General features: G+C 42.4%; 3 protein-coding genes across 8 annotated transcripts in view; 2 read left to right on the top strand and 1 right to left on the bottom strand.

Annotated features, from left to right (window-relative positions):
• The window catches only part of Galt (Galactose-1-phosphate uridylyltransferase), a 103,942-nt gene extending 78,807 nt beyond the window's left edge, over window positions 1–25,135 (top strand). For all 5 annotated transcript variants that reach the window (XM_071662203.1, XM_071662200.1, XM_071662199.1 and 2 more), the window contains 5 exons: window positions 693–898; window positions 1,720–1,825; window positions 2,079–2,201; window positions 14,106–14,322; window positions 24,764–25,135. In XM_071662203.1, coding sequence (XP_071518304.1) covers window positions 693–898; window positions 1,720–1,825; window positions 2,079–2,201; window positions 14,106–14,322; window positions 24,764–24,978 — 867 coding nt within the window. In that variant the 3' untranslated portion in view covers window positions 24,979–25,135. The remainder of the gene's footprint in view (window positions 1–692; window positions 899–1,719; window positions 1,826–2,078; window positions 2,202–14,105; window positions 14,323–24,763) is intronic.
• A 17,149-nt stretch (window positions 25,136–42,284) lies between these two features.
• LOC139748767 (uncharacterized) lies at window positions 42,285–75,940 on the top strand. 2 transcript variants are annotated; one of them, XM_071662196.1, is made up of 3 exons: window positions 42,285–42,399; window positions 54,375–54,452; window positions 74,544–75,940. In XM_071662196.1, exon 3 carries the CDS (start codon window positions 74,592–74,594, stop codon window positions 75,819–75,821), a length of 1,230 nt encoding a protein of 409 aa, XP_071518297.1. In that variant the 5' UTR covers window positions 42,285–42,399; window positions 54,375–54,452; window positions 74,544–74,591; the 3' UTR covers window positions 75,822–75,940. The 2 variants fall into 2 exon arrangements, with proteins under 2 accessions (XP_071518297.1, XP_071518298.1); XM_071662197.1 differs by lacking the exon at window positions 54,375–54,452 and having other exon boundaries at window positions 42,340–42,399.
• Window positions 75,941–111,307: 35,367 nt separating this feature from the next.
• LOC139748766 (uncharacterized) lies at window positions 111,308–123,095 on the bottom strand. Its single transcript, XM_071662195.1, has 2 exons — window positions 122,735–123,095; window positions 111,308–113,240 (listed from the first exon to the last, which is right to left on the bottom strand). The coding sequence occupies exon 2, from the start codon at window positions 112,812–112,814 to the stop codon at window positions 112,038–112,040; it is 777 nt and encodes a 258-aa protein (XP_071518296.1). The 5' UTR covers window positions 112,815–113,240; window positions 122,735–123,095; the 3' UTR covers window positions 111,308–112,037.
• Window positions 123,096–144,179: the final 21,084 nt, after the last annotated feature.

Here is a 144,179-nt window from a genome sequence, read left to right as displayed (position 1 = left end):
ACCATTTCCATTCACAACTGAATATCCCATGTACACCAGTAATACACTCAACTGCCACATTACTCACCTTCGCATCACTTCTATGTCCCTCCCACCAGCTTCCTCCATGATCAGTCCAGATTGTGTTACATCCCTGGAATTCATCCCTTTCGCTTCATCCATGATCACCTCAGATGGCATTACCTCCCAGGAATATATCTCCTACGATCACCCCAGTGTGTCCCTTCCCTGGAATATGTCTCCATATGTTCCTCCATGATTACCCCAGATTGTGTCACCTCCCTGGAATATATCCCTGATAGCTTCCTCCATGATCGATCTAGATTGTGTCACTTCAATGGAATATATCCCCAAAGCTTCCTTCATGATCATCCCAGATTGCATTGCCTCCCTGGAATACATAGCTTCCTCCATGATCACCCCTGATTGTGTCACTTCAATGGAATATATCCTCATAGCTCCCTCAATGATCATCCCAGATTGTGTTAGCGCCTTGGAATATATCCCCAAAGTCTCCTCCATGATCACTTCTGATTGTGTTACTCCCTGGAATATGTTTCCCTTTTACTGTGTACATAAACATTTGCCTCACACAGCCTTTTCTTGAGATGCTTATCCTATACAAAGTGAGATAAGGGTGTATGAGATATAGACTCTTGTTTTGTATATTTACATTGAAACTGTCTCATCAGGTCAACCCAGATTATGAGGCAACATTTGTCTTCACCAACGACTTTCCAGCATTGTTGAAAGATGTGCCTTCTCCACCAGAGACTGATGACCCACTTTTCCGTGCAGGCCAAGCTCTGGGAACATGTCGAGTTATGTGTTTCCATCCTCATGCAAACATAACTCTGCCGCTAATGTCTAAGGAACAGATCAAAGCTGTGATAGATCGGTAGGTTTCAGTACTTTAGTGGATAGCTTTCTCCTGTTGTTATTTAAGTTTTTGTTGACCCAGTTGACCACATTTTTTCATTACATAGTTGATGAACTGACACAATCTTACTTAATGCAGAATATGGCTAGGCTTTAAGATTTTGATAACACTGTATCAATGATACTTCATAAGTGACGAAATGCACCCATAGACAAAGTTCCACAGAACTAGTCTTTTCATTTTGATTTAGTACTTTTGTCAAATCTTAATGCTTGTGATTTTTAAGGCTATAATTCACATAAAGTCAAAGTGTAGGGAACAAAATCTTTAATACTAAAATTTGTTTATTGGAAATAGGCAGATTTTCAGTTTTATAACATAAAGAAACCAACCATGGAACTATACTATGGAGTTTAAGTTTTAGCTGTCTGTTAACCTTTAGTTGTCCTGTTGGTGAATTTGGGTTTAAGGGTTTTCCCTCGGGACAGTTTTTCTAATGTAAAATTTACAGTTTTAGCCATATTCAAGTCAAAATCCACATATTACTGTGTCCCAGGTTCTTTAACTCTGCACAGTTTAATCAGTTACTACTATATGATACTTTGAAATACAGTGTTCTCAGTGGGTTGTAATAGATAACCAAATGTAGTGGAATGTAACATTAAGCTTTTCCCTTGAATTGTAGTTGTTTTTGATATTTTGCAGGCCAGTTATGAATGAAACTGAAATGTTTATAGTGTCTATATGTTTCTGTATGGTTCAGGAATACATGCATATTGACTGATATACAATAACAATATTGATTTAGCTTCACTGGAAGTGAATTGGATTTACTGCAGATGGATAATGGAGTTGGATGATCTGGGCAAGAAATATGTGTGGGTGCAGATCTTTGAAAATAAAGGAGCCATAATGGGTTGCTCAAATCCTCATCCTCATTGCCAGGTAATGCACTACTGCAGTCTGTGGGAGCTCCACAATTTTTCAAGAAGAAAGAATGAATTGATATTAGATTAATTCAAAACACACAAAGGGAAATGTTAGCCGAGCTTTGTGCTGACTAAAAAGTCCATTTTGTCATTTGGTAGATGATGAAATATCCTTATGAATCTAACCATTGTTTATTTCATTTGATATGTTTGTATTATACATTTCTAAAATCTTTATATTAGATTGATTATTGTAATTTCACCTATAGATTTGGGCATCTTCCTTCATGCCTAATGAGCCACAACTAAAGGATGCAAATCAAAAAAAGTACTTCTTGGAACATGGAACACCCATGCTGATGGACTATGTTGTCAGGGAGCTGGAGAAAAAGGTAGAATTCTGTCGTTGAATTTTTTTCATTGAAAGATTGATAGTGGACTTTGTTGATTAGCTGAATCTGTCTCAACCAATTTTCCAATAAGATAAGTATCATATTAAGGGAAAATTCATGATTTTAGTGTATATCAAGTTTCAGAATTAGGTACATCTGATGAGAGTAAGTCCAATGAATTGCACATTTTCTCAAAAGTCAAAGTTTTATTTTCATGCAGTTTCAAAGCTCATATAGGTTTTTGGGAGGACAAAGTTATTAGGCTGCATGGCACTATGAAAGGAGAGCCAAGAATGTGACACAAAAATTCAGAATACAAAAATTTTTTTTCATAAGAATGGATTTATCTCTTGTGTCAGTGCTGAAAGTGTTTTACGCTGTTTGAGTGGCAACACCAGATTTACCAATATCTAACTTTTTGTCAGAAATTTAAAGGTATTTATTTATTTATTCCAATTCACTCTATTCCTTGCCCACCTTTCACCCTCCTGCATGTTCAGGTCCCGATCACTCAAAATCTTTTTCACTCCATTCTTTCCACCTCCAGTTTGGTCTCCCACTTCTCCTCGTTCCCTCCACCTCTGACACATATATCCTCTTTGTCAATCTTTTCTCACTCATTCTCTCGATGTGACCAAACCATTTCAAAACACCCTCTTCTGCTCTCTCAACCGCACTCTTTTAATTACCACACATCTCTCTTACCCTATGTTTACTTACTCGATCAAACCACCTGACACCACATATTGTCCTCAAGCATCTCATTTCCAGCACATCCACCGTCCTCCGCACAACTCTATCCATAGCCCACGCCTTGCAACCATATAACATTGTTGGAACCACTGTTCCTTCAGACATACCCATTTTTGCTTTCCGAGATAATGCTTTCGACTTCCACACATTCTTCAATGCTCCCAGAATTTTTGCCCCCCTCCTCCACCCTATGATTCACTTCCGCTTCCATGGTTCCATCTGCTGCCAAATCCACTCCCAGATATCTAAAACACTTCACTTCCTCCAGTTTTTCTCCATTCAAACTTACCTCCCAATTGACTTGACCCTCAACCCTACTGTACCTAATAACCTTGCTCTTATTCACATTTACTCTCAACTTTCTTCTTTCACAAACTTTACCAAACTCAGTCACCAGCTTCTGCAGTTTGTCACATGAATCAGCCACAAGGGCTGTATCATCAGCGAACAACAACTGACTCACTTCCCAAGCTCTCTCATCCACAACAGACTGCATACTTGCCCCTCTTTCCAAAACTCTTGCATTCACCTCCCTAACAACCCCATCCATAAACAAATTAGATAAGCATGGAGACATCACACACCCCTTCCGCAAACCTACATTTACTGAGAACCAATCAATTTCCTCTCTTCCTACATGTACACATGCCTTACATCCTTGATAAAAACTTTTCACTGCTTCTAACAACTTGCCTCCCACACCATATATTCTTAATACCTTCCACAGAGCATCTCTATCAACTCTATCATATACCTTCTCCAGATCCATAAATGCTACATACAAATCCATTTGCTTTTCTAAGTATTTCTCACATACATTCTTCAAAGCAAACACCTGATCCACATATCCTCTACCACCTCTGAAACCACACTGCTCTTCCCCAATCTGATGCTCTGTACATGCTTTCACCCTCTCAATCAATACCCTCCCATATAATTTACCAGGAATACTCAACAAACTTATACCTCTGTAATTTGAGCACTCACCTTTGTCCCCTTTGCCTTTGTACAGTGGCACTATGCAAGCATTCCGCCAATCCTCAGGCACCTCACCATGAATCATACATACATTGAATAACCTTACCAACCAGTCAACAATACAGTCACCCTCTTTTTTAATAAATCCCACTGCAATACCATCCAAAGCCGCTACCTTGGTGGCTTTCATCTTCCGCAAAGCTTTTACTGCCTCTTCTCTGTTTACCAAATCATTTTACCTAACCCTCTCACTTTGCACACCACCTCGACCAAAACACCCAATATCTAACACTCTATCATCAAACACATTCAACAAACCTTCAAAATACTCATCTCCTTCTCACATTACCACTACTTGTTATCACCTCCCCATTAGCCCCCTTCACTGAAGTTCCCATTTGTTCCCTTGTCTTATGCACTTTATTTACCTCCTTCCAAAACATCTTTTTATTCTCCCTAAGATTTAATGATACTCTCTCACCCCAACTCTCATTTGCCCTCTTTTTCACCTCTTGCACCTTTCTCTTGACCTCCTCTCTCTTTCTTTTATACATCTCCCACTCGTTTGCATTATTTCCCTGCAAAAATCGTTCAAATGCCTCTCTCTTCTCTTTCACTAATAATCTTACTTCTTTATCCCACCACTCACTACCCTTTCTAATCTGCCCACCTACCACGCTTTTCATGCCACCAGCATCTTTTGCGCCAGCCATCACTGATTCCCTAAATACATCCCATTTCTCCCCCACTCCCCTTACCTCCTTTGTTCTCACCTTTTTCCATTCTGTACTCAGTCTCTCCTGGTACTTCCTCATACAAGTCTCCTTCCCAAGCTCACTTACTCTCACCACTCTCTTCACCCCAACATTCTCTCTTCTTTTCTGAAAACCTCTACAAATCTTCACCTTTGCCTCCACAAGATAATGATCAGACATCCCTCCAGTTGCACCTCTCAGCACATTAACATCCAAAAGTCTCTCTCGCGCGCCTATCAATTAACACGGTATCCAATAACGCTCTCTGGCCATCTCTCCTACTTACATACGTATATTTATGTATATCTCTCTTTTTAAACCAGGTATTCCCAATCACCAGTCCTTTTTCAGCACATAAATCTACAAGCTCTTCACCATTTCCATTTACAACATTGAACACCCCATGTATACCAGTTGTTCCCTCAACTGCCATATTACTCAACTTTGCATTCAAATCACCCATCACTATAACCCGGTCTTGTGCATCAAAACTACTAACACACTCATTCAGCTGCTCCCAAAACACTTGCCTCTCATGATCTTTCTTCTCATGCCCAGGTGCATATGCACCAATAATCACCCATCTCTCTCCATCAACTTTCAATTTTACCCATATTAATCGAGAATTTACTTTCTTACACTCTATCACATACTCCCACCACTCCTGTTTCAGGAGTAGCGCTACTCCTTCCCTTGCTCTTGTCCTCTCACTAACCCCTGACTTCACTTCCAAGACATTCCCAAACCACTCTTCCCCTTTATCCTTGAGGTTCGTTTCACTCAGAGCCAAAACATTCAGGTTCCTTTCCTCAAACATACAACCTAGCTCTTCTTTTTTCTCATCTTGGTTACATCCACACACATTTAGACACCCCAATCTGAGCCTTCGAGGAGGATGAGCACTCCCTGCATGACTCCTTCTTCTGTTTCCCCTTTTAGAAAGTTAAAATACAAGGAGGGGATGGTTTCCAGGACCCTGCTCTTGTCCCCTTTAGTCGCCTTCTACGACACGTGAGGAATGCGTGGGAAGTATTCTTTCTCTCCTATCCCCCGGGATATCCAGGAAAACATCTTAAAAGTATTTATGGTATGTTTTGTCTACTTCAGTGAGTCTGATAGCTTTACCCTGTATTCTGATTCTCTCCTAAGTTTCTCAGGGTGCGAGAGAGTGCTGCTAGGGAGGGCTGAGGCCTGGACTTTATGGATTTTATTCTTGCTAATGCCAGATGATTTTATTCAACTTTATACTTTGTTCCCTTTTCAATAAACTTTTCATTGACCTATGATGGATCTAAATATAGAGCTTGGGGATATAAAGACAATGCTAAGCATTGAGAGTGAGGATTTATGTGTGCAAATGAAGCTTGGTAAAGATGATTAAGATTATGACAATAATGGCATTGCTGTATATGCCAAATTGAAGGTGGTGGCTGTTGTTATTGTTATTGACCAATAAAACCTTAGCCATCCAAAAGTCCTGACACAGAATAAAAGGAAAGCAATATGAGATAAGAAATGAGAGTTCACAAGCTCATCCACTGATGGCTGTAGAAGCCATGAAATCAAATACGTAGTGGATAAAGAGAATTATGTCAAGAGAGATGTAATGCTTTATGTTAGAATGGGTTTGATGGCAGGTCAACTTAAGCATACTGTCACACTGCCTAGCCATGTTTCAAGATCTTTCACATCCAACAACAGTTCTGGATAACATTTTCATCAGTAATTATGATATGCAGCAGAAGAGTTTGTGTACCTGTACAGGGGTGGTGTGATTGGAAATGTTTGTCTTACTCAATAATTTCCATAGCATGCAGAGTAAAAAACGAAAAGCACTTTTGTAAGTACAAAGTACGTTTCACTTTTACATATTATGTTTGAGTTGAAAATAATTATGAGTGATCCAAAGTGCTGTTTGTACAGTAACTAGAAAACAATCTGTGCATACTTTGTGGGAACAAAATGAGATCATGGCTGATTTATTTTGGTATATGAGGGCTGTTTAGGCCAAAGGTTGTTAGCCTTGTAGTAATGTGGATGCCAAATGTTGATTCATTGTGATGTTATCTGTTGTATGTTTTCATTAACCATGTTTGTAATATTTTGAATAGTCTTATGATATATATTTAACTTCACTACTAAATAACGAAAAATATGTAAGTTTACTACTTTACAGAATCTGTGAAAGCTTGACCTTCCATTTTGGTAGTGGCCTGTATTTTCCAACAAGAAGTTACCTTCCCCTTTAAATGGTATTGTTCTGTAACTGTATTTTATCTCTTCTCAAACTGATGAGCATATGATATTGCATCAGAAGTATGTGCTACTATTGTGTTGTTTTGCGTAAATACCCAAATATGAACACATGAATTGGTTATCTTTTTTATGTGGTTAGTATTTTGTGTAAGGACCTCCTGCTGCTATGATGGCATTAAACCTGCAAGGCATGGATGCCAACGGCATGATGTTAGATTGCATTCCTGACTGCTTCTTATATGCTCCCATGCCTGTAATGTCGTACTGACAGCAGCGTCATGGATCAGGTGATGTCCCATATCTGGCTTTTGTTGCATCATAGCTGCCCATACATTCATGATGAGGTTGAGATCTGGGGATCTGGTTGTTTGTGGATGGGGCTGTTATCCTGCATGAAACAGAAAGGTATTTCTGCAGGAAAAAGCACTGTCTCAACAGATGGTAGAAGAACCTCCTTTGATATGTCAGTACACTTCTGGCTAGTGAACCTATCCTTGCCAACATCAGCCAGTTGACCCACGCCTTCTGTGTTCATCCATCCAAAAAACAGCACTGGCCCTTCCACCAAATGCCTTACCTCATATCTGATAGCATTTTAGAAGTATGATATTTCATAAAATGATATTATGATATATTAGAATATACCAATAGTATCCCCAGGGAGAGGGGAGAAAGAATACTTCCCATATATTACCGCATATGATAGAGTTAATAGATATTCTATGTGGAAGGTATTAAGAATATATGGTGTGGGAGGCAAGTTGCTAGAAGCAGTGAAAAGTTTTTATCGAGGATGTAAGGCATGTGTACGAGTAGGAAGAGAGGAAAGTGATTGGTTCTCAGTGAATGTCGGTTTGTGGCAGGGTTGTGTGATGTCTCCATGGTTGTATAATTTGTTTATGGATGGGATTGTTAGGGAGGTGAATGCAAGAGTTTTGGAGAGATGGGCAAGTATGCAGTCTGTTGTGGATGAGAGGGCTGATGATACAGCACTGGCGGCTGATTCATGCGAGAAACTGCAGAAGCTGGTGACTAAGTTTGCTAAAATGTGTGAAAGAAGAAAGCTAAGAGTAAATGTGAATAAGAGCAAGGTTATTAGGTGCAGTAGGGTTGAGGGACAAGTCAATTGGGAGGTAAGTTTGAATGGAGAAAAACTGGAAGAAGTGAAGTATTTTAGATATCTGGGAGTGGATTTGGCAGAGGATGGAACCATGGAAGCAGAAGGGAGTCACAGGGTGGGGGAGGGGTGAAAGTTCTGGGAGCATTGAAAAATGTGTGGAAGGCAAGAACATTATCTCGGAAAGCAAAAATGGGTATGTTTGAAGGAATAGTGGTTCCAACAATGTTATATGGTTGCGAGGCATGGGCTATTGATAGGGTTGTTCAGAGGAGGGTGTATTTGTTAGAAATGAGATGTTTAAGGACAATATGTGGTGTGAGGTGGTTTGATCGAGTAAGTAATGAAAGGGTAAGAGAGATGTGTGGTAATAAAAAGAGTGTGGTTGAGAGAGCAGAAAATGGTGTTTTGAAATGGTTTGGTCACATGGGAAGAATGAGTGAGGAAAGATTGTCAAAGAGGATATATGTGTCAGAGGTGGAGGGAACAAAGAGAAGTGGGAGACCAAATTGGAGGTGGAAAGATGGAGTGAAAATGATTTTGAGTGATCGGGGTCTGAACATGCATGAGGGTGAAAGACGTGCAAGGAATAGAGTGAATTGGAACGATGTGGTATACTGGGGTCGACGTGCTGTCATTGGATTTTACCAGGGCATGTGAAGCATCTAGGGTAAACCATGGAAAGTGGGGCCTGGATGTGGAAAGGGAGCTGTGATTTCAGTGCATTATACATGACAGCTAGAGACTGTGAACGAATGTGGCCTTTTTTGCCTTTCATAGCGCGTGCATGTGGGGGAGGTGGTTGTCATTTCATGTGTGACGAGGTGGCAATGGGAATGAATAAAGGCAGCAAGTATGAATTATGTACATGTGTACATATGTATGTGTCTGTGTATGTACATATATGTATATGTTCAAATGTATGGTATGTATATGTGCGTGTGTGGACGTGTATGTATATACGTATGTATGTGGGTGGGTTTGGCCATTCTTTCGTTTGTTTCCATGCGCTACCTCACTAATGCAGGAGACAGCGACAGAGTATAATGAAAACATAAAAAAATATTCCCACATGTCGTAGAAGGCAACTAAAGGGGGCAGGAGTTGGGGGCTGGTAACCCTCCCCTCCTTATATTTCAATTTCTTAAAAGGGAACCAGAAGTAGGAGTCAAGTGGGGAGTGCTCATCCTCCTCGAAGGTTCAGACTGGGGTGACTGAATGTGTGTGGATATAACCAAGATGAGAAGAAAGGAGAGGTTGGTAGTATGTTTGAGGGAAGAAGCCTGGATTTTCTGGCTCTGAGTGAAACAAAGCTCAAGGGTAAAGAGGAAGAATGGTATGGAAAAGTCTTGGGAGTAAAGTCAGGTGTTGGTGAGAGGACAAGAGTTAAAGGAGTAGCACTACTCCTGAAGCAGGAGTTGTTGGAGTGTGTGATGGAGTGTAAGAAAGTAAATTCTAGATTGATGTGGATGAAACTGAAAGTGGATGGAGAGAAATGTTTGATTATTGGTATTTATGCACCTGGTCATGAGAAGAAAGATCAGGAGAGGCATGTGTTTTGGGAGCAACTGAGTGAGTGAGTCACGAGCATTGTTATACGAGACCGGGTATTAGTGATGGGTGATTTAAATGCGAAGGTGAGTAATGTGGCAGTTGAGGGTGTAATTGGTGTATGTGGGGTATTCAGTGTTGTGAATGGAAATGGTGAAGAGCATGTGGATTTGTGTGCTGAAAAAAGACTTATGATTGGGAATACCTGGTTTAAAATGAGAGATATGCATAACTATACGTATATGAGTAGGAGAGATGGTCAGAGGGCATTATTGCATAATGTGTTAATTGATAGGTGTGTAAAAGAGAGACTTGGATTTTAATGTGCTGAGAGGGGCAGCTGGAGGGATGTCTGATCACTATCTTGTGGAGGCAAAGGTGAAGATTTGTAGAGATTTTTACAAAAGAAGAGAGAATGTTTAGAAGAGAGTGGTGAGAGTAAGTGAGCTTGGAAAGGAGACTTGTGTGAGGATTTACTAGGAGAGATTGAGTGTACAATGGCAAAAGGTGAGAGCAAGTGACATGAGAGGAGTCGGTGAGGAATGGGAAGCAGTGATGGCATGTGCAAAAGATGCATGTGGCATGAAAAAGGTGGGAGGTAGGCAGATTAGAAAGGGTAGTGAGTGGTGGGATAAAGAAATAAAGTTGTTAGTGAAAGAGAAAAGAGAAGTATTTGGATGATGCTTACATGGAAGGAGTGCAAATGTATGGGAGATGTATAAAGAAAGTGGGAGGAGGTCAAGAGGAAGGTGCAAGGGTTGAAAAAGTGGGCAAATGTGAGTTGGGGTGAGAGAGTATCATTAAACTTTAAGGAGAATAAAAAGATGTTTTAGAATGAAGTAAATTACCTGCATAAGACAAGAGAACAAATGGGAACATTGGTGAAGGGGCAAGAGGGAAGTAATAACAGGTAGTGATGAAGTGAGGAGGAGATGGAGTGAGTATTTTGAAGGTTTGTTGAATGTTTGATGATAGATTGGCAGATGTATGGTGTTTCGGTTAGGGTAGTATGCGAAGGGAGAGGGTCAGGAAAAATGGTTTGGTTAAGAGAAAAGAGGTAGTGAAAGCTTTGCAGAAGATGAAATCCAGTAAGGCAGCAGGTTTGGATGGTATTGCAGTACAATTTATTAAGAAAGGGGGTGACTGTGTTGTTGATTGTTTGGTAAGAGTATGCAATGTGTGTATGGAACATAGCGAAGTGTCTGAGGATTGGTTTGATGTTCAAACTATTGAGGCATAAGTTTGTTGAGTATTCCTGGGAAATTATATGGGAGGGTATTGATTGAGAGGGTGAAGGCATGTACTGAGCATCAGATTGGGGAAGAGCAGTGTGGTTTCAGAAGTGGTAGAGGATGTGTTGATCAGGTGTTTGCCTTGAAGAATGTGTGTGAGAAATACTAAGAAAAAGAGATGGATTTGTATGTAGCATTTATGGATCTGGAGGTAAATTGCTAGAAGCAGTGGAAAGTTTTTGCTAAGGATGTAAGGCATGTGTATGAGTAGGAAGAGAGGAAAGTGATTGGTTCACAATAAATGTTGGTCTGTGGCAGGGATGTGTGATGTCCTTATGGTTGTTTAATTTGTTTATGGATGGGGTGGTTAGGGAGGTAAATGCAAGAGTTTTGGAGAGAGGGGCAAGTATGCAGTCTGTTGGGGATGAGAGGGCTTGGGAAGTGAGTCAGTTGTTGTTCTCCAATGATGCAGTTCTAGTGGCTGATCTGAGTGAGAAACTGCAGAAGTTGGTGACTGGGTTTTGAAAAGTGTGTGAAAGGAGAAAGTTGATAGTAAATGTGAATAAGAGCATGGTTATCAGGTTCATTAGGGTGGAGGGACAAATTAATTGGAATGTAAGTTTGAATGGAGAAAAATTGGAGGAAATGAAGTGTTTTAGATATGTGGGAGTGGATTTAGCAGCAGATGGAACCATGGAAGCAGAAGTGAGTCACAGGATGGGGGAGGGAGCCAAGGTTCTGGGAGCGATGAAGAATATGTGGAAGGAGAGAATGTTATCTTGGAGAGCAAAAATGGGTATGTTGGAAGGAATAGTAGTTCTAAGTGTTGTATGACTGTGAGGCATGGACTGTAGATAGGGTTGTATGGAGGAGGATGGATGTGTTGGAAATGAAATGTTTAAGGACAATATGTGGCATGAGGTGGTTTAATCAAGTAAGTAATGAAAGGGTAAGAGAGATATGTGGAAATAAAAAGAGTGTGGTTGAGAGAGCATTAGAGGATGTGTTGAAATGGTTTGGACATATGGAGGAAAGATTGACAAAGAGGATATATGTGTCAGAGCTAGAGGGAACAAGAAGTGGAAGACCAAATTGGAGTGGACAGATGGAGTGAAAAAGATTTTGAATGATCAGGGTCTGAACGCACAGGAGTGTGAGAGGTGTGCAAGGAAAAGAGTGAACTGGAATGTTGTGGCATACCATGGTCGACGTGCTGTCAATGAACTGAACCAGGTAATGTGAAGTGTCTGGGTAAACCATGGAAAGAACTGTGAGGCCTGGATGTGGAGAGGGAGTTGTGGTTTTGGTGCATTACACATGACAGCTAGAGAGTTTCCCCCTATATTCCTTCCTTGTGATCCAGCTTCTTAATCAGCTTCCTTTACAATAAAGTGTTACATGTCTTCTGGCAGTCAAGATACAAACAGTGCTCCCACCCTTTCCTTTTGCCTAAGACAGAGCTCCTTTTCTTACAAAAATTTGAGAGGTTCCCTAAAACTGTTGCCTTTCACTCAGGTAATTCCTTTTCTGTAGAAAGTCATCCATGTGCTCTCTTATTAGTATTTCAGCACCTTATTGAACACACTTATCAGGGAGCCTGGTGTGTAGCTCAGCACCTCTTCCCAGCCTCTTTTCGTATAGATATGTATGATGTCTGCCTGTTTGCCACTCCTTTGGCACTTTTTCTTTCTCTGGCAACATCTTTACCTGTATTTCAGGACATTTGTTTAGTTCATCTGCACACATCCTCATCATATATGGTGATATTTCTTGATGACTATGAGCTTTGTATGGGTCAAGCCCTCTAGCATTCTGGTATTTATCATCATCAAAGATACTCTGCAGAATCCTAATGTACCTGGCATTGATATGAAAAGGCTCAAAAAAGCTTATTAAATGTTTCAGAAAAAATACTGTAGTTTCATATTGTATCATACTGTGCTTTATCTGGATAAAAAGATTACAACATGATTTCAAAATGTACTTAAATCAGAAAATTTCCATAGTGTGCTGTAAGTTTTGATAGTATCGTATGGAACTGCTAGCCTGGCCTTTGAGGGAGAGAATCACTCTTGTGTGACAGGATTACCTTTAAAATAACTGTTCTTGCCATGCTGTTCTCTTGGTTAATATTATTTTTAAACTTCCTCCTCCATGTTGATGTGCTTTCAAAACTTGGAAGACAAGCTAACCCTGGAGAGAAAGTTGTTTTGAAAAATAGAAAAATGCATTTTTTTAAGGAATTGTTTTGTGAGCACTTTTCTAAGTTGCTCCTGCCCAACATTTCCCTTAACTGTCAAGAATAACTAATAGGGTGACGTCTGTTTTCCAAGAAATATGTGGCTGTCAGTGTGAGTGGTATGTTAGACAGTGGGATGATGACTTGATTGCTGAATGAAAATTACTCATTCGCAGTATGATGAAACAAGATCAAGCTGTAGGTTGTAAATTGTTAATAGCTAAATAGCTAGGGATGAGAGACAATAACCTCATCAGAAGATGGAAGGGTTTAGAGGATTCTAACTCCCAGAGATCTTAAAGATTCACTAAAAGTTCCTGGAATGTCACTTGGGAGAGAAACAGGTTTTCATTCTTCAGAACTCCCCCATTTATTGCAAGGAATAGAGTGAATTGGAATGATGTGGTATACTGGGGTCGACATGCTGTTAGTGGATTGAACCAGGTCATGTGAAGCGTCGGGTTAAACCAAGGAAAGTTTTGTGGGGCCTGGATGTGGAATGGGAGCTGTGGTTTCGATGCATTACACATGACAGCTAGAGACTGAGTGTGAACGAATGTGGCCTTTGTGGTCTTTTCCTGGCGCTACCTAGTGTAGGGGGGTTCATGTGTGGAGTGGTGGCAACGGGAATGGGTGGGGCATCAAGTATGAGTGTGTACATGTGTATATATGTATATGTCTGTGTATGTATATGTATGTATATGTTGAAATGTATTGGTATGTATACGTGCATGTGTGGGCATTTATGTATATACATGTGTATGTGGGTGGGTTGGGCCATTCTTTCGTCTGTTTCTTTGCGCTGCCTTGCAAACACGGGAGCCACTGAATAATTATGATAGAAATAGAAGTTTGGAAATAGGTTTTTTATATTTTTTATATTAAAAGAAACTGAGAGTTAATCTTTACTTAGGGAGCTCGCATAGAAAAGAGGTTAAAGAGTGAACTCTTCAGTAATTCAACTTAGTGTGAAACATAAAAGAGTAGGTGGCTAGTAAGAAAATAGTTTTCTCCACTTTACAGGAGCGATTGGTTCTACTGAATGATCATTGGGTTGTAGTTGTTCCCTACTGGGCAGTCTGGCCTTATGAAACCATGGTACTTCCCCGCCGTCATGTGACTCGCATGACAGAGCTGTCCAGTACTGAGAAAGATTCACTAGCAGACATCATCAAGAGGCTAACAACAATTTATGATAATCTCTTCAATTGCTCCTTCCCATACTCTATGGGATGGCATGGTAAGTATGAGAGAGGATTGTTCACCACATGTATGTAATGTAGTTATGATGAAATGATTTGAAAGGGAACATTATGACATGAAATTATAATCACTTTGAATCGTGATTATTTCAGATAGACTCAAGAATAGTTAGATAGATTTACACTAGGATTAGTCAAGTTACATTTTAGTACATTTACAGGGTATCAAGTTTACTCCAGGGATTTGGAGATTTGGGCATCCCTACTTTTAACCAGTCTGAAGGTTTAGGGACACCACTTTTAAAAAATTATATTCCTGCTCAGGATGTTATGTACTTGTTCCTTCCTAATGATATGAGAACAGAGTTTAGGATGGCAGAAAGATTGGTAGTTATTTTGATTGGATGATAGAAAGATAAATAGTTATTTTGATTGCATGATACAAAGAGTTATTTTGATTGGAAACTATTATACAGCAAATGTTAGTAGAGAATAGAATGCATTCTTCAAATCATCATTTTCCACATAATGGTATGATCTATTGCATATCTCATGACAGTCATTGATATTCCATTGGTCTTCCTCGTATAACACTCATAAATGTGAGTGTCTCAGTATGTAAACAAATCTCTGAAAATTCATGAAAAATCCATAAATGGGTCTCTAGGTGCACTTCGTAATTTGAAAGTATACACCTACCTTTTGCAGAGATTGGATTGTTAAAACTGTAGGTAAAAAGAGATGCTGTTAATAGTTTGAGAAAAACAAGGGAATGAATGAGCACATCAGTGAAGGGGCCATTAGGGAAGTGTTAACAGGCAGAGATGAAATGGAGATGAAACAAGCACTTTGAAGGATTGTTTAATGTGTCTGGTGATAAGGTTATAGATGTAGGGTGTTTGGATCAGGGAGGAATATGAAGTGAAAGAGTCATGGAAAGTACTTTGGTGAAGAGAGAATTAGTGAAAGACTTGCCAAAGATGAAATATGGCAAGGTGGCTAGAGTGGATGGTATTGCAGATGAAACACTGAAGAAAGGGTGCGACTATGTTGTTGATGGGTTAGATAATATATTAAATATATGTTTAGATCATGGAGAGGTGTGTGAGGATTGGCTGAATGTTTGCATAGTGCCATTGTAAAAGTGCAAGGGAGACAGAGGTGAGTGTTGGAATTACAGAGATATAAGTTTTGGAGTGAATTTGTTAAGTTGTATGGGAGAGTAGTGATTGAGAGGTTGGTTGTATGAACAGATCATCAAATTAGGGAAGAACAATATGGTTTTAGTAGTGTAATAGGATGTGTGGATCAGGTGCCTATTTTGAAGAATATGTAAGACATATTTAGAAAAACAGAGAGGGAGACTGAATTGTAAATGGAAGGATGGAGTGAATAAGATCTGGAGTGCTTGGGGCCTGAACAAAGGAGGGTGAAAGGCCTTTGTGGGATAGATTGAGTTGTAGTGATGTATTATACAGGGGGCAATGTGCTGTCATATGAAGAACCAGGGAAAAATCACAGAAATGTTTGTTGGGTCTGATTGTGGATAGCAAGCTGTAGTTTTGGTGAATTACACATGGCAAATGAGGCCTTTTCTTCATTTTTTCCTGGTGCTACCCTGCTAATGTGGAAAACAGCAAGCAAATATAAAAGAAACATACATGGATCTGGAGAAAGCATATGATAGTATTGATAGAAATGTTCTGTTAAAGGTGTTATGAGTATATGGTGTGGAAGGAAAGCTATTAGAATCAGTGAGTTGTTTTTATCAAAAGAGTAAAGCATGTGTGTAAGTTGGTGTAGAGGAGAATGAGTGGTTCCAGTTGAAATTGGGTCTGTAGCAGTGGTGTTTGATGTTACTATGGCTGTCTTGTTTATTTATGAATGGTTTGGTGAGGGAAGTGGATGCAAGGGTTTTGGAGAAATGAGCAGGTATGCAGGTTGTGTTTGACACAGAACTGCTTACAGATTCAAGTGAGAAACTGCAGATGTGTCTGAGGCTGGGAGAGTATGTGAAAGGAGGAAGTTGAGAGTAAATGTGAATAAAAGTAAGGTTACTTGGTTTATCAGTGAAGAGAGACAGATTAATTGGAATGTGTTTAAATGGCAAGACTTGAAGGAAGTTGATAGTTATAGATACCTGGGAGTGGAAGTGGCAGCAAATGGAACCATAGAAACTGAAATGGGGCGTAGGGTGAGTAAGGGGACAAAGGCCTAGGGTGCATTAAGGAATGTGTGAAAAGAAAGGTCACTCTCTATAAGGGCAAAAATAGGTATGTTTGATGGTATAGTAGTCCCACTGATGGTGTACGGACACAAAGGGTAGGCCTCAGATAAAAATGTAAAAAAGATAGGATATGTGTTTTGGAGATGAAAATTTTGAGGATGGTATTTGGTGTAAGGAATAAGAAATGACAAGGTAAGAGAGAGGTGTGGTGGTAGAAGTATATATGAGAGAGCTGAAGAGGGTGTGGTGAAATGGTTTGGACATATAGAGAGAATGACTGATGTAGAATATACATTTTTGCCCTGTGTCACACACTTCCACAACTCCTGCTTCAGTAATATTGCTACTCCTTCCTCAGCTCTTGTCATGTCACCAACCCGTGACTTTTCTCTCAAGACATTTCCAAACTGGCCTTCCCTTTTACCCTTAAGTTTCGTTTCATTCAGAGCCAGAACATTCATTTTTCTTTCCTTGAACATATCACCTGTTTCTTCTCTCTTCTCATCTTGACATCCACACTCATTTATGCCGCCCAAGTCAGAGCCTTTGAGGAGGATGAGTACACCCTGCTTGACTATTTCTTCTGTTCCATCTTTTAGAATTTGAAATACACCTGATCCCCTACTTACAAAATGTGACCTATGTGACTATGACCATCCGTACATACGATCAGAAAAAACATAAATTAAGAAATGAAAATGATGAAATATGAACTTAATTAAAGGTAAAAAGAAACTACAGAACCATATGATAAAGCTGGTTAATAAAAAACGAAGTAAACATGATAGAAATTGAGTAGGATAAAAGAATGCTTTATGCGTCTGACTTGTCCATTTCGAAATCTGACCGGTCAGCCAGAATGGAACTCAGATGTATGTCAGGGAAGGGGTGCACTCGAAGGGGAGGGTTTCCACCCTTCCCTGCTCCCACCATTTTTATTCACCTACAACATGCAGGGAATGTGGAGATAGAATTCTTTCTCTCGTATTATTGTTCACCGTATTCCTCATTGCTCCTTTTCTGTTTGGTGAGTCATATCTCTTATCCGTAATTTAACAAACTGTACCGTTCTTCCCTTGTGTTTTTCATTTGTGATGTTCCCTGCATCCAATCTGGCTTTCCATTGCTGTCTTGCATATTGCATTAGTTAACTCTCCATCATTCATCACTATTTTTCTTAGACTATTTATTTCCACATTTCTATTGTTCTTTCTCAGCTCTGTATCCCAGATGAATGCGAGAACCAGCATTCATTACCATGTGTACCATTTCTGAATGCAGCCTGAGCCTTAGGGAAGGATGAACACTCCCTACTGGGCTCCTTTTTCTGTTCCATCTTTCAGAAATTGAAATACAAGAAGAGGAGTTCTTCCAGCCCTCTGCTTCCACCTCCTTTAGTTGCATTCTTCAAAACACGAAATATGGAGGTAAAATTCTTTCTCCCCTACCCCATTATTGTTCACCATTTTTCTCATTGATCTTTCTCTTTTCGTCAAGTCATCTCTTTTATTCTCTGTTCCCTTGTTCACATTCCTCCTTAATTTAACAAACTGTATTGTCTTCCCTTGTATCTTTCCTTTGTGCCATTCCCTACTTCCAATCTGGTTTTCTGTAGCTCTTGTTCGTATTTGTATTTGTTAACCTCCATGATTTGTCACTATATATCTGTGACTATTCATATCCACATTTTTATAGCTCTTTCCCAGCTCTTTTACCCCAAGCGAATGGAAGAAATGGCATTCATTGCCTCATTTACCTCTGCTAAATGCATTGAAATACCTGCATACATTGGGATCCAGGAATCCACAGTCATTTATCTTACACCCTTTTCACTGGAGCCTTCATATTCCTGTATTCCTTTACACAGTTTTGGATGCATTCCTTCACCTATTATCAAATTTGCTCTCTCCTCACAGGTAACACTTGCATATGGTATTTAACTCTTCATTAATTATATCCATCACTTCTGTGACCTGGCCTTTCCTTTTTCCTTTTCCTTGACCTATTGCCTCAGTTTAACCATATTTTCTGTTGATACTGTCACTTTATTAGAGGTACTAGGTTGACATTCTGATAATGTATGTCTTGAATTTTACTTTCATTATTAGTATGTCTAATGTTTTTTCCTGTTTCTCCTCCTCTATCTCATTTATGGTTTTTTTTTTTTATCTCCTCTGTAAGTTATTTTCCATGACATAAAAAATCTAGGACTGACCTAACATCATATCTGGTGACTTTCAGGATGGAATAAAAGATGCTTTGAGTGCTTGGGGCCTGAACATAAAAGAGAGTATGAGATGTGCAAGGGATGAGTTGATTGGAGTAATGTGGGATATAGGGGCTATGTGTTGTCAGTAGGCTGAATTAGGGCACATGAAGCGTTTAGAGAAGTTATGAAAAGGTCTGTTGGGCCTGGTTGTTGGAATGAGATTTTGTTTCATTAGATTAGAAATGACAGTTAGACAGTGGATGTGAGTGAGTGAGACCATTTCTTCATTTGTTCGTGTTGCTACCTTGCTAATTTGAGAATTGACAGTTATAAAGGCAAAATATTTTTTCATTCATTCATGTAAATAAAGCGCTGGTGGCTGATTCATGTGAGAAACTGCAGAAGCTGGTGACTGAGTTTGGTAAAGTGTGTGGAAGAAGAAAGTTAAGAGTAAATGTGAATAAGAGCAAGGTTATTAGGTACAGTAGGGTTGAGGGTCAAGTCAATTGGGAGGTGAGTTTGAATGGAGAAAAACTGGAGGAAGTGAAGTGTTTTAGATATCTGGGAGTGGATCTGGCAGCGGATGGAACCATGGAAGCGGAAGTGGATCATAGGGTGGGGGAGGGGGCGAAAATTCTGGGGGCCTTGAAGAGTGTGTGGAAGTCGAGAACATTATCTCGGAAAGCAAAAATGGGTATGTTTGAAGGAATAGTGGTTCCAACAATGTTGTATGGTTGCGAGGCGTGGGCTATGGATAGAGTTGTGCGCAGGAGGATGGATGTGCTGGAAATGAGATGTTTGAGGACAATGTGTGGTGTGAGGTGGTTTGATCGAGTGAGTAACGTAAGGGTAAGAGAGATGTGTGGAAATAAAAAGAGCGTGGTTGAGAGAGCAGAAGAGGGTGTTTTGAAGTGGTTTGGGCACATGGAGAGAATGAGTGAGGAAAGATTGACCAAGAGGATATATGTGTCGGAGGTGGAGGGAACGAGGAGAAGAGGGAGACCAAATTGGAGGTGGAAAGATGGAGTGAAAAAGATTTTGTGTGATCGGGGCCTGAACATGCAGGAGGGTGAAAGGAGGGCAAGGAATAGAGTGAATTGGAGCGATGTGGTATACCGGGGTTGACGTGCTGTCAGTGGATTGAATCAAGGCATGTGAAGCGTCTGGGGTAAACCATGGAAAGCTGTGTAGGTATGTATATTTGCGTGTGTGGACGTATGTATATACATGTGTATGGGGGGGGGGTTGGGCCATTTCTTTCGTCTGTTTCCTTGCGCTACCTCGCAAACGCGGGAGACGGCGACAAAGTATATAAAAAAAAAAAAAAAAAAAAAAAAAAAAAAAAAAAAAAAATAAAGTTCTGCTGGTGTAAATGATATATAAACACATGAATGACACTATGATATATGCAAAGTAAGTATAATGTTTAAAAAGAATAATTAAATGATACATATGGGCAATGTGAAATCACACCAGGAAAACCTATAATGTATGTAATGTAATTAGGTATATGGAGAATGAAGTTAACTCCACATTCCACACAGCACCCTTCCATGCCAACACAGGAGAATATACTAATATTTTGGGTATTTTCATCGGTAACATTTTATTTATTATTTTACTTTGTCGCTGTCTCCCGCGTTAGCGAGTTAGAGCAAGGAAACAGACGAAAGAATGGCCCAACCCACCCACATACACATGTATAGACATACATGTCCACACACGCAAATATACATACCTATACATTTCAGTGTATACATATATATACACACAGACATATACATATATACACATGTACATAAATCATACTCTCTGCCTTTATTCATTCCCATCGCCACCCCGCCACACATGAAATAACAACCCCTTCCCCCCACATGTGTGCAAGGTAATGCTAGGAAATGACAACAAATGCCACATTCGTTCACACTCAATCTCTAGCTGCCATGTATAATGCACCGAAACCACAGCTCCCTTGCCACATCCAGGCCCCACAGAACTTTCCATGGTTTACCCCAGACGCTTCACATGCCCTGGTTCAATCCATTGACAGCACGTCGACCCCGGTATACCACATTGTTCCAGTTCACTCTATTCCTTGCATGCCTTTCACCCTCCTGCATGTTTCCGCTTCCGTGGTTCCATCCGCTGCCAAATCCACTCCCAGATATCTAAAACATTTCACTTCCTCCAGTTTTTCTCCATTCAAACTTACCTCCCAATTGACTTGTCCCTCAACCCTACTGTGCCTAATACCTTGCTCTTATTCACATTTACTCTCAGCTTTCTGCTTTCACACACTTTACCAAACTCAGTCACCAGCTTCTGCAGTTTCTCACACGAATCAGCCACCAGCGCTGCATCATCAGCGAACAACAACTGACTCACTTCCCAAGCTCTCTCATCCACAACAGACTGCATACTTGCCCCTCTTTCCAAAACTTTTGTATTCACCTCCCTAACAACCCCATCCATAAACAAAGTAAATGACCATGGAGACATCACACACCCCTGCCGCAAACCAATGTTCACTTAGAACCAATCACTTTCCTCTCTTCCTACATGTACACGTGCCTTACATCCTCGATAAAAACTTTTCATTGCTTCTAACAACTTGCCTCCCACACCATATATTCTTAATACCTTCCACAGAGCATCTCTATCAACTCTATCATATGCCTTCTCCAGATCCATAAATGCTACATACAAATCCATTTGCTTTTCTAAGTATTTCTCACATACATTCTTCAAAGCAAACACCTGATCTGCACATCCTCTACCACTTCTGAAACCACACTGCTCTTCCCCAATCTGATGCTCTTGATGCTCTATACATGCCTTCACCCTCTCAATCAATACCCTCCCATATAATTTCCCAGGAATACTCAGCAAACTTATACCTCTGTAATTTGAGCATTCACTTTTATCCCCTTTACCTTTGTATAATGGCACTATGCAAGCATTCCGCCAGTCCTCGGCACCTCACTATGAGTCATACATACATTAAATAACCTCACCAACCAGTCAACAATACATTCACCCCTTTTTTTAATAAATTCCACTGCAATACCATCCAAACCCGCTGCCTTGCCGGCTTTCATCTTCTGCAAAGCTTTTACTACCTCTTCTCTGTTTACCAAATCATTTTCCCTAACCCTCTCACTTTGCACACCACCTCGACCAAAACACCCTATATCTGCCACTTTATCATCAAACACATTCAACAAACCTTCAAAATACTCACTCCATCTCCTTCTCACATCACCACTTGTTATCACCTCCTCATTAGCACCCTTCACTGAAGTTCCCATTTGTTCCCTTGTCTTACACACTTTATTTACCTCCTTCCAAAACATCTTTTTATTCTCCCTAAAATTTAATGATACTCTCTCACCCCAACTCTTATTTGCCCTCTTTTTCACCTCTTGCACCTTTCTCTTGACCTCTGCCTCTTTCTTTTATACATCTCCCAGTCATTTGCATTATTTCCCTGCCAAAATCAGTAACATATAGACAGGTTAAGTAAGGAAAAAACAGTGCACATGTTTCTGTTTTTATTACATTGGAAAGGTAATTTCTGAGGAATTGAATAGCCTGAGAGTTAAAGACATCTTTAGGAGCCTTACCCCCAAGTACTTCTTTTTCTCTTAGTCTGGTGGACAGATATAAGAAATACCCATTGGTCTTAGACAGCTTATCTTCTCATTTATTCTGGAAAGATGTCTAGTCATAGATGAGAATTCCATTCCTGAGAGGTCACATAAGTGGGGTTTTGGAACATGGAGGAAAAGTCCATGCATATCACCAAGAAAGAGCTCCTAGTTACATTGTTCTTCATCTGATCTGCCAAAGTACATGAGTCCAGGATGTGGAATAATGTTTCTGGTGAACTTTAATGGAGCCCTGGGTATTGCGAGCAAATCCTTATATAAACCACTTTCCTTTTTAGCGATAATTATCTCCTAAACAAGTGTAGGAAGGCCTGTTTCTCCAGGCCTGATATCTTAGAGGAGTTTGGAAGGAGTTTGGAATGTATGAACAGACACCCTATTGAGTGTGATATCAGTGACAAAAGAATGGTCCATAGGAAAAGCTGTACATTCAATGGATCTTTTCATCAGGGTAGTACCATAGATGGTTCTCTTTGACGGCAAAGTAAATGCCTGTATTGTTGACCAATGTATTTCCAGTGTACGAGATGGGGTACTAGGAAAAGATCATGGATGGTAATTATCAGAACCAAATTTATCTTTTTCCCTGGTAAACCTCTTGGGGAAAGCTCTTCCCAAACTATTTTTTTTTCTTTTTTTTTTATCTATTGACATGTAGACTAAAGTTTTAGTGATAACCTCGGAGACAGACTCTCCTTAAGTTATGCTGTTCTTATATGATACCTCATGTTTTCTACACCACCTCAATCTTGGTTTAGGAGCCCAGTGTTCAAGTCCTGGGTTTTAGAATTTACATTTATGCTTTTTCTCAAACACAATTAAAATCCAGGATATGGAAACAGTTTAACAAGTGGTCCCTTTCATATTATATGTCTCTGTCAACAAGGTAACAACAGTTAATCTGGCAACACTTCCAGGTTTGCCTCAGTGATTCAGATTCTTTACAGGTTTTGGAAGCTCTTTGTTTAGAGTTCTTCTTGTGCCTTTTGCTTGATAGGGCAAGGCTAGTAATTCTACTGTCTCTCACAAGAGTGCTTTGCTTGTGATGAGCTTGTATAATCTTTCTTTGTGGAGAGGACTGGTTGCCTCTCTGCTGCATTTTATGGAAGAGTTGTTAAAAGTCCTGTCTCTGTTACTTCATAGGTGTTTTCAAATACTTTAAATCCTAAGCGTCTCATAAAAACTCATGCCTTGATACCTATGGTGTAAGGGAAGAGTTAGTCGACACTTGCAATGCCCATATCTAAACCAATGCATATTTGATGACCGCTTACTTTTTGGTAAAGAGAAGGAAGTTTACAATACCCTTGTAGTGATTCACTTGTAGAAAACTACAGCTAAAAAGCATCATTCCTCATGCCCACTTAAATTTTTATTAAAGTATTTGTGAAGATCACCAAACCCTATTGAATGGAAAGTCTATTGGTTTATTCAGGATCTTAATACCCCCCTCAACAAGAAACATCTTTTCCAGGATCAAGAAACTTTTCTCAGTCCAAAATGCTGTATGTGTTACAGTCACATTGTCAGAAAGGTAGCTTCCATCTTGGCCCTCTTTAGAAGCCTTTCCTTGGAGTAGATCTATAATGAGATGTTTTGTTTTCCATGAACACTTACTTTAGACAACACATTAGTCTATATGCAGAGCATTTACCTTCTGTTGCAGTGGCAATGCATTCTTTGGGGCTGATGGGCCCTAATTTGCCACATTTCTCTTATGTAGCTGTTTTTTGCATAACTCGATATTCTTTTTGAGAAATTTTTCTCCTTGTTGGTATGTTCTCAGAGGTTCATGGGTTGATGTAACCCTGGAGAGAAACATAAATATGACCTTTGCCATTCCCTTCTTTTGAAAAATCTCATATCCACTGATGGCCATCACTGGGATGACTAATTTTTTTTCAAGAAATATAAGGTGATGGGTTGTTATAAATCTTTCTTCCTGTTGGATGATGATGACACTGTTGAGTTGACTAGCACCATTGGGTTGCTAGTGTCAAATACTATAGGTGATTAGCAAGGGATGAGAGGCTTTTACCTCTGCAGAAGATGGGGTTAGAAGTTTCTAACCTTGATGTCATGAGAGAGAAACTGTTTTTCATTTATCAAAAATTATGTGAGTTGTAGTGGAACAACAAGTGCATAAGCTCCCTCCACACAAATCTAAAGATAAACTCATGAAAATTGGCATTTTGATAACATGAACAACAATGCAGCTCAATGGGCAGTTGGTTTCATTCTTGACATAATTTTGCTGAAAGTGTATTGAGTTGCTCAAGAATCAGTTTTCAAGTGTTGGAAGCAGCTTCCAGCAGGGCTCAGTGTAAAAAATTTTGACAGAGTAGGAAAAACGTATAATTTTTTCTTTGTGTCAGGAGCTCCAACTGGACCCCGCTTAGAAAGTGATGAGAGGCACTGGGTGTTTCATGGGTGTTACTACCCACCTTTACTACGCTCAGCTACTGTTAAGAAGTTTATGGTGGGCTACGAGATGCTGGCTCAGGCCCAGCGTGACTTGACTGCGGAACAAGCTGCACAGAGGCTCAAAAGCCTGCCAGAAGTTCACTATAAGCTTACAGGTAGTAAATAGACACATTGGATCTACAGGAATGTAAGGGTAAAATATTAAAAATCTAAACTCCCAAAATCTGTGGTCCAGTGGATTCAAGATTACTGCCACCATCTTAGAGTTTGAGTTTTCCATTAATAGTTCTTGTAAATGCTTATTAAATGTTTTACGTCCTGTATGTTTAGATTTATTACAAACATAACATTCCGAATGGTTTGCAGAATACACTGTTAAGATTACAGTATGTTCCAACCGCAGACTATGTACCATACAGTACCTTTAGTTCTATGATTTGAAATAATTTTAGATATTTTAGATATTCTCTTTTTTTATTTTATTACACTTAATTGCCGTCTCTTGCATTAGCGAGGTAGCGCAAGGAAACAGACAAGGAATGGCCCAACTCACCCTCATACACATGTATATACATAAACGCCCACACACGCACATATACATACGTATACATTTCTACTTAAACATACATACACATACACAGACATATACATATATACACATGTACATATCCATTCTTGCTGCCTTCATCCATTCCTGTTGCCACCCCGCCACACACGAAATATACATACATATACATTTCAACATATACATACATATACATACACAGACATATAACATATATACACATGTGCATATCCATACTTGCTGCCTTCATCCATTCCCGTCGCCACCCTGCCACACAGCGCCAGAAACAGACAAAATAGGTCACATTCATTCACACTCAGGCTCTAGCTGTCATGCGTAATGCACCAAAACCACAGCTCCCTTTCCACATCCAGGCTTCACAGACCTTTCTATGGTTTATCCCAGACGCTTCACATGCCCTAGTTCAATCCATTGACAGCACGTCAACCCCGGTATTCCATATCGTTCCAATTCACTCTGTTCCTTGCATGCCTCTCATCCTCCTGTATGTTCAGGCCCCGATCGCTCAAAATCTTTTTCACTCCATCCTTCCACCTCCAATTTAGTTTCCTCCTTCTCCTTCTTCCCTCCACATGTGACACAAATCGACATTCACTGGGAACCAATCACTTTCCTCTCGTATTCATACACATGCCTTACATCCTCGGTAAAAACTTTTCACTGCTTCTAGCAACTTACCTCCCACACCATATACTCTTAAAACCTTCCACAAAGCATCTCTATCCACCCTATCATATACCTTCACCAGATCCGTAAATGCTACATACAAAGCCATCTCTTTTTCTATGTATTTTTCACATACATTCTTCAAAGCAAACACCTGATCCACACATCCTCTACCACTTCTGAAACCACACTGCTCCTCCCCAGTCTCTTGCTCTGTACATGCCTTTATCCTCTCATTCGATACCCTCCTATACAATATACAATTTCCCAGGGATACTCAAGGAAACAGACGAAAGAATGGCCCAACCCACCCACATACACATGTAAATACATACACGTCCACATGCACATATACATACCTATACATTTCAATGTATACATATATATACATACACAGACATTATACTTATATACGCATGCACATAATTCATACTTGCTGCCTTTATTCATTCACGTTGCCACCCTGTAACACATGAAATGACAACCCCCTCCCCCCGCATGTGCGTGAGGTAGCGCTAGGAAAAGACAACAAAGGCTTCAGCTGTCATGTATAATGCACTGAAACCACAGCTCCCTTTCCACATCCAGGCCCCACAAAACTTTCCATGGTTTACCTTAGATGCTTCACATTTCCTGGTTCAATCCATTGACAGCATGTTGACCCTTGTATACCACATCGTTCTAATTCACTCTGTTCCTTGCACGCCTTTCACCCTCCTGCATGTTCAGGCCAAGATTGCTCAAAATCTTTTCACTCCATCTTTCCACCTCCAGTTTGGTTTCCAACTTCTCCTTGCTCCCTCCACCTCTAACACATTTATCCTCTTTGTCAATCTTTCCTCACTCATTCTCTCCATGTGACTAAACCATTTCAACACACCCTCTTCTGCTCTCTCAACCAGAGTCTTTTTATTACCACACATCCCTCTTACCCTCTCATTACTTACTCGATCAAACCACCTCACATCTCATTTCCAACACATCCACTCTCCTCCACACAACTCTATCTATAGCCCACAGCCTTGCAACCATATAACATTGTTGGAACCACTATTCCTTTAAACATACCCATTTTTGCTTTCCGAGATAATGTTCTCGACTTCCACACATTTTTAAATGCTCCCAGAACTTTCGCCCCCTCCCCCACCTTGTGACTCACTTCTGCTTCCATGGTTATATCCACTGTAAAATCCACTCCAAGATATCTAAAACACTTCACTTCCTCCAGTTTTTCTCCATTCATACTTACCTCCCAATTGACTTGTCCCTCAACCCTACTGTACCTAATAACCTTGCTCTTATTCACATTTACTCTCAGCTATCTTCTTCACACACTTTCCCAAACTCAGTCACCAGCTTTTGCAGTTTCTCTCCCGAATCAGAAACCAGCGCCATATCATCAGCAAACAACAACTGACTCACTTCCCAAGCTCTCTCATCCGCAACAGAATGCATACTTGCCCCTCTTTCCAAAACTCTTGCCTTTCATTTCCCTAACAACCCCATCCATAAACAAATTAAACAACCATGGAGACATCACTCACCCCTGCCGCAAACCGACATTCACTGAGAATTAATCACTTTCCTACACGTACACATGCCTTACATCCTCGATAAAAACTTTTCACTGCTTCTAACAACTTGCCTCCCACACCATATATTCTTAATACCTTCCGCAGACATCTCTATCAACTCTATCATATGCCTTCTCCAGATCCATGAATGCTACATACAAATCCATTTGCTTTTCTAAGTATTTTTCACATACATTCTTCAAAGCAAACACCTGATCCACACATCCTCTACCACTTCTGAAACCGCACTGCTCTTCCCCAATCTGATGCTCTGTACATGCCTTCACCCTCTCAGTCAATACCCTACCATATAATTTCCCAGATATACTCAACAGACATATACCTCTGTAATTTGGGCACTCACTTTTATCCCCTTTGCCTTTGTACAGTGGTACTATGCAAGCATTCCGCCAATCCTCAGGCACCTTACCATGAGTCATACATACATTAAATGTCCTTACCAACCAGTCAAAAACTCAGTCACCCCCTTTTTTAATAGATTCCATTGCAATACCATCCAAACCCGCTGCCTTGCCAGCTTTCATCTTCTGCAAAGCTTTTACTACCTCTTCTCTGTTTATCAAATAATTTTCCCTAACCCTCTCACTTCGCACACCACCTCGTCCAAAACACCCTATATCTGATACTCTATCACCAAACACTTTTAACAAACCTTCAAAATACTCACTCCATCTCCTCACATAACCACTGCTTGTTATCACCTTCCCATTAGCCCCCTTCACCGATGTTCCCATTTGTTTCCTTGTCTTACGCACTTTATTTACCTCCTTCCAAAACATCTCTCCCTAAAAGTTAATGACACTCTCTCACTCCAACTCTTATTTGCCCTCTTTTTCACCTCTTGCACCTTTCTCTTGACCTCCTGCCTCTTTCTTTTATATATCTCCCAGTCATTTGCATTTTTTCCTGGCAAAAATCATCCAAATGCCTCTGTCTTCTCTTTCACTAATACTCTTACTTCTTCATCCTACCACTCACTACCCTTTTTAATCTGCCAACCTCACACGCTTCTCTTGCCGCAAGCATCTTTTGCGCAAGCCATCATTGTTTCCCTAAACACATCCCATTCTTCACCCATTCCCCATACAACTTTTGCTCTCACCTTTTTCCATTCTGCACTCAGTCTCTCCTGGTACTTCCTCACACAAGTCTCCTTCCCAAGCTCACCTACTCTCACCACTCTCTTCACCCCACATTCTCTCTTCTTTTCTGAAAACCTCTACAAATATTCACCTTCGCCTCCACAAGATAATGATCAAACATCCTTCCAGTTGCACCTCTCATCACATTGACATCCAAAAGTCTCTCTCGCATCCCTGTCAATTAACACGTAATCCAATAATGCTCTTTGGCCATCTCTCCTACTTACATACGTATACTTATGTATATCTCTCTTTTTAAACCAGGTATTCCTATTCACCAGTCCTTTTTCAGCACACAAATGTACAAGCTCTTCACTATTTCCATTTACAACACTGAACACCACATGTACACCAATTATTCCCTCAACTGCCACATTACTCACCTTTGCATTCAAATCACCCATCACTATAACCTGGTCTCGTGCATCAAACTTACTAACACACTCACTCAGCTGCTCCCAAAACACTTGCCTCTCATGTTTCTTTCTTCTCATGCCCAGGTGCATATGCACCAATAATCACCCATCTCTCTCCATCCACTTTCAGTTTTTCCCATATCAATCTAGAGTTTACTTTTTTACACTCTATCACATACTCCCACCGCTCCTGTTTCAGGAGTAGTGCTACTCCTCCCTTGCTCTTGTCCTCTCACCAACCCCTGACTTTACTCCCAGAACATTCCCAAACCACTCCTCCCCTTTCGTCTCACTCAGACATATGTATACTTATTTATATCTCTTTTTAAACCAGGTCTTCCCTATCACCAGTCTTTTTTCAGCACACAAATCCACAAGCTCTTCACCATTTCCATTTACAACACTGAACACCCCATATACACCAATTATACCCTCAACTGCCACATTACTCATCTTTGCATTCAAATCACCCATCACTATAACGCAATCTGATGCATCAGAGCTGCTAACTCATTCACTCAGCCGATTCCAAAACACTTTCCTCTCACAGTCTTTTTTCTCGTGACCAGGTGCATAGGCACCAATAATCACCCATCTCTCGCCATCCACTTTCAGTTTTACCCTTATCAATCTAGAATTTACTTTCTTACACTATATCACATTATCACATACTTTTACAACTCCTGTTTCAGGAGTAGTGCTACTCCTTCCTTTGCTCTTGTTCTCTCCAACTCCTGACTTTACTTCCAAGACATTCCCAAACCACTCTTCCCCTTTACCCTTGAGCTTCGTTTCACTCAGAGCCAAAACATCCAGGTTCCTTTCCTCAAACATACTACCAATCTCTTCTTTCCTGTCATCATGGTTACATCCACACAAATTCAGACACCCCAATCTGAGCCTTCAAGGAGGATGAGCACTCTCTGCTTGACTCCTTCTTCTGTTTCCCCTTTTAGAAATTTGATACAAAAAAAAAAAGGGGGGGGGGTCCAGCCACCTGCTCCCACCCCCTTTAGTTGCCACCTTCGACCTGCGGGAAAACATGGAAAGTATTCTTTCTCCCCATCCCCAGGAATAATATTTTTTTCTATATTCAGTATTTCCCATGTTAGCAAGATAGCATCAAGAACAGATGACTGAACCTTAGAAAAAAAATCTTTTGGTCCCACCTCTTTTAGTCGCTTTCTATGGCACATAGAGAACATGTGTGCTGTATTCTTTCTTCCCTATCATCAGGGAAAATATTTGTATACATACATACAGCGCTGGTGGCTGATTCATGTGAGAAACTGCAGAAGCTGGTGACTGAGTTTGGTAAAGTGTGTGAAAGAAGAAAGTTAAGAGTAAATGTGAATAAGAGCTAGGTTATTAGGTACAGTAGGGTTGAGGGTCAAGTCAATTGGGAGGTAAGTTTGAATGGAGAAAAACTGGAGGAAATAAAGTGTTTTAGATATCTGGGAGTGGATCTGGCAGCGGATGGAACTATGGAAGTGGAAGTGGATCATAGGGTGGGGGAGGGGGCGAAAATCCTGGGAGCCTTGAAGAATGTGTGGAAGTCTAGAACATTATCTCGGAAAGCAAAAATGGGTATGTTTGAAGGAATAGTGGTTCCAACAATTTTGTATGGTTGCGAGGCGTGGGCTATGGATAGACTTGTGCGCAGGAGGGTGGATGTGCTGGAAATGAGATGTTTGAGGACAATGTGTGGTGTCAGGTGGTTTGATCGAGTAAGTAATGTAAGGGTAAGAGAGATGTGTGGAAATAAAAAGAGCGTGGTTGAGAGAGCAGAAGAGGGTGTTTTGAAATGGTTTGGGCACATGGAGAGAATGAGTGAGGAAAGATTGACCAAGAGGATATATGTGTCGGAGGTGGAGGGAACGAGAAGTGGGAGACCAAATTGGAGGTGGAAAGATGGAGTGAAAAAGATTTTGTGTGATCGGGGCCTGAACATGCAGGAGGGTGAAAGGAGGGCAAGGAATAGAGTGAATTGGATCGATGTGGTATACCGGGGTTGATGTGCTGTCAGTGGATTGAATCAGGGCATGTGAAGCGTCTGGGGTAAACCATGGAAAGCTGTGTAGGTATGTATATTTGCGTGTGTGGACGTGTATGTATATACATGTGCATGGGGGTGGGTTGGGCCATTTCTTTCGTCTGTTTCCTTGCGCTACCTCGCAAACGCGGGAGACAGCAACAAAGCAAAAAAAAAAAAGAAAAAAAAATACATATTGCAAGAGGTCACAGTAGTGAGCATGATCTGGTATTTGCTGATAATGACGAGAAAAATGAAACACAATGAGTTCCCAAGTGCACTTTTTTATGTAATGATCTTATTGTCAAGGGAGATACAAGAATGATATAGATGTAGAACTGATATATAAGGAAAGGGAACTTTTTACAAATTTTGCCTGTGACGAAGCTATCCAGTTTATATAGACCTTCACAAATATTAATGTTACAATTCTTTGTGTATTTAATAATAGAAGATTCAGTTACATTTCTCGTGGTACAAGAGTGAGTTAAAAAATGAGATGTCATTTCTCCAGTCAATACAGTGATCAGAATTTTCAACATGATCAAACAAAGCATTTGATTCTCGTCCTATTCTTATACTGTAAAACATATTACAGCTTCTACATGGCTACATTTACATTAAAAGATTTAAGTAACCTGGGCAACAATGTGAAATTATCACGAAAAGGGAGAACAAAAAGATTATTGGTATCAGGGGGGGAGTTGGATTTAACTATAAAATTATTTCTCAGCCAGTTTGGATCCAATAAGATATATCTTCTCAAACTCATCATCAATAGATTCCGGACTGAATGTATGTAATGTCCTGAGGAACATCAACTGGAATGATGAGTAATAATAGGTATAAGTACAGACATGATGGATTTTCTGTACATGCTAAACTTAAACATGTTTCCATCCCAATGGATCACGCAATCTAAAAATGATAACATACATTTATTTTCCACTTCCACAGTAAATTTGATAGAAAATACTAAATTGTTAAGTAAAGGGAGAAATGTTTGTAAATTTTTGTTTTTTGGCCAAACACAAAGAACATCATCTATGTACATAACCCAAATTGCCTTAGAGGGTAAGATATCCTTTAGTTATTTTGTTTCAAAGAATTGCATGTAAAGATTACTTAGTAATGGTGAAAAAGAATTTGATTGGATTATAAGATTTAGGCTTATAAACCAAGTACTGGAGCATCTAAGGCTATTTAGTGCTCTTAATTCAGTTTCTATCTTAGAAATTCATTTTAACCCAAACAAATGACCAATTCCAGTTTTGATAGACCAAGAAGGGAAAAACGAAATGTATTGGAGAGAAAATAGCCTACATGTGTTCGTGTGAGAGCTCAATCTTGACCTTTGCAGCATGGTTGAACCTACATGCCAGTGAAAGGAGAATCCCCGCTGCCATAGCTCAAGCCATCACTGCTTCACGCAAATCCCACCACTGTATTAAGGTCCATGTAGATCAGGACATGTGGAAGGACTATGCTGTACTTTCTCAGTTGGACGAGCATGAAAAGGTGGTACAGGTAGCTTTGTTTAAGCATGTATTGACTGATGATGCTCTTACAATAATTTTGCGCTTACAACTGAGGAATTTGAGAGTACAGCCAAGGAGATTATAGAAAAAATTGAGGAGCATGTCCTAGGAAAATTGAATGTGACATTTCAAGGGCTTGTTTTTGACAGTAGGAATCAGGATCGAGGTGAAATTTTTTAGCAGTACTACTCTAATCTTAGATCTCTTGTAAAAACATGTGCTTACTGATAACTTCTTGCCATCACTAGTAAGAGATTGTATTATCTTGGGTGTTAGAGACTCAAGTTTGCAAACAGAGTTGCTCAAAGTGAGGGACCTCATAGTGGAGAACTGTAGTGACATTAGCAAAGCTGCTGAGAATGCAGCAGCTCAGAACAGAGTGGTGAGATCAGACACAGTGAATAAGGTAACACAAGAAAACAGAGGTTATAAGGAGAACTACAGAGTGAAGGCAAAGTGCAAAAATCCTTAGAAAGACTGTATTGGTATTGCAGTGGAATTTATTAAAAAAGGGGGTGACTGTATTGTTGACTGGTTGGTAAGGTTATTTAATGTATGTATGACTCATGGTGAGGTGCCTGAGGATTGGCGGAATGCGTGCATAGTGCCATTGTACAAAGGCAAAGGGGATAAGAGTGAGTGCTCAAATTACAGAGGTATAAGTTTGTTGAGTATTCCTGGTAAATTATATGGGAGGGTATTGATTGAGAGGGTGAAGGCATGTACAGAGCATCAGATTGGGGAAGAGCAGTGTGGTTTCAGAAGTGGTAGAGGATGTGGGGATCAGGTGTTTGCTTTGAAGAATGTATGTGAGAAATACTTAGAAAAGCAAATGGATTTGTATGTAGCATTTATGGATCTGGAGAAGGCATATGATAGAGTTGATAGAGATGCTCTGTGGAAGGTATTAAGAATATATGGTGTGGGAGGCAAGTTGTTAGAAGCAGTGAAAAGTTTTTATCGAGGATGTAAGGCATGTGTACGTGTAGGAAGAGAGGAAAGTGATTGGTTCTCAGTGAATGTAGGTTTGCGGCAGGGGTGTGTGATGTCTCCATGGTTGTTTAATTTGTTTATGGATGGGGTTGTTAGGGAGGTGAATGCAAGAGTTTTGGAAAGAGGGGCAAGTATGAAGTCTGTTGGAGATGAGAGAGCTTGGGAAGTGAGTCAGTTGTTGTTCGCTGATGATACAGCGCTGGTGGCTGATTCATGTGAGAAACTGCAGAAGCTGGTGACTGAGTTTGGTAAAGTGTGTGAAAGAAGAAAGTTAAGAGTAAATGTGAATAAGAGCAAGGTTATTAGGTACAGTAGGGTTGAGGGTCAAGTCAATTGGGAGGTGAGTTTGAATGGAGAAAAACTGGAGGAAGTGAAGTGTTTTAGATATCTGGGAGTGGATCTGGCAGCGGATGGAACCATGGAAGCGGAAGTGGATCATAGGGTGGGGGAGGGGGTGAAAATTCTGGGAGCCTTCAAGAATGTGTGGAAGTCGAGAACATTATCTCGGAAAGCAAAAATGGGTATGTTTGAAGGAATAGTGGTTCCAACAATGTTGTATGGTTGCGAGGCGTGGGCTATGGATAGAGTGGTGCGCAGGAGGATGGATGTGCTGGAAATGAGATGTTTGAGGACAATGTGTGGTGTGAGGTGGTTTGATCGAGTAAGTAACGTAAGGGTAAGAGAGATGTATGGAAATAAAAAGAGCGTGGTTGAGAGAGCAGAAGAGGGTGTTTTGAAATGGTTTGGGCACATGGAGAGAATGAGTGAAGAAAGATTGACCAAGAGGATATATGTGTCGGAGGTGGAGGGAACGAGGAGAAGAGGGAGACCAAATTGGAGGTGGAAAGATGGAGTGAAGAAGATTTTGTGTGATCGGGGCCTGAACATGTAGGAGGGTGAAAGGAGGGCAAGGAATAGAGCGAATTGGAGCGATGTGGTATACCGGGGTTGATGTGCTGTCAGTGGATTGAATCAGGGCATGTGAAGCGTCTGGGGTAAACCATGGAAAGCTGTGTAGGTATGTATATTTGCGTGTGTGGACGTATGTATATACATGTGTATGGGGGTGGGTTGGGCCATTTCTTTCGTCTGTTTCCTTGCGCTACCTCGCAAACGCGGGAGACAGCGACAAAGCAAAAAAAAAAAAAAAAAAAAGTATGTTCTTGATAGAGAGAAATGTCCTGCTTATGGCAAAAAATGTGTATCATGCAGCCTTTGTAATAATTTTGCCAGTATGTGCAAATCACAAAAAAATCAGAGACCATAAGATACATAATGTGTGTGAAACATACTGTGACACTTCTAAGTCTGAATCTTCTTAACAAAGGCAGATGCTGATTTTATTTGTTCAGTGTCTTCAAGACCTGCGTTATGTGACAACAATCATAAGGAAGCAAAGTATTCCACTGTCAATACTCTACCCATCCATTTTGTTAAACATATCAAACCTAGAAATAGAATCCCTCAGACTTGGAACCAAAGCAGTCAGGTTCCAGTTGGTATGTACACTAGAAATTTGTATAACCCTGCAACCAGTCAGAAATTACCTTTTGATTTCATTGGTTTGGAGGGAATCTTCTCTTTTTAGAATACATGCTAGTCAACAGATGGGGCTAGTGGAAGTGAAGGAAGGCAACTTTGAGTGAGTGAACAAGGTCAAGCTAGAGGATGAGTATTTGGATGTGATGAAAGGATCAGTAGGAACCTATCTTGGTGTACAGTCTCTCAAAGTTGACCCTAATGCTAAACCTGTAATCATGCCAGACAGGCACATTCCAATATCCATGAAGCCTAAGCTAAGAATTAAAGAGACTGTCCAGTTTGGGTGTAATTGAACCTGTTGATGAGCCAACCCCTTGGGTGAGTCAAGTTGTGAGTCCTAAAGAGGATGGAAAAGTGAGGATTTGTATTGACCCAGGAGAGCTGAATAAGGTTCTTCAGAGAGAGTTCTACTTAGTTCCCATTTTTGAAGACTCCTTTCATGAATTGGGCCAGTCTGGGGTATTTTCAAAAGTTGGCTTGACATCTGGCAGTTGGCATGAGACTTGATACTCCTAGGTTTCTAACCACATTCCAAATGTGTCAAGGCAGATTTAGACGGCTGAGTTTACCTTTTGGGCTGAGTGTCTCCAGAGAAATATTTCAAAAGTGATTGCTTGAAACTCTAGCAGGTTTGAAAGTTGTCTACATTACTAGTGACATCATAATACATGGAGCTAACATATTTGATCATGATGCAAACCTAGAAAGATTTCTTAAATGATGTAGACGGAATGATATTCAGCTCAACAGGGAAAAGATGGATTTACGGTGTGACACCTTAACATTCATGAGGCATAAGATAACCAAGGAGGGCCTTCAACCTTCATGCAATTAAGAACTTTCAGACCCCAGAGTCCAAAACTAGCCTCAGATCATTTCTAAGTATGGTCAATGACGTGTCCAGATTCCTTCCTAATGATTATGATGTCTTGCACCCACTCCATGATCTTTTAAAAAAAAAAATGATGTTCCCTGGAGCTTGTCTGCAGCACAAGAGCAGTCTTTCTAGAAAGTAGAAGACTTGATAGCTGGAGAATGATGCTCAGTTCTTCTAGAAGAAGGAAAACCTGTAGCTTTTGCTAGTAGATCCTTGAGTGAGACAAACTATGCTTGAATAGAAAAAGAAATGTTGGTTATTGTTTTGAGAAATTTCATCACTACACATATGGTCATTTTATTAATATTATTAGGAATCACAAACTCCTGATAAACATCAGAAACAAGCCTCTGTCCTGTGCTCCCAAACAGTTACAAGCAATGCTAATGAAAACTCAAGAGCACCACTATAAACGGAGCCATAAATGGCAAAGACATTCCTGTGGCTGATGCTTTATATGTAGCCCCTGTAGATGAGCTCCAGGAAATCATGTTACCAGTTCATAATTTAACTGACACTCCTTTCAGACCTGGCAGCCTGTGTGAAGTTAGAGAGGCAATGAGAAGGATGAAATACTAAGCCAGCTGAAGGTAGTTGTTTTGAAGGGTTGGCCAATTGACAAAAGTGAAGTTCCTGTGAGTGTGTTGTCCTATATCAGCTACAGAGATGAGATTACTCTTCAAGATGGAGTGTTGTTATGGGTGGGAGAGGGTTATAATTCCTAGCACACTGAGAGGTAAAGTAAAGCTCAAACTACATGCAGGCCATTTAGGAATAAACTCCTGTTTAATGCGTACTAGGGAATTGATTTTCTGGCACCGGCATCTCCTCTAAGATTAGGCAGTGCATAGAATTATGTGATGTTTGTGCATCTTCAGCCAGCAGACAGGCCGAGAACCACTGTACAGGCATGATGTCCCTGACAGTCCATGCATGAAGGTAGGGACAGACATTTTCACAATGAAACATCGAGACTTCCCAGTTACTGTAGACTATTTTAGTAATTTCACTGAGGTAGACTACTTACCTATGTCTGACTCTGAAACTGTTTTTCTTAAAAGTAATTTTGCATGCCATGGTATACCTGAAATCCTGATAAGTGATAACGGACCACAGTTCACATCTGGACAATTTCAGTATTTCACCCAAGCTTGGAACATCGAGCCTGAGCAACAGCAAGGCTAATGGAGGTGCTTGAAGCAGCAGTGAAGACTGTGAAAGGAATGGTGACATGTATCTGGGACTCCTGAACATGTGAAACACTCCACAAGAAGGACTAAATACCAGTCCTGCACAACAACTAATGGGAAGAAGAATGAAGACGGTGGTGCTCACAAGTAACGCCTCATTGAAGTCCAGTGTTCTTTGGAGGAAGAGAGATGGCTAATGCAGAACAAGATGAATGCTGTGGCAGAGATACACCAGCTGGACTGACAACAAGACGTAGGAATGGAAGAAGGCAACAGTCAACAAGAAGCTCAAGAGCAGAACCTACAAAATCAAGACAGAAGGAGGAAAAAAGTACAGATGGAATTGGCAGTTTATACGACCTACAAAAGCCAAAAGAGAAGTGGCAATGAATCTTGAAGTCTGGAACCTAAAGCCCATGAAGACTTGGAGAGGAAGCCAAACAGGTCTGAACAAAGTGCAACTTCCAAAGTAGAACACTTTCCAGCAGCAGTAGAACACACAAATGAATCCGGAAGTGTGGTGACTGACCTGAGGAGACTAGATTTGTAGCCTGACTGTATCAGTTCATAGTAACTCTGGGGTCTGATCTAAAAGCTCTAACCATGTAAGTTCTGTAAACTATGTACTCCAGAGTCCTGTATTATTTGTTTTCCCTTTTTGGAAAATAGATACATAAGTTAAAAAAATTTTTTTTGTTAAGACATCAGTTATTGCTGATGTAATCAAGTGTAGAACACAGTTTTCTCATTATTGTACTGCAGTTTCTTTTTTTAGTGTCCTTTATTTTGAAGGAAATGATGTTATGTGATTCGTTTAAACAAAGGAGCACTGCACATCCAAGTGTTCATTTGTTTGTAAGTTGGAGTGATGTGGTGGCACAATTAACAACGTCTCTTCTCTCCATGTATCTTTATCACCGAATTATTCCCACTGCCTGATATGCTTGGCACAAAACACAATGTAATAAAACATCATCTGCATAAATTATAACGTGTACCAAGCAGAAATCTATGTCTGCCCATCCGAACCACCAAAGCATTGAAAAAGCATGGGACTCGAAACTACCCCATGTTGAGTACCCAGCTCAAGACTCCTAAGTCAAAACCCTGAAACCAAACTTTTACTCTTGTATTAAATAGTCACCAATCCATTCAGTAAATGCCCTTCAACTTCTTTATTTACCAGTTCTTCAAGTATTACATCTTTCTTTGCTTTACCAAAAGCACCTTTTAAGTCAACAAATACTCTAAAATTAATGTTAGCATTACTCAAACACTTTATAACACAATCAATTGTACTTTTGCCTTTGATAAACCCAAATAAATTATCAGCTGTGAGGTTACCTAATTTGTAAATGAACATTTACAATATAATTCCATTATTTAACATAAACAGGTTGTTAATGTTATGGGCCAGCAATCTTCAACTTTAGAAACTGGTTGAATAGGGACGCTCTTCTACCGAGTGGGTAATTTTACCTTTGCAAAAGACATGTTAAAAAGATCTAATATAGGACTTTTCTCCATCACAACTTGATTTAATATATTATAGGTCAGCCTGGGGCTGTTGACTTTGCCATTATGATTTTTTTTTTTTTTTTTTTTTTGCTTTGTCAGTCTCCCGCGTTTGCGAGGTAGCGCAAGGAAACAGACGAAAGAAATAGCCCAACCCACCCCCATACACATGTATATACATACGTCCACACACGCAAATATACATACCTACACAGCTTTCCCTGGTTTACCCCAGACGCTTCAGATGCCTTGATTCAATCCACTGACAGCACGTCAACCCCGGTATACCACATCGCTCCAATTCACTCTATTCCTTGCCCTCCTTTCATCCTCCTGCATGTTCAGGCCCCGATCACACAAAATCTTTTTCACTCCATCTTTCCACCTCCAATTTGGTCTCCCTCTTCTCCTCGTTCCCTCCACCTCCGACACATATATCCTCTTGGTCAGTCTTTCCTCACTCATTCTCTCCATGTGACCAAACCATTTCAAAACACCCTCTTCTGCTCTCTCAACCACGCTCTTTTTATTTCCACACATCTCTCTTACCCTTACGTTACTTACTCGATCAAACCACCTCACACCACACATTGTCCTCAAACATCTCATTTCCAGCACATCCATCCTCCTGCGCACAACTCTATCCATAGCCCACGCCTCGCAACCATACAACATTGTTGGAACCACTATTCCTTCAAACATACCCATTTTTGCTTTCCGAGATAATGTCCTCGACTTCCACACATTCTTCAAGGCTCCCAGAATTTTCGCCCCCTCCCCCACCCTATGATCCACTTCCGCTTCCATGTTTCCATCCGCTGCCAGATCCACTCCCAGATATCTAAAACACTTCACTTCCTCCAGTTTTTCTCCATTCAAACTCACCTCCCAATTGACTTGACCCTCAACCCTACTGTACCTAATAACCTTGCTCTTATTCACATTTACTCTTAACTTTCTTCTTTCACACACTTTACCAAACTCAGTCACCAGCTTCTGCAGTTTCTCACATGAATCAGCCACCAGCGCTGTATCATCAGCGAACAACAACTGACTCACTTCCCAAGCTCTCTCATCCCCAACAGACTTCATACTTGCCCCTCTTTCCAAAACTCTTGCATTCACCTCCCTAACAACCCCATCCATAAACAAATTAAACAACCATGGAGACATCACACACCCCTGCCGCAAACCTACATTCACTGAGAACCAATCACTTTCCTCTCTTCCTACACGTACACATGCCTTACATCCTCGATAAAAACTTTTCACTGCTTCTAACAACTTTCCTCCCACACCATATATTCTTAATACCTTCCACAGAGCATCTCTATCAACTCTATCATATGCCTTCTCCAGATCCATAAATGCTACATACAAATCCATTTGCTTTTCTAAGTATTTCTCACATACATTCTTCAAAGCAAACACCTGATCCACACATCCTCTACCACTTCTGAAACCACACTGCTCTTCCCCAATCTGATGCTCTGTACATGCCTTCACCCTCTCAATCAATACCCTCCCATATAATTTGCCAGGAATACTCAACAAACTTATACCTCTGTAATTTGAGCACTCACTCTTATCCCCTTTGCCTTTGTACAATGGCACTATGCACGCATTCCGCCAATCCTCAGGCACCTCACCATGAGTCATACATACATTAAATAACCTTACCAACCAGTCAACAATACAGTCACCCCCTTTTTTAATAAATTCCACTGCAATACCATCCAAACCTGCTGCCTTGCCGGCTTTCATCTTCCGCAAAGCTTTTACTACCTCTTCTCTGTTTACCAAATCATTTTCCCTAACCCTCGCACTTTGCACACCACCTCGACCAAAACACCCTATATCTGCCACTCTATCATCAAACACATTCAACAAACCTTCACAATACTCACTCCATCTTCTCACATCACCATGATAGCATTCAATAATTCATCTCTAGTAAATGGTACACATGTATCATTAAGATTTTTTTCTGCATCAAACAACTGCTTTCTTTTAGAGTGGCATTTTCTCAGATAATCGGGCATATCACATAGTAATTTCTCAAAGCTGTTAGCATAAGCTCATCATTTAGAATTTCATCAATTTGTGTGCTGCCAGATGTATTCCTTGGATGTTTGTATGCTGCCAGATGGATGCGCTGGATATGTTTGTGTGCTGCCAGATGGATGCGCTGGATATGTTTATGTGCTGCCAGATAAATGCGCTGGATATGTTTGTGTGCTGCCAGATGGATGCGCTGAAATGTTTATGTGCTGCCTACTGGATGCACTGAATGTGTACTGGATATGTTTCTCTGCTTGTTACTGGATGTGCTGGATATGACTGCTTGCGTTCTGCTGCCTGAGTTGCTTATGTTACTGTGCTGGTTACTAGATATATTTGTGTGTGGGCTACTATATATGTTACCATTTGGATGTACTAGACATGATTATGTGCTGCCTACTGGATCAGATGAATATGTTTGAGGGGTGCACACCAAGTGCGCGGGATACGTTTGTGTGCTTCCTGCTGAATGAATTAGATTTTTTTTTTTTGTGCTGGATACAGTGAATATGTTTGTGTGTAGGCTACTGGATGCACTGAATGTTTGTGTGCTGATTACTAGATGCGCTGGGTATGTCTGCTGAATGCACTTGGTATGTTCATGATGTCTGTTGCATGCGCGAGGTATTTTTGTGTACTGCCTGCATAGAATATGTTTATATGCTGGTAAATGAATAAGTTGAATATATTTGTGTGCTACCTGCTGAGTATGTTTGTATGGTGAATAATTGATGCCCTGAATATATTTGCTTGCTGGCTACTAGTTGCACTAGATATGTTTGTGTGCTGACTGCGCTAGTAATGTGTGTTTACTGCCTGTTGGCTGTGTGGGTGTTTCTTGCTGGATGCTTTGGAAATGTTTGTGTACTGCCTGCTGAATGCGCTGGCTATGTTTGTATACTGCCTGCTTAATGCGCTGGCTATGTTTATACTCCCTGCTGAATGCGCTGGCTACGTTTGTATACTGCCTGCTGGGTGCGCTGGCTATGTTTGTATACTGCCTGCTGGGTACGCTGGCTATGTTTGTATACTGCTTGCTGAATGCGCTGGCTGTTTGTTTACTGCTTGTGGGTGCGCTGGCTATGTTTGTATACTGCTTGGTGAATGCGCTGGCTATGTTTGTATACTGCCTGCTGAGTGCGCTGATTTTGTTTGTATACTGCTTGCTGAATGTGCTGGCTATGTTTGTATACTGCCTGCTGGATGCGCTGGCTATGTTTGTATACTGCTTGCTGAATGCGCTGGCTATGTTTGTATACTGCTTGCTGGGTGCGCTGGCTATGTTTGTGTGTTGCCTGCTGGCTATGTTACTCTGCTGGATGCGCTGAAAATGTTTGTTCGCTGCTGTACTTTCACGCTGGCTTGACAGTAACCTATTGAGTTTGTTGTGGTTCTGTTGATGTTTACCCGTTTGTTGCATCACACCCAAGCCAGGTATTATGTCCAGTCCTTATAATAAATTCCTGGAAAGATATATTTACTGAACAGTAACACAAAACCGAAGAGTCACTTATGAGCAGAATTAGCGGTAACAGGATACGAAATATGTGTCCAGCAACAGCGACCCTGTAGCACCCTAGAGGGCAGTTTCCCCCATTGGACGGGTGTCAAGAAAACAGTCCAGTTCGTCACCTAACCATTCTACCAGTCAATGTTTAATCAATTATCTGCTAAGATCCTCATCTAGACTAGCTTTGGAAAATGGCTATTTAATTGCTGCATATTCTTCCATCAGCTTAAAGATATGCATTGGGAACATGGTTTACAGCATTGAATGTTATTGAATGATAAAGCAATAGTAGTATATTAGTAAATATATGGGGGTTGATACAAGTACAAAGAAAGATAATAGCTTTGTTTTAGAAAATCATCATAACCTATGAAAATAAAAACTATCCAATGCAAATTTACCTTAATTTTCAATAATCTAGTGAAAACCTACTTGTCATCCTCTTGATGATGCATCACTAATGTGTTGCCTAATTTAAACAAAGAGACAATACGGCACCATCCACAGCAGATGATTATTATACTGGTATTTGTCAGTCTACATCTCTGATGCCTGTTTCCTCCAGAAACTCCCATCAAGGGTTGCCCATGACTAAAGAGTCTCTACTTATCCGTGTGCTTACGTGCTTCCATCCCATGCACCATTCCACACGTTCTTCCTCGGTTTCTTTCCCTCTAGTATTCCTCCACCCTATTTGCCCATGTTACAGGCAGTTGTCCCCTCACATTGACCCCCATTGTACCACCACAATTCATTCCCTTTGCATTCCTTGCCATATCACACCTCTCATACACCTTTTCATTTCTTTCTTCATTCCATCCAGTCATGCCACATGCTCTTCTCAAATAGCTTGTTTCCACAGCCTGGATTCTTAACTTCTGTACCTCATTCCACATCCATGTTTTGGCTGTATAGGTCAGGATAGGAGGACTATGCTGTCCCTTAATCCTTTCCATTTTCATACTTACACCTCTACCCTTCATTTTTCTATTAAGGGACTCAATAACTCTTCTACCCTGTACTGCTCTCTCCCTTATCTCTCCTTCCATATTACCACACTTACCCAAGAAAGCCCCCAGGTATTTAAAATTCCCACACTTCCAGTCTTTTTCCCCCTCATATCCACTACACAATTTAATACAATTTCTTCTTTCACTCTATATGGTTTTGCAAAATCTTTACTTTCACTCTGTTTCCTTACTTTTATTTGCATTGACCTTCAGTCTCTTCTGCCTACATCATGAAGTACGCTTACAACCTTCTGCAACTCCTCTTCACTCTCCGCAAACAACCCAGTAGTATCTACGAACAGGCTTGCCACTAGCCACCATTTCTCTCCCACACTCCATCTCTGCACCCATTCTCCCTAGTTTTGCTTTCATCTTTCTTATCACTCTATCCGTATAGTATATATTAAAAAGCCACGGTGACATGACACAGCCTTGCCTCAAAGCCACATGTATCCCAAAACTTTTGTTCAGCTGTCCATCCACTTTTACACGTGCATTTACTCTATAGAAGGCTTTTACATCATCCAATATTTTTCCCCCTATACCATATATACTTGAACATCACACAAATCATTCCACTCAACTCTGTCATAAGCTTTCTCCAGATCCATAGAAGCTGCATAAAACTTCTTACCTTTCACAAAATACTTTTCCACTGTCCTCTTTACCACAAAAATCTGATCTACACATCCCCTACCTTTCCTAAAACCTCCTTGTTCTTCTTTTATTCTGCATTCTCTCTGTTTCATTGCTGTCAGTTAATATTCTTGCATACTCTTTTCCTGGTATACTTAACAGAATTATTCCCCAATAATTGCTATGTACATGCTTCTCTCATTTTCGTTTGAATAAAGGAACAATAATAGCATTCACTCAATCCTTAGGCACAACCTTCTGTTTCCATGCTAAATTACATATAAGATGCATCCACTTTCTCCTCCATACTTCAGAATTTCAGCAATCTCATCCACTCCAGGTGCCTTTCGTACCTTCAGCCTCCAAAAATCTTTTATTTGCCTCCCTAGGCACCCCATCCATAAACATATTGAACAACCATGGGGACATCTCACAATCCTGCCACAAACCAATATTCACTGGGAATCAGTCACCCTCCTCTCTTCCTACTTGTACACATGCTTTACATCCTTGGTAAAAACTTTTCACTGCTTTTAGCAACTTACCTCCCACACCATACTCTTAAGACCTTCCACAAAGCAGCTCTATCAACCCTATCATATGCCTTTTCCAGATCCATAATGCGACCTACAAATCCATCTACTTTTCTAAGTATTTCTCACATATGTTCTTCAAAGCAAACACCTGATCCCCACATCTTCTACCACTTCTGAAACTACACTGCTCCTCCCCAGTCTGTTGCTTTGTACATGCCTTCACCCTCTCAATCAATACCCTCCCATATAATTTCCCAGGAATAGCCAACAAACTCATGCCTTTGTAGTTTGAACACACCTTTATCTCCTTTTTCTTTGTACAATGGCACTATACATGGATTCTGCCAATCTTCAGGCACTTCATTATGATTCATACATACATTGAATATCCTTACCAACCAATCAACAACACGGTCATCCCCTTTTTTAATCAGTTCGACTGCAATACCATTCAAACCTGCCACCTTGCCAGGTTTGATCTGCAAAGATTTCACTGCCTCTTCTCTATTTACCAAACCATTCTCCCTGATCTTCTCACTTTGCATACCACCCCGACCAAAACACCCTATATCTGCCACTCTATTATCAAATATATTCAACAATCCTTCAGAATACTCATTGCATCTCCTTACTGCATCACTACTTGTTATTACCTCCCCACTTGCCCCCTTCGCCACGGTCCCATTTGTTCTCTTGTCTTAAGCACATTATTTACCTCTCTCCAAAACATAGGGGAGAAAGAATACTTTCCATGTATTCCCTGTGCGTTGTAGAAAGCAGCTAAAAGGGGAGGGAGCAGGAGGTTGGAAATCCTCCCCTCCTGCTTTTACTTTTCCAAAAGAGGGAAGAGAGAACGGAGCCAAGTGAGAATTTTCTCTCTAAGACTCAGTCCTCTGTTCTTAAAGCTACCTCACTAACATGGGAAATGGCGAATACGTAGGAAAAAAAGATACATGTGTCTATTATTATATTATTATACTTAATCACTGTTTCCTGCATCAGTGAGGTAGTGCTAGGAAACATACAAAGAATGGCCCATCCACTCATATACACATATTTGCACATAATGCCCACTTACGCACATATACATATACATATTAGCATATACATACACATATGCAGACGTACATACACATGTACATATTCATACTTGCGTGCCTTTGTCCATTCCTGTTGCTACACCACCCCACAGAAAAACAGCATTGCTATCCACTACTTCAACAAGGTAGCGCCAGGAATACAGACAAAAAAGGCCACATTCGTTCACACTCATTCTGTAGCTGTCATGTGTAATGCACCAAAACCACAGCTCCCTAACCACATCCAGGCCCCACAGACCTTTCCATGGTTTACCCCAGGTGCTTCACATGCCTTGGTTCAGCCCATTGACAGCACATCGACTGTGGTATACCACATCATTCCAGTTCACACTATTCCTTGTACGCCTCTCACTCTCCTCTATGTTCAGGCCCCGATCACTCAAAATCTTTTTCACTCCATCTTTCCACCTCCAGTTTTGTTTCCTGCTTCTCCTTGTTCTCTCCTCCTCTGACACATATATCATCTTTGTCAATCTTTCTTCACTCATTTAGCTAGGGAGGTGGAGATAGTATCAGTCATGGATTTGAAGCAAAATATTTATATTAAACATATCTATGGCACTACTTTCAACCACTCTGATTATTAGATCATTCCATATGTTAACAGTCCTATTGAAAAAGAGTATTTCACCTCGTTTGAGGTAAAACATTTGCCGGCGAGTTTGAAACCATTACTACAAGTGAAATCAGATAAATCTATCGCTATGTAAGTAATTAGATTGAGATTTTTGAAGCCTTTGATAATTTTGAATGCCTGTATCAGATCACCCCTTAACCTCTCTTTTCTAAACTAGATAGATTTAAGTAGTTTAGTTGGCTTTCATAAGATTTGTCTCTTAGTCCAGCAATCATCTTGAGAGCTCATCTCTGTACTTTCTCCATTCTATGTCTCTCTTCAATTAGGATGACCAGAACTTAACACAATATTCAGGATGGGGATGCACGAGTGACTTATAATGAATAAGGATAATTTCACTGAACTTAAATTTGATAGCCCTATGAATCCCTATGAATCCAGGAATTTTGCTCACATTTTAGAATGCTCCTCTGCACTGTTTACTTGGCTTTAGATCACCAGAGATTGTTACACCCAAGGCCTCTCCCTCATTTATTTTTGCAGTTCAACTGAATGCATACTGTAGTCTGACTTTTTGTCTACAACAGACATGTAAAATTGTGCACTTATTTTTTATTTATTTTATTTTGCTTTGTCGCTGTCTCCCGCGTTTGCGAGGTAGCGCAAGGAAACAGACAAGAAATGGCCCAACCCACCCCCATACACATGTATATACATACACGTCCACACACGCAAATATACATACCTATACATCTCAATGCACACGTATATATACACACACAGACACATACATATATACCCATGCACACAATTCACACTGTCTGCCTTTATTCATTCCCATCGCCACCTCGCCACACATGGAATACCATCCCCCTCCCCCCTCATGTGTGCAAGGTAGCACTAGGAAAAGACAACAAAGGCCCCATTCGTTCACACTCAGTCTCTAGCTGTCATACAATAATGCCCGAAACCACAGCTCCCTTTCCACATCCAGGCCCCACAGAACTTTCCATGGTTTACCCCCGACGCTTCACATGCCCTGATTCAATCCACTGACTGCACGTCAACCCTGGTATACCACATCGATCCAATTCACTCTATTCCTTGCCCGCCTTTCACCAGCCTGCATGTTCAGGCCCCGATCACTCAAAATCTTTTTCACTCCATCTTTCCACCTCCAATTTGGTCTCCCACTTCTCCTTGTTCCCTCCACCTCCGACACATATATCCTCTTGGTCAGTCTTTCCTCACTCATTCTCTCCATGTGCCCAAACCATTTCAAAACACCCTCTTCTGCTCTCTCAACCACGCTCTTTTTATTTCCACACATCTCTCTTACCCTTACATTACTTACTCGATCAAACCACCTCACACCACACATTGTCCTCAAACATCTCATTTCCAGCACATCCACCCTCCTCCGCACAACTCTATCCATAGCCCACGCCTCGCAACCATACAACATTGTTGGAACCACTATTCCTTCAAACATACCCATTTTTGCTTTCCGAGATAATGTTCTTGACTTCCACACATTCTTCAAGGCTCCCAGGATTTTCGCCCCCTCCCCCACCCTATGATTCACTTCCGCTTCCATGGTTCCATCCGCTGCCAGATTCACTCCCAGATATCTAAAACACTTTACTTCCTCCAGTTCTCCATTCAAACTTACCTCCCAATTGACTTGACCCTCAACCCTACTGTACCTAATAACCTTGCTCTTATTCACATTTACTCTCAACTTTCTTCTTTCACACACTTTACCAAACTCAGTCACCAGCTTCTGCAGTTTCTCACATGAATCAGCCACCAGCGCTGTATCATCAGCGAACAACAACTGACTCACTTCCCAAGCTCTCTCATTCACAACAGACTTCATACTTGCCCCTCTTTCCAAAACTCTTGCATTCACCTCCCTAGCAACCCCATCCATAAACAAATTAAACAACCATGGAGACATCACACACCCCTGCCGCAAACCTACATTCACTGAGAACCAATCACTTTCCTCTCTTCCTACACGTACACATGCCTTACATCCTCGATAAAAACTTTTCACTGCTTCTAACAACTTGCCTCCCACTCCATATATTCTTAATACCTTCCACAGAGCATCTCTATCAAGTCTATCATATGCCTTCTCCAGATCCATAAATGCTACATACAAATCCATTTGCTTTTCTAAGTATTTCTCACATACATTCTTCAAAGCAAACACCTGATCCACACATCCTCTACCACTTCTGAAACCACACTGCTCTTCCCCAATCTGATGCTCTGTACATGCCTTCACCCTCTCAATCAATACCCTCCCATATAATTTACCAGGAATACTCAACAAACTTATACCTCTGTAATTTGAGCACTCACTCTTATCCCCTTTGCCTTTGTACAATGGCACTATGCAAGCATTCTGCCAATCCTCAGGCACCTCACCATGAGTCATACATACATTAAATAACCTTACCAACCAGTCAACAATTCAGTCACCCCCTTTTTTAATAAATTCTACTACCATCCAAACCTGCTTTCATCTTCCGCAAAGCTTTTACTACCTCTTCTCTGTTTACCAAATCATTTTCCCTAACCCTCTCACTTTGCACACCACCTCAACCAAAACACCCTATATCTGCCACTCTATCATCAAACACATTCTACAAACCTTCAAAATACTCACTCCATCTCCTTCTCACATCAACACTACTTGTTATCACCTCCCCATTAGCGCCCTTCACTGAAGTTCCCATTTGCTCCCTTGTCTTACGCACTTTATTTACCTCCTTCCAGAACATCTTTTTATTCTCCCTAAAATTTAATGATACTCTCTCACCGCAACTCTCATTTGCCCTCTTTTTCACCTCTTGCACCTTTCTCTTGACCTCCTGTCTCTTTCTTTTATACATCTCCCACTCAATTTCATTTTTTTCCCTGCAAAAATCGTCCAAATGCATCTCTCTTCTCTTTCACTAATAATCTTACTTCTTCATCCCACCACTCACTATCCATTCTAATCAACCCACCTCCCATGCTTCTCATGCCACAAGCATCTTTTGCGCAATCCATCACTGATTCCCTAAATACATCCCATTCCTCCCCCACTCCCCTTCCATTGTTCTCACCTTTATATACATTTATATACATATATATGCACTTATATACATTAAAATTCATTTGCCTACTATGTACATATCCTAGTCCAGAATTTCTGTCTGTTTGAAGCTGCAAATGGTCAATTTCTGTTGTAGATTTATATCCCAACTAAGTATCATCTGTGAATTTTGATATCTTACAATAAAGCCCTTTATCAATATCATCAATGTATAGTAGAGAGAGAACTTGTCACAAGACTGATTCTCATGGTTCACCAAGTGTTACATTTAATCAATCACAACCAATTTCCTAACCACCAAAGTGCAGCCCCATTTATACCAAGTGACAACTTTAGTTAGTAACCTATGATGGGTAAGTTTATCGAATGTTTTTTGAAGATCTAGATAGATGACATCATCTGCTTTACTTTCATCATATATGTTGATTACATCATTAAAAAATCAAGCAGATTTGCTAGACACAAATGATATAGTCAAAAACTGTGCTGAGAGTCATTTATCAAATGATGATCCTCTAAATGGTTTAATCTTATCCCAAATAATGTTTACCAACTACAGCCATTCATTTGATTGGACAATTTGTGGGTAGTGATTTATTACCTATTCTGAAAGTAGGTGCTACATTAGCAAGCTTCCATTTCTTTGGTACTTTCCCTATAGCAAGTTATTTCCTGGGGAGAGTAGCCAAGGATTTAACTATCTCATTTTTCACTTCTCTCATCATCCTCAGATAAATCTTATCTGGGCATGCTGTTTTATTTATTTTGATTTTATTTTGTGTTGGTACTAAAACTTTAATATCTGTCGCAAGATGTTTTCCTCTCTTAGCATTGGACCTGGATTTGGAACATAAGCTGTATCTTCAATAGCAAATACAGATGTGAAAAGATCATTTGAAATCTTTGCCAAGTCTTTGTTTTCATGAACAAAAAAAATTTTTCCAGCTATTAATGGACCAAGTGAGTGGGTAGTGACACTCTTACTTCTAACATACCCATAGTACTCTTTTGAATTTTTTTTGCTATTTTTAGCAATAGTTGCTTCATGCTAATGTTTACTTTGATGTATGAGTCTTAAAGTTTCTGTATACAGACTTACAAAATTTGCTTTTGATGTATAAGTCTCTAAGTTTCTGTATGAGGACTTACAAAATTTGCTTTATTGAGCTGGTTATTGGTATTCCTGAGCTTATGTGCTGCTTTCTTAGACAACAGACATGTCAAATCATTGTTCCGCCATTTTGCCTTCATATTTAAGAAAGACTGTCTATTATGCATTGGCACAAATTTTCCCTCAATTGCTTTGAACATTTTACTGAAGCCCTCCCAAACTAATTCCATATCGCGTTCATTTATAATATCATCCCAAGTTTGCCCATTTAGTGCAGCGCAAAGATCTTTAGACTTTGCAAGTCTAAAATTTGATATTTTTGTGACTCATACTGAGCAGCATTACTGGCAATGTTGAAAGTTAACAAAAGAATTGCTTGTGATCACTTGTAGCATACTTTTTTAAGACTTCACCGTTGTTAACAAGATCCTCATTTGTAGTTACAACGAAATCTGATATATTCCTGTCAAATAGTTATATAAAGGCACTTTGAAGCAGATTTACATAAAGCCTACACTCCAAACTACTAGAAAGGGATTCTTCCTACTTTGATGATTTGTTAGAATCTCTTATTATGATCAGATTGCTTTCGTTGCTAATTTCTGCTATTTGATCATATAGTCTTTTGTTTACCTCTGGTGTCTGAGCTGGAGGGCCTATAGATTAATCCTGCTGTTATTTTTTTTAACTTTGATTTCTACAAAAATTAAGTCAATTTTATCAGCAGGAACATTTTTCAGCACAGAATTTGGATAAGCTTTAACAAAGACCAAGACACTATATAGTGTCCCCAGAAATGACATAACTGGTGAGGAAATCTATTTCAAATATTTAGCCGATTCCAAAATATTTATTTATATATTTATATTTATTTTGCTTTGTCGCTGTCTCCCGCGTTAGCGCAAGGAAACAGACGAAAGAATGGCCCAACCCGCCCACATACACACGCAAATATATATACCTATACATCTCAATGTACACATATATATACACACAAAGACATATATACACATGTACGTAATTCATACTGTCTGCCTTTATTTGTTCCCATCGCCTCCTCGCCACACATGGAATAACAACCCCCTCCCCCCTCATGTGTGCGAGGTAGCGCTAGGAAAGACACCAAAGGCCCCATTCGTTCACACTCAGTCTCTAGCTGTCATGTAATAATGCACCGAAACCACAGCTCCCTTTCCACATACAGGCCCCACACAACTTTCCATGGTTTACCCCAGACACTTCACATGCCCTGGTTCAATCCATTGACAGCACGTCAACCCCGGTATACCACATCGTTCCAATTCACTCTATTCCTTGCACGCCTTTCACCCTCCTGCATGTTCAGGCCCTGATCACTCAAAATCTTTTTCACTCCATCTTTCCACCTTCAATGTGGTCTCCCACTTCTCCTCGTTCCCTCCACCTCTGACACATATATCCTCTTGGTCAATCTTTCCCCACTCATTCTCTCCATGTGACCAAACCATTTCAAAACACCCTCTTCTGCTCTCTCAACCACACTCTTTTTATTTCCACACATCTCTCTCACCCTTACATTACTTACTTGATCAAACCACCTCACACCACACATTGTCCTCAAACATCTCATTTCCAGCACATCCACCCTCCTGCGCACAACTCTATCCATAGCCCATGCCTCGCAACCATACAACATTGTTGGAACCACTATTCCTTCAAACATAGCCATTTTTGCTTTCCGAGATAATGTTCTCGACTTCCAAACATTCTTCAAGGCTCCCAGAATTTTCGCCCCCTCCCCCACCCTATGATTCACTTCCGCTTCCATGGTTCCATCCGCTGCCAGATCCACTCCCAGATATGTAAAACACTATACTTCCTCCAGATTCCAAAATATCAATTATATAATTTTCTTCCAGTACATTTGTCTCTAACTCCGAAAATTTGTTATGTTTACTCCATGTGTTAACAGCATATTCTAATAAATGTTTGAGACCTTTTGTTGTTGCTATGTTTGTGTGCAGCTATGGTAGTGGGGAATTTGCCTTCATGAAAAAAGTTTATAACCTCAACTTGAACTGTCCCATCATGTTTGCTACTTCCCTGCTTCCACCAGCTGTATTCTATCTTTTCCCCGATGTTCCTTATTCCTAAATTGTGGTGCCAGCTTACACATCCTGTCATGTAACTCCACTAGCCCGTTCCCTACAGCTGCCTTTGAAATTACCTCTACTTCCTGAGAATTGACTGATAGGTCTTTTAATCTGGTGTTTCCTACCTTCCATATTCATATCCTGCACCTGACGTCTAGGTTACCTGTCCTGCCATGTTTCCTAATATCCTGAATCCCTTTTGTTTTTCCATGTTCTGAATACCTAACTAGTTTGTCTATTGAAAGAAACAAGCCTAATATTCTCCTCAAACAATGCCAAGATGGGCTTTCCCTATTCCATTCAAGTGGAGTCCATCCTTAGCAAAGAGGGTTCTATTTCATTTAAAATGATCTCATGAATTTATAAAAAAGACATTTTCCTCTTCCTACAGAGAGCCTTAATTCTACTGTTTACCCCAGCATTCTACTGGACAGTAATTCCAATATAACCAACTTCCTGTGGCTCTCTTTGAGCTTTTACATGAGATACCTGTACTTTGCTAATATTTCCTCTGGCTTCCTGTTGACTATATTGTTTGTCCTGAGCTGAACAACAAATGTGCTAAAATTTCTTTTGGCTTCTTATTGATTATATTGTTTGTCCTGAGCTGAACAACAGATGTCAAATCCTTGGGAGTGTTTGAGAAAATATCAAATTTCCCCCTAATATCTTTCAATTCTGCACAAGGAAAGCACAAATTTCTTATCCTGTTCCCGTCAACACAGAACTCCTGTCCTGATCCCTAATTAAGGAATCTTCAACCTGAATGATGCTTTGATCATCCTGTACTTCATCTTCCAGCAAACTAAACCTACTCTGAGTTGGAATTTCCCTTTCCTAAAATTCTGCTGGTTGACTAGTCTTCCTAGCAGTCTAGAAGGTATATCTAACATCCAACTTTGCCTCCACAACTACCAACGTACTTTCTATGTTCTCTCCCTTATTTGCCACCAGTGATTTATGCTCCTGTACAATGAGTATTTTTGCTGTAATATGGTCTGCATCACTTACCCACTGTTTTTTCTAATGCCTCACTATTCTTCCAAATATCTACATGCAATTTTTCTAACACAGTGCAGAACAAACAAGAAATAAACTTACCTTCTTCCTTAATGAACAAGTCCTGATTGAATTCCTTTGTACATCTAGGACAGTTAGATTGTTAAGTGCCCTTCCTTGAATTACAGTGGTGAACTAAGAGGTCAGGAGAAGCATGGCCACTCATGACAAAGGTCGGGGAGGGGGAGGAAATTGAATGGTGGAACTTAAAAAGTATTTATATGATATGTTTTACAGATTAATAAGCAAGCTGTATTGTGAATCTGACTGAAGAAATCAATGTGAAAAAAGACTACAACAAGGACTTATGTAAATTTAGAGATGAAATATTGGTAATAGTGAGGCAATCATTATGATTCATTAGCTAATAATGTATAAGGTAAGAGTACTCTGTAGGGCTACTCTAGTACGGGGAAATGCTTTACACTGTTAGATCATGAGACATGCAATCCAGTGGACTGCCAATGTTTTAATGTTCACTCAGGCATACATAAATTGGAGATAGTCTGAAAAATGTTTTGCATTTAACCATAGTCATTATGAAGATTAGTTTATTAGTTTTTAGCCTTGATTTAGTATCATCTAATCATGATAGTACTTTTTGAGATAAGGAATTGTGTCTTTTTCAGACACCGAGTGGTGTTACGTCTCAGGTGGCAGCCTCTACTTTCACATCCTAGGAAATACCTGTACTAGCTTGTGAACAGGTAAAGTTGATATGGTATATATCATGATGGTAGGTGTATTGGGCTGAAAACTTTTTCAAGAAGGTAACCCATCACACATGATTGGTATGATCCTACTGTAATTAGGAAACAGCAGGAGAATGTTTGCAATGCTGTAATATATACAAAGATGAATATTTTCTTTTCGCAGGAGTTCCTTTAAGGATGAAATTGTGTTGTTTTACACAGTGATTAACATCTTGTTTCAATATTAGTGGCATATCCAGGAAAGGGATAGGGGTCATGGTCCTGTCGCAGTGCTATGTTTAAAAAATTGTTGAGAAGAGTTGCAAAGTGGAAATTATGTATATGGATTGTTAAATATATCCTTGGTAAATATATAAGTTTCTTACTTTTTTAAACCATATGCCTCCCTCCCCCCCAAAAAAAGTGCCCAAGATCAACTAGTACACTAACAAAAATTCCAGAGTGACTGATGGAGAGATTAGATTCACAGAAGAAATGTTAGAAAATATTTTCATAAGAAATAGTCTTTGGAGACAACAGCAGACATTAAGGTAAAATGACCATTTTTGACATCCACCTATTTCCGATAGAAATGAAGGATAGAATTATTCAAACATCAAAAACTCCTGAAACAGGAATGGTGGGAGTATGTGATAGTGTGTAAGAAAGTAAACTCTAGATTGATATGGGTAAAACTGAAAGTGGATGGAGAGAGATGGGTGATTATTGGTGCCTGTGCACCTGGGCATGAGAAGAAAGATCATGAGAGGCAAGTGTTTTGGGAGCAGATGAGTGAGTGTGTTAGTAGTTTTGATGCACGAGACCGTGTTATAGTAATGGGTGATTTGAATGCAAAGGTGAGTAATGTGGCAGTTGAGGGAATAATTGGTATACATGGGGTGTTCAGTGTTGTAAATGGAAATGGTGAAGAGCTTGTAGATTTATGTGGTGAAAAAGGACTGGTGATTGGGAATACCTGGTTTAAAAAGCGAGATATACATAAGTATACGTATGTAAGTAGGAGAGATGGCCAGAGAGCATTATTGGATTACGTGTTAATTGATAGGCATGTGAAAGAGACTTTTAGATGTTAATGTGCTGGGAGGTGCAACTGGAGGGATGTCTGATCATTATCTTGTGGAGGCGAAGGTGAAGATTTGTTGAGGTTTTTAGAAAAGAAGAGAGAATGTTGGGGTGAAGAGAGTGGTGAGAGTAAGTGAGCTTGGGAAGGAGACTTGTGTGAGGAAGTATCAGGAGAGACTGAGTACAGAATGGAAAAAGGTGAGAACAAAGGGGGTAAGGGGAGTGGGGGAGGAATGGGATGTATTTAGGGAAGAAGTGATGGCTTGTGCAAAAGATGCTTGTGGCATGAGAAGTATGGGAGGTGGGCAGATTAGAAAGGGTAGTGAGTGGTGGGATGAAGAAGTAAGATTATTAGTGAAAGAGAAGAGAGAGGCATTTGCATGATTTTTGCAGGGAAATAATGCAAATGAGTGGGATATGTATAAAAGAAAGAGGCAGGAGGTCAAGAGAAAGATGCAAGAGGTGAAAAAGAAGGCAAATGAGAGTTGGGGTGAGAGAATATCATCAAATTTTAGGGAGAATAAAAAAGATGTTTTGGAAGGAGGTAGATAAAGGAACTTCAGTGAAGGGGGCTATTGAGGTGATAACAAGTAGTGGTGATATGAGTAGATGGAGTGAGTATTTTGAAGGTTTGTTGAATGTGTTTGATGACAGAGTGGCAGATATAGGGTGTTTTGGTCGAGGTGGTGTGCAAAGTGAGAGGGTTAGGGAGAATGATTTGGTAAACAAAGAAGAGGTAGTAAGAGCTCTGCGGAAGATGAAAGCCGGCAAGACGGTGGGTTTGGATGGTATTGCAGTGGAATTTATTAAAAAAGGGGGTGACTGTATTGTTGACTGGTTGGTAAGGTTATTTAATGTATGTATAACTCGTGATGAGGTGCCTGAGGATTGGCGGAATGCTTGCATAGTGCCATTGTACAAAGGCAAAGTGGATAAAAGTGAGTGCTCAAATTACAGAGGTATAAGTTTGTTGTGTATTCCTGGAAAATTATAAGGGAGGGTATTGATTGAGAGGGTGAAGGCATGTACAGAGCATCAGATTGGGGAAGAGCAGAGTGGCTTCAGAAGTGGTAGAGGATGTGTGGATCAGGTGTTTGCTTTGAAGAATGTATGTGAGAAATACTTAGAAAAGCAAATGGATTTGTATGTAGCATTTATGGATCTGGAGAAGGCATATGATAGAGTTGATAGAGATGCTCTGTGGAAGGTATTAAGAATATATGGTGTGGGAGGCAAGTTGTAAGAAGCAGTGAAAAGTTTTTATTGAGGATGTAAGGCATGTGTACGTGTAGGAAGAGAGGAAAGTGATTGGTTCTCAGTGAATGTAGGTTTGCGGCAGGGGTGTGTGATGTCTCCATGGTTGTTTAATTTGTTTATGGATGGGGTTGTTAGGGAGGTGAATGCAAGAGTTTTGGAAAGAGGGGCAAGTATGCAGTCAGTTGTGTATGAGAGAGCTTGGGAAGTGAGTCAGTTGTTGTTCGCTGATGATACAGCACTGGTGGCTGATTTGTGTGAGAAACCGCAGAAGCTGGTGACTGAGTTTGGTAAAGTGTGTGAAAGAAGAAAGGTTAGAGTAAATGTGAATAAAAGCAAGGTTATTAGGTACAGTAGGGTTGAGGGACAAGTCAACTGGGAGAAAAACTGGAGGAAGTAAAGTGTTTTAGATATCTGGGAGTGGATCTGACAGTGGATGGAACCATGGAAGCGGAAGTGAATCATAGGGTGGGGGAGGGGGCGAAAGTTCTGAGAGCGTTGAAGAATGTGTGGAAGTTGAGAACATTATCTTGGAAAGCAAAAATGGGTATGTTTGAAGGAATAGTGGCTCCAACAATGTTGTATGGTTGCGAGGCGTGGGCTATAGATAGAGTTGTGCAGAGGAGGATGGATGTGCTAGAAATGAGATGTTTGAGGACAATATGTGGTGTGAGGTGGTTTGATCGAGTAAGTAATGTAAGGGTAAGAGAGATGTGTGGAAATAAAAAGAGTGTGGTTGAGAGAACAGAAGAGGGTGTTTTGAAATGGTTTGGTCACATGGAGAGAATGAATGAGGAAAGATTGTCCAAGAGGATATATGTGTCAGAGGTGGAGGGAACAAGGAGAATTGGGAGACCAAATTGGAGGTGGAAAGATGGAGTGAAAAAGATTTTGTGTAATCGGGGCCTGAACATGCAGGAGGGTGAAAGGCGTGCAAGGAATAGAGTGAATTGGAACGATGTGGTATACTGGGGTCGACGTGCTGTCAATGGATTGAACCAGGGCATGTGAAGCGTCGGGGGTAAACCATGGAAAGTTGTGTGGGGCCTGGATGTGGAAAGGGAGCTGTGGTTTTGGTGCATTATTACATGACAGCTAGAGACTGAGTGTGAACGAGTGTAGCTTTTGCTGACTTTTCCTAGCACTACCTCGCACACATGAAGGGGGAGGGGGTTGTTATTTCATGGGTGTCGGGGTGGCGATGGGAATGAATTAAGGCAGACAGTATGAATTATGTATATGTGTATATATATATATATATATATATATATATATATATATATATATATATATATATATATATATATATATATATATATATCCCTGGGGATAGGGGAGAAAGAATACTTCTCACGTATTCCCTGCGTGTCGTAGAAGGTGACTAAAAGGGAAGGGAGCGGGGGGCTGGAAATCCTCCCCTCTCATTTTTAATTTTCCAAAAGAAGGAACAGAGAAGGGGGCTAAGTGAGGATATTCCCTCAAAGGCTCAGTCCTCTGTTCTTAACGCTACCTCGCTAACGCGGGAAATGGCGAATCGTGTGAAAAAAAAAAAAAAAAATATATATATATATATATATATATATATATATGTATACGTTGAGATGTATAGGTATGTATATTTGCGTGTGTGGACATGTATGTATATACATGTGTATGTGGGTGGGTTGGGCCATTCTTTTGTCTGTTTCCATGCGTTACCTCACTAACACTGGAGACAGCGACAAAGCAAAATAAAAAGACTCAAAAAAGATTTCGTCCAAAGCAAATCTAACCTAACCAGACAAAATTCGTGGTATAAAGCAGTAATGATAGCATCGATACTGTTTTGAACATCCATCTCTTTGAAATGAAAATGTTCAGATTTGTTCAAAAGTTTGATTGAATACCATCTTGAAAAAATCTGTGTACCAGAATAAATGTATAATGATTATTATAATGTCATAATCACTGTGGTAGAAGAGGCATACCCTCTTTCCTGTGTGGCAGGGTGGCAACGGGAATGGATGGGGGCAAGTATGAATGTTTATATATGTATATGTCAGTGTATGTATATGTGTGTATGTATGTATATGTATGTATGTATATGTATGTACATATATGAACCATACATACATTGAATATCCTCACCAACCAATCAACAACACAGTCACCCCCCTTTTTAATGAATTCCACTGCAATACCATCCAAACCTGCCGCCTTGCCGGCTTTCATCTTCCGCAAAACTTTCACTACCTCTTCTCTGTTTACCAAACCATTCTCCCTGACCCTCTCTCCTTGCAAACCACCTCAACCAAAACACCCTATATCTACCACTCTATCATCAAACACATTCAACAAACCAAAATACTTACTCCATCTCTTTCTCACTTCACCAGTGCTTGTTATTACCTCCCCATTAGCCCCCTTAATCGATGTTCCTATTTGTTCACTTGTCTTATGCACTTTATTTACTTCCTTCCAAAATATCATTTTATACTCCCTAAAATTTAACGATGCTCTCTCACCCCAACTCTCATTTGCCCTCTTTTTCAGCTCTTGCACCTTTCTCTGGCCTCCTGTCTCTATCTTTTATACATCTCCCAATCATTTGCACTATTTCCCAGCAAAAAAATCATCCAAAAGCCTTTTTCTTCTCTTTCACTAATAATCTTACTTCTTCATCCCATCACTCACTGCCCTTTCCATTTTTCCCACCTCCCACGCTTCTCATGCCACAAGCATCTTTTGCACAAGCCATCACTGCTTCCCTAAATACATCCCACTTCTCCCCCACTCCCCTTACATCATTTACTCTCACCTTTTTCCATTTTGCACTCAGCCTCTCCTGGTACGTCCTCACACAAGTTTCCTTTGAAAGTAGGTAAATAAAGTGCGTAAGACTAGAACAAATGGGAGCATCGGTGAAGGGGGCTAATGGGGAGGTAATAACAAGTAGTGGTGAAGTGAGAAGAGATGGAGTGGGTATTTTGAAGGTTTGATGATAGAATGGCAGATGTAGGGTGTTTTGGTCGAGGTGGTGTGCAAAGTGAGAGGGTCAGGGAGAATTTTTTGGTAAACATAGAAGAGATAGTGAAAGCTTTGCAGAAGATGAAAGCTGGCAAAGCGGCAGGTTTGGATGTTATTGCTATGGAATTTATTGAAAAAGGGGGTGACTGTGTTGTTGACTGGTTGGTGAAGATATTCAATGTATGTATGGTTCATGGTGAAGTGCCTGAGCATTGGCAGAATACATGCATAGTGCCATTGCACAAAGGCAAAGGGGATAAAAGTGAATGTTCATATTGCTGAGGTATAAGTTTATTGAGTATTCCTGGGAAATCATATGGAAGGGTATTGATTGAGAGGGTAAAGGCACGTACAGAGCATGAGATTTGGGAAGAGCAGTGTGTTCAGAAGTGGTACAGGATGCGTGGATCAGGTGTTTGCTTTGAAGCATGTATGTGAGACATACATAGAAGATCTGGATTTGTATGTAGCATTTATGGATCTAGAGAAGGCATGTGATAGAGTTGATAGAAATGCTTTGCAGAAGGTATTAAGAGTACATTTTGTGGGAGGTAAGTTGCTAGAAGCACTGAAAAGTTTTTATCAAGGATGTAAGGCATGTGTATGAGTAGGAAGAGAGGAAAGTGATTAGTTCCCATTGAATGTAGGTTTGTGGCAGGGGTGCATGATGTCTCCATGGATGTTTAATTTGTTTATGGATGGGGCTGTTAGGGAGGTGAATGCAGTCTGTTGTGGATGAGAGGGCTTGGGAAGTGAGTCAGTTGTTGTTCACTGATGGTACAGCGCTGGTGGCTGATTCGGGTGAGAAACTGCAGAAGCTGGTGACTGAGTTTAAAGTGTGTGAAAGAAGAAAGCTGAGAGTAAATGTGAATAAGAGCAAGGTTATTAGGTACAAGAGGGTTGAGGAACAAGTCAATTGGGAGGTAAGCTTTAATCAAGAAAAACTGGAGGAAGTTAAGTGTATTAGATATCTGGGAGTGGATTTGGCAGCAGATGGAACCATGGAAGCAGAAGTGAATCACAGGGTGGGGGATGAAGTGAAGGTTCTGGGAGCATTGAAGAATGTGTGGAAGTTGAGAACATTATCTCAGAAAGCAAAAATGGGTATGTATGAAGGAATAGTGGTTCCAACAATGTTATATTGTTGCAAGGCGTGGGCTATAGATAGAGTTGTTCGGAGGAGGGTGGATGTGCTGGAAATGAGATGTGTGAGGACAATATGTGGTGTGAGGTGGTTTGATCGAGTAAGTAATGAAATGGTATGAGAGATGTGTGGTAATAAAAAGAGTGTGGTTGAGAGAGCAGAAGAGGATGTTTTGAAATGGTTTGGTCACATGGAGAGAATGAGTGAGGAAAGATTGACAAAGAGGATATACATGTCATAGGTGGAGGGAATGGGGAGAAGTGGGAGACCAAATTGGAGGTGAAAGGATGGAGCGATCGGGGCCTGAACATGCAGGAGGGTGAAAGGAGGGCAAGGAATAGAGTGAATTGGAGCGATGTGGTATACAGGGGTTGACGTGCTGTCAGTGGAGTGAATCAAGGCATGTGAAGCATCTGGGGTAAACCATGGAAAGCTGTGTAGGTATGTATATTTGCGTGTGTGGACGTGTGTATGTACATGTGTATGGGGGGGGGGGTTGGGCCATTTCTTTCGTCTGTTTCCTTGCGCTACCTCGCAAACGCGGGAGACAGCGACAAAGTATAAAAAAAAAAAAAAAAAAAAATATATATATATATATATTTATACATAAGTATACTTATGTAAGTAGGAGAGATGGCCAGAGAGCGTTATTGGATTACGTGTTAATTGACAGGCGTGTGAAAGAGAGACTTTTGGATGTCAATGTGCTGAGAGGTGCAACTGGAGGGATGTCTGATCATTATCTTGTGGAGGCTAAGGTGAAGATTAGTATGGGTTTTCAGAAAAGAAGAGTGAATGTTGGGGTGAAGAAGGTGGTGAGAGTAAGTGAGCTTGGGAAGGAGACCTGTGTGAAGAAGTATCAGGAGAGACTGTGTACAGAATGGAAAAAGGTGAGAACAATGGAAGTAAGGGGAGTGGGGGAGGAATGGGATGTATTTAGGGAATCAGTGATGGATTGCGCAAAAGATGCTTGTGGCATGAGAAGAGTGGGAGGTGGGCTGTTTAGAAAGGGTAGTGAGTGGTGGGATGAAGAAGTAAGAGTATTAGTGAAAGAGAAGAGAGAGGCATTTGGACGATTTTTGCAGGGAAAAAATGCAATTGAGTGGGAGAAGTATAAAAGAAAGAGACAGGAGGTCAAGAGAAAGGTGCAAGAGGTGAAAAAAAGGGCAAATGAGAGTTGGGGTGAGAGACTATCAGTAAATTTTAGGGAGAATAAAAAGATGTTCTGGAAGGAGGTAAATAGGGTGCGTAAGACAAGGGAGCAAATGGGAACTTCAGTGAAGGGCGTAAATGGGGAGGTGATAACAAGTAGTGGTGATGTGAGAAGGAGATGGAATGAGTATTTTGAAGGTTTGTTGAATGTGTCTGATGACAGAGTGGCAGATATAGGGTGTTTGGGTCGAGGTGGTGTGCAAAGTGAGAGGGTTAGGGAAAATGATTTGGTAAACAGAGAAGAGGTAGTAAAAGCTTTGCGGAAGATGAAAGCCGGCAAGGCAGCAGGTTTGGATGGTATTGCAGTGGAATTTATTAAAAAAGGGGGTGACTGTATTGTTGACTGGTTGGTAAGGTTATTTAATGTATGTATGACTCATGGTGAGGTGCCTGAGGATTGGCGGAATGTGTGCATAGTGCCATTGTACAAAGGCAAAGGGGATAAGAGTGAGTGCTCAAATTACAGAGGTATAAGTTTGTTGAGTATTCCTGGTAAATTATATGGGAGGGTATTGATTGAGAGGGTGAAGGCATGTACAGAGCATCAGATTGGGGAAGAGCAGTGTGGTTTCAGAAGTGGTAGAGGATGTGTGGATCAGGTGTTTGCTTTGAAGAATGTATGTGAGAAATACTTAGAAAAGCAAATGGATTTGTATGTAGCATTTATGGATCTGGAGAAGGCATATGATAGAGTTGATAGAGATGCTCTGTGGAAGGTATTAAGAATATATGGTGTGGGATGCAAGTTGTTAGAAGCAGTGAAAAGTTTTTATCGAGGATGTAAGGCATGTGTACGTGTAGGAAGAGAGGGAAGTGATTGGTTCTCAGTGAATGTAGGTTTGCGGCAGGGGTGTGTGATGTCTCCATGGTTGTTTAATTTGTTTATGGATGGGGTTGTTAGGGAGGTAAATGCAAGAGTCTTGGAAAGAGGGGCAAGTATGAAGTCTGTTGGGGATGAGAGAGCTTGGGAAGTGAGTCAGTTGTTGTTCGCTGATGATACAGCGCTGGTGGCGGATTCATGTGAGAAACTGCAGAAGCTGGTGACTGAGTTTGGTAAAGTGTGTGGAAGAAGAAAGTTAAGAGTAAATGTGAATAAGAGCAAGGTTATTAGGTACTGTAGGGTTGAGGGTCAAGTCAATTGGGAGGTGAGTTTGAATGGAGAAAAACTGGAGGAAGTGAAGTGTTTTAGATATCTGGGAGTGGATCTGTCAGCGGAAGTGGATCATAGGGTGGGGGAGGGGGCGAAAATTTTGGGAGCCTTGAAAAATGTGTGGAAGTCGAGAACATTATCCCGGAAAGCAAAAATGGGTATGTTTGAAGGAATAGTGGTTCCAACAATGTTGTATGGTTGCGAGGCGTGGGCTATGGATAGAGTTGTGCGCAGGAGGATGGATGTGCTGGAAATGAGATGTTTGAGGACAGTGTGTGGTGTGAGGTGGTTTGATCGAGTAAGTAACGTAAGGGTAAGAGAGATGTGTGGAAATAAAAAGAGCGTGGTTGAGAGAGCAGAAGAGGGTGTTTTGAAATGGTTTGGGCACATGGAGAGAATGAGTGAGGAAAGATTGACCAAGAGGATATATGTGTCGGAGGTGGAGGGAACGAGGAGAAGAGGGAGACCAAATTGGAGGTGGAAAGATGGAGTGAAAAGGTATTTGTGTGATCGGGGCCTGAACATGCAGGAGGGTGAAAGGAGGGCAAGGAATAGAGTGAATTGGAGCGATGTGGTATACAGGGGTTGACGTGCTGTCAGTGGATTGAATCAAGGCATGTGAAGCGTCCGGGGTAAACCAAGGAAAGCTGTGTAGGTATGTATATTTGCGTGTGTGGACGTGTGTATGTACATGTGTATGGGGGGGGTTGGGCCATTTCTTTCGTCTGTTTCCTTGCGCTACCTCGCAAACGCGGGAGACAGCGACAAAGTATAAAAAAAAAAAAAAATATATATATATTTACCTCCTTCCAGAACATCTTTGTATTCTCCCTAAAATTTAATGATACTCTCTCACCCCAACTCTCATTTGCCCTTTTTTTCACCTCTTGCACCTTTCTCTTGACCTCCTGTCTCTTTCTTTTATACGTCTCCCACCCAATTTCATTTTTTCCCTGCAAAAATCGCCCAAATGCCTCTCTCTTCTCTTTCACTAATACTCTTACTTCTTCATCCCACCACTAACTACCCTTTCTAATCAACCCACCTCCCACTCTTCTCATGCCACAAGCATCTTTTGCACAATCCATCACTGATTCCCTAAATACATCCCATTCCTCCCCCACTTCCCTTACTTTCATTGTTCTCACCTTTTTCCATTCTGTACTCAGTCTCTCCTGGTACTTCCTCACACAAGTCTCCTTCCCAAGCTCACTTACTCTCACCACCCTCTTCACCCCAACATTCACTCTTCTTTCCTGGAAACCCATACAAATCTTCACCTTAGCCTCCACAAGATAATGATCAGACATCCCTCCAGTTGCACCTCTCAGCACATTAACATCCAAAAGTCTCTCTTTCGCGCGCCTGTCAATTAACACGTAATCCAATAACGCTCTCTGGCCATCTCTCCTACTTACATAAGTATCCTTATGTATATCTCGCTTTTTAAACCAGGTATTTCCAATCATCAGTCCTTTTTCAGCACATAAATCTACAAGCTCTTCACCATTTCCATTTACAACACTGAACACCCCATGTATACCAATTATTCCCTCAACTGCCACATTACTCACCTTTGCATTCAAATCACTCAACATTATAACCCGGTCTCGTGCATCAAAACCACTAACACACTCATTCAGCTGCTCCCAAAACACTTGCCTCTCATGATCTTTCTTTTCATGCCCAGGTGCATATGCACCAATAATCACCCATCTCTCTCCATCAACTTTCAGTTTTACCCATATTAATCGAGAATTTACTTTCTTACATTCTATCACATACTTCCACAACTCCTGTTTCAGGAGTACTGCTACTCCTTCCCTTGCTCTTGTCCTCTCACTAACCCCTGACTTTACTCCCAAGACATTCCCAAACCACTCTTCCCCTTTACCCTTGAGCTTCGTTTCACTCAGAGCCAAAACATCCAGGTTCCTTTCCTCAAGCATACTACCTATCTCTCCCTTTTTCACATCTTGGTTACATCCACACACATTTAGGCACCCCAATCTGAGCCTTCAAGGAGGATGAGCACTCCCCGCGTGACTCCTTCTTCTGTTTCCCATTTTAGATGTTCTGGAAGGAGGTAAATAAAGTGCGTAAGACAAGGGAGCAAATGGGAACTTCAGTGAAGGGCGCAAATGGGGAGGTGATAACAAGTAGTGGTGATGTGAGAAGGAGATGGAGTGAGTATTTTGAAGGTTTGTTGAATGTGTTTGATGATAGAGTGGCAGATATAGGGTGTTTTGGTCGAGGTGGTGTGCAAAGTGAGAGGGTTAGGGAAAATGATTTGGTAAACAGAGAAGAGGTAGTAAAAGCTTTGCGGAAGATGAAAGCCGGCAAGGCAGCAGGTTTGGATGGTATTGCAGTGGAATTTATTAAAAAAGGGGGTGACTGTATTGTTGACTGGTTGGTAAGGTTATTTAATGTATGTATGACTCATGGTGAGGTGCCTGAGGATTGGCGGAATGCGTGCATAGTGCCATTGTACAAAGGCAAAGGGGATAAGAGTGAGTGCTCAAATTACAGAGGTATAAGTTTGTTGAGTATTCCTGGTAAATTATATGGGAGGGTATTGATTGAGAGGGTGAAGGTATGTACAGAGCATCAGATTGGGAAGAGCAGTGTGGTTTCAGAAGTGGTAGAGGATGTGTGGATCAGGTGTTTGCTTTGAAGAATGTATGTGAGAAATACTTAGAAGAGCAAATGGATTTGTATGTAGCATTTATGGATCTGGAGAAGGCATATGATAGAGTTGATAGAGATGCTCTGTGGAAGGTATTAAGAATATATGGTGTGGGAGGCAAGTTGTTAGAAGCAGTGAAAAGTTTTTATCGAGGATGTAAGGCATGTGTACGTGTAGGAAGAGAGGAAAGTGATTGGTTCTCAGTGAATGTAGGTTTGCGGCAGGGGTGTGTGATGTCTCCATGGTTGTTTAATTTGTTTATGGATGGGGTTGTTAGGGAGGTAAATGCAAGAGTTTTGGAAAGAGGGGCAAGTATGAAGTCTGTTGGGGATGAGAGAGCTTGGGAAGTGAGTCAGTTGTTGTTCGCTGATGATACAGCGCTGGTGGCTGATTCATGTGAGAAACTGCAGAAGCTGGTGACTGAGTTTGGTAAAGTGTGTGAAAGAAGAAAGTTAAGAGTAAATGTGAATAAGAGCAAGGTTATTAGGTACAGTAGGGTTGAGGGTCACGTCAATTGGGAGGTGAGTTTGAATGGAGAAAAACTGGAGGAAGTGAAGTGTTTTAGATATCTGTGAGTGGATCTAGGCAGCGGATGGAACCATGGAAGCGGAAGTGATCATAGGGTGGGGGAGGGGGCGAAAATTCTGGGAGCCTTGAAGAATGTGTGGAAGTCGAGAACATTATCTCGGAAAGCAAAAATGGGTATGTTTGAAGGAATAGTGGTTCCAACAATGTTGTATGGTTGCGAGGCGTGGGCTATGGATAGAGTTGTGCGCAGGAGGATGGATGTGCTGGAAATGAGATGTTTGAGGACAATGTGTGGTGTGAGGTGGTTTGATCGAGTAAGTAACGTAAGGGTAAGAGAGATGTGTGGAAATAAAAAGAGCGTGGTTGAGAGAGCAGAAGAGGGTGTTTTGAAATGGTTTGGGCACATGGAGAGAATGAGTGAGGAAAGATTGACCAAGAGGATATATGTGTCGGAGGTGGAGGGAACAAGGAGAAGAGGGAGACCAAATTGGAGGTGGAAAGATGGAGTGAAAAAGATTTTGTGTGATAGGGGCCTGAACATGCAGGAGGGTGAAAGGAGGGCAAGGAATAGAGTAAATTGGAGCGATGTGGTATACCGGGGTTGACGTGCTGTCAGTGGATTGAATCAAGGCATGTGAAGCATCTGGGGTAAACCATGGAAAGCTGTGTAGGTATGTATATTTGCGTGTGTGGACGTATGTATATACATGTGTATGGGGGTGGGTTGGGCCATTTCTTTCGTCTGTTTCCTTGCGCTACCTCGCAAACGCGGGAGACAGCGACAAAAAAAAAATATATATATATATATATATATTTATATATATATATATATATATATATATATATATATATATATATATATATATATATATATATATATATATATTGTCCCTGGGGATAGGGGAGAAAGAATACTTCCCTCATATTCCCTGCGTGTCGTAGAAGGCGACTAAAAGGGAAGCGAGTGGGGGGCTGGAAATCCTCCCCTCTTTCTTTTTTTTTTATTTTTCCAAAGAAGGAACAGAGAAGGGGGGCCAGGTGAGGATATTACCTCAGAGGCCCAGTCCTATGTTCTTAATGCTACCTTGCTAATGCAGGAAATGGTGAATAGTTTGAAAGAAAGAAAGAAATCTATTTATTATTCATTTATTATACTTTGTCGCTGTCTCCTGCATTAGCGAGGTAGCGCTAGGAAACGACAAAAGAATGGCCCAACCCACCCACATACACATGTATATACATACACGTCCACACATGCACATATGCATACCTATACATCTCAACGTATACATATATATACACACACAGACATATACATATATACACATGTACATAATTCATGCTGTCTGCCCTCATTCATTCCTGTTGCTGTCCCGCCACACATGAAATGACAACCTGCTCCCCCGCATGTGCGCTAGGTAGCATTAGGAAAAGACAACAAAGGCCACATCTGTTCACACTCAGTCTCTAGCTGTCATGTATAATGCAGCGAAACCACCGCTCCCTTTCCACATCCAGGCCCCACAGAACTTTCCTTGGTTTACCCCAGATGCTTCTTATGCCCTGATTCAATCCATTGACAACACGTTGACCCCAGTATACCACATTGTTCCAATTCACTCTATTCCTTGCACGCCTTTCACCCTCCTGCATGCTCAGGCCCCGATCACTCAATATCTTTTCTACTCCATCTTTCTACCTGCAATTTGGTCTCCCACTTCTCGTTCCCCCCACCTCTGACACATATATCCTCTTTGTCAATCTTTCCTCACTCATTCTCTCCATATGACCAAACCATTTCAAAACACCCTCTTCTGCTCTCTCAACCGCACCCTTTTATTACCACACATCTCTCTTACCCTTTCATTACTTACTCGATCAAACCACCTCACACCACATATTGTCCTGAAACATCTCATTTCCAGCACATCCACCCTCCTCCGCGCAACTCTATCTATAGCCCATGCCTCGCAACCATATAACATTGTTGGAACCACTATTCCTTTAAACATACCCATTTTTGCTTTCCGAGATAACGTTCTTGCCTTCCACACATTTTTCAACGCTCCCAGAACTTTCGCCCCCTCCCCACCCTACGACTCACTTCCGCTTACATGGTTCCATCCCCTGCCAAATCCCCTCCCAGATATCTAAAACACTTTACTCCCTCCAGTTTTTCTCCATTTAATTTCATTATATAATGGAAAGGATCACAATTTTGCATGTGATCAAGTATATCCCTACGAGTCCACAGGAAAATGAAACACAGTAAGTTCCCAAGTGCACTTTCCTATAACAATCACATCATCAGGGGTGATACAAGAAAGAAATATAAGTCAGCTGATATACAAAGAGACGTAGCTAGGACGCCATTTGGTAAACACGTGATTGTCTAAGACAGACAACAAGCGTATCATAAACTTTTTATGTGGACTAGAAGGGAAATTGTTTACAAATTATATCAACAATAAAGCTGTCCAATTTGTTTAGACCTTCACTAACATTAAGGTTATTATTCTTTGTGTATTTAATGATAGAAGATTCAATGATATTTCTTGTGGTACTGGAGTTAGAGTTAATAACTGAGATGGCATTACTCCAGTCAGTACAATGATTAAAGTTTTTAATGTGATTAAGTAAGGCATATGATTCTTGTCCTGTTCTTATACTATATTTATGTTGCTTAAGTCTAACAGAAAGATCCTTACCAGTCTGCCCAACATAAAACTTACAATTTCCACATGGCACTTTATAGATGCACCCAGGAGAATTTTCTGGTGAGTTCCTGATTAAGATATTCTTTATAGTATTATTATTGCTTTTAGTTATTCTTTATAGTATTATTGTTGCTGAAGGCAACATTTACATTAAAGGATTTAAGCAACATGGGGAGTAAAGTGAAATTATTATTAAAAGGGAGAACTAAAAGATTCTTGGTGTCAATGGGAGATTTGGGTTCAATCAACTCTATAAAATGATCTATCTGCTAACTTAAGGGATTTATCAATGAAAGATCTAGGATACTTTAAGGTAAATCCAATAGAATATATCTTCTCAAACTCGTCATCAATAAACTCTGGACTGCAAATATGTAATGCCCTAAGGAACATAGATTGAAATGATAATTTAACTGTCATGGTGAGATGAGTAGTAATGGATATATGAGCATACAGTTTTAGGTTTTCTGTATATGCTAAACTTAAACTTGTTTCCTTGCCTATGGATCATGCAGTCTACAAATGTTAACATGCCATTATTTTAATTTTCTATAGTAAATTTGATGAAAGGTACTAAATTGTTAAGTATGGGGAGAAATGTTTGTAAATTTTCATTTGTTGGTCAAACACAAAGAACATCATCTACATACCTAAACCAAATTGCATTAGAAGGTAAGATATCCTTTAGTAATTTCGTTTCAAAGAATTCCGTATAAAGATTACTTAGTACAGATGAAAGAGGGTTACCCATTGCCATACCAAATTTTTTAGCATTATAATCTCCATTGAATTGAAATACACAGTCTTTTATACACAATTTTATCAGTTCATTGAAAACACTGTGAATCAGGTAAATGAATATCATTTAAAACCAACTAAATATTGTAAAAGGTCATCAACTGGAACTTTTGTGAACAGTGAGGAAACATCAAAGCTAACAAGTTTGAAATCAAAATTAACATAGATATTGTTAAGCTTGTAACTAAATCTACATTGTTCATTATATTAGAATTTGATATTTTACCCACTAAAGGGCTTAATCAAGAAACTAACCATTTTGACAATTTATATGTGATGGAGCCTACTTTACTCACTATAGGTCTTGCCAGAAAATGTTGTTTATGTGTTTTGATAAGTCCATACATATATGGCAATGAAGAGGACAAAGATGATAAACTTTTGATAAGAGAATCATTACCTTTCAACGACAGCTTCAGTTCTTCTTCTAGGGAATTCTTACTAAGTTTAAAATATTTTGTGTCATCATTAAAAGATCATTCATTTTTAGATAAGTGATTACTTTTGTTCATAATCACAACAGTGCTAGCCGTATCTGCTTTAGGAATAAGTATATCATTATCTTTTTTAAAGTGTTAATAGCTCTTATAAATCTTTTTGGGCAATTAGGATCCACTGGTTTTGACAAACTGGCATATACTAAACCCTTACAGATATCAATTTCATCATTAGATAATTTACTGTGCTTCCTCATACACGCACATATACATACATATACATTTCAATGTATACCTGTATGTGCATACACAGACATATACATATATACACATGTACATATTCATACTTGCTGCCTTCGTCCATTCTCATCGCCACCCCACCACACATGAAAATAGCATTCCCCCTCTGGGAATTATATGGTAGGGTATTGATTGAGAGGGTGAAGGCATGTACTGAGCATGGGATTGGGGAAGAACAATGTGGTTTCAGAAGTGGTAGAGGATGTGTTGATCAGGTGTTTGCTTTGAAAAATTTATGTGAGATGTAGTTAGAGAAACAGATGGATTTGTATGTAGCATTTATGTATTTGGAGAAGGCATATGATAGGGTTGATAGAGATGCTTTTTGGAAGGTATTAAGAATATATAGTATATGGTGTGGGAATTAAGTAGCTAGAAGCAGTGAAAAGTTTTTACCACGGATGTAAAGCTCACACTTGGGACCAGCAGCTAGCACTCATACTTAGGATCAGCAGCTGGCATCACACCTGGGATCAGCTGCTGGCCTCACACTGGGGATCAGCAGCTGGCCTCACACTTGGGATCAGCAGCTGGCTTTGCACTTGGAATCAGCAGCTGGCTTCACATTGGGATCAGCAGTGTGCCTAACACTTGGGATCAGCAGCTTGCCTCACAATTGGGATCAACAGCTGGCTTCATACTTGGGTTCAGCAGCTGATTTCTCACTTGGGTTCAGCAGTCTGCCTCACACTTAGAATCAGCAGCTGGCCTCACACCTGGGTTCAAGAGCTGGCCTCACAATTGGGTTGAGCAGGTGGCCTCACATTTGGGTTTAGCAACTCGCCTCATACATGGGATCAACAGGTGGCCTCAAACTTTGGTTCAGCAGCCGGGCTCACATTTAGGATCAGCAGCTGGTTTCACATTGTCAGCAGCCTGTCTCACACTTAGGATCAGCAGGTGGCCTCACACTTGGGTTCAGCAGCTGGCCTCACATGGGTTTAGCAGCTGGCCTCACACTTGGGATCAACAGCTGGCCTCACACTTGGGTTCAGCAACTGGTTTCATGTTTGGGATCAGCAGTTGGCTTCACACATGGGTTCAGCAGCTGGCTTCACACTTAGGATCAGCAGCTGGCCTCACACTTGGGTTCTGCAGCTGGCCTCACACATGGGTTTAGCATCTGGCCTCACACTTGGGATCAGCAGTTGGCTTCACACTTGGGATCAGCAGCTGGCCTCACACTTGGGTTCAGCAGCTGGTCTCACACTTGGGATCAGCAGCTAACTTCACATTTGGGATCAGCAGCCTTTCTCACACTTCTGATCAGCAGCTGGCCTCACACTTGGAATCAGCAGCTGGCCTCACACTTAGGATCAGCAGCTGGTCTCACACTTGGATCAGCAGCTAACTTCACATTTGGGATCAGCAGCCTTTCTCATACTTCTGATCAGCAGCTGGCCTCACACTTGGAATTGGCAGCTGGCCTTAAACTTGGGATCAGCAGCTGGTCTCACACTTGAATGAGCAACTAACTTCACATTTGGGATCAGCAGCCTTTCTCACACTTCTGATCAGCAGCTGGCCTCACACTTGGGATTGGCAGCTGGCCTCACATATGGGTTTAGCAGTTGGCCCCTCACTTTGGATCAGCAGCTGGACTTACAATTAGGATCAGCAGCTGGCCTCATGCTTGGGTTCAGCTGCTGGCCTCTTACTTGGGTTCAGTAGCTGGTCTCACACTTGGGATCAGCAGCTGGCTTCACATTTGGGATCAGCAGCCTTTCTCACACTTAGGATCAGCAGCTGGCCTCACTCTTGGGATCAGCAGATGGCCTCACACTTGGGTTCAGCAGCTGGTCTCGCACTTGGGATCAACAGCTGGCCTCACACTTGGGATCAGCAGCTGGTCTCACACTTGGGATCAGCAGCTAACTTCACACTTGGGATCAGCAGCCTTTCTCACACTTCTGATCAGCAGCTGGCCTCACACTTGGGATCAGCAGCTGGACTCACATATGGGTTTAGCAGCTGGCCTCTCACTTGGGATCAGCAGCTGGACTCACAATGAGGATCAGCAGCTGGCCTCATGCTTGGGTTCAGCTGCTGGCCTCTTACTTGGGTTCAGTAGCTGGTCTCACTCGGGATCAGCAGCTGGCTTCACGTTTGGGATCAGCAGCCTTTCTCACACTTCTGATCAGCATATACACACTTAGGATCAGCAGGTGACCTCACACTTGGGATCAACAGCTGGCTTCACACTTGGTATCAGCAGTTGGCCTCACACTTGGGTTTAGCAGCTGGTTTCACACTTGGGTTTAGGAGCTGGCCTCACACTTGGGATCAACAGCTAGCCTCACACTTGGGATCAGCAGCTGGCCTCACACTTGGGTTTAGCAGCTGGCCTCACACTTAGGTTTAGCAGGTGGCTTCACACTTGGGATCAGCAGGTGGCTTCACACTTGGGTTCTGCAGCTGGCCTCACACATAGATTTAGCAGCCAGCCTCACACTTGAGTTTTGCAGCTGGCCTCACACTTGGGTTTAGCAGCTGGCCTCCTGGTTTTTGCAGCTGACCTCACACTTGGGTTTTGCAGCTGGCCTCACATTTAGGTTCAGCAGCTGGCCTCACACTTGAGTTTAGCAGCTGGCCTCACAGTTGGGATCAGCAGGTGGCCTCACACCTGGGTTCAGCAGCTGGCCTTACTCTTAGGATCAGCAGTTGGCCTCACACTTAGGGTCAGCTGCTGGTCTCACACTTGGGATCAGCAGCTGGCTTCATACTTGGTTTCAGCAGCTGGCCTCACACTTGGATTTAACAACTGGCCTCACACTTGGGTTTGGCAGTTGGTCTCACACTTGGGTTCAGCAGCCAGCCTCACACTTGGGTTCAGCAGCTGGCCTCACACTTGGTTTCAACAGCTGGCCTTATACTTGGGCTCAGGAGTTAATCCCACTCTTAGGCTCAGCAATTGGCCTTATATTTAGGTTTGGCGGCTGTCATGGTCTTAGCTGTGTTAACTAATGTTATAAGCCTCTGGGGAAGGTCTATATCAGAAATTATGCAAAATTCAAGTGACACTGAAAGTGTTAAGATAAGGAAACTTAACTGGAAAAACCTTGACAGGAAGCTGATATTGGTTACTGAGGGGAGAGCATTAAAGTGCAGGAATAAGTATGGGAACCTGCCACTTCTTGTCAACATTTTGATACCTTGTGTTAAAACTGGGAGCAATGGAGCCAAAGATGTCTCTTCTGGGTTCTGCCATTGATTACTGCATCTTTACTATTGTTTATATTGTCTTTTTAAATACCATATGTTTTAAATTATGTTCTTAAAAGAAAATTTATAATATTTCATGTGCAGAATTATCGAAAAACATGAGATTTGTACCAAGTTTTATGTAATTTCTTTTAGCATAATTATTATTCTTAGTGCCTCAAAGAATTACTGCCACCCAAAATATCTTTTGACACAAAAACATTTAATGTGCAGAATTATTGAAAAACATGAGACTTGTACCAAGTTTTATGTAATTTCTTTTAGCATAATTATTATTCTTAGTGCCTCAAAGAATTACTGCCACCCAAAATGTCTTTTGACACAAAAACAGGTTAATGCTAAGTCTTTATGAATTACTGTGTGCATCATAGATTTGAAAGTAACTGCATGTAATTGTGTTGTGAACATTTCTAGTCTTTCTAGATATATTGTATTTCTCTGAATTTTATTGTTAATCTTCATTTTCCCAGTGTTGTCACCTTGATAAGTCTAATGTATTCCTTGATTATCATAAATTTGAAATGTGACACTTGGCATAACATATTTTAAAGATAAATCTTTTGTTTCAGATATTGAGTGAAACTGCATCTCAAGATTAAGAACAGTAGAAACAAACCATGTCTAGTGGAGATGAAAAGTTTTCAAATGACATATGTGGTAAATCATATTCACAAGAGGATCATCTCCATATGCATATGTTTTTGCACAATGATCAAAAAGAAAATGGTTGTACTGAAAGCGGTAAACTGTTTTCACATGGTAGAAACCTTCAGAACCATCTCCTTGTGCAGAGTGATGTTGAAAATTTAAGAAAGGTGAAAAGGTTTATATGTGATGAATGTGGGAAAATGTTTCTACGTAAAAATGTTTTAAAAAGACATCTGCTTGTGCATAGTAATGTGAAAAACTTTGAGTGTGATGAATGTGGGAAATTGTTTTTGCGGAAGTGTAGTCTTACAGAACATTTGCTTGTGCACAGTGATGTAAAAAACTTCGGATGCCATGAATGTGGGAAATTGTTTTCACGGAAACAGGATCTTAATCAACATCTATATGTGCACATTGGTGTGAAAAATTTTAAGTGTGATGAATGTGGGAAATTATTTTTACGGAAAAGTTATCTTAGAAGACATCTTTTGGAGCATAGTGGTGTGAAGTTCAGATGTATTGAGTGTGGAAAACTTTTTTTACAAAAGAGAGATCTTGAAAGACATATGTTAGTGCACAGTGGTGAGAAGAAGTTTGGATGTGATGAATGTGGAAAGCTGTTTTTACAGGAAAAATACCTTAAAGAACATTTACCTGTGCATAGCAATGAGAAAAAGTTTGGATGTGATGAATGTGGAAAACTGTTTTCACAAAAACGTTATCTTCAAAGGCATATGCTTATGCATAGTGGTGTGAAAAAGTTTGGATGTGATGAGTGTGGGAAAATGTTTTGGCAGAAAAGTTGTCTTCAACAACATTTGCCTATGCACAGTGGTGTTAAAGAGTTTGAATGTGATGATTGCGGGAAACTGTTTTTCAGGAAATGTCATCTTCAACGCCATTTGTATGTGCACAATGGTGTAAAAAAGTTTGGATGTGATGATTGTGGGAAATTGTTTTTCCGGAAAAGTCACCTTCAACGCCATTTGCTCGTGCACAGTGGTGTGAAAAACTTTGGGTGTAATGATTGTGGGAAACAGTTTTATCGGAAAAGTCATCTTGAACGTCATTTGCTTGTGCACAACAGTGTGAAAAAGTTTGGATGTGATCAATGTGGGAAACTGTTTCTGCATAAGGCTAGTCTTGAAAGACATTTGCTTGTGCACAGTGGTGTGAACATGTTGGGATGTGATCTGTGATTAATTTTTAGTATTTATTTGTTTACTTTTATACATTCCATTAAGTTTCCTTCTTTCTGGACTGGGTCATTGATGCAGTCTGTTCTGATGCTTCCCAGAGGAAACGGTGGTTACGCTACTCCTGGATCATTATTATCCCTCAACCTATGTGATGAAATTGCTTATGAAAAGGTCAGCTTCACAAACATATGCTTGGGTAATGCAGTGAGAGAAATAACCTGTAATGAATGTGGTTAATTGTCCTAAAAGCAGAATGATCAGAATTACTGTGTTTGTGCACTGATATATACTTCTCATATATTCCTTGCATGTTGTAGAAGACGAATAAAAGGGGAGGGAATGGGGGCTGGAAATTCTCCCTTTCAATTTTTACTTTTCCTAAAGAAGGAACAGAGAAGGCAGCCAAATGATGATTTTCCCCTCAAAGACTCCGTCATCTGTTCCTTATGCTACCTCGCTATTGTGGGAAATAGTGATTATTATATATAATATTTATATTTATTTATATATTTTCCTTTGTTGCTGTCTCCTGCGTTAGCGAGGTAGTGCAAGGAAACAGACGAAAGAATGGCCCCAACCCACACACATACACATGTATATACATACACATCCACACACACAAATATACATACCTATATCTCTCAACGTATACATATATATACACACACAGACATATACATATATACACATGTACATAATTCATACTGTCTGCCTTTATTCATTCCCATCGCCACCTCACCAGACATAAAATAACAACCCCCTCCCCCCTCATGTGCATGAGGTAGTACTAGGAAAAGACAACAAAGGCCCCATTCGTTCACACTCAGTCTCTAGCTGTCATGTAATAATGCACTGAAACCACAGCTCCCTTTCCACATCCAGGCCCCTCAAAACTTTCCATGGTTTACCCCAGACGCTTCACATGCCCTGGTTCAATCCATTGACAGCACGTCAACCCCAGTATACCACATCGTTCCAATTCACTCTATTCCTTGCACGCCTTTCACCCTCCTGCATGTTCAGGCCCCGATCACTCAAAATCTTTTTCACTCCATCTTTCCATCTCCAATTTGGTCTCCCACTTCTCGTTCCCTCCACCTCTGACACATATATCCTCTTGGTCAATCTTTCCTCACTCATTCTCTCCATGTGACCAAACCATTTCAAAACACTGTCTTCTGCTCTCTCAACCACACTCTTTTTATTACCACACATCTCTCTTACCTTATTATACTTCCCACATATTCCGTGCATGTCGTAGAAGGCGACTAAAAGGGAAGGGAGCGGGGGGCTGGAAATCCTCCCCTCTTGTTTTTTTTTTAATTTTCCAAAGGAAGGAACATAGAAGGGGGACGGGTGAGGATGTTTCCTCAGAGGCCCAGTACTCTGTTCTGAATGCGGGAAATGGCGAATAGTATGAAAGAAAAGAAAGATATATATATATATATATATATATATATATATATATATATATATATATATATATATATATATATATATTTTATTATTATTATTTTTTTATTATACTTTGTCGCTGTCTCCCGCGTTTGCGAGGTAGCGCAAGGAAACAGACGAAAGAAATGGCCCAACCCCCCCCCATACACATGTATATACATACGTCCACACACGCAAATATACATACCTACACAGCTTTCCATGGTTTACCCCAGACGCTTCACATGCCCTGCTTCAATCCACTGACAGCACGTCAGCCCCGGTATACCACATCGCTCCAATTCACCCTATTCCTTGCCCTCCTTTCACCCTCCTGCATGCTCAGGCCCCGATCACACAAAATCTTTTTCACTCCATCTTTCCACCTCCAATTTGGTCTCCCTCTTCTCCTTGTTCCCTCCACCTCCGACACATATATCCTCTTGGTCAATCTTTCCTCACTCATCCTCTCCATGTGCCCAAACCACTTCAAAACACCCTCTTCTGCTCTCTCAACCACGCTCTTTTTATTTCCACACATCTCTCTTACCCTTACGTTACTCACTCGATCAAACCACCTCACACCACACATTGTCCTCAAACATCTCATTTCCAGCACATCCATCCTCCTGCGCACAACTCTATCCATAGCCCACGCCTCGCAACCATACAACATTGTTGGAACCACTATTCCTTCAAACATACCCATTTTTGCTTTCCGAGATAATGTTCTCGACTTCCACACATTCTTTATATATTATAAATTCCACTGCAATACCATCCAAACCTGCTGCCTTGCCGGCTTTCATCTTCCGCAAAGCTTTTACTACCTCTTCTCTGTTTACCAAATCATTTCCCTAACCCTCTCACTTTGCACACCACCTCGACCAAAACACCCTATATCTGCCACTCTGTCATCAAACACATTCAACAAACCTTCAAAATACTCACTCCATCTCCTTCTCACATCACCACTACTTGTTATCACCTCCCCATTTGCGCCCTTCACTGAACTTCCCATTTGTTCCCTTGTCTTACGCACTTTATTTACCTCCTTCCAGAACATCTTTTTATTCTCCCTAAAATTTAATGATACTCTCTCACCCTAAATCTCATTTGCCCTCTTTTTCACCTCTTGCACCTTTCTCTTGACCTCCTGTCTCTTTCTTTTATACATCTCCCACTCAACTGCATTTTTTCCTTGCAAAAATTGTCCAAATGCCTCTCTCTTCTCTTTCACTAATAATCTTACTTCTTCATCCCACCACTCACTACCCTTTCTAATCAACCCACCTCCCACTCTTCTCATGCCACAAGCATCTTTTGCGCAATCCATCACTGATTCCCTAAATACATCCCATTCCACCCCCACTCCCCTTACTTCCAAAAGGGGGTGACTGTATTGTTGACTGGTTGGTAAGGTTATTTAATGTTTGTATGACTCATGGTGAGGTGCCTGAGGATTGGCAGAATGCGTGCATAATGCCATTGTACAAAGGCAAAGGGGATAAGAGTGAGTGTTCAAATTACAGAGGTATAAGTTTGTTGAGTATTCCTGGTAAATTATATGGGAGGGTATTGATTGAGAGGGTGAAGGCATGTACAGAGCATCAGATTGGGGAAGAGCAGTGTGGTTTCAGAAGTGGTAGAGGATGTGTGGATCAGGTGTTTGCTTTGAAGAATGTATGTGAGAAATACTTAGAAAAGCAAATGGATTTGTATGTAGCATTTATGGATCTGGAGAAGGCATATGATAGAGTTGATAGAGATGCTCTGTGGAAGGTATTAAGAATATATGGTGTGGGAGGCAAGTTGTTAGAAGCAGTGAAAAGTTTTTATCGAGGATGTAAGGCATGTGTACGTGTAGGAAGAGAGGAAAGTGATTGGTTCTCATTGAATGTAGGTTTGCGGCAGGGTTGTGTGATGTCTCCATGGTTGTTTAATTTGTTTATGGATGGGGTTGTTAGGGAGGTGAATGCAAGAGTTTTGGAAAGAGGGGCAAGTATGAAGTCTGTTGGGGATGAGAGAGCTTGGGAAGTGAGTCAGTTGTTGTTCGCTGATGATACAGCGCTGGTGGCTGATTCATGTGAGAAACTGCAGAAGCTGGTGACTGAGTTTGGTAAAGTGTGTGAATGAAGAAAGTTAAGAGTAAATGTGAATAAGAGCAAGGTTATTAGGTACAGTAGGGTTGAGTGTCAAGTCATTTGGGAGGTAAGTTTGAATGGAGAAAAACTGGAGGAAGTAAAGTGTTTTAGATATCTGGGAGTGGATTTGGCAGCGGATGGAACCATGGAAGCGGAAGTGGATCATAGGGTGGGGGAGGGGGCGAAAATCCTGGGAGCCTTGAAGAATGTGTGGAAGTCGAGAACATTATCTCGGAAAGCAAAAATGGGTATGTTTGAAGGAATAGTGGTTCCAACAATTTTGTATGGTTGCGAGGCGTGGGCTATGGATAGAGTTGTGCGCAGGAGGATGGATGTGCTGGAAATGAGATGTTTGAGGACAATGTGTGGTGTGAGGTGGTTTGATCGAGTAAGTAACGTAAGGGTAAGAGAGATGTGTGGAAATAAAAAGAGCGTGGTTGAGAGAGCAGAAGAGGGTGTTTTGAAATGGTTTGGGCACATGGAGAGAATGAGTGAGGAAAGATTGACCAAGAGGATATATGTGTCGGAGATGGAGGGAACGAGGAGAAGAGGGAGACCAAATTGGAGGTGGAAAGATGGAGTGAAAAAGATTTTGTGTGATCGGGGCCTGAACATGCAGGAGGGTGAAAGGCGTGCAAGGAATAGAGTGAATTGGATCGATGTGGTATACCGGGGTTGACGTGCTGTCAGTGGATTGAATCAGGGCATGTGAAGCGTCTGGGATAAACCATGGAAAGCTGTGTAGGTATGTATATTTGCGTGTGTGGACGTATGTATATACATGTGTATGGGGGTGGGTTGGGCCATTTCTTTTGTCTGTTTCCTTGCGCTACCTCGCAAACGCGGGAGACAGCGACAAAGCAAAAAAAAAAAATATATATATATTATGTACACATGTACATAATTCATAGTGTTTCCCCTTATTCATTCCCGTCGCCACCCCACCTCACATGAAATGACAACCCCCTCCCCCTGCATGTGCACGAGGTAGCGCTAGTAAAAGACAACAAAGGCCACATTCGTTCAGACTCAGTCTCTAGCTGTCATGTATAATGCACCGAAACCACAGCTCCCTTTCCACATACAGGCCCCATAAAACTTTTCATGGTTTAACCCAGATGCTTCACATGCCCTTGTTCAATCCATTGACAGCCCGTCGACCTCGGTATACCACATCAATCCAATTCACTCTATTCCATGCACGCCTTTCACCCTCCTACATGTTCAGGCCCCAATCACTCAAAATCTTTTTCACTCCATCTTTCCACCTCCAATTTGGTCTCCCACTTCTCCTTGTTCCCTCCACCTCTGACACATATATCCTCTTTGTCAGTCTTTCCTCACTCATTCTCTCCATGTGACCAAACCATTTCAGAACACCCTTTTCTGCTCTCTCAACCACACTCTTTTTATTACCACACATCTCTCTAACCCTTTCATTACTTACTCGATCAAACAACCTCACACCACATATTGTCCTCAAACATCTCATTTCCAGCACATCCTCCCTCCTCCGCACAACTCTATCTTTAGCCCACACCTCACAACCATATAACATTGTTGAAACTACTATTCCTTCAAATATACACAATTTTGCTTTCCAAGATAATGTTCTTGACTTCCACACATTTTTTAATGCTCCCAGAACTTTCACCCCTTCCCCCACAAATCCCATCCCAGATATCTAAAACACTTCACTTCCTCCAGTTTTTCTCCATTCAAACTTACCTCCCAGTTAACTTGTCCCTCAACCATTCTGTACGTAATAACCCCTCCCCCACCCTATGATTTACTTTCACTTCCATGGTTCCATCCGCTGCCAAATCCCCTCCCAGATATCTAAGACACTTCCCTTCCTCCAGTTTTTCTCCATTCAAACTTACCTCCCAGTTAACTTGTCCCTCAACCCTACTGTACCTAATAACCTTGCTCTTATTCACATTTACTCTCAGCTTTCTTCTTTCACATACTTTACCAAACTTAGTCACCAGCTTCTGCAGTTTCTCACCCGAATCAGCCACCAGCGCTGTATCATCAGCAAACTACAACTGCCTCACTTCCCAAGCTCTCTCGTCCACAACAGACTGCATACTTGCCCCTCTTTCCAAAACTCTTGCATTCACCTCCCTAACAACCCCATCCATAAACAAATTAAACAACCATGGAGACATCACACACCCCTGCCGCAAACCAACACTCACTAAGACCCAATCACTTTCCTCTCTTCCTACTCATACATATCCCTTACATCCTCGATAAAAACTTTTCACTCCTTCTAACAACTTGCCACCCACACCATATATTCTTAATACCTTCCACAGAGCATTTCTATCAACTCTATCATATACCTTCTCCAGATCCATAAATGCTACATACAAATCCATTTGCTTTTTTAAGTATTTCTCACATTCTTCAAAGCAAACACCTGATCCACACATTCTCTACCACTTCTGAAACTAACCTGCTCTTCCCCAATCTGATGTTCTGTACATGCTTTCACCCTCTCAATCAATACCCTCTCATATAATTTCCCAGGAATACTTAACAAACTTATACCTCTGTAATCTGAGCACTCACTTTTATCCCCGTTGACTGACTTTGTACAGTGGCACTATGCAAGCATTCCGCCAATTCTCAGGCACCTCATCATGAGTCATACATACATTAAATAACCTTACCAACCAGTCAGCAATATAGTCACCCCCTTTTTCAATAAATTCCACTGCAATACCATCCAAACCTGCTGCCTTGCCGGCTTTCATCTTCCGCAAAGCTTTTACTACCTCTTATCTGTATACCAAATCATTCTCCCTAGCTTTCTGACTTTGCACACCACTACGACCAAAACACCCTATATCTGCCATTCTATCATCAAACACATTCAACAAACCTTCAAAATACTCTCACCATCTCCTTCTCACGTCACCACTACTCATTATCACCTTCCCATTAGCCCCCTTTACTGATGTTCCCATTTGCTCCCTTGTCTTATGTACTTTATTTACCTCCTTCCAAAACATCTTTTTTTTTTATTTTGCTTTGTCGCTGTCTTCCGCGTTAGCGAGGTAGCGCAAGGAAACAGACGAAAGAATGGCCCAACCCACCTACATACACATGTATATACATACACGTCCACACACACAAGTATATACATACATGTCCACACACACAAATATACATACCTATACATCTCAACGTATACATATATATATATACACACAGACATATACATATATACACATGTACATTATTCATACTGTCTGCCTTTATTCATTCCCATCGCCACCCCGCCACACATGAAATAACAACCCCCTCCCCCTTTATGTGCGCGAGGTAGAGCTAGGAGAAGACAACAAAAGCCACATTCATTCACACTCAGTCTCTAGCTGTCATGCAATAATGCACCGAAACCACAGCTCCCTTTCCACTTCCAGGCCCCACAGAACTTTCCATGGTTTACCTCAGATGCTTCACATGCCCAGGTTCAATCCATTGACAGCACGTCGACCCCAGTATACCACATCATTCCAATTTGCTCTATTCCTTGCATGCCTTTCACCCTCCTGCATCTTCAGGTCCCGATCACTCAAAATGTTTTTCACTCCATCTTTCTGCCTCCAATTTGGCCTCCCACTTCTTGTTTCCTCCATTCTGATACGCATATCCTCTTGGTCAATCTTTCCTCACTCATTCCCTCCATGTGACCAAACCATTTCAAAACACCCTCTTCTGCTCTCTCAACCACACTCTTTTTATTACCACACATCTCTCTTACCCTATTATTACTTATTCGATCAAACCACCTCACACCACATATTGTCCTGAAACATCTCATTTCCAGCACATCTACCCTCCTTTGCAGAACCACACCTCACAACCATATAACATTGTTGGAACCACTATTCCTTCAATCATACCCATTTTTGCTTTCCGAGCTAATGTTCTCGACTTCCACACATTCTTCAACGCTCCCAGAACTTTCACCCCCTCCCCCACCCTATGATTCACTTCTGCTTCCATGGTTCCATCCACTGCCAAATCCACTCCCAGATATCTAAAACATTTCAATTCCTCCAGTTTTTCTCCATTCAAACTTGCCTCCCGTTTGACTTGTCCCTCAACCCTACTGTACCTAATAACCTTGCTCTTATTCACATTTACTCTCATCTTTCTTCTTTCACACACTTTACCAAACTCAGTCACCTGCTTCTGCAGTTCCTCACCTGAATCAGCCACCAGTGCTGTATCATCAGCGAACAACAACTGACTCACTTCCCAAGCTCTCTTATCCACAACAGACTGCACACTTGCCCCTCTTTTGAAAACTCTTGCATTCACCTACCTAACAACCCTTTCCATAAACAAATTAAACAATCATGGAATTATCACACACCCCTTCCACAAACCTACATTCACTGAGAACCAATCACTTTCCTCTCTTCCTACGTGTACACATGCCTTACAGACTCGATAAAAACTTTCCACTGCTTCTAACAACTTGCCTCCCACACCATATGTTCCTAATACCTTCCCCAGAGCATCTCTATCAACTCTATCATATACCTTCTCTAGATCCATGAATGCTACATACAAATCCATTTGCTTTTCTAAGTATTTCTCACATACATTCTTCAAAGCAAACACCTGATCCACACATCCTCTACCACTTCTGAAACCACACTGCTCTTCCCCAATCTGATGCTCTGTACATGCCTTCACCCTCTCCATCAATACCCTCCCATATAATTTCCCAGGAATACTCAGCCTCTGTAATTTGAGCACTCACTTTAATCCCCTTTGCTTTTGTACATTGGCACTATGCAAGCATCCTTCAATCCTCAGGCACCTCACCATGAGTCATACATACATTAAATAACCTTACCAACCGGTCAACAATACATTCACCCCTTTTTTTTAACAAATTCCACTGCAATACCATCGAAACCCGCTGCCTTACTGCCTTTCATCTTCCGCAAAGCTTTTACTACCTCTTCTCTGTTTACCAAATCATTCTCCCTAACCCTCTAACTTTGCACAGCACTTCGACCAAAACACCTTATATATGCCACTCTATCATCAGACACATTCAATAAACCTTCAAAATACTTACTCCATCTCCTTCTCACATCACCAGTACTTGTTATCACCTCCCCACTTGCCCTCTTCACAGAAGTTCCCATTTGTTCCCTTGTCTTACGCACTTTATTTACCTCCTTCCAAAACATCTTTTTATTCTCCCTAAAATTTGATGATACTCTCTTACCCCAACTCTCATTTGCCCTCTTTTTCACCTCTTGCACCTTTCTCTTGACCTCCTGCCTCTTTCTTTTATACATCTCCCACTCATTTGCATTATTTCCCTCTTCTCTGTTTACCAAATCATTCTCCCTAACCCTCTGACTTTGCACAGCACTTCGACCAAAACACCCTATATCTGCCACTCTATCATCAAACACATTCAACAAACCTTCAGAATACTTACTCCATCTCCTTCTCACATCACCAGTACTTGTTATCACCTACCCACTTGCCCTCTTCACTGAAGTTCCCATTTGTTCCCTTGTCTTACGCACTTTTTTTACCCCCTTCCAAAACATCTTTTTATTCTCCCTAAAATTTGATGATACTCTCTCACCCCAACTCTCATTTGCCCTCTTTTTCACCTCTTGCACCTTTCTCTTGACCTCCTGCCTCTTTCTTTTATACATCTCCCACTCATTTGCATTATTTCCCTGCAAAAATCATCCAAATGCCTCTCTCTTCTCTTTCACTGATAATCTTACTTCTTCATCCCATCCCACCACTCACTACCCTTTCTAATCTGCCCACTTCCCACGCTTCTGATGCCACAAGCATCTTTTGTGCAAGCCATCACTGCTTCCCTAAGTACATCCCTTTCCTCCCCCACTCCCCTTACCCCCTTTGTTCTCACCTTTTTCCATTCTGTACTCAGTCTCTCCTGATACTTCCTCACACAAGTCTCCCTCCCAAGCTCACTTACTCTCACCACTCTCTTCACCCCAACATTCTCTCTTTTCTGAAAACCTCAACAAATCTTCACCTTCGCCTCCAGAAGATAATGATCAGATATCCCTCCGGTTGCACCTTTCAGCACATTAACTTCCAAAAGTCTTTCTTTCGCGCGCCTATCAATTAACACATAATCTAGTAATACTCTCTGGCCATCTCTCTTACTTACATACATATACTTATGTATATCTCTCTTTTTATACCAGGTATTCCCAATCACCAGTCCTTTTTCAGCACATAAATCTACAAGCTCTTCACCATTTCCATTTACAACACTGAACACCCCATGTACACCAATTATTCCCTCAACTGCCACATTACTCACCTTTGCATTCAAATCACCCATCACTATAACCCGGTCTCGTGCATCAAAGCTACTAACACACTCACTCAGCTGCTCCCAAAACACTTACCTCTCATGATCTTTCTTCTCATGCCCAGGTCATATGCACCAATAATTACCCATCTCTCTCCATCCACTTTCAGTTTTACCCATATCAATCTAGAGTTTACTTTCTTACACTCTATCACATACTCCCACCACTCCTGTTTCAGGAGTAGTGCTACTCCTCTTGCTCTTGTCCTCTCACTAACCCCTGACTTTACTCCCAAGATATTCCCAAACCACTCTTCTCCTTTACCCTTGAGCTTCGTTTTACTCAAAGGTAAACCATCCAGGTTCCTTTCCTCAAACATACTACCTATCTCTCCTTTTTTATCATCTTGGTTTCATCCACTCACATTTAGACACCCCAATCTGAGCCTTCGAGGAGGATGAGCTTTCCCTGCGTGAGTCCTTCTTCTGTTTCCCCTTTTAGAAAGTTAAAATACAAGGAGGGGAGGGTTTCCAGCCCCCTGCTCCCATCCCCTAAAGTTCTACGACACGTGAGGAATGCGTGGGAAGTATTCTTTCTCCCCTATCCCCAGGGATAAAATATATATATTTATATTCTATTTATTTACTTATTATACTTTGTCGCTGTCTGCCGTGTTAGCTAGGTAGCGCAAGGAAACAGACAGAAGAATGGCCCAACCCACCCACATACACATGTATATAAATACATATCCACACATGCACATATGCATACCTATGCATTTCAACGTATACATATATATACATACTCAGACATATACGTATATACTCATGTATATGATTTATACTTTCTGCCTTAGTTTATTCCTGTCGCCACCCCACCACACATGAAATGACAACCTCCTCCCCGTGCACGCGTGCAAGATAGCGCTAGGAAAAGACAACAAAGGCCACATTCGTTCACACTTAGTCTGTAGCTGTCATGTATAACGCACCGAAACCACAGGTCCCTTTCCATATCCAGGTGCCGTAAAACTTTCTATGGTTTAACCCAGATGCTTCACATGCCCTGGTTCAATTCATTGACAGCACGTCGACCCCGGTATACCAAATCATTCCATTTCACTCTATTCCTTGCACGCCTTTCACCCTTCTGCATGTTCAGGCCCCGATCGCTCAAAATCTTTGTCACTCCATCTTTCCACTTCCAATTTGGTCTCCCACTTCTCCTTGTTCCCTCCACCTCTGACACATATATCCTCTTTGTCAATCTTTCCTCACTCATTCTCTCCATATGACTATACCATTTCAACACACCCTCTTCTGCTCTCTAGACCACACTCTTTTTATCGCCACACATCTCTCTTACCCTTTCATTTCTTACTCGATCAAACCACCTTACACCACATATTGTCCTCAAACATCTCATTTCCAACACATCCATCATCCTCCGCACAACCCTATGTATAGCCCAAGCCTTGCAACCATATAACATTGTTGGAACCACTATTCCTTCAAACATACCCATTTTCGCTCTCCGAGATATTGTTCTCGCCCTCCACACATTCATCAACACTCCCAGAACTTTCACCCCCTCCCCACCCTATGACTCACTTCCGCTTCCATGGTTCCATCCACTGCCAAATCCACTCCCAGATATCTAAAACACTTAACTTTCTCCAGTTTTTCTCCATTCAAACGTACCTTCCAGTTGACTTGTCCCTCAAACCAAATAACCTTGCTCGTATTCACATTTACTCTCAGTTTTCTTCTTTCACATGCTTTACCAAACTCAGTCACCAGCTTCTGGAGTTTCTCACCCGAATGAGCCACCAGCACTGTATTATCAGCGAACAACAAATGACTCTCTTCCCGAGCCCTCATGTCCACAACAGACTGCATACTTGCCCCTCTATCCAAAACTCATGCATTCACCTCCTTTACAACCACATCCATAAACAAATTTAACAACCATGGAGACATCACGCACCCCTGCCGCAAACCGACATTCACTGAGAACCAATCACTTTCCTCTCTTTCTACTCTTACACATGCTTTACATCCTTGATAAAAACTTTTCACTGCTTCCAGCAACTTGCCTCCCACATCATATACTCTTAATACGTTCCGTAGAGCATATCTATCAACTCTATCGTATGCCTTATCCAGATACATAAATGTTACATATAAATGCATTTGTTTTTCTAAGTATTTCTTACATACATTCTTCAAAGCAAACACCTGATGCACACATCCTCTACCACTTCTGAAACCACACTGCTTTTCCCCAATCTGATGTTCTGTACATGCCTTCACCCTCTCAATCAATACCCTCCCATATAATTTCCCAGGAATACTCAACATACTTATACCTCTTTAATTTGAGCATTCGCTTTTTCCCATTTGCCTTTGTACAATGGCACTATGCATGCATTCCTCCAATGGCACTTCACCATGGGCCATACATACATTGAATATCCTCGCCAACCAGTCAGCAATATAGTTACCCCCTTTTTTAGTAAATTCCATTGCAATACCATCCAAATCCGCCATCTTGCTGGCTTTCATCTTCTGCAAAGCTTTCACTACCTCGTCTCTGTTTACCAAATCATTCTCCCTGACCCTCTCACTTCACACACCACCTCGACCAAACCACCCTATATCTGCCACTCTATCATCTAACACATTCAACAAACCTTCAAAATACTCATTCCATCTCCTCACATCACCACTACTTGTCATCACCTCCCCATTAGCCCCCTTCACCGATGTTCCAGTTTGTTCTCTTTTCTTACGCACTTTATTTACCTCCTTCCAAAACAATCTTTTGTATTCTCTATAAAATCTAATGATACTTTTCACCCCAACTCTCATTTGCCCTCTTTTTCACCTCCTGCACCTTTCTCTTGACCTCCTTCCTCTTTCTTTTATACATCTCCCAGTCATTTGCACTATTTCCCTGCAAAACTCATGCAAATGCCTCTCTCTTCTCTTTCGCTAATAATCTTACTTTTTCATCCCAACACTCACTACCCTTTCTAATCTGCCCACCTTCCACGCTTATCATGCCACAAGCATCTTTTGCACAAGCCATCACTGCTTCCGTAAACACATCCCATTCCTCCCCCACTCCCCTTACGTCCTGTGCTCTCATCTTTTTCCATTCTTCACTCAGTCTCTCCTAGTACTTCCTCACACAAGTCTCCTTCCCAAGCTCACTTACTTTCACCTCTTTTCATCCCAACTTTCTCTCTTCTTTTCTGAAAACCTCTACAAATCTTCACCTCCGCCTCCACAAGATAATGATCAGACATCCCTCCAGTTGCACCTCTCAGCACATTAACATCTAAAAGTTTCTCTTTCATGCAGCTATCAATTAACACATAATCCAATGACCCTCTCTGGCCATCTCTCCTACTTACTTACGTATACTTATGTATATCTCGCTTTTTAAACCAGGTATTCCCAGCCACCACTCCTTTTTCAGCACACAAATCTGTAAGCTCTTCACCATTTTCACCACATCCATTTCCAACACTGAACACCCCATGTATGCCAATTATTCCCTCAACTGCCACATTATTCACATTTACATTCAAGTCATCCATCACTATAACCTGGTCTTGTGCATCAAAACTGCTAACACACTCACTCAGCTGCTCCCAAAACACTTGCCTCTCATGATCTTTCTTCTCATGCCCAGGTACATAGGCCCCAATAATCACCCTTCTCTCTCCATCCACTTTCAGTTTTACCCATATCATTGTAGAGTTTACTTTCTTACACTATATCACATACTCCCACAACTCTTGTTTCAGGAGTAGTGCTACTCCTTCCTTTGCTCTTTTCCTCTCACCAACCCCTGACTTTACTCCCAAAGCATATGTATATATTGACAATCAAATGTTTACCAAATGGCGTCCTTGCTACGTCTCTTTGTTGTATATCAACTGATTGTTATGTTTCTCTCTTGTGTCTTCCATGATGATGTGATTATTACACAAAAGTGCACTTGGGAACTTACTGTGTTTCATTTTCCCCGTGGACTCATAGGAGTATACCTGATCACGTGCAAAATTTTGATCCTTTTCAATATGTGTGTGATGTCTCCATGGTTGTTTAATTTGTTTATGGATGGGGTTGTTAGGGAGGTGAATGCAAGAGTTTTCGAAAGAGGGGCAAGTATGCAGTCTGTTGTGGATGAGAGAGCTTGGGAAATGAGTCAGTTGTTGTTTGCTGATGATACAGTGCTGGTGGCTGATTCAGGTGAGAAACTGTGGAAGCTGGTGACTGAGTTTGGTAAAGTGTGTGAAAGAAGAAAGTTGAGAGTAAATATGAATAAGAGCAAGGTTATTAGGCACAGTAGGGTTGAGGGACAAGTCAATTAGGAGGTAAGTTTGAATGGAGAAAAACTGGAGGAAGTGAAGTGTATTAGATATATGGGAGTGGATTTGGCAGCAGATGGAACCATGGAAGTGGAAGTGAATCATAGGGTGGGGAAGGGGCGAAAGTTCTGGGAGCGTTGAAGAGTGTGTGGGAGTCGAGAACATTATCTCGGAAAGCAAAAATGGGTATGATTGAAGGAATAGTGGTTCCAACAATGTTATATGGTTGTGAGGCGTGGGCTATAGATAGAGTTGTGCAGAGGAGGGTGGATGTGCTGGAAATGAGATGTTTGAGGACAATATGTTGTATGAGGTGGTTTGATTGAGTAAGTAATAATAGGGTAGGAGAGATGTGTGGTAATAAAAAGAGTGTGGTTGAGAGCAGAAGAGGGTGTTTTGAAATGGTTTGGTTACATGGAGAGAATGAGTGAGGAAAGATTGACTAAGAGGATATATGTGTCAGAGGTGGAGGGAACGAGAAGTGGGAGACCAAATTGGAGGTGGAAAGTTGGAGTGAAAAAGATTTTGAGTGGTCGGGGCACCTGAAGATGCAGGAGGGTGAAAGGCGTGCAAGGAATAGAGTGAATTGGAACGATGTGGTTTGCCGGGGTCGACGTGCCGTCATTGGATTGAACCAGGGCATGTGAAGCGTTTTGGGTAAACCATGGAAAGTTTTGTGGGGCCTGGATGTGGAAAGGGAAATGTGGTTATTTGCATTATTACATGACAGCTAGAGATTGAGTGTGAACGAATGTGGCCTTTGTTGTCTTTTCCTGGCACTACCTCACGCACATGATGGGGGAGGGTGTTGTCATTTCATGTGTTGCGGGGTGGCTATGGGAATGAATAAAGGCAGACAGTATGAATTATGTACATGTGTATATATGTACATGTCTGTGTGTGTATATATATGTATATGTTGAGATGTATAGGTATGTATATTTGCGTGTGTGGATGTGTATTCATATACATGTGTATGTGGATGGGTTGGGCCATTCTTTTGTCTGTTTCCTTGCGCTACGTCGCTAATGTGGGTGACAGTGACAAAACAAAATAGATATTATTTGTATTCATTTATTATACTTAGTCGATATTTCATGCGTTAGTGCAAGGAAACAGACGAAAGAATGGCCCAACCTACCCACATACACATGTATATACATAAATGCCCACACACATACACATACATACCTATACATTTCAATGTATACATACATATACATTTAACATATATATACATACATAGACATATACACATATACACATGTACATATTCATACTTGCTGCCTTCATCCATTCCGCCGCCACCCCGCCACATATGAAATGGTACCCCCCTACCCCCACGCGTACCAGAGGTAGCGCTGGGAAAAGACAACAAAGGCCACATTCGTTCACATTCCGCCTCAAGCTGTCATGTGTTATGCACTAAAACCACAAATCATTACGACATCCAGGCCCTACAAAACTTTTCATAGTTTACCTCAGATGCTTCACATCCCCTGGATCAATCCATTGAGAGTACGTCAACCCTGGTATACCACAACATTCCAATTCACTTTTCCTTGCACGCCTTTCACCCTCCTGTATGTTCCGTCCTTCCACCTCCAATTTCATCTCCCACTTTTTCTCGTTCCCTCCACCTCTGACACGTATATCTTTGTCAATCATTCCTTACTCATTCTCTCCTTGTGACCAAACCATATCAACACACTCTCTTCTGCTCTCTCACCCACTCTTTTTATTTCCACACATCTCTCTTACCCTTTCATTACTTACCTGATCAAACCACCTTACGCCACATATTGTCTTCAAACATTTCATTTCCAACATATCCACTTTCCTCCACACAACCCTATCTATAGCCCATGCCTCGCAACCATATAACATTGTTGGTACAACTATTCCTTCAAGCATGCCCATTTTTGCTTTGAGATAATGTTCTCGCCTTCCACACATTTTTCAACGATACCAGAACCTTTGCCCCCTCCCCCACCCTATGACTTGCTTCCGCTTCCATTGTTCCATCTGATGCCAAATCCACTCCCAGATATCTAAAACACTTCCTCCATTTTCTCCTTATTCAAACTTGTCCTTCAACCCTAAAGAACCTAATAACCTTGCTCTTATTCACATTTACACTCAGCTTTCTTCTTTCACACATTTTACCAAACTGTCACCAACTTTTGCAGTTTCTTACCCAAATCAGCTACCAGCACTGTATCATCAGCGAATAACAACTGATTCACTTCCCAAGACCTCTCATCCTCAACAGACTGCATACTTGCCCGTCTCTCCAAAACTCTTGCATTCACGTCCTTAATAACCCAATCCATAAACAAATTAAACAACCATGCATACATCACGAACCTCTGCCGCAAACCAACATTCACTGGGAACCAATCACTTTCCTCTCTCCCTGTTCGTACACATGCCTTACATCCTTGATGAAAACTTTGCTTCTGGCAACTTACCTCCCACACTATATACTCTTAATACCTTCTGCAAAGTATCTCTATCATATGCCTTCTCAAGATCCATAAATGCTACATACAAATCCATCTGTTTTTCTAAGTATTTCTCACATACATTCTTCAAAGCAAACACCTGATCCACACATCCTCTACCACTTCTGAAACCACACTGCTCTTCCCCAATCTGATACTCCGTACATGCCTTTGCCCTCTCAATCAAAACCCTCCCATATAATTTCCCAGGAATACTCAACAAACTTTTACTTCTGTAATTTGAACACTCACCTTTATCCCCTTTGCCTTTGTACGATGGCACTATGCATGCATTCTGCCAAGCCTCAGGCACTTCACCATGAACCATACATACATTGAACATCCTTACCAACCAGTCAACAATAGTCACCCCTTTTTGATAAATTCCACTGCAATGCCATCCAAACCTGCCGCCTTACTGGCTTTCATCGTCCGCAAAGCTTTCACTACCTCTTCTCTGTTTACCAAACCATTCTTCCTGACCCTCTCACTTTGCACACCACCTCAACCAAAACAACCTATATCTGCCACTCTATTATCAAATGCATTCAACAAACCTTCAAAATACTCACTCCATTTCCTTTTCACTTCACCACTACTTGTTATTACCTCCCCATTAACCCCTTTCACCGATGTTCCCATTTGTTCTCTTGTCTTATGCAGTTTATTTACCTCCTTCCAAAACATCATTTTATTCTCCCTAAAATTTATTGATACTTTCTCACACTAACTCTCATTTGCCATCTTTTTCATCTCTTGGACCTTTCTCTTGACCTCCTGCCTTTTTCTTTTATACATGTCCAGTCATTTGCATTACTTCCCTGCAAAAATCGTCCAAACACCTCTCTCTTCTCTTTCACTAACAACCTTACTTCTTCATCCCACCACTCACTGCCCTTTCTAATCTGCTCACCTCCCACCCTTCTAATGCCACAAGCATCTTTTGCGCAAGCCATCACTGCTTCTCTAGATACATCTCATTCCTTCCTTACTCTCCTTACATCATTTGCTCTCACCTTTTTCCATTCTGCACTCAATCTCTCCTGGTACTTCCTCACACAAGTCTCCTCTCCAAGCTCACTTACTCTTACCACTCTCTTCACTACTACATTCTCTCTTCTTTTCTGAAAACCTCTACAAGTCTTCACCTTTGCCTCCACAGGATAATGATCAGACATCCCTCCAGTTGCACCTCTCAGCACATTTACATCCAAAAGTTTCTCTTTCATGCGTCTATCAGTTAACACATAATCCAACAATGTTCTATGGCCATCTCTCCCACTTACATACGTATACTTATGTATATCTCTCTTTTTAAACTAGGTATTCCCAATCATCAGTCTTTTTTCAGCACACAAATCTAGCAGCTCCCCACCATTTCCATTTACAACACTGAACACCCCATGTACACCAATTATACCTTCAACTGCCACGTTACTTACCTTTGCATTCAAATCACCCATCACTATAACCCAGTCTCTTGCATCAAAGTTGCTAACACACTCAAGCAGCCGCTCCCAATACTTGCCTCTCTTGACCTTTCTTCTCATGACCAGGTGCATATGTCCCAATAATTGCCTCTCTTGATCTTTCTTCTCATGACCCTGTGCATAGGCCCCAATAATCACCCATCTTTCTCCATCCACTTTCAGTTTTACCCATATCAATCTAGAGTTTACTTTCTTACACTCTATCACATACTCCCACCACTCCTGTTTCAGGAGTAGTGCTACTCCCTCTTTTGCTCTCATCCTCTCACCAACCCCTGACTTTACTCCCAAGACATTCCCAAACCACTCTTCCCCTCTGCCCTTAAGCTTCGTTTCACTCAGAGCCAAAAAATCCAGGCTCTTTTCCTCAAAAATACTGCCTATGTCTCCTTTTTTCTCAACTTGGTTACATCCACACACATTTTAACACCCCAATCTGAGCCTTTGAGGAGGAGGAGCACTCCCTGCATGACACCTTCTTCAGTTTCCCCTTTTAGAAAGTTTAAATACAAGGAGTGGAGGGTTTCTAGCCCTCTGTTCCCGTCCCCTTTAGTCTCCTACGACACAGGGAATGGGTGGGAAGTATTCTTTCTTCCCTATCCCCAGGGATATATATATATCAGTGTGCAGTAGAAATAGACATACACATTTGCTAACAATCATGAGGAAAATGAAACACGATAAGCCCCAAATGCACTTTTGTCTAATGATCACATTGTCAGGGGAGGTACAAGAATGAGATAGAAGACTTAACATTCAGTTTATATATAAAGAAGAGGTGGAGCTAAGTTTTTCCAGGAGGTGGTTTTTGGGTCTAGCACTCAACCTGTCATAAAATTCTATTATGTGGAAAAGACAGGGAACTGTTTACAAATTTTGCCTACGACAAAGCCATCAAGTGTGTATAGACCTTCACTTATGTTCTGTTAAAGTTCTTTTTGTATTGAATAAAAGAAGATTCAACGATATTTCTCTTGGTCAAGGAGTTACAGTTAACTGAATTAGCATAACTCCAATCAGTACAATGATCAAAATTTTCAACATGAGTAAACAAAGCATTTGAGTTTTGTCCTGTTCTTATACTATATTTATATTGCTCGAGTCTAACACAGAGATCCGTACCAGTCTGCCCAATATAAAACATATTAAAGCTTTTACAAGGTATTCTTTAAACACAGCCTTCAGAATTTTCTGGCAAGTTTTTGATCAGATATCTTTAATAGTATTGTTATTGCTGAAGGTTACATTGATATTAAAGGATTTAAGCAAGCTGGAGAGTAAGATAAAATTGTCACTAAATGGGAGAGCTAAAAGATTCATGGTATCTAGGGGAAGTTTGGGGTTAACTCTAGAAAATTATTTCTTTGCCTACTCAAGAGCTTTATCAATGAAAGATCTAGGATATTTCAATTTGGAACCAATAGGAAATATCTTCATAAACTCTTCATCAATATATTCTGGCTGCATACACATAATGTCTTAAGGAACATCAAATGGAATGATGATTGTTTACCTTCGGCCACTTTATCCACAAAGTAATTAAACCAAGAAAGCAAACCTTGAAGTTGTCTGTACTAATACAGTGTTGAGTATTCAAAATATAAATCTTTACAAAATATTTCCCAGTTGGATGATGGTTAGGTGGTGGTGTCAGTGGTCAGCTGGATTAACAGACAATGTTTACTCAACTGTCTCGTTTTGGATATATTTCAAAGCAAGAGACATGACCAGAATCTAAAAAAAGGATCTTAGACAAACTATACTAAACTTCTTGTGTGGAAAGCTGGCCCACTAAATAATTAGGAAATTGAAGTGTGAAGTCTTTCTCATGTGGGAAGTTAGCCCACTAAATAATTAGGAAATTGAAGTGTGGAGTCCTTGGAACTTACTGCAGGACCATACCTGTCAGACAACCACATAATTCAAATATCACTTGCATAATCTAATTTGCCTGGAGATGTTATTACGTGATTTATCATTATAGATAGCTTACAATGAGACAGTCAAATAATTAACTCAGATGTTCTGCAATTATTCTGCAACTGGTAACATTAGTGACGTAACAAGGAGGTGCTCATTATGAACCTGAATACAATTTGTCGAAATTTAATGAAAATTCACATCTTACAAGAAGACAAAGAAAACATCCAGTAATTGCATTTTCCTTATACATTACACAACCATTTCATAAATGGTCTTCCTTGCTTTTGCTTCCAGTTAAGTATCATTAAATAAAATAACTTGATGTCCATGATTTACTAAATACCTCTCAGCACTAACTTTGTGAACAGTACTGTATCATGCAGAATTTCATGCACTCACTGATATAACTTAACTTTTCATACTAGTTTTCAAATTCCCTGCTCAGATACAAAATTTAAGCCAAGTTACAATAAGTTGATCTTACTAAGATACAATATGACACTCATAATACATCATAGACAGCTACAACCATCATGTACCATTCATGAATAATTTTACTACAAAAACATCTTTGGAAGTAAGCTCTGAATAGAGCAAGATAAGATTTGTGCCCAGCAATCAGTTAACAGGAGAATGTCGATTTGTTATATAGCTATTAAGATTTTCTTCCTGTGAGGCTCTGAAATTCCAGTGTGAGCATTTGAAAGATTTTCCTCCAGTATGTGCATGGATATGGCAATGAAGGAAAGATGGTGCAATAAAATTCTTGCCACAGAAGCCACAAACATAGTCAGCACTATTGTTACATCAGTTTAGTTCTGCAGCTGGCCAGATCCACAAACAGCTACAGAGAGAAGGGCTGGTCTTGCAGTTGTGGAAGTCAAAGGTAATCATCTGGTTGAGCTGGGATATTGCTTCAGTAGATGGCTGGAACCTATCCCCATCATCCCCTGTGGGCCATGAACTCTCCAGCCATTCCATGCCATCCTAGAACAAGAGAAAGTCCACATCAGCACTACTGCAATAGCAGTTGTGTCCCTACTGTGTCTAAGGGCAACTCTTTAATATTGGTGTGATTTTTTACCCTCTCTGACAAAAGGAATATCTTGTGTTTCCTCTTTTTGTTTTTTTGTCATTATGCTCTACAGTCCCTATCAGCAGCTCTAAATGCAAATTTGAGCATAAATTGAACATTAGATCACAAACTAAATCAATGGATGACAGGAGCACCCAGCCAAAATGCATAAAATCCATTCCCCCAGTTGAGTAAGAAATGAAAGAAAAATCTTATATGAAGTGTTTCAAAAAGCTCATCCATGTGGATCAGTTATTGTCAAAGTGCTTAGGTGACAGCATGGATGCTTCAGAAGGGTGTGAGCTTTCTCTTGAAGGCTGGACTCCATCATGTTAAGCTGATTAATACTGAATGTAAGAAGAAACATTGGTGTGTTTTCTGTTTAGCATGTATCAGTCAACTTGAGGGAGAATATGATGTTGTGGATGGAGGTAAATAAAACTGGTCAACAAAGATTTTGTCCTAAAGAAAGAAATATCAGTCTCTTCTGTACTTTTGCATGTTGAATCCAAATACAGGTTGTACGTCTTTAATCCGGCAGCCTTGGGACATGGCCATTGTTGGACCACAGAAAATACAGGAAAACAGAAATTGACTCCTTTAAAGGACCTCAGGTGAGTGCACTTGCCAAATACCATCAGCTTGGTTTTATGTGTTCCTGCAGCACTAGTGTAGCCAAGAATTGTTACCCCATCTTTGGAATCCATAACCCCAGATGGGAACTCCTCATTATCTTGGGAATGAATAAGGGCAGACTATGAATTATGTACATGTGTATATATGTGTATGTCTATGTGTGTATATATATGTATACATTGAGATGTATAGATATGTATATGTGCTGTGTGTAGACGTGTATGTATATACATGTGTATGTGGGTGGGTTGGTTGGGCCATTCTTTTGTCTGTTTCCTTGCGCTACCTCGCTAACGTGAGAGGCAGCGACAAAGTATGATAACTAAATACAAATATATATATACCAGTGCTCTACGGAGCATTTGAAACAAAAAACTCAACAAACAACTATTACACTTGTTTGGGAAGTGTAATAACCTAGATAAATGAAACAGATGAGTTTTATTCAGAATGCTACTTGGTTACATGAAGTTCTGTTGTTTCCTCTGGGAGTGGGAGAGCCAAGACAAGAAGAATCATTATGTAAAGAAAGTGTGGCCAAAATGAGCATCACTGACTCCAAGGAAGGAGAATGTTATGAACCCTCTGCTTGTTGATCCTGAGAAAACTGATCCATGTCCTTTGCACTTTAAGTTTAGGTTCATGCAGAACTTCTTCAATGGTATGGATAAAACTGGCAATGGATTCACATATTTGAGGAATAAATTCCCCAGAATCAGTGATACAAAAATCAAGGAGGGTATCTCTGTAGGACCACAGATCAGGGAATTGCTTCAAGATAAAAAAATTTTTTGAGTTAAATTAAGTTGAAAAAACTGCATGGCAGTCATTTAAGAGAGTTTGCAAAGATTTTTTGGGAATCACAAATCAGAAAACTACTGTGATGTTGTAAGAGATCTGTTGACTTCATATAAAGCTCTGGGGTACAATAGGTCTAAAATTTCACTATTTGGATTCCTACTTAGACTTTTTCCCGTAAAATCTTGGGGCAGTTAGTGATTTCACCAGGACATTTTGGACATAGGAAAGTGGATCCTCCCTATGTTGGCAGATTACTGTGGACACTAGGAGGGATGTTCCTGAGGCCAAATATAGCCAAAAATCATACACTTCTGCATTTAAGAAGTAAGTTTTTAAGTGTAATACCAGCCCTATCAATGAATGAGTAATAGACACTTATTGTAAAATTTCTTAGTTCTATCACTTAAAAACCATGCCTGATAGAAAAATTCTAAAAACATTCAAATTCAGTGTAATGTGCAAAAAACAAGAACAAATAGGAACTTTAGTGAAGGGGGAATAAGGGGAACAGATAAAAAGTGGTCATGAAGTAAGGAGGAGATGGGGTGAGTATTTTGAAGGACTGTTGAATGTGTTCAATGATAGAGTGTTTGAGTGGGGGTGATAAGCAAAATGAGAGAGTCATGGTAAAGAGGGAAAGGGTGGTGAAAGCTTCAATTAAGATGAATATGGTAAAATGGCTGGAATTTGCATGAGTTTAAATGTGAAAGTCAGACAACAGAGGAGGCCTGATTGGCCGACGACTGGGCTGTCTGAAGAAAAAAAAGATTTAACTCAACAAGAAAATGTAATTTCGCTTAGTAGTTTTTTAAACTATCACAGACTCCCTGCTGCTGCACATTAACCTTTTAGTGACCCCATTACAGCTGTCATTCATACTTTTATTTCTGGCATTTTTTTAGAGTATTCCTGAATTTTTGAATGACTTTTAAAGGTATTTATAGTTTTAGCACTCACTATGTCTGATGGTGACTTATTCCAGTGCTCAATACACCTATAAGAAAAGAAGCTTTTATTCACGTCCATACTACATCTTTTAGCTTTGAGTTTTATTCCATTTGACCTAGTAACTGTATTTTCTTGTATTTCTACATTAAACTTCATTTGCCATCTGTCTGACCACTCTGCTAGTAAGTTAGGATCTCTTTAAATCATCTTGCAATCCTGCCTGTTTACAGCTCTACCTCCTAGTTTAGTATCATCAGCAAATTTGGAGATCTTAGATATGAGACCAAGTTCTAGGCCATTGATATATATTATGAAAAGAATTGGGCACAGGACCGACCCCCTGTGGCACACCACTTATGTCTAGCCAATGTGAGTCTTCGCTGTTTAATACTATACACTGCTTTCTTCACTGATTCTGTTTGCTTTGAGTTTACGCAAAAGTCTCTTGTGAGATACGTCATCGAAAGTGTTTTGGAAACCCAAATATACCACATCAGATGGTAATTTTTTGTCTCAATTCTGATAAATAACATTAAAGAATTCCAGCATATTCATCAGGCAGCATTTTCTTAGAGGAAACTGTGTTGGTTGTCTGATATAATTTTGTGTTCGTCTAGAAACATGACAATTTTACCCCATGCATGTATGGGTGTTAATGTATATATGTATGTATATGGGTGGGTTGGGCCATTCCTTGTCTGTTTCCTTGCGCTACTTCGCTGACAAGGGAGATGGCGGTTAAGTAAAATGAAAAAATAGATAAATATTTTACCTAACACTGACATAAGGCTAATTGGGCAGTAGTTCAAGTCACACTTTTTGTCTTCTTTTTTATATACAGGAGTAACATTTGCTGGTTTCCAGTCTGTTAGCACCTGACCATCAGATAGAGATTTGTTGAATATTTTTGTTATGGAGTATATCAGCTGTCTCCTGACCTCCTTTAATAATCTTGGAGCTAAGTTATCTGGGCCATTGGATTTGTTAGAATTTTATTGGTCCAGTTATTGAAGTACTTCAGAGCTCTTTATTTTTCTAACCTTCAACTCTTCTTCATCAGATCCTTGAAACATTTTTATTGGTTGTGGTATTTGAGATGTTTTTCAGTTGTGAATATGGAGTTAAAAGAATAATTTAGTATGGTAGCCATTTCCTTGTCATCAGTATTTAGTGTATCATGTTCATTTCACAGTAGTCCAATTCCTTCTTTTACTGTTTTCCTTTGTCTCATATATTTGAAGAATTCCTCAGGATTACTCTTAACTTTCATTTTTTTTTCTATTCATTGCATTTACTCTGTCTTATGACCCTTCACTCTCTTTGGATTTTGCTTAATTCCTGGTGATTTTCATCACTTCCCATTGATTTGAACTTATATCTTTTCTTCTTTTTGTTCTCCTATTCACCCATGATGGTTTTAAAATATTGCAAGTTAACTTTGTAATTCATGGACTTTTGGATGTTAATGTGCTGAGAGGTGCAACTGGAGGGATGTCTGATCATTATCTTGTGGAGGCTAAGGTGAAGATTTGTATGGGTTTTCAGAAAAGAAGAGTGAATGTTGGGGTGAAGAGGGTGGTGAGAGTAAGTGAGCTTGGGAAGGAGACTTGTGTGAGGAAGTACCAGGAGAGACTGAGTACAGAATGGAAAAAGGTGAGAACAATGGAAGTAAGGGGAGTGGGGGAGGAATGGGATGTATTTAGGGAATCAGTGATGGATTGTGCAAAAGATGCTTGTGGCATGAGAAGAGTGGGAGGTGGGTTGATTAGAAAGGGTAGTGAGTGGTGGGATGAAGAAGTAAGAGTATTAGTGAAAGAGAAGAGAGAGGCATTTGGACGATTTTTGCAGGGAAAAAATGCAATTGAGTGGGAGATGTATAAAAGAGAGACAGAAGGTCAAGAGAAAGGTGCAAGAGGTGAAAAAAAGGGCAAATTAGAGTTGGGGTGAGAGAGTATCATTAAATTTTAGGGAGAATAAAAAGATGTTCTGGAAGGAGGTAAATAAAGTGCGTAAGGGAAGGGAGCAAATGGGAACTTCAGTGAAGGGCGCAAATGGGGAGGTGATAACAAGTAGTGGTGATGTGAGAAGGAGATGGAGTGAGTATTTTGAAGGTTTGTTGAATGTGTTTGATGATAGAGTGGCAGATATAGGGTGTTTTGGTCGAGGTGGTGTGCAAAGTGAGAGGGTTAGGGAAAATGATTTGGTAAACAGAGAAGAGGTAGTAAAAGCTTTGCGGAAGATGAAAGCCGGCAAGGCAGCAGGTTTGGATGGTATTGCAGTGGAATTTATTAAAAAAGGGGGTGACTGTATTGTTGACTGGTTGGTAAGGTTATTTAATGTATGTATGACTCATGGTGAGGTGCCTGAGGATTGGCGGAATGCGTGCATAGTGCCATTGTACAAAGGCAAAGGGGATAAGAGTGAGTGCTCAAATTACAGAGGTATAAGTTTGTTGAGTATTCCTGGTAAATTATATGGGAGGGTATTGATTGAGAGGGTGAAGGCATGTACAGAGCATCAGATTGGGGAAGAGCAGTGTGGTTTCAGAAGTGGTAGAGGATGTGTGGATCAGGTGTTTGCTTTGAAGAATGTATGTGAGAAATACTTAGAAAAGCAAATGGATTTGTATGTAGCATTTATGGATCTGGAGAAGGCATATGATAGAGTTGATAGAGATGCTCTGTGGAAGGTATTAAGAATATATGGTGTGGGAGGCAAGTTGTTAGAAGCAGTGAAAAGTTTTTATCGAGGATGTAAGGCATGTGTACGTGTAGGAAGAGAGGAAAGTGATTGGTTCTCAGTGAATGTAGGTTTGCGGCAGGGGTGTGTGATGTCTCCATGGTTGTTTAATTTGTTTATGGATGGGGTTGTTAGGGAGGTGAATGCAAGAGTTTTGGAAAGAGGGGCAAGTATGAAGTCTGTTGGGGATGAGAGAGCTTGGGAAGTGAGTCAGTTGTTGTTCGCTGATGATACAGCGCTGGTGGCTGATTCATGTGAGAAACTGCAGAAGCTGGTGACTGAGTTTGGTAAAGTGTGTGAAAGAAGAAAGTTAAGAGTAAATGTGAATAAGAGCAAGGTTATTAGGTACAGTAGGGTTGAGGGTCAAGTCAATTGGGAGGTGAGTTTGAATGGAGAAAAACTGGAGGAAGTGAAGTGTTTTAGATATCTGGGAGTGGATCTGGCAGCGGATGGAACCATGGAAGTGGAAGTGGATCATAGGGTGGGGGAGGGGGCGAAAATTCTGGGAGCCTTGAAGAATGTGTGGAAGTCGAGAACATTATCTCGGAAAGCAAAAATGGCTATGTTTGAAGGAATAGTGGTTCCAACAATGTTGTATGGTTGCGAGGCGTGGGCTATGGATAGAGTGGTGCGCAGGAGGATGGATGTGCTGGAAATGAGATGTTTGAGGACAATGTGTGGTGTGAGGTGGTTTGATCGAGTAAGTAACGTAAGGGTAAGAGAGATGTGTGGAAATAAAAAGAGCGTGGTTGAGAGAGCAGAAGAGGGTGTTTTGAAATGGTTTGGGCACATGGAGAGAATGAGTGAGGAAAGATTGACCAAGAGGATATATGTGTCGGAGGTGGAGGGAACGAGGAGAAGAGGGAGACCAAATTGGAGGTGGAAAGATGGAGTGAGAAAGATTTTGTGTGATCGGGGCCTGAACATGCAGGAGGGTGAAAGGAGGGCAAGGAATAGAGTGAATTGGAGCGATGTGGTATACCGGGGTTGACGTGCTGTCAGTGGATTGAATCAGGGCATGTGAAGTGTCTGGGGTAAACCATGGAAAGCTGTGTAGGTATGTATATTTGCGTGTGTGGACGTATGTATATACATGTGTATGGGGGTGGGTTGGGCCATTTCTTTCGTCTGTTTCGTTGCGCTACCTCGCAAACGCGGGAGACAGCGACAAAGCAAAAAAAAAAAAAAAAAATGTTTATTTTCAATCTTGAGTAATGTGTTTTTAGAATTATTCCACATTTCCTTAATTGTATAAACATAAAAAAGTTTTGTCCAGTTGGTACTGCGGATTAGGAAGACGGGAAAGAATATCACCAGCGGATCTTGCATTACAGAAGCCATACTGGTGATCAGAGAGAAAACTGTGATTTTTGGGGTGTTTCGGGATTTGGATGTTGAGGATGGATTCAAAGACTCTGGAAATGGTAGATGTCAAAGCAGTAGGATGATAATTATGGGACCCAGAACAGTCAGCCTTCTTAGGAATGGCATGTTTCCAAAGAGTAAGAAAAGTTATGGATTTTGAACACAAACAGAACAGAGGAGCAAGCACAGGTGCAAGTTCAGAGGCACAGTCTTTCAGTACATGGGGCTGGATGCCATTGGGACCATAATCCTTGCTTATGTTCAGAGAAAAAAAAGCACTTTTTTGACAGTCTGAAAAGGTATTACAAGAAGAGGCATGAGGGGGTGAAGGAATTTTAGAGTCATCTAAGGTGGAGTTAGAAGAGAAACAGAAACCAAAAAGAGTTGCTTTGTCCACAGGAGAGGCAGCTGTAGTAATATCAGAAAGGAAAATGAAGGAAAGGTAGAATAACAGAAGTTGTTAGAGATGCCCATAGCTAAAGACCAGAAAGACCTATCACTGGTTGATGAGGAGAGATTATCGCACTTCCTTTGAATAGAGGAATACTTTGCCTCACTGATAACCTGCTTACAAGGATTATGGGCAGTGATAAAATTAAATGGGAGTCAGAGGTAGGAGAGATTTCCAAGTTCGATATCACTGACCCCTTCCCTGAATGGACTGAGAATAGGAATGGTTGAACCATGGATTGGATGAAGAGGTTGTCTTGGAAAGGAGCGGATATATACTTCCATTCCCTCAAGAAAAACCTCTGCTATGCATTTGTTGGAGACAAATATCACCACATAAGAGACAGTAATCTACCTGAGGAAAGTCAGAAAAGAAGGTACATAAGCTGTTCCATGGTGTCAAACATCTATATGTAGAATGTCACTCATTGCTAGACCTTGTGTAGAGCATCCTTCTGTACTCTTCCTCATTACCATTCAACATCTCTATTAGTTGAAGAATAAGTTCCATGACATCAGGCAGGTAAGAATCTACTTGAATAATTCTCTGTGTCTGGCTAATCTCTGCACCCCTATCATATTTTGTGGAATTTTCAGCTTAACAATGGATACTTGGATACCTTATGTCCTAGAATATAAGTCTCAGACTTCCTCAATTCAGTTCCACAATTGTTGATCTTGGTCCCATGCTTCCTATATCTCTTTAACATTCATTATTATCTTCAACACCAACTGATATGTCATCAACTCCTTTCAGACCCTCCATGCTTGCATTCAACCTCTCTTGGAATATTATCATATTATTGTAATTAGTCGCTGTCTCCTGTGAAAGCGAGGTAGCGTAAGGAAACAGACGAAAGAATGGCCCAACCCACCTATATGCACATGTATATGCATAAATGCCCACACATGCCCATATACATACCTATACATGTCAATGTATACATACATATACATACACAGACATGTATATATATACACATGTACATATTCATGCTTGCTGCATTCATTCATTTCCGTTGCCACCCCACCACCCTTGAAATAGTGAGGTAGCGCTAGGAAGAGACGTAAAAGGCCACATTCGTTCATGCTCAGTCTCTAGCTGTCATGTGTAATGCACCAAAATCACAACTCCCTTTCCACATCCAGGCCCCACAAAACTTTTTATGGTTTGCCCTAGACGCGTCACATGCCCTGGTTCAATCCATTGATAGCACATCGCCCCCTGTATACCACATTGTTCCACTTCACTCTATTTCTTGCATGCCTTTCACCCTCCTGTATGTTCAGGCCCCTATCGCTCAAAATCTTTTACACTCCATCCTTCCACCTCCAATTTGGTCTCTCACTTTTCGTTCCCTCCACCTCTGACACATATATCCTCTTTGTTAATCTATCCTTACTCATTCTCTCCATGTGACCAAACCATTTCAACACCCTCTTCTGCTCTCTCAACCACACTCCTTTTATTACCACACATCTCTCTTACCCTTTCATTACTTACTTGATCAAACCACCTCACACCACATATTGTCCTCAAACATTTCATTTCCAACACTCCCAGATATCCAAAACACTTCACTTCCTCTATTTTTTCTCCATTCAAACTTTCATCCCAACTAACTTGTCCCTCAACCCTACTGATCCTAACAATCTTGCTCTTATTCACATTTACTCTCAACTTCCTCCTTTCATGCACTTTTCCAAACTCAGTCACCAGCTTTTGCAGTTTCTCACTCGAATCAGGCACCAGCCATGGGCGAACAACAACTGATTTACCTCCCATTCCCTGACATCCATACTGCATACTTGCCCCTCTCTCCAATACTCTTGAATTTACCTCCTTAACCACCCCTTCCATAAACAAATTAAATAACCTTAGGGACATCACACACCCCTGCTGCAGGCCAACATTCACTGGGAACCAATCACTCTCCTCTCTTCCTAATTGTACACTGCCTTACATCCTTGGTAAAAACATTTTACTTTTAGCAATTTACCCCGAACACCATATACACCACAGAGCATCTCTATCAACTCTATCATATGTCTTCATATGTATTTCTCACATAGATTCTTCAAAGCAAACACCTGATCCACACATCCTCTACCATTTCTGAAACCACACTGCTCTTCCCCAATCTGATGCTCTGTACTCTCCACACCTACACCCTAACAAATCTGCTCTCTCACACTCCACACTTGCTACATCCTCACAAATCTGCTCTCTCATACTCCATACCTGCTACACCCTCACAAATCTGCTCTCTCACACTCTACACCTGCCGTCCTTATCAGATCTCCTGTCTCATTCTGTCTACTTGCTTCCACCCACAGACCTGCTCCATCATACTCCATACCTGTATACCCTTTGACATCCCGACTTCACACTTTACAATGAAAGACCCATTACACAACTGTTTTCTCAGAGTCCACACCTGCTGTCCCTTCAAAAACCTGCTCTTACACTCTTACACACCTGCTTTCTCACACCACATCTGTCGACCTTTTACACACCTGCTTTCTCCCTTAGCCCCTGCCAACCCCAAAAACAATTGGCCCCTTGCACTTTCCACACCTTCCAAACTCTCACACACCTGCTCTCTCACACTCCACACCTGCATCCTCCTCTGTGCAAAAAATATGACCAGTTCCACCTTGATGATATGACCTGTCACAACAGAAGGACGTGCTATAACATGATATAATATCCTCTACAACTGTATTCTCGCTGAAGTATGTTGTGGTTTGTTAGAACAGAGATCGTGATATGACATATTATATGGTAATATAACATTTCATTGTCCCCTGGTAAGTATGGATGTGACGTAATATGCTCTGGAGGTATGGTTGTATACTCCCAGACGCTACGTAGGACAGTATACTCCTAAGTGCCATGTATGTCAGTATACTCATGGATGATATATATAGCAGTATACTATTGGGTGTCATGTATGAAGTATACTGGTTGACGTGTATGGCGGTATACTTCTGGGTGCTATGTATGGCAGTATATCCCTGAGTGACATATGTCAGTATACTCCAATGTGCCATGTGTGGCAGTATACTCCAATATGCCATGTGTGGCAGTATACTCCAATGTGCCATGTGTGGCAGTATACTCCAATGTGCCATATGTGGCAGTATACTCCTATATGCCATATGTGGCAGTATACTCCAATGTGCCACGTGTGGCAGTATACTCCTATATGCCATGTGTGGCAGTATACTCCAATGTGCCATGTGTGGCAGTATACTCAAATGTGCCTTGCGTGGCAGTATACTCTTATATGCCATGTGTGGCAGTATACTCCTATATGCCATGTGTGGCAGTATACTCTTATATGCCATGTGTGGCAGTATGTTATAGTGAGTGTAGGTGGTGATGAAGATGGTGCGGGTAGGTGGTGATGGTTTTGCTGATGGTTATGGTGAGGGCAGGTGGTGATGGTTATGGTGAGGGTAGGATGGTGATGGTTATGATGAGGGCAGGTGGTGATGGTTATGGTGAGGGCAGGTGGTGATGGTTATGATGAGTGCAGGTGGTGATGGTTATGGTGAGGGTAGGATGGTGATGGTTATGATGAGGGCAGGTGGTGATGGTTATGGTGAGGGCAGGTGGTGATGGTTATGGTTAGGGCAGGTGGTGATGGTTATGGTTAGGGCAGGTGGTGATGGTTATGGTTAGGGCAGGTGGTGATGGTTATGGTTAGGGCAGGTGGTGATGGTTATGGTGAGGGCAGGTGGTGATGGTTATGGTTAGGGCAGGTGGTGATGGTTATGGTGAGGGCAGGTGGTTATGGTTATGGTGAGGGCAGGTGGTTATGGTTATGGTGAGGGCAGGTGGTGATGGTTATGATGAGTGCAGGTGGTGATGGTTATGGTGAGGGTAGGATGGTGATGGTTATGATGAGGGCAGGTGGTGATGGTTATGGTGAGGGCAGGTGGTGATGGTTATGGTGAGGGCAGGTGGTGATGGTTATGATGAGGGCAGGTGGTGATGGTTATGGTGAGGGCAGGTGGTGATGGTTATGATGAGTGCAGGTGGTGATGGTTATGGTGAGGGTAGGATGGTGATGGTTATGATGAGGGCAGGTGGTGATGGTTATGGTGAGGGCAGGTGGTGATGGTTATGGTTAGGGCAGGTGGTGATGGTTATGGTTAGGGCAGGTGGTGATGGTTATGGTTAGGGCAGGTGGTGATGGTTATGGTGAGGGCAGGTGGTGATGGTTATGGTTAGGGCAGGTGGTGATGGTTATGGTGAGGGCAGGTGGTTATGGTTATGGTGAGGGCAGGTGGTTATGGTTATGGTGAGGGCAGGTGGTGATGGTTATGGTGAGGGCAGGTGGTGATGGTTATGGTGAGGGCAGGTGGTTATGGTTATGGTGAGGGCAGGTGGTGATGGTTATGGTGAGGGCAGGTGGTGATGTTATGGTAGGGGCAGGTGGTGATGGTTATGATGAGGGCAGGTGGTGATGGTTATGGTTAGGGCAGGTGGTGATGGTTATGGTGAGGGCAGGATGGTGATGTTATGGTGAGGGCAGGTGGTGATGGTTATGGTGAGGGCAGGTGGTGATGGTTATGATGAGGCAGGTGGTGATGGTTATGGTGAGGGCAGGTGGTGATGGTTATGGTGAGGGCAGGTGGTGATGGTTATGGTTAGGGCAGGTGGTGATGGTTATGGTGAGGGCAGGTGGTGATGGTTATGATGAGGGCAGGTGGTGATGGTTATGGTTAGGGCAGGTGGTGATGGTTATGGTGAGGGCAGGTGGTGATGGTTATGGTTAGGGCAGGTGGTGATGGTTATGGTTAGGGCAGGTGGTGATGGTTATGGTGAGGGCAGGTGGTGATGGTTATGGTTAGGGCAGGTGGTGATGGTTATGGTTGAGGGCAGGTGGTGATGGTTATGGTGAGGGCAGGTGGTGATGGTTATGGTGAGGGCAGGTGGTGATGGTTATGGTGAGGGCAGGTGGTGATGGTTATGGTGAGGGCAGGTGGTGATGGTTATGGTGAGGGCAGGATGATGATGGTTATGGTGAGGGCAGGATGATGATGGTAGTGTGGTGAGGTGGGCAGGTGGTGATGGTTAGTGGTGAGGGTGCAGGTTGTGATGGTTATGGTGAGGGCAGGATGATGATGGTTATGGTGAGGGCAGGTGGTGATGGTTAGTGTGTGTAGGTGGTGATGGTTATGATGGTTATGGTGAGGGCAGGTGGTGATGGTTATGGTGAGGGCAGGTGGTGATGGTTTTTGGTGTGGGCAGGTGGTGATGGTTATGGTGAGGGCAGGTGGTGATGGTTATGGTGAGGGCAGGTGGTGATGTTATGGTGAGGGCAGGTGGTGATGGTTATGGTTGAGGGCAGGGTGGTGATGGTTATGGTGAGGGCAGGTGGTTATGGTTATGGTGAGGGCAGGTGGTGATGGTTATGGTGAGGGCAGGTGGTGATGGTTATGGTGAGGGCAGGTGGTTATGGTTATGGTGAGGGCAGGTGGTGATGTTATGGTGAGGGCAGGTGGTGATGGTTATGGTGAGGGCAGGTGGTGATGGTTATGGTGAGGGCAGGTGGTGATGGTTATGGTGAGGGCAGGTGGTGATGGTTATGGTGAGGGCAGGTGGTGATGGTTATGGTGAGGGCAGGTGGTGATGGTTATGGTGAGGGCAGGTGGTGATGGTTATGGTGAGGGCAGGTGGTGATGGTTATGGTGAGGGAAGGTGGTTATGGTTATGGTGAGGGCAGGTGGTGATGGTTATGGTGAGGGTAGGATGGTGATGGTTATGATGAGGGCAGGTGGTGATGGTTATTGTGTGTGTAGGTGGTGATGGTTATGGTGAGGGCAGGTAGTGATGGTTATGGTGAGGGCAGGTGGTGATGGTTATGGTGAGGGCAGGTGGTTATGGTTATGGTGAGGGCAGGTGGTGATGGTTATGGTGAGGGCAGGTGGTGATGGTTATGGTGAAGGCAGGTGGTTATGGTTATGGTGAGGGCAGGTGGTGATGGTTATGGTGAGGGCAGGTGGTTATGGTTATGGTGAGGGCAGGTGGTGATGTTATGGTGAGGGCAGGTGGTTATGGTTATGGTGAGGGCAGGTGGTGATGGTTATGGTGAGGGCAGGTGGTGATGGTTATGGTGAGGGCAGGTGGTTATGGTTATGGTGAGGGCAGGTGGTTATGGTTATGGTGAGGGCAGGTGGTGATGGTTATGGTGAGGGCAGGTGGTGATGGTTATTGTGTGTCTAGGTGGTGATGGTTATGGTGAGGGCAGATGGTGAAGGTTATGGTGAGGGCAGGTGGTGATGGTTATGATGGGACAAAAAACTAAACATTTTGTTGGCCAGTGTTGATGGTGAGAGTAAGATGATTATAGTTGTAGAGGTGAAGGTGATAGTGTGGTAATACAATACCTGTAGTTATAGTCATATATTATGTGATAGTGTGGTAATACAATACTTGTAGTTATAGTCATATATTATGTGATAGTGTGGTAATACAATACTTATAGCTATAGTCGTATGTGATAGTGTGGTAATACAATACTTATAGCTATAGTCGTATGTGATAGTGTGGTAATACAATACTTATAGCTATAGTCGTATGTGATAGTGTGGTAATACAATACTTGTAGTTTAGTCATATATTATGTGATAGTGTGGTAATACAATACTTATAGCTATAGTCGTATGTGATAGTGTGGTAATACAATACTTATAGCTATAGTCGTATGTGATAGTGTGGCAATACAATACTTATAGCTATAGTCGTATGTGATAGTGTGGTAATACAATACTTATAGCTATAGTCACATATTATGTGATAGTGTGGTTATACAATACTTATAGCTATAGTCACATATAATGTGATAGTGTGGTAATACAATACTTATAGCTATAGTCACATATTATGTGATAGTGTGGTAATACAACACTTATTGTTATAGTCACATATAATGTGATAGTGTGGTAATACAATACTTATAGCTATAGTCACATATAATGTGATGTAATACAACACTTATAGCTATAGTCACATATTATGTGATAGTGTGGTAATACAATACTTATAGCTATAGTCACATATTATGTGAGTGTCGTAATACAATACTTATAGTCATATAAGTATAGAGCACATCTTACATCAAAATCCAGTATCATTATTTTTGGTTGACGAGAAATCCTTGCCAGACTGTGTCTAATTCCATCGTTCTTCTGGAGCCAGACGTATGATGGGTTCTGTATGATGGGTTTCTATATGTGATTGGTTCTGTATGTGATGGGTTCTGTATGATGGGTTTTGTGATGGGTTCTGTATGTGATGGGTTTTGTATGATGGGTTCTGTATGATGGGCTCTGTATGATGGGTTCTGTATGATGGTTCTGTGTGATGTGATGGGTTCTGTATGATGGTTCTGTGTGATGGGTTCTGTATGATGGGTTCTGTATGTGATGGGTTCTGTATGTGATGGGTTCTGTATGATGGGTTCTGTATGTGATGGGTTCTGTATGTGATGGGTTCTGTATGATGGGTTCTGTATGTGATGGGTTCTGTATGGCAGGTGTTGATAATAAGCGTCTTATCTCGCCTGTGGACACGTTATCAGGGCTTCAAGATAACATCATTGATGACGTAATGTTTTCCATCTTAACCTGGCTACACTTTACATTCCAAGACGCAAACACTGAGAGCCCATCTATATCACTGGTGCCACAAACAAATCATGTTCGACGGTATTATTCATATTTTATCGTCTGATCACTATCGTCTGATCACATAGAAGGATAATGATAAAAAATAATGTACACAATTGATGCGAACCAACGGAATCATGGGCATATATGACACATCAGCGACTACATATATAACAATGATGGTTGATAATGATGCCTAGTTAGTAATGACATAATTTTTGCTCGCCGTAACTACTGCTGTTGCATGTCTTCCTGAGCTGGTTACAATAATCTGTAAGGAAGAAGTTGACTGTTGATCAGCAGGGAGTTTCAGCAATACCGCCTTCGTCTTCACTGAGTCGCACATACTTCTCCCTTCCCCTGGTCACGCCCACCACCGTCAGCAGCTTCAGCGCCAGGAAGGGAACCAGCAGGAGCCCCACGCCCACGGGTAACAGTACACTCAGCCTCATGTACCTGGGAGGAGGAGGAGGAGGGTCGCCATCTCGACTCTGCGTCGTGGGCGTCTGCTGCGTCGTCCGTGTTATAAAGACAGCTTTCTCAGAGGCCTGGGAGGAACCAGCACCGTCATGCCCCATGCCAGGGAGTGTCTGGCCTGACGAAGGCGTGAGGTTGCGGGTATCAAGTGGAGGCAGCGACGCGGAGGGTTGGTCTGGTGTGCCTGTGACGACCTCCGGGTATACCGGGGAGGACATGGAGGAGGCTGGTGACGTCGAAAAGTTGGTCGGTGCTCCGTGTCCCTCACTGTGGGGAGCTGGGGACGGTGGGAAGGTGGTCAACTCCCCGTCTGCGTCAACATTGGGAGCTGGTGAGGGTGGGAAGGTAGTAAGCTCCCCGTCTGTGTCAACACTGGGAGCTGGTGAGAGTGGGAAGGTAGTAAGCTCCCCGTCTGTGTCAACACTGGGAGCTGGTGAGAGTGGGAAGGTGGTAAGCTCCCCGTCTGTGTCAACATAGAGATCTGGTGAGGGTGGGAAGGTGGTCAGGTCCCCGTCAGCGTCAACCTGGTAGCAATACTGGCCGACCATCAACACTGCAACCACTGCCATAAGTAAGGAGCCCCACCATGGTGACATCTTAACTGCCAGTTCCTCCGTTAACTCGTACTCTGGTAAATACCTTGTGGTGTAAGCTCGTATACAACAGGTGTAATGCAAAACCTTTCGGTTACAATATGCGTTGACGTTACTAAGGAAGATAACATTATCTTGTCATCTGTTATTGTCCTGGGCACGTATTGCTCCACGAGGATCAGACAGGGGGAAAAAAAAACCCGCTAGGGGGCCTCACGCTGCTGCTGTGGGACGTCACTGTGCAGTTAAGAGCTGTCGCTGTCGTGTGTGCTGGCCTGACGAAGCTGTCAAGAGCTTTGACTCAAATTTTGGTGGCTGCCTTGTGGTGGTGGTGCTGCCGCGGAGGGTCTCTACCCCAGTCTTAATGCTGATCCTCTGGCCACCATACAGGTGCTCACATCTAGGGTCCTCTGAGGGGCTGGCCGATAGCTGGAAAGTACGAAACTCTGTATGATACTGCAAAGTTTGCTGTCGGCTGACATTTATTGAGAGAGAGAGAGAGAGAGAGAGAGAGAGAGAGAGAGAGAGTTAGTTTACATGAGAAAGACACAACAGGAGGCCTGATTCGTCCACGACTGGGTTATCTGGTTAAAAAGAAAAAAGTTTACCTTGACAAGAAAATGTAATTCCGCTCAGCTTTAAGTTTTATTCCATTTGTCTTGGTAACCGTATTTTCTTCGATTTCGAAAAAAGATGTTGTGAGTTACTTTACCGAACTTGTTTAGAATTTTGAACACTTGAATGAAGTCGTCGCGAAGACTACGTTTTTTTTTTTTCTTTTTTAAGGGAGAAGAGATCCAATCATTTTAGCCTCTTTTCGTATGCTAGATTTCTAAAGGATGAGATCAATTTTGTCTTTGTACTCGCCCTAATTTTTCCTCGTCTTTTTTTATACTTTGGGGACCAAACTACAAGAATATATAAAGTGCGAAAATTGTTTCTGGTGTCTTGTAATCCTGGCTATGAAACGAACATTTGGTTGCCTTTTTCAGTTGCTGCTTGACCCTGCTTAGTGTACTTCAGAATTGTTGCTAATGACAATTCCAAAGTCCTTTTCTCCATTTACTTCAGTTAGAGAGTTTCCGAATAGTTTGTAGTCGTAACGTATATTCTTGTTTCCAAGAATATACATAAACCACATAGACCCTTGGTCCATCCTCGCGAGGTAGTCTAACCTTAACACTGCTGAAACATGTAAAAAAGAAAGAAACAAACTTGCAGGACTGATATGCCTGGATGAATCTTTTTAAAGCAGATTCATAAGATAGTATTGAGGTGAATATGTTAAACATCTCATCACCAAAGACAAGCATAACATTTACTTTCTGACATGAAGACAATAGTAAACTCTTGAGCTCCAATGTGTAAGGATGATAACATAATTCCTTGTTTCTTTAAAGCAATATGGCTAAGGCGAGATCAATGGTTAAAAGAGTAGAATGATTGGCTGCAAGAATGATTTAAAACCTGAGATAGTGACAGGTGATAGCCAAACCTAATTTTGAACCTATGAACAGAGTTGCTCTGAACAACATGATCTGGGAACTTATTCCACGGGTCAATAATGTCAGTTGCTAAAGAAATATTTCTTTCAATCCAGATCAAGTCGGTGACCTCTAACTTTTAGTCCATATCCTCTCATTGGTAGTACTGGCGCGACCGTAAAGAAAATTTCAATATTGACATTGCTTTAATCCTTTACGTATCCGAAAACATTGTATCAACTTGCCTCGGAGCTGCTTGTTGCTCAGAAAGAACCAACTTATCTCTCGCTGTCACTCCTCATATGGTTTGTTACGTAAGGACGGAATTAATGTAATTAATCTTCGCTGTATTACATTCAATCTGAAAAATATCCTTAAGTTAGGCTATGGAGGACAGAACTGTACGACATATTTGAGATGGGGGTCTAACTAGGCCTGGGAATAGTCGCATCCTTGCTTTTTCCCCGTAAAGTTTTTGTTAATAAAGCCTAACGTTAACATTATGCACTTTGTTGGCAGCTTCGGTACAATGTTGGAAGATTTTAAGTTGCTGGAGACAGTGACTCTCTCCATCCCTCATACAAGGAATGTCAGTTGATCTTGTGGCTCATCAGATTTCTTCATGATGTTTCCTCCTTGCAGCAACTGACATTCATTAGCGTTAAAATAGCATTTGTCATTATTATCTTTAGACCATTCAGCCATTTCATCTAGACAATCTTGTAATCTTAGCCTAACCTCTTCAATTAATAGTGCATTGCCGATCTTGACGTCATCTGTAAATGTGTCCGCTAACTTCAGCCTTACATTGATGTCATTCATATATGCGAGGAAAAATTTAGGTTCAAGTACGTAGTCTTGGGGAACCCCACAAGTAGCAGGTGAGGATTCATCATTCATTACGACTCTCTGCTTTCTATCACGTAACTAGGCTTCTATCCACTTTCCCTATGCCACCAGTGACCCTCATATATCGGGGAAACTTTGTCGACAGCATTTTGGAAATCTAGAAATATAGCTTCAATTGTGTCAGTCTTATCATAGGGACTGAATGAGAGAATTGCAGGTGGTTGGTGGGGCATGATGTGTGCCTTCTGGTTCCATATCATGTATCGTTGATCAGACATGTTGCTTGCTCACGGTAGACCACGATCGTATATCTAATATTCAACTAGAGAGGTTTACATGTGATGGATGTCAGGCTAATAGAACGGTGATAGCCAGGCTTTTCATGGCTTCACTTTCTGAATTTTGGTTAACTTTTTGGCGATTTTCTGTTTGACTTTTTTTTTTTTTGAATTGCTCGTGGATGGAAACGATCAATATCCGGACTTCTGTTAGTCTTCAAACTTATGTGTTTGTGTCAGTAACTCTGTAACTGTGACCATATATTTTGGTATCCCTTGTGTGCTAATTATCACTATCTTGTGTTCAAACTAGAACTGATTTCTTTTTTCAGCGTTTTTGTTATTATCATCCACAATGGGTTCCCATGTTCGTTTACAAAGGGTCGTATCTCATTTTTGTTTCATGTCATTGTCTTTTGTTTCATGTCATTGATATATAAGATATCTTAGACTCTAAAAGTCCTGTCTCTTGAAATACTAGTTTCACAGACTCTTTTTAACTTCTTTGCTATTCTATTTCGTTGCAAGATCTGGATCATTGCCTTATCAAACTTGTAGAGTATATTTCTGAGCCTTATAGCAGCTCTTGCCATATTTGTGGACTTTCATTCGGGCCTGTTGTTGATTTTGATGTTTCTGTCGTGTGTAGGAATGAACGTGTCTCGCTGATGCATAAACTGAAGCTGATAACATGTCCATAATTCCTAGGGGCATGTCATAACCTTACCAAGGTGGAACTTTCTAACTCGTCACTCAACTCTCAAAAATTCCGCCCTTTGGAAGTCCTGGATTAATGCTTCTGCTTGTAGGTGAGTGGGTGTTGAGGATTACATCTAACCTGGCCCACCAACACGACCATTAGTCACTAGAACTCTTGGTTGCAAAAACTAGATCAGGTGTATTACCTTCCCTCATCAGCTCTACATGACGGTTTGGTAGAGACAATGATCGTGGACAGTGTTGGTAAGTCTAGTAGACTCAGTATTTACACCTGAAATAATTTCGTTAATTGATTTTTGGAAGATTAAAATCCCCAGAATGATTGGATCTCTGTCTCTTATTGCTCGTTGTGATCTCTCGTACATGAGAGGTACACCATCTGCTGCCTGACTGGGGCTTCCACACACGACATTCATGAAAAGTTTGGTAAGATTTTGTGTTAATCTGAAGACAAAAGTTGTCGTATTTAAATGTCAGTGATTGTTTGGTTGGTCCGCTTCCTCGACTGTCTCTGTCCCTTGCAAATGATTTATAGTCCGGGAGGAGATGGCTGCTAATGAGGTCGTTGGTTTACGTGTTTAGAAATATTTCTGTTCATCCAGTTATACCTTCATCGTGTTAAGTGTTTACCGAAGACTGCAAGATAGAAGGGGAGGTGACCTGAGTACAGATGAACAGGTCTTCAAGTGACGCAGAACCAGACACCAGAAGCCTCGACAAGACACTAGGAGACAAATTGGTGCAAAGGAATGGAAAGAAATACCAACCAACTGGAAGGTCAGGAGACAGAGCCACACGGATGTACGTCGGTTCTCTTTCCAAACATTACATAAAGGTAAATGGGTAAATACCTGCGCTAGGCACGTTCCTGGTTCGCTAGCCCCAGCTGCCCGTGTTGCTGTCCCGCTGTCAACATGTTGTCAGATCTAGAGCTAAGAACACGTCCCTGCCTACCGCCTCCGGCCGCCCGAGAGAGAGAGAGAGAGAGAGAGAGAGAGAGAGAGAGAGAGAGAGAGAGAGAGAGGGGGGGGGGGGAATCGATTTCAGTGGCGTATCTAGGGTATGGCAGCTATGGCAGATGCCCTGGGCGCCACTTGAAGGTGGAGCGCCACTGAACTGGTTTGTTTTTGGACCTATGTTACCCGAGTGACATTTCTAACGGTTTAGTTTTGTGAGATAAAAAGAAACTCGCCTACTTTTCAACTATAGCAATATTTTGCTACTATCCGTTGCATTACCGCTTCTACGTTACAATTTTGATCAAATAAGTCTTTAACCTTAAGTCTTTAAGAAGTTATATTGATTTAAGTTTGGCCTAACTCTTCAACAGTGTATAATTACACTGTGTGTGTGTGTATATATATATATATATATATATATATATATATATATATATATATATATATATATATATATATATATATATATATTATCCCTGGGGATAGGGGATTAAGAATACTTCCCACGTATTCCCTGCGTGTCGTAGAAGGCGACTAAAAGGGGAGGGAGCGGGAGGCTGGAAGTCCTTCCCTCTCGTTTTTTTTTTAATTTTCCAAAAGAAGGAACAGAGGGGGGCCAGGTGAGGATATTCCACAAAGGCCCAGTCCTCTGTTCTTAACGCTACCTCGCTAACGCGGGAAATGGCGAATAGTTTAAAAGAAAAGAAAGAAATATATATATATATATATATATATATATATATATATATATATATATATATATATATATATATATTATCCCTGGGGAGAGGGGAGAAAGAATACTTGCCATGTATTCCCTGCGTGTCGTAGAAGGCGACTAAAAGGGGAGGGAGCGGGGGGCTGGAAATCCTCCCCTCTCGTTTTTTTTTTTTTTTTAATTTTCCAAAAGAAGGAACAGAGAAGGGGGCCAGGTGAGGATATTCCCTCAAAGGCCCAGTCCTCTGTTCTTAACGCTACCTCGCTAACGCGGGAAATGGCGAATAGTTTGAAAAACAACAATATATATATATATATATATATATATATATATATATATATATATATATATATATATATATATATATTTATTTATTTATTTATTTATTTATTTATTTTGCTTTGTCGCTGTCTCCCGCGTTAGCGAGGTAGCACAAGGAAACAGACGAAAGAATGGCCCAACCCACCCACATACACATGTATATACATACACGTCCACACACGCAAGTATACATACCTACACATCTCAACGTATACATATATATACTCACACAGACATATACATATATACACATGTACATAATTCATACTGTCTGCCTTTATTCATTCCCATCGCCACCTCGCCACACATGAAAAAACAACCCCCTCCCCCCTCATGTGTGCGAGGTAGCGCTAGGGAAAGACAACAAAGGCCCAATTCGTTCACACTCAGTCTCTAGCTGTCATGTAATCATGCACCGAAACCACAGCTCCCTTTCCACATCCAGGCCCCACAGAACTTTCCATGGCTTACCCCAGACGCTTCACATGCCCTACTTCAATCCACTGACAGCACGTCGACCCCGGTATACCACAACGTTCCAATTCACTCTATTCCTTGCACGCCTTTCACCCTCCTGCATGTTCAGGCCCCGATCACTCAAAAACCTTTTTCACTCCATCTTTCCACCTCCAATTTGGTCTCCCACTTCTCCTCGTTCCCTCCACCTCTGACACATATATCCTCTTGGTCAATCTTTCCTCACTCATTCTCTCCATGTGACCAAACCATTTCAAAACACCCTCTTCTGCTCTCTCAACCACACTCTTTTTATTACCACACATCTCTCTTACCCTTACGTTACTTACTCGATCAAACCACCTCACACCACACATTGTCCTCAAACATCTCATTTCCAGCACATCCATCCTCCTGCGCACATCTCTATCCATAGCCCACGCCTCGCAACCATACAACATTGTTGGAACCACTATTCCTTCAAACATACCCATTTTTGCTTTCCGAGATAATGTTCTCGACTTCCACACATTTTTCAAGGCTCCCAAAATTTTCGCCCCCTCCCCCACCCTATGATCCACTTCCGCTTCCATGGTTCCATCCGCTGACAGATCCACTCCCAGATATCTAAAACACTTCACTTCCTCCAGTTTTTCTCCATTCAAACTCACCTCCCAATTGACTTGACCCTCACCCCTACTGTACCTAATAACCTTGCTCTTATTCACATTTACTCTCAACTTTCTTCTTCCACACACTTTACCAAACTCAGTCACCAGCTTCTGCAGTTTCTCACATGAATCAGCCACCAGCGCTGTATCATCAGCGAACAACAACTGACTCACTTCCCAAGCTCTCTCATCCCCAACAGACTTCATACTTGCCCCTCTTTCCAGGACTCTTGCATTTACCTCCCTTACAACCCCATCCATAAACAAATTAAACAACCATGGAGACATCACACACCCCTGCCGCAAACCTACATTCACTGAGAACCAATCACTTTCCTCTCTTCCTACACGTACACATGCCTTACATCCTCGATAAAAACTTTTCACTGCTTCTAACAACTTTCCTCCCACACCATATATTCTTAATACCTTCCACAGAGCATCTCTATCAACTCTATCATATGCCTTCTCCAGATCCATAAATGCTACATACAAATCCATTTGCTTTTCTAAGTATTTCTCACATACATTCTTCAAAGCAAACACCTGGTCCACACATCCTCTACCACTTCTGAAACCGCACTGCTCTTCCCCAATCTGATGCTCTGTACATGCCTTCACCCTCTCAATCAATACCCTCCCATATAATTTCCCAGGAATACTCAACAAACTTATACCTCTGTAATTTGAGCACTCACTCTTATCCCTTTGCCTTTGTACAATGGCACTACGCACGCATTCCGCCAATCCTCAGGCACCTCACCATGAGTCATACATACATTAAATAACCTTACCAACCAGTCAACAATACAGTCACCCCCTTTCTTAATAAATTCCACTGCAATACCATCCAAACCTGCTGCCTTGCCGGCTTTCATCTTCCGCAAAGCTTTTACTACCTCTTCTCTGTTTACCAAATCATTTTCCCTAACCCTCTCACTTTGCACACCACCTCGACCAAAGCACCCTATATCTGCCACTCTGTCATCAGACACATTCAACAAACCTTCAAAATACTCATTCCATCTCCTTCTCACATCACCGCTACTTGTTATCACCTCCCCATTTACGCCCTTCACTGAAGTTCCCATTTGCTCCCTTGTCTTACGCACCCTATTTACCTCCTTCCAGAACATCTTTTTATTCTCCCTAAAATTTACTGATAGTCTCTCACCCCAACTCTCATTTGCCCTTTTTTTCACCTCTTGCACCTTTCTCTTGACCTCCTGTCTCTTTCTTTTATACTTCTCCCACTCAATTGCATTTTTTCCCTGCAAAAATCGTCCAAATGCCTCTCTCTTCTCTTTCACTAATACTCTTACTTCTTCATCCCACCACTCACTACCCTTTCTAAACAGCCCACCTCCCACTCTTCTCATGCCACAAGCATCTTTTGCGCAATCCATCACTGATTCCCTAAATACATCCCATTCCTCCCCCACTCCCCTTACTTCCATTGTTCTCACCTTTTTCCATTCTGTACACAGTCTCTCCTGGTACTTCCCCACACAGGTCTCCTTCCCAAGCTCACTTACTCTCACCACCTTCTTCATCCCAACATTCACTCCTCTTTTCTGAAAACCCATACTAATCTTCACCTTAGCCTCCACAAGATAATGATCAGACATCCCTCCAGTTGCACCTCTCAGCACATTAACATCCAAAAGTCTCTCTTTCGCACGCCTGTCAATTAACACGTAATCCAATAACGCTCTCTGGCCATCTCTCCTACTTACATAAGTATACTTATGTATATCTCGCTTTTTAAACCAGGTATTCCCAATCATCAGTCCTTTTTCAGCACATAAATCTACAAGCTCTTCACCATTTCCATTTACAACACTGAACACCCCATGCATACCAATTATTCCCTCAACTGCCACATTACTCACCTTTGCATTCAAATCACCCATCACTATAACCCGGTCTCGTGCATCAAAACCGCTAACACACTCATTTAGCTGCTCCCAAAACACTTGCCTCTCATGATCTTTCTTCTCATGCCCAGGTGCATATGCACCAATAATCACCCACCTCTCTCCATCAACTTTCAATTTTACCCATATTAATCGAGAATTTACTTTCTTACATTCTATCACATACTCCCACAACTCCTGTTTCAGGAGTATTGCTACTCCTTCCCTTGCTCTTGTCCTCTCACTAACCCCTGACTTCACTCCCCAGACATTTCCAAACCACTCTTCCCCTTTACCCTTGAGCTTCGTTTCACTCAGAGCCAAAACATCCAGGTTCCTTTCCTCAAACATACTACCTATCTCTCCTTTTTTCACATCTTGGTTACATCCACACACATTTAGGCACCCCACTCTGAGCCTTCGAGGAGGATGATCACTCCCCGCGTGACTCCTTCTTCTGTTTCCCATTTTAGAAAGTTAATACAAGGCTGAGGAAGCGACGCCAAACATCAATGAGGCGGCGGAGAGAAAGTTTACAAAGGGAGGTCAAGACGAGCCTGATGTTCCAAGAGCATTCCTCAGTTGAAGTGAGGATGGACAGGGAGAGAAACTGTAGAAGGGAAGAAAGGGAGACTAGTCCCTCCTTGTAAGGAATTACGTTAACTCCAGATGGCGCCGAAGACCATAGAAATTGGGTAAGATTTCCTGTGGGAAACAGATGTAGAATGTGAAGAACGATGAGAGAGTCAGGAAGTGGCGAGATCGTTCCCCTCACTAGATGGCAAGGTACTGATGAGGAGGTGCTTCCCTTACAGAGAAATAGACGAAGAAAACTTAGATATTCAGGTGTGACAAGAAAGGCGACCATAAGTTACTTTGAAGTTTACAGAACTTCCGGCGCCACTGAACGTTTGCACCATCTCTGTCTGTTTGACCTTGTCCTCACACACACACACACACACACACACACACACACACACACACACACACACACACACATATAGCAGCAAGGAAATAGAAGTTATGGAGTGAAGTTCTCCCAGCAAGGAAATATTGTGTTACTGGGAAGGATAAGATATGGTGTTAGATAAGGAGATAAGAACCTGAAGTCTCTTATCTCACCTGATTAACGAAGCTTCAAGATTATATAACAGTTGAGCACCTCACTTCAGCACACGGAACTGGGAACCAAGTGCATGAGACCAGAATACAGACGAGTCAGTGCGGGAGTGTTGCTAGACAGTAACACACATGCAAACACCTACGTATCTATCTAAAGATATTTCTTAAGATCTATATACACTGGCATAGAGATATGTATGGTCTACTTTACATGTTGACAATAACCTGTAAAATGAAATAACAAGGACCACTTGGCACTAGATTTCCTTATAGTGTTCGGAAAGCAGATATACAATCACAGACATACACATGTAAACACCCAAATATCTAAATATATATAAGTTCATGTAGATATGTAAAGTCTACTTTATATGTTGACAATAACCTGTAGAATTAAGTAACAAGCCACACTTGGCAACGTATCCTTACTTGGTGCATCACAGTGCAACAATGATGGTGTTGGGCGAGTATCTCCTTTTGTGTTCACTGCTGGGCCAGACCTACGTGGCCAGCGGAGCCCAAGCGACGCCTTACACGCGTCATGTAGACGACAAATATCTGTCTTCAGGATGTAGGCGATGTCTACGAGGCTACGTAGGAAGGTAGGGAGGGTGGCAGACACGCGGGTGAACACATTAGATGACAGTGTGACGTGTGAAGAATGTTCTTGTTATCCCATTGGAACACCCTGGCGAGTGGAGGTGTGGGAGGGAGACAGAAGATAACTTATCAACACAGCTGAGACCATGATGGCCGTAGATACCTGATAAACTGATGATGTTGTGTGGTTAATATAAAGTCTTGTCCAGACCAACACTGTGATGTTCTCTCTTCATATCACATCACTCAACCAAGCCCCTCAGTTAGTGAAGGTGATTCTGTCATGTCATTCTCATGTGGACATAGGTACAACCAGCTGTTACTGCAGTCGTCATCTTATCTTCCACCGCTTATCATGTCATCAGTCCTCCACATTACATACATAGATTCATGTCGTCAGTGGTCGGGCGCTCGGGGTGGGTGGCTTTAACACGACAGTTCCCACTTACTATGTTAAGCTTCTCCAGTTGGCCCAAGCTGGAAGTGGGTCTCGGAGACGATCACTGTGTCCAGGTCGTGAGTCCAGAGTATCCTATGCTTGATGACGTGTGTGTGTGGAGCAGTAGGTTTGCACGAAGGAAAACTGGTTCATTTGTCATGGTTTGTAAGACGCGAATGAACAGTTTGACCAGAGAATGAATCATGTGCAGTTCCGTAGGCAACTCAAGGTAAAGAAAACGTAAGAAAATGAGGGAAATCAAAGACCTTTAAGGGTCAGGTCAAAGGTTAGGCCATGATAGTCGGTGGTTGTACCGTCGTGCTCAAGGGTCATAAGGTCACACTCATGAGGTGACCTAACACTTCACCAAATTTACCAGCACTGAGGGTACTTGTTCAAGGACCTTACTTAATAATTACCGACTGAAAAATCTTTACATTATCTTAACCTTCTTACGGAAGTATTGTAGAAGAGAGACAGGATCCTCTCTTCTTTAATACTCCCGTAGTGTTCAGGGAGCCAGCCACGTCCACTGGGTGTGACCTCAAGTTAGATAAGAAATGTGGTGTTGTGCCTATGTTGGTGTGAGGTGCGCGCAGACTTTTCTTCATTCTGGATTTACATCTTGGGTTTGATGATGTCTTGTGATGTGCTGAGTCTATATTTGTAAAACTGGGGGAACGGATGCAGACGAGAAAGTGTGACACGTACATGCCTGGTGAGTTTGGTTTCAGACAGAAGTGACATTTAAAACGGAGTTAGGATGACGCATGTTTATTGTTTTTTTTGGCTTACTAAGGTGTGTTATATGTTTCGTCATTATTGTTGGGAAAACAAGTTGATGAATTACGAAGCAGTAGTGAGCTTCTTATATCTTAGGTAAGATTGGTTCAAATGGGAGGGATCTATTGTCTTCTTGAAACAGTTGATCATTATGGCTATCATGAAGTCATCGGGAATATCATGAGACTTGCTTCTTCACTGAGAATACTTTGATTTACTTTTAGAATTACGATACATTAAAATTACGACACATTGAAAGTACGAAAATAAATCAATATTCACAATTTTAGTTTGTCTTAAAGACCGGATCATATTTGAAACAAGTTCCAGCGTCAGGTTTCACATCATTTTGAACTGTATATCCTTTATGAAATTCTGCTTTATTGATTTGGCTATATATTGGTCTGGGAAGAAAACATCTTCCCACTTTTCCCGTACAACGCGAGCCGAGGGGCTGACACCCTTCCATGACTCCAGTGTGGGAAAATCCCGTCCTACAGCAACTATTGTTTCGTTTCTAAATCTAATTTATTGATTGTTTTTCGTTAGCTAAGACGACTAAAGCGGGAAATGACATATATATATATATATATATATATATATATATATATATATATATATATATATATATATATATATATATATATATATATATATATATATATATATATATATATATATATTTTATTTATTCATTTTATCTATTTTGCTTTGTCGCTGTCTCCCGCGTTTGCGAGGTAGCGCAAGGAAACAGACGAAAGAAATGTCGCAACCCACCCCCATACACATGTATATACATACACGTCCACACACGCAAATATACATACCTATACATCTCAATGTACACATATATATATACACACACAGACACACATATACACCCTTGCACACAATTCACACTGTCTGCCTTTATTCATTCCCATCGCCACCTCGCCGCACATGGAATACCATCCCCCTCCCCCCTCATGTGTGCGAGGTAGCGCTAGGAAAAGACAACAAAGGCCCCATTCGTTCACACTCAGTCTCTAGCTGTCATGCTATAATGCCCGAAACCACAGCTCCCTTTCCACATCCAGGCCCCACACAACTTTCCATGGTTTACCCCCGACGCTTCTCTTACCCTGATTCAATCCACTGACAGCACGTCAACCCCGGTATACCACATCGATCCAATTCACTCTATTCCTTGCCCGCCTTTCACCTTCCTGCATGTTCAGGCCCCGATCACACAAAATCTTTTTCACTCCATCTTTCCACCCCCAATTTGGACTCCCACTTCTCCTCGTTCCCTCCACCTCCGACACATATATCCTCTTGGTTAATCTTTCCTCACTCATTCTCTCCATGTGACCAAACCATTTCAAAACACCCTCTTCTGCTCCTTCAACCATGCTCTTTTTATTTCCACACATCTCTCTTACCCTTACATTACTTACTCGATCAAACCACCTCACACCACACATTGTCCTCAAACATCTCATTTCCAGCACATCCACCCTCCTGTGCACAACTCTATCCATAGCCCACGCCTCGCAGCCATACAACATTGTTGGAACCACTATTCCTTCAAACATAGCCATTTTTGCTTTCCGAGATAATGTTCTCGACTTCCACACATTCTTCAAGGCTCCCAGGATTTTCGCCCCCTCCCCTACCCTATGATTCACTTCCGCTTCCATGGTTCCATCCGCTGCCAGATCCACTCCCAGATATCTAAAACACTTCACTTCCTCCAGTTTTTCTTCGTTCAAACTTACCTCCCAATTGACTTGACCCTCAACCCTACTGTACCTAATAACCTTGCTCTTATTCACATTTACTCTTAACTTTCTTCTTTCACACACTTTACCAAACTCAGTCACCAGCTTCTGCAGTTCCTCACATGAATCAGCCACCAGCGCTGTATCATCAGCGAACAACAACTGACTCACTTCCCAAGCTCTCTCATCCACAACAGTCTTCATACTTGCCCCTCTTTCCAAAACTCTTGCATTCACCTCCCTAACAACCCCATCCATAAACAAATTAAACAACCATGGAGACATCACACACCCCTGCCGCAAACCTACATTCACTAAGAACCAATCACTTTCCTCTCTTCCTACACGTACACATGCCTTACATCCTCGATAAAAACTTTTCACTGCTTCTAACAACTTGCCTCCCACACCCTATATTCTTAATACCTTCCACAGAGCATCTCTATCCACTCCATCATATGCCTTCTCCAGATCCATAAATGCTACATACAAATCCATTTGCTTTTCTAAGTATTTCTCACATACATTCTTCAAAGCAAACACCTGATCCACACATCCTCTACCACTTCTGAAACCACACTGCTCTTCCCCAATCTGATGCTCTGTACATGCCTTCACCCTCTCAATCAATACCCTCCCATATAATTTACCAGGAATACTCAAGAAACTTATACCTCTGTAATTTGAGCACTCACTCTTATCCCCTTTGCCTTTGTACAATGGCACTATGCACGCATTCCGCCAATCCTCAGGCACCTCACCATGAGTCATGCATACATTAAATAACCTTACCAACCAGTCAACAATACAGTCACCCCCTTTTTTAATAAATTCCACTACAATACCATCCAAACCTGCTGCCTTGCCGGCTTTCATCTTCCGCAAAGCTTTTACTACCTCTTCTCTGTTTACCAAATCATTTTCCCTAACCCTCTCACTTTGCACACCACCTCGACCAAAACACCCCTATATATATATATATATATATATATATATATATATATATATATATATATATATATATATATATATATATATATATATATATATTTTTTTTTTTTTTTTTTTATACTTTGTCGCTGTCTCCCGCGTCTGCGAGGTAGCGCAAAGGAAACAGACGAAAGAAATGGCCCCCCCCCCCCCCATACACATGTACATACACACGTCCACACACGCAAATATACATACCTACACAGCTTTCCATGGTTTACCCCAGACGCTTCACATGCCTTGCTTCAATCCACTGACAGCACGTCAACCCCTGTATACCACATGACTCCAATTCACTCTATTTCTTGCCCTCCTTTCACCCTCCTGCATGTTCAGGCCCCGATCACACAAAATCTTTTTCACTCCATCTTTCCACCTCCAATTTGGTCTCCCTCTTCTCCTCGTTCCCTCCACCTCCGACACATATATCCTCTTGGTCAATCTCTCCTCACTCATTCTCTCCATGTGCCCAAACCATTTCAAAACACCCTCTTCTGCTCTCTCAACCACGCTCTTTTTATTTCCACACATCTCTCTTACCCTTACGTTACTTACTCGATCAAACCACCTCACACCACACATTGTCCTCAAACATCTCATTTCCAGCACATCCATCCTCCTGCGCACATCTCTATCCATAGCCCACGCCTCGCAACCATACAACATTGTTGGAACCACTATTCCCTCAAACATACCCATTTTTGCTTTCCGAGATAATGTTCTCGACTTCCACACATTTTTCAAGGCTCCCAAAATTTTCGCCCCCTCCCCCACCCTATGATCCACTTCCGCTTCCATGGTTCCATCCGCTGACAGATCCACTCCCAGATATCTAAAACACTTCACTTCCTCCAGTTTTTCTCCATTCAAATTCACCTCCCAATTGACTTGACCCTCACCCCTACTGTACCTAATAACCTTGCTCTTATTCACATTTACTCTCAACTTTCTTCTTCCACACACTTTACCAAACTCAGTCACCAGCTTCTGCAGTTTCTCACATGAATCAGCCACCAGCGCTGTATCATCAGCGAACAACAACTGACTCACTTCCCAAGCTCTCTCATCCCCAACAGACTTCATACTTGCCCCTCTTTCCAGGACTCTTGCATTTACCTCCCTTACAACCCCATCCATAAACAAATTAAACAACCATGGAGACATCACACACCCCTGCCGCAAACCTACATTCACTGAGAACCAATCACTTTCCTCTCTTCCTACACGTACACATGCCTTACATCCTCGATAAAAACTTTTCACTGCTTCTAACAACTTGCCTCCCACACCATATATTCTTAATACCTTCCACAGAGCATCTCTATCAACTCTATCATATGCCTTCTCCAGATCCATAAATGCTACATACAAATCCATTTGCTTTTCTAAGTATTTCTCACATACATTCTTCAAAGCAAACACCTGATCCACACATCCTCTACCACTTCTGAAACCGCACTGCTCTTCCCCAATCTGATGCTCTGTACATGCCTTCACCCTCTCAATCAATACCCTCCCATATAATTTACCAGGAATACTCAACAAACTTATACCTCTGTAATTTGAGCACTCACTCTTATCCCCTTTGCCTTTGTACAATGGCACTATGCACGCATTCCGCCAATCCTCAGGCACCTCACCATGAGTCATACATACATTAAATAACCTTACCAACCAGTCAACAATACAGTCACCCCCTTTCTTAATAAATTCCACTGCAATACCATCCAAACCTGCTGCCTTGCCGGCTTTCATCTTCCGCAAAGCTTTTACTACCTCTTCTCTGTTTACCAAATCATTTTCCCTAACCCTCTCACTTTGCACACCACCTCGACCAAAACACCCTATATCTGCCACTCTGTCATCAGACACATTCAACAAACCTTCAAAATACTCATTCCATCTCCTTCTCACATCACCACTACTTGTTATCACCTCCCCATTTACGCCCTTCACTGAAGTTCCCATTTGCTCCCTTGTCTTACGCACCCTATTTACCTCCTTCCAGAACATCTTTTTATTCTCCCTAAAATTTACTGATAGTCTCTCACCCCAACTCTCATTTGCCCTTTTTTTCACCTCTTGCACCTTTCTCTTGACCTCCTGTCTCTTTCTTTTATACTTCTCCCACTCAATTGCATTTTTTCCCTGCAAAAATCGTCCAAATGCCTCTCTCTTCTCTTTCACTAATACTCTTACTTCTTCATCCCACCACTCACTACCCTTTCTAAACAGCCCACCTCCCACTCTTCTCATGCCACAAGCATCTTTTGCGCAATCCATCACTGATTCCCTAAATACATCCCATTCCTCCCCCACTCCCCTTACTTCCATTGTTCTCACCTTTTTCCATTCTGTACACAGTCTCTCCTGGTACTTCCCCACACAGGTCTCCTTCCCAAGCTCACTTACTCTCACCACCTTCTTCACCCCAACATTCACTCCTCTTTTCTGAAAACCCATACTAATCTTCACCTTAGCCTCCACAAGATAATGATCAGACATCCCTCCAGTTGCACCTCTCAGCACATTAACATCCAAAAGTCTCTCTTTCGCACGCCTGTCAATTAACACGTAATCCAATAACGCTCTCTGGCCATCTCTCCTACTTACATAAGTATACTTATGTATATCTCGCTTTTTAAACCAGGTATTCCCAATCATCAGTCCTTTTTCAGCACATAAATCTACAAGCTCTTCACCATTTCCATTTACAACACTGAACACCCCATGCATACCAATTATTCCCTCAACTGCCACATTACTCACCTTTGCATTCAAATCACCCATCACTATAACCCGGTCTCGTGCATCAAAACCGCTAACACACTCATTTAGCTGCTCCCAAAACACTTGCCTCTCATGATCTTTCTTCTCATATATATATATATATTTATTTATTTATTTTGATTTGTCGCTGTCTCCCGCGTTAGCGAGGTAGCGCAAGGAAACAGATGAAAGAATGGCCCAACCAACCCACATACACATGTATATACATTCACGTCCACACACGCAAATACACATACCTATACATCTCAACGTATGCATGTATATATATATATATACACACACACACAGACATATACATATGTACACATGTATATAATTCATACTGTCTGCCTTTATTCATTCCCATCGCCACCTCGCCACACATGAAATAACAACCCCCTCTCCCCTCATGTGTGCGAGGTAGCGCTAGGAAAAGACAACAAAGGCCCCATTCGTTCACATTCAGTCTCTAGCTGTCATGTAATAATGCACCGAAACCACAGCTTCCTTTCCACATCCAGGCCTCACAGAACTTTCCATGGTTTACCCCAGACGCTTCACATGCCCTGGTTCAATCCACTGACAGCACGTCGACCCCGGTATATCACATCGTTCCAATTCACTCTATTCCTTGCACGCCTTTAACCCTCCTGCATGTTCAGGCCCCGATCACTCAAAATCTTTTTCACTCCATCTCTCCACCTCCAATTTGGTCTCCCACTTCTCGTTTCCTCCACCTCTGACACATATATCCTCTTGGTTAATCTTTCCTCACTCATTCTCTCCATGTGACCAAACCATTTCAAAACACCCTCTTCTGCTCTCTCAACCACACTCTTTTTATTACCATACATCTCTCTTACCCTATTATTACTTACTCGATCAAACCACCTCACATCACGTATTGTCCTCAAACATCTCATTTCCAGCACATCCACCTCCTGCGCACAACTCTATCCATAGCCCACGCCTCGCAACCATACAACATTGTTGGAACCACTATTCCTTCAAACATATCAATTTTTGCTTTCCGAGATAATGTTCTCGACTTTCAAACATTCTTCAAGGCTCCCAGAATTTTTGCCCCCTCCCCTACCCTATGATTCACTTCCACTTCCATGGTTCCATCCGCTGCCAAATCCACTCCCAGATATCTAAAACACTTTCACTTCCTCCAGTTTTTCTCCATTCAAACTTACCTCCCAATTGACTTGACCCTCAACCCTACTGTACCTAATAACCTTGCTCTTATTCACATTTACTCTCAAATTTCTTCTTTCACACACTTTACCAAACTCAGTCACCAGCTTCTGCAGTTTCTCACATGAATCAGCCACCAGCGCTGTATCATCAGCAAACAACTGACTCACTTCCCAAGCTCTCTCATCTACAACAGACGGCATACTTGCCCCTCTTTCCAAAACTCTTGCATTCACCTCCCTAACAACCCCATCCATAAACAAATTAAACAACCATGGAGACATCACACACCCCTGCCGCAAACCTACATTCACTGAGAACCAATCACTTTACTCTCTTCCTACACGTACACATGCCTTACATCCTCGATAAAAACTTTTCACTGCTTCTAACAACTTGCCTCCCACACCATATATTCTTAATACCTTCCACACACACACACACACGCGCACACACACACACACACACACACACACACACACACATATATATATATATATATATATATATATATATATATATATATATATATATATATATATATATATATATATATATATATATATATCGTTGTGTTGGTTTACGAACGCTGTCTTACGTGTTCTACCATTAGCAACTGTGAGTCTTGTCAGTGTTTGAGCTGTGTGACCGTAAGGGTGACTGTCTTCAGGTGGAACAACGCTGTCATCGGCCTCAACCGCACTTTTGGTAAGTACAAGGCTATGACACTTTCCTTGGGGTTATACAAACTGCCTTGAGCCAGACGACGTAATGAGCCGAGAAGGCTTATTATATCCTGTTAGGACTTACTGTAATGAGGTAGTCGAGTGTGTGTGGATGAGTATGAGTAAATGAGTCTGTGTTGAAGTCTTTCTGATGAGTATGGATCGTGTTCAGTCGTATGAACATGTTGGACCAATGGTCATCACTGTTGTAAATAGGATGTGATATATTTGCCACAGGCTACATGTTTTGGGAGGCCATCATAGAGGTAAGTGATGGGTTATTACAACATGTCTGGCGCGTAGAACAACCTTGCTCACTGTCATCATTCATGTCTTCCATTTTGAGAGACGAGATAACCTGGAATGTATCGTGTGTGGCTGGATGTCACCTGTAGCTGGCTACAGATATAATTAAACTTCTTCCATTTACCATCGGGATAATTTGAGGTTGACCAGCTAAAGCTTGGTATAATATGTAGGACCAGACTGCATTCCTGACGGTGTGTGGCGCTGGCATCCAACTCAGGTGTCCCTCATGTTGACCTCATCCAACACTTGTGTTGCAGGTGCCGGTCCTCCTGTGTTGTGATGATGCTTGTGGGAGTAAGCTGGGAGGGCGAACCTTCCTGTTGGAGTAAGCTGGGAGAGCGAACCTTCCTGTGGGAGTAAGCTGGGAGGACGAACGAACCTTCCTGTGCGAGTAAGCTGGGAGGACGAACCTTCCTGTTGGAGTAAGCTGGGAGAGCGAACCTTCCTGTGGGAGTAAGCTGGGAGGACGAACGAACCTTCCTGTGCGAGTAAGCTGGGAGGACGAACGAACCTTCCTGTGGAAGTAAGCTGGGAGGACGAACCTTCCTGTGGGAGTAAGCTGGGAGGGCGAACCTGCGGATGGAGTAAGGTGGAAGGGCGAGCTTTCAGGTGGAGTAAGCTGCAATGACGAACCTTCAGGTGGAGTAAGCTGGGAGGACGAACCTTCAGGTGGAGTAAGCTGGAAGGGCGAACCCTCAGATGGAGTAAGCTGCGAGGGCGAGCTTTCAGGTGGAGTAAGCTGCAATGACGAACCTTAAGGTGGAGTAAGCTGGGAGGGCGAATCTTCACGTGGAGTAAGCTGGGAGGGTGGATCATCAGATGGAGTAAGCTGGGAGGGCGAGACTTCGGATGGAGTAAGCTGGGGAGGCGAGCCATCAGATGGAGTTAGCTGGGAGGGCGAGCCTTCAGGTGGAGTAAGCTGGAAGGACGAGCCTTTATGTGGCGTAAGCTGGGTGGGTGAACTTTTAGTGTGGAGTAAGCTTTGAAGACGAGCCTTCATGTGGAGTAAGCTGGGAGGACGAGCCTTCAGGTGGAGTAAGCTGGGAGGGCGAGCCTTCAGGTGGAGTAAGCTGGAAGGACGAGCCTTTATGTGGCGTAAGCTGGGTGGGTGAACTTTTAGTGTGGAGTAAGCTTTGAAGACGAGCCTTCATGTGGAGTAAGCTGGGAGGACGAGCCTTCAGGTGGAGTAAGCTGGGAGGGCGAACCTTCAGGTGGAGTAAGCTGGGAGGGTGAACCTTCAGGTGGAGTGAGCTAGGAGGGCGAACCTTCATGTGGAGTAAGCTGGGAGGGCGAAACTTCAGGTGGAGTAAGCTGGGAGGGCAAGCCTTCATGTGGAGTAAGCTGGGAGGGCGAAACTTTAGGTGAAGTAAGCTGGGAGGGCAAGCCTTCATGTGGAGTAAGCTGGGAGGGCGAAACTTCAGGTGGAGTAAGCTGGGAGGGTGAACCTTCAGGTGGAGCAAGCAGGGAAGGTGAATCTTCAGGTGGAGTAAGCTTTGAGGGCGAATCTTCATGTGGAGTAAGCTGGAAGGGCGAACCTTCAGGTGGATTAAGCTGCGAGGACGAACCTTCTGGTGGAGTAAGCTGGGAGGGCGAACTTTCACGTGGAGTAAGCTGGGAGGGCGAACCTTCAGGTGGAGTAAGCTGCGAGGACGAACCTTCTGGTGGAGTAAGCTGGGAGGGCGAACCTTCAATAGGAGTAAGCTGGGAAGGTGGATCATCAAGTGGTGTAAGCTGGGAGGGTGAGACTTCGGGTGGAGTAAGATGGAGGTGTGAAATTTTAGATGGAGTAAGCTGGCAGGCCGAATCTTCACGTGGAGTAAGCTGGGGGATTGAAGCTTCAGATGTAGTAAGCTGTGAGGGCGAGCCTTCAAGTGGAGTAAGCTGGGAGGTCGAACCTTCATGTGGAGTAAGCTTGGAGGACGAACCTTCAGGTTAAGTAAGCTGGGAGGGCGAACCTTCATGTTCAGTAAGCTGCGAGGGTGAACCTTTAGGTAGATTAAACTGGGAGGGCAAATCTTCAGGTGGAGTAAGCTGGGAGGGCGAACCTTCAGGTGGAGTAAGCTAGGAAGGTGAACCTTCAGGTGGAGTAAGCTGGGAGGGTGAACCTTCAGGTGGAGTAAGCTAGGAAGGTGAACCTTCAGGTGGAGTAAGCTAGGAAGGTGAACCTTCAGGTGGAGTAAGCTGGGAGGGTGAACCTTCAGGTGGAGTAAGCTGGGAGGGTGAACCTTCAGGTGGAGTAAGGTGGGAGGGTGAACCCTCAGGTGGAGTAAGCTGGGAGGGCGAGCCTTTAGGTGGAGTAAGCTGTGAGGGCGAACCTTCAGGTGGAGTAAGCTGGGAGGGTGAACCTTCAGGTGGAGAAAGCTGGGAGGGTGAACCTTCAGGTGGAGGAAGCTGGGAGGGCGAACCTTCAGGTGGAGTAAGCTGGGAGGGTGAACCTTCAATTGGAGTAAGCTGGGAGGGTGAACCTTCAGGTGAAGTAAGCTGGGAGGCTGAACCTTCAGGTGGAGTAAGCTGGGAGGGTGAACCTTCAGGTGGAGTAAGCTGGGGGGTGAACCTTCAGGTGGAGTAAGCTGGGAGGGTGAACCTTCAGGTGGAGTAAGCTAGGAGGGTGAACCTTCAGGTGGAGTAAGCTAGGAGGGTGAACCTTCAGGTGGAGTAAGCTGGGAGGGCGAACCTTCAGGTGGAGTAAGCTGTGAGGGTGAACCTTCAGGTGGAGTAAGCTGGGAGGGTGAACCTTCAGGTGGAGTAAGCTGGGAGGGTGAACCTTCAGGTGGAGTAAGCTAGGAGGGTGAACCTTCAGGTAGAGTAAGCTGGGAGGGTGAACCTTCGGGTGGAGTAAGCTGGGAGGGCGAACCTTCAGGTGGAGTAAGCTGTGAGGGTGAACCTTCAGGTGGAGTAAGCTGGGAGGGTGAACCTTCAGGTGGAGTAAGCTGGGAGGGCGAACCTTCAGGTGGAGTAAGCTGGGAGGGTGAACCTTCAGGTGGAGTAAGCAGGGAGGGCGAACCTTCAGGTGGAGTAAGCTGGGAGGGCGAACCTTCAGGTGGAGTAAGCTGGGAGGGTGAATCTTCAGGTGGAGTAAGCTGGGAGGGCGAACCTTCAGGCAGAGTAAGCTGGGAGGGCGAACCTTCAGGTGGAGTAAGCTGGAAGGGTGAACCTTCAGGTGGAGTAAGCTGGGAGGGTGAACCTTCAGGTGGAGTAAGCTAGGAGGGCGAACCTTCAGGTGGAGTAAGCTGGGAGGACGAACCTTCAGGTGGAGTAAGCTAGGAAGGTGAACCTTCAGGTGGAGTAAGCTAGGAAGGTGAACCTTCAGGTGGAGTAAGCTGGGAGGGTGAACCTTCAGGTGGAGTAAGCTAGGAAGGTGAACCTTCAGGTGGAGTAAGCTGTGAGGGCGAACCTTCAGGTGGAGTAAGCTGGGAGGGTGAACCTTCAGGTGGAGTAAGCTAGGAAGGTGAACCTTCAGGTGGAGTAAGCTGGGAGGGTGAACCTTCAGGTGGAGTAAGCTAGGAAGGTGAACCTTCAGGTGGAGTAAGCTGTGAGGGCGAACCTTCAGGTGGAGTAAGCTGGGAGGGTGAACCTTCAGGTGAAGTAAGCTGAGAGGGCGAACCTTCAGGTGGAGTAAGCTGGGAGGACGAACCTTCAGGTGGAGTAAGCTGGGAGGGTGAACCTTCAGGTGGAGTAAGCTGGGAGGGTGAACCTTCAGGTGGAGTAAGCTGGGAGGGTGAACCTTCAGGTGGAGTAAGCTGGGAGGGTGAACCTTCAGGTGGAGTAAGCTGGGAGGGTGAACCTTCAGGTGGAGTAAGCTGGGAGGGTGAACCTTCAGGTGGAGTAAGCTGGGAGGGTGAACCTTCAGGTGGAGTAAGCTGGGAGGGTGAACCTTCAGGTGGAGTAAGCTGGGAGGACGATTGGGTGATTGTGTACAGAGGATTAGTTCAACATGTGTGGCCATGTTGTCAACACGATCATCCATCAAACACCCAGGTAGTCTCATGACCACACAACAGACCTGGTGCTGAGTTCAACTTCCTCCTGGATGACTCCACCAGGCCTTCTGGTGCTGAGTTCAACTTCCTCCTGGATGACTCCACCAGGCCTTCTGGTGCTGAGTTCAACTTCCTCCTGGATGACCCTACAGGCCTTCTGGTGCTGAGTTCAACTTCCTCCTGGATGACCCCACCAGGCCTTCTGGTGCTGAGTTCAACTTCCTCCTGGATGACCCTACAGGCCTTCTGGTGCGGAGTTCAACTTCCTCCTGGATGACCCCACCAGGCCGTCTGATGCTGAGTTCAACTTCCTCCTGGATGACCCCACCAGGCCTTCTGGTGCTGAGTTCAACTTCCTCCTGGATGACCCCACCAGGTCTTCTGGTGCTGAGTTCAACTTCCTCCTGGATGACCCCACCAGGCCTTCTGGTGCTGAGTTCAACTTCCTCCTGGATGACCCCACCAGGTCTTCTGGTGCTGAGTTCAACTTCCTCCTGGATGACCCCACCAGGCCTTCTGGTGCTGAGTTCAACTTCCTCCTGGATGACCCCACCAGGTCTTCTGGTGCTGAGTTCAACTTCCTCCTGGATGACCCCACCAGGTCTTCTGGTGCTGAGTTCAACTTCCTCCTGGATGACCCCACCAGGCCTTCTGGTGCTGAGTTCAACTTCCTCCTGGATGACCCCACCAGGCCTTCTGGTGCTGAGTTCAACTTCCTCCTGGATGACCCCACCAGGCCTTCTGGTGCTGAGTTCAACTTCCTCCTGGATGACCCCACCAGGCCTTCTGGTGCTGAGTTCAACTTCCTCCTGGATGACCCCACCAGGCCTTCTGGTGCTGAGTTCAACTTCCTCCTGGATGACCCCACCAGGCCTTCTGGTGCTGAGTTCAACTTCCTCCTGGATGACCCCACCAGGTCTTCTGGTGCTGAGTTCAACTTCCTCCTGGATGACCCCACCAGGCCTTCTGGTGCTGAGTTCAACTTCCTCCTGGATGACCCCACCAGGTCTTCTGGTGCTGAGTTCAACTTCCTCCTGGATGACCCCACCAGGCCTTCTGGTGCTGAGTTCAACTTCCTCCTGGATGACCCCACCAGGCCTTCTGGTGCTGAGTTCAACTTCCTCCTGGATGACCCCACCAGGCCTTCTGGTGCTGAGTTCAACTTCCTCCTGGATGACCCCACCAGGTCTTCTGGTGCTGAGTTCAACTTCCTCGTGGTAGCTGTATCTGTTCCCCAGGTGTGTTACCTGCACCTCACGACTGGAGTAAGTACTCTGTGGGTGTGGGTGTGGGTGTGGGTGTGGGTGTGGGTGTGGGTGTGGGTGTGGGTGTGGGTGGGAGGTGGCGGGATGGGATGGGGGGGGGGGGGGGTGTTACTGGAATCTACACAAGTTTGAGTGCATAAAAAACACCTTGTCTACTCACATGGTCTTTACAAGAGAGAGAGAGAGAGTGAGGTGTCCAAGCTGCTGTGTGAGGGTCTTATGAACAATGTCGGTGCTGCCCTGTGGTATCCCCAGCTTGGGTGCGACGTGAATCAAGTATGGTATACACCCAGCTTGGGGTGCGACGTGAATCAAGGATGGTATACACCCAGCTTGGGGTGCGACGTGAATCAAGGATGGTATACATCCAGCTTGGGGTGCGACGTGAATCAAGGATGGTATACATCCAGCTTGGGGTGCGACGTGAATCAAGGATGGTATACACCCAGCTTGGGTGCGACGTGAATCAAGGATGGTATACACCCAGCTTGGGTGCGACGTGAATCAAGGATGGTATACACCCAGCTTGAGGTGCGACGTGAATCAAGGATGGTATACACCCAGCTTGGGTGCGACGTGAATCAAGGATGGTATACATCCAGCTTGGGGTGCGACGTGAATCAAGGATGGTATACACCCAGCTTGGGGTGCGACGTGAATCAAGGATGGTATACACCCAGCTTGGGGTGCGACGTGAATCAAGGATGGTATACACGCAGCTTGGGTGCGACGTGAATCAAGGATGGTATACACCCAGCTTGGGGTGTGACGTGAATCAAGGATGGTATACACCCAGCTTGGGTGCGACGTGAATCAAGGATGGTATACATCCAGCTTGGGTGCGACGTGAATCAAGGATGGTATACACCCAGCTTGGGGTGCGACGTGAATCAAGGATGGTTTACACCCAGCTTGGGTGCGACGTGAATCAAGGATGGTATACATCCAGCTTGGGTGCGACGTGAATCAAGGATGGTATACACCCAGCTTGGGGTGCGACGTGAATCAAGGATGGTATACACCCAGCTTGGGTGCGACGTGAATCAAGGATGGTATACACCCAGCTTGGGTGCGACGTGAATCAAGGATGGTATACACCCAGCTTGGGTGCGACGTGAATCAAGGATGGTATACACCCAGCTTGGGGTGCGACGTGAATCAAGGATGGTATACACCCAGCTTGGGTGCGACGTGAATCAAGGATGGTATACACCCAGCTTGGGTGCGACGTGAATCAAGGATGGTATACACCCAGCTTGGGTGCGACGTGAATCAAGGATGGTATACACCCAGCTTGGGTGCGACGTGAATCAAGGATGGTATACACCCAGCTTGGGTGCGACGTGAATCAAGGATGGTATACACCCAGCTTGGGTGCGACGTGAATCAAGGATGGTGTACACCCAGCTTGGGGTGCGACGTGAATCAAGGATGGTATACACCCAGCTTGGGTGCGACGTGGATCAAGGATGGTATACACCCTGCTTGGGTGCGACGTGAATCAAGGGTGGTATACACCCAGCTTGGGTGCGACGTGAATCAAGGATGGTATACACCCAGCTTGGGTGCGACGTGAATCAAGGATGGTATACACCCAGCTTGGGTGCGACGTGAATCAAGGATGGTATACACCCAGCTTGGGTGCGACGTGAATCAAGGATGGTATACACCCAGCTTGGGTGCGACGTGAATCAAGGATGGTATACACCCAGCTTGGGTGCGACGTGAATCAAGGATGGTATACACCCAGCTTGGGGTGCGACGTGAATCAAGGATGGTATACACCCAGCTTGGGTGCGACGTGAATCAAGGATGGTATACACCCAGCTTGGGTGCGACGTGAATCAAGGATGGTATACACCCAGCTTGGGTGCGACGTGAATCAAGGATGGTGTACACCCAGCTTGGGTGCGACGTGAATCAAGGATGGTATACACCCAGCTTGGGTGCGACGTGAATCAAGGATGGTATACACCCAGCTTGGGTGCGACGTGAATCAAGGATGGTGTACACCCAGCTTGGGTGCGACGTGAATCAAGGATGGTGTACACCCAGCTTGGGTGCGACGTGAATCAAGGATGGTATACACCGATCTCGTCATCATTTCCGGGAATGGTTACCTCAGACAGTAGGTACATACAAGCCAGTCGCTCATTGGTCGAGGTGGGGAGGGTGGGGTCATGTCTGCCTCATACCTGCACTTGGGGGAACCCTCCAGGTAAACCATCCTCCTCCGGAAACCATGTTGGTTGTGGATGTAATATTTCCCCCCCACACACACACACACGTGTTTATCAACATGACAGATACAGGTGTTGATTTTCTCGGGGACATCTGTCTGGGACGTGGCAATGAACAGCAGGCAACAACAGATGTGTGTGGGAGTATCAACAGACCTGTGTGTGTGTGTGTGTGTGTGTGTGTGTGTGTGTGTGTGTGTGCCGTACACTCACACATCATCTGCTCTGGACTGCATCTCGACGCAGTAAAAGAAAAAGAAAAGAGAAGGTTTTCAACATGCTCAGTGAGCGAGTTCGCTGTAGAGAGAATCAGTTGACGTGAGATCATGTGAGGCTGCTGGCAGGAGGGCCTCGTGCGACACAGCTGACAACGAACACCTGCGACATGCAAGGCTCGACAGAGTTCATCATCCCTGCACCAACATTACCCACAGCCAGTGTGGGGCGAAGCAGCGAGCCAGCTGGATCGAGTGAACACGGGAGAACCGAGAGGCGAACAGTGAACAAGACAACCCAGGTAGAGGACCACATCCACTCATACAGCAGCAGCGAGGAGGATGTTCGTCGTCGTAGGTGATTATGATGCCACACATCTCTGGACACTGGCGTACCTTTGTGGTGTATGATGATGTGGAGGATGATCGGATAGGACAACGGAGAATGTAGGTCTGGAAGGGGTCGGTCAACTGAAGTGGTGTGTGTGTGTGTGTGTGTGTGTGTGTGTGTGTGTGTGTGTGTTACTGACCATGACGCATTCATGGGCCGCCAGGGGTCGAGCCCGCATACGATCGAGCCCTGGTCGCGGACGTCGGTCCACAGTCAACCCAGCTGTTCATCCTCTTTGAGGAGTTAGTTGATAAACTGTGTATGTGTGAGGGAGACAAGTGTTTCTGTGTCACCAGTAAATATCACGTCTTCCTGTCTGCCCACGTCTTGTCATGGTCAGCCTATCTATGGACATTACCCTCTGTGCAACAGTCACTTGCCCGTGTGTGCGTGTGTGTGCACCTTTCATAGCACTCTGTGCACCGTGTACGTGAGGCACAGTGTCTGATGCATAGAAAGCTATGATACACATATACATAACGTACATGTACCGTTGATGAAATGACTCTTATATGGACAGTGAGTTAGCTCACACCGTCCCAGCTAACACTGAGAAACCCTCCCATCAAACACAATATCCTACCTTCCCTCACACTCCCTACTTAATCATTTAGCTTGCCCGACCCACAGCTAAATTCCCTCACACTCACTGCTGCATCATTTAGCTTGCCGCCCCACAGCTACCTTCCCTCACACTCCCTACTTAATCATTTAGCTTGCCCGCCCCACAGCTACCTTCCCCACACTCCCTACTTAATCATTTAGCTTGCCCGCCCCACAGCTACCTTCCCCCACACTCCCTACTTTATCATTAGCTTGCCCGCCCCACAGCTACCTTCCCCCACACTCCCTACTTAATCATTTAGCTTGCCCGCCCCACAGCTATCTTCCCCCACACTCCCTACTTAATCATTTAGCTTGCCCGCCCCACAGCTACCTTCCTCCACACTCCCTACTTTATCATTTAGCTTGCCCACCCCACAGCTACCTTCCCCCACACTCACTGCTTCATCATTTAGCTTGCCCGCCCACAGCTACCTTCCTCCACACTCCCTACTTTATCATTTAGCTTGCCCACCCCACAGCTACCTTCCCCCACACTCACTGCTTCATCATTTAGCTTGCCCGCCCACAGCTACCTTTCCGCACACTCACTACTTCATAATTTAGCTTGCCCGCCCCACAGCTACCTTCCCCGCACTCACTTCGTCATCATTTAGCTTGCCCGCCCCACAGCTACCTTCCCCCACACTCACTGCTTCATCATTTAGCTTGCCCGCCCCACAGCTACCTTCCCCCGCACTCAATGCTTCATCATTTAGCTTGCCAGCCCACAGCTACCTTCCCCGCACTCAATGCTTCATCATTTAGCTTGCCCACCCACAGCTACCTTCCCCGCACTCAATGCTTTATCATTTAGCTTGCCCACCCACAGCTACCTTCCCCGCACTCAATACTTCATCATTTAGCTTGCCCACCCACAGCTACCTTCCCCGCACTCAATGCTTCATCATTTAGCTTGCCAGCCCACAGCTACCTTCCCCGCACTCAATGCTTCATCATTTAGCTTGCGCACCCACAGCTATCTTCCCCGCACTCAATGCTTCATCATTTAGCTTGCCCACCCACAGCTACCTTCCCCGCACTCAATGCTTCATCATTTAGCTTGCCCACCCACAGCTACCTTCCCCGCACTCAATGCTTCATCATTTAGCTTGCCCACCCACAGCTACCTTCCCCGCACTCACTGCTTCATCATTTAGCTTGCCCACCCACAGCTACCTTCCCCGCACTCAACGCTTCATCATTTAGCTTGCGCACCCACAGCTACCTTCCCCGCACTCACTGCTTCATCATTTAGCTTGCCCGCCCCACAGCTACCTTCCCCCGCACTCACTGCTTCATCATTTAGCTTGCCAGCCCACAGCTACCTTCCCCGCACTCAGTGCTTCATCATTTAGCTTGCCAGCCCACAGCTACCTTCCCCGCACTCAATGCTTCATCATTTAGCTTGCCCACCCACAGCTACCTCCCCCGCACTCAATGCTTCATCATTTAGCTTGCCCACCCACAGCTACCTTCCCCGCACTCAATACTTCATCATTTAGCTTGCCCACCCACAGCTACCTTCCCCGCACTCAATACTTCATCATTTAGCTTGCCCACCCACAGCTACCTTCCCCGCACTCAATACTTCATCATTTAGCTTGCGCACCCACAGCTACCTTCCCCGCACTCACTGCTTCATCATTTAGCTTGCCCACCCACAGCTACCTTCCCCGCACTCAATGCTTCATCATTTAGCTTGCCCACCCACAGCTACCTTCCCCGCACTCAATGCTTCATCATTTAGCTTGCCCACCCACAGCTACCTTCCCCCACACTCACTGCTTCATCATTTAGCTTGCCCGCCCACAGCTACCTTCCCCGCACTCAATGCTTCATCATTTAGCTTGCCCACCCACAGCTACCTTCCCCGCACTCAATGCTTCATCATTTAGCTTGCCCACCCACAGCTACCTTCCCCACACTCACTGCTTCATCATTTAGCTTGCCCGCCCACAGCTACCTTCCCCGCACTCAATGCTTCATCATTTAGCTTGCCCACCCACAGCTACCTTCCCCCACACTCACTGCTTCATCATTTAGCTTGCCCACCCACAGCTACCTTCCCCGCACTCAATGCTTCATCATTTAGCTTGCCCACCCACAGCTACCTTCCCCGCACTCAATGCTTCATCATTTAGCTTGCCCACCCACAGCTAAATGGTGGGTGATATACCATACTAGATATCTAGTTATTGCCTGGAGTTTCTCCTGGCCGGGCGGGAGGCTTCCTCCTGCCCGGCCAGGACGTTGGAGCAGCTGGCCACACTCAGGTGTCGCCCTAGCTGACCCACTACCTGTGGCATGGCCCAGTGTACAGTTGTCAGTGACTGTTGACCCCCTACCTGTAGCATGGCCGAGTGTACAGTTGTCAGTAACTCTTGACCCACTACCTGTGGCATAGCCCAGTGTACAGTTGTCAGTAATTGTTGACCACTACCTGTAGCATGGCCGAGTGTACAGTTGTCAGTAACTCTTGACCCACTACCTGTGGCATAGCCCAGTGTACAGTTGTCAATAATTGTTGACCACTACCTGTGGCATGGCCGAGTGTACAGTTGTCAGTAACTCTTGACCCACTACCTGTGGCATAGCCCAGTGTACAGTTGTCAATAATTGTTGACCACTACCTGTGGCATGGCCGAGTGTACAGTTGTCAGTAACTGTTGACCCACTACCTGTGGCATGGCCCAGTGTACAGTTGTCAATAATTGTTGACCACTACCTGTGGCATGGCCGAGTGTACAGTTGTCAGTAACTGTTGACCCACTACCTGTGGCATAGCCCAGTGTACAGTTGTCAATAATTGTTGACCACTACCTGTGGCATGGCCGAGTGTACAGTTGTCAGTGACTGTTAACCCATTACCTGTGGCATGGCCCAGTTACAGTTGTCAGTGACTGTTAACCCATTACCTGTGGCATGGCCGAGTGTACAGTTGTCAGTGACTGTTGACCCACTACCTGTAGCATGGCCGAATGTACAGTTGTCAGTGACTGATGACCCACTACCTGTGGCATGGCCGAATGTACAGTTGTCAGTAACTGTTGACCCACTACCTGTGGCATAGCCGAGTGTACAGTTGTCAGTAACTGTTGACCCACTACCTGTGGCATAGCCGAGTGTACAGTTGTCAGTAACTGTTGACACACTACCTGTGGCATAGTCCAGTGTAAAGTTGTCAGTAACTGTTGACCCACTACCTGTGGCATGGTCGAGTGTACAGTTGTCAGTGACTGTTGACCCACTACCTGTGGCATGGCCGAGTGTACAGTTGTCAGCGACTGTTGACCCACTACCTGTGGCATGGCCCAGTGTACAGTTGTCAGTGACTGTTGACCCATTACCTGTGGCATGGCCGAGTGTACAGTTGTCAGTAATTGTTGACCCACTACCTGTGGCATTGCCGAGTGTACAGTTGTCAGAGACTGTTGACCCACTACCTGTGGAATGGCCGAGTGTGCAGTTGTCAGTGACTGTTGCCCGACTACCTGTGGCATAGCCGAGTGTACAGTTGTCAGTGACTGTTGACCCACTACCTGTGGCATGGCCCAGTGTACAGTTGTAAGTGACTTTTGACCAATTACCTGTGTCATGGCCGA

The sequence above is a fragment of the Panulirus ornatus genome, chromosome 5, assembly GCF_036320965.1.
Source record: "Panulirus ornatus isolate Po-2019 chromosome 5, ASM3632096v1, whole genome shotgun sequence".
In the NCBI taxonomy this organism is placed as follows: Eukaryota; Metazoa; Arthropoda; class Malacostraca; order Decapoda; family Palinuridae; genus Panulirus; species Panulirus ornatus.
This window is presented reverse-complemented; position numbering and strand designations above follow the sequence as displayed.

What these genes read in the sequence shown, in the direction of transcription:
- LOC139748767 (XM_071662196.1), top strand. Translation starts at nt 74,592, where the DNA reads ATGTCTAGTGGAGATGAAAAGTTTTCAAATGACATATGTGGTAAATCA.
- LOC139748766 (XM_071662195.1), bottom strand. Translation starts at nt 112,814, where the DNA reads ATGTCACCATGGTGGGGCTCCTTACTTATGGCAGTGGTTGCAGTGTTG.